The 137,283-nt window shown below is 38.3% G+C and overlaps 1 protein-coding gene and 1 long non-coding RNA gene across 4 annotated transcripts; both read left to right on the top strand.

Annotated features, from left to right (window-relative positions):
• Nucleotides 1–40,930: 40,930 nt before the first annotated feature.
• LOC109022493 lies at nucleotides 40,931–47,031 on the top strand. The gene is made up of 3 exons (XR_002001422.2): nucleotides 40,931–40,998; nucleotides 43,135–43,240; nucleotides 45,672–47,031. It is a non-coding gene; the product is annotated as an uncharacterized LOC109022493 (long non-coding RNA).
• A 6,063-nt stretch (nucleotides 47,032–53,094) lies between these two features.
• Nucleotides 53,095–111,895, top strand: LOC107216002 (protein cordon-bleu-like). Of its 3 annotated transcripts, XM_033512162.1 has the most exons (8): nucleotides 53,095–53,282; nucleotides 53,541–53,603; nucleotides 93,612–93,818; nucleotides 102,682–102,892; nucleotides 103,606–103,834; nucleotides 105,939–105,983; nucleotides 108,332–108,426; nucleotides 111,734–111,895. In XM_033512162.1, the coding sequence occupies exons 2-8, from the start codon at nucleotides 53,560–53,562 to the stop codon at nucleotides 111,878–111,880; spliced, it is 978 nt and encodes a 325-aa protein (XP_033368053.1). In that variant the 5' UTR covers nucleotides 53,095–53,282; nucleotides 53,541–53,559; the 3' UTR covers nucleotides 111,881–111,895. The 3 variants fall into 3 exon arrangements, with proteins under 3 accessions (XP_033368053.1, XP_033368051.1, XP_033368052.1); XM_033512161.1 differs by lacking the exons at nucleotides 53,095–53,282; nucleotides 53,541–53,603 and adding an exon at nucleotides 89,839–89,858; XM_033512160.1 differs by lacking the exons at nucleotides 53,095–53,282; nucleotides 105,939–105,983 and having other exon boundaries at nucleotides 53,408–53,603.
• The last annotated feature ends 25,388 nt before the right edge of the window (nucleotides 111,896–137,283 follow it).

Genomic DNA, 137,283 nt, shown 5'->3' with positions numbered 1-137,283 from the left:
GCCTGGGCAAGATCCCACCCTTTCACTACACAGCTGAGACCTGCAAACCTCAATCCTCTCTCCGAAGTAAGAAAAAGTGTGATCAACATGTAGAAAAGCAACATGAAAACACCAAGGTCAGTAAAGGAGTCAAGCCCCAGATGGAAGGAGAATGAGAAGATGCCTTAGTATTGAGGCTGAAAGTTCATTTGGTAAGACCATGGAGATGAACAATGATACACTAAAACACTGCCTTTAATTCATGAGAAAGTATGGAGGGATAGTGTGTTCAAACTGTAGATGTGAGCAGAGGCATCCACAATAAAGCAAAATAGATGCTAAAGAAAGTGTGATCCCCTTAGAAGCTTGAACAGAGAGTGATGAAGACCCTTTGCCCCCAGGGAGAGATCTTCTGATCTTCTGATCTCTGTTCCCAGAGATGAAGATGATCACAGAGATAGATGAAGAGAACCTTTGCCTTTGAACAGCTCATCCTTAAAATAATACTCCATAATTTGATGTGGCCCATAAACACAGCTGTAGGAGTGCTGTGAAAATGGAAGGAGTTTCATGATTGCAGATTTTCTCAGGCAGCTGCTATTTGTGGAAATTAAAAGCCATGAGAGAACTGTTTATTGTGGAGAAGTCTCTTTGGCATGGCAATAGAAGGCTCCTCTTTCTACAAGAACTGATGAAAGACTATTGTACAGTTGGTAACTGATCTGAAATCTCAGGTTTTGTCTCTGCATTGTCAGTTAGGAAAGAAAATAAGTGGGGCAGGGGGAGGAAAGGTGTTCTGAAGGTTTTATCCTGATGCTTCTTATTCTTTTAGTTCTGTTAATAAAGTATTCTGCATACCTTTTAAGTTTTGAGCCTGTTTTGCCTTTCTCCTAATCCATATCTCACAGCAAGAAATGAGTAAGTGCCCTGGTGATTTTAGCCAGCAGTAAACCCACCACATTATTTGGTGCATTGGACGAGAAACTCAAATTGGCAAATCTAAACCATTACTCAAGGGTACAAAATTCTACACTTAAAATCCTTTAATTATCAGAAAGAAAGAGTATTTTTAACCATTTTTAAAGCCTTTGAAATTAATGAATGAAAAACAATGTTCTAATAAAAAATTCTATTAATATTTATGATATTAGGAAAAATAAATAGGAGGTGATGTTAGTATTGGCTTTGAGATGACAGCTTGACATTCTCAAAGTTGCCTGGAATTTAAACTGCAAAGTAAATCAAAATTCTGCCATAACAATTTTTCCTATCAAACATGACTGAAATACAATTTCCTCAGAGGCATATCTTGAAAAGAAATTGTCTGCCCAACATAAGGAGTGAATGCAAGAAGTCTCATTTTCTAGCTACTGTCTCAGATAAAAAATATGACAGTTTTGAGTTTTAATTCGATAACTTTGTTTATCAAAACAAGAAAAATAGTCAGAGTACTAATGACCATTAAATCAGTTCACCCAACATTTTAAAATGTTTCAAAAGCCGTTCTCAGGGTATGTTTCTGCCAGTCTTGCAGATACTGCAGAAGAAGAGCCCTAGCAGAATTCCTTGTTGTGCGTCTCTACCAGTTCAGTGTGACCAGTTGCATGTATGGGAATAAAGAGAGCATAGAAATGCTTTATAGCTATTTCAGCATAAAGGCTCTAAAATTTAACACAAGTTTTATTAACCAAGCTCAGGAAGAAGATACAGAAGTCCATGTCCATCAGTCTCATACATCTCAGCATTCCCTCAGATTGTGGTTGACTGCCCACTGCAAAAGATGATGCAAGACAGGCATGCACCACATCATTCCTGAAAACATCAACCTATGTCTGTTTCAGTGGAAATTCTGCAAACAGCTGTTATGATCTGTACTCCCACAGCAATGGGAGGGTGTAGTGGCATCTAAGAAATTCATAATAACTCCGAAGCCAAGGTGTCACTGAAGATCCAGCCAGGCCCTACATGGCAGTGCATGAGAAGCAGCAACAGATGAAGAAAGGAAGTCAGAGAGAGAGCTGTTCCTCTGGAAAAGGAGGAAACTACAATTCTGCCAGGAAGAGCTGGCCTTCAAAACACCAAGATCCACCCCCCCATAACTACTTAATTCAGAGTTCTTTTCAAAATTGGACAATAAACAATTTTAGTTACAATAAGGCATGGAAAAACAGTAGAAGCACTCAGGGACTTGTTGGATAATAGCTCCAAGGTCAGAGATGTTTCATTGATTTGCTGACTGCACCCTTCTTTCTCCTTTTCTCATAGCTAAAGGCCGAGGGAGCTGGGCCTGTTTATCATGGAGAAGACTGAAGGAGGGCCTTATGGATGTGTCTAAGTATCTAAACGGAGGGAGTCAGGAGGATTGAGCCAGGTTCTGCTCGTTTGTGACAAGCAGTAGGATGAAATTCAACAGGCAGAAACTGATGGACAGGAGATTCCACCTGGATATGAGGAAGAACTTCTTTACTGTACAGGTAACAGAGCACTGGAACAGATTGCCAAGGAAGGTTATGGAGTCTCTGTCTCTGGAGATGTCCAGAAGCTCTTTGGAGACAATCCTGCATAATGTGCTCTAACGAACCATGCTTAGTTGCATAGTTGAACTTCAGTGATCCCTTTCAATCTTACCCATTTTTTGATTCTGTGAAATGGTAGAGGAGATTGGATTGTCTTTCTGTAGCAAGGTTTTGGTACCTGGGGAACTGCAGGTGAGAATACACCAACAGCTTGCCCCCATGCTGGACAGAGCCAGAATAAACTGGCTCCAAGACAGACCCACTACTGGCCAAAACTGAGTCCAGAAGCAACTTTGGTGGCACCTGGATAGCAACAGGACGGAGTACTTACATCTACTTAGGAATTCATAACAACTCCCAAGATGGAGGTCTGAATAAAAGAGATATTGCTGAGATTTTTCTCAGAATATTTCACCCTTTTCTAATTTTTCTTATTTAAAATACAGGGTGAAGTATTTCCTTCTGACAACAGATGCTGCTATGACTTGTTTTATACTGAGGTGCCAGCTGTCCCTTATGTTCCAAAAACAATGCCAAACCTGCTGGCATGGGACTTACTATCGTGTCTTTTATACAATGTTAAGTCATTTCAAGTGGGCAACTCTTCCTGTTAAAGTTTTGCCTCTTTTAAACAGACACTAGTTTTTATGCTGGAGATCGCTACTGTTTTCATTACCTGTAGTGACTGGATATTTGGAGTAAAAAGTCATATGGGAAAACTACAAGTGATGACCAAACAGAGCATGGAGCAAAGAGGGAAGCAGGTATTTCTGTAATACTATCTACATTTTCAACTGTATTAATTCTACAAAGGGGGGGATTGTTGTGCAAACACTGCTTTTAGGGATAATCAGTTTGGCTCAGAGAAAGTGAAAGCTTTTCCCTGTGTTCAGGAGTGCTCTTCCACCATAAGAGTAAGACAGAATTTGTAACCCTGTAAGCAAAACATCAGTGCCCTCTGCCTAAATCTTCATGAACAAGCATCTTGGAGAAAGACTTCACAGAGACATTTGATTGATCCCATCTCTTGTTGCTAATCGACCCAATCCACCCCCTGCCCCAGTATCATTTATCTAATCCAACCATTTGTGTGAGCTCAGTTATCTAACAGCAAGAGCTTGAGGCCCTTCACAATATCTACAGTAGCACGATCCACAGCAACCTGGCACTCTCAAACATTTACTCACAGTCTGATCACTCCATGAGTATGTGCATCAAAAGCCAGGTCCTTAGATAGAGGTAGGTAAAAAACTCCCCAAACCACAGTTCATAATTGTGTCTCTTTTGTGGTAGTTCAAAATATCTTTATATGCATGCAGCTGTTCTAGGACAGACAGTTTTTGTAGCATTTTTGGCTCTCAAACTTGTTCCTATTAGACAGTCCATGATATTTCCAGAGTTTCCCAAGTGACTTGCTTTTTCTATTTCCCCATCAAAAAACTGCTTTCAAGTGGAGAGAATGTATTTTCTCTAGGGATGAAGCTAGGGAAATACCAGCATAGCAGACACTAATAACTAAAAAGTAAATATTGCTGGTACACATTTTTCTATAACTCGTGGGCACAACTGTAGGATGAAAATGCAGATGTTTATTTTAACAAAACACAGCACAGCAAATGTGATCTTGATCTGCACAGCTTTCTAATGGAAGTGACTTGGAAATAGTGCTGTGAAAAAGACTAAATAGCCAGCAAGCCATGGAATTAGCAAAGTATAAAACCAGCTGTAATCACCAGAATTTCTCCTGCTTAAACCCAGGCTGCACATCCATTTCATTTGATGTCTTCTCAGGTTACGATATGAAATGCTGCCACTGAAAAGACTCAGTGAGATAAAGATACGGTTAAGACCATTTTTCTGAAGCTTCATGAGAAAGCTTAGATATTATGTAATTGCAGCCTTCCAGTACCTGAAGGAAGCCTACAGGAAAACCAGAAAGGAAGTTTTTACAAGAGCATGTAGGGACAGGACAAAGGGGAATGGATTCAAACTGAGAGTAGGTTTAGATAAATTATATGGAAAAATTTTTTCACTGTGAGGGTGTTGAAGCACTGGAACAGGTTTCCCAAAGAAGTTTTGGATGCCCCACCCCTGGAAATGTTCAAAGCCAGGTTGGATGGAGCTCTGAGAAACCTGGTCTAGTGGAAGGTGTCCCTGTCCAGGGGCATGGGGTAGGAATGAGATGGTCTTTAAGATCCCTTCCAGGCCATTCATGATTCATGACCAATAAAATATTCTCCATATTTTCTGCAATATAGTTTCTCCTTCCTTTAAATGTGAATATTTGAGAATTGATGTATCATTTTAGAATATAACATGTATATAATTAGGATGATCACTAGCAGTACTGCTTTCAAGTTAGCATTCATTATTCATACAGACTTTATTCTGTAAGACAACTGCACTGACATTCAATTCTTACCTTATTGTATGCTTGCAAGAAAATAGATTAAAACAGAATACAAGTGCATGTCCTGAAAAGACAAAAAACCCAATATTGTCAGGCAATTCACCATCACTCCTTTACAACTTCACCTACTTTCCAGTGCTAATGTAAATCTTACAAACCTCACATTCCTCTGGGCAGAAAAATACTTAGGAATTTTACGTTCTGTATGCAAACACACACCAACCATTACCTGAAAAATCTCTTCTAACAACACAGTTGCTATATATATTAAAAAACCCAAGCTTTAACATATAAAAAGAAATACCTTACATATGACTTGCTATTTACAATAAATTAACAACTTAGCATTTGGTGATGGGGAAAATATTTTTTAATGTAATGTTCCTTCCTCAAACAGTAAGCTGTTAGTGTTTCCTGCAAAATGGGAAAGATGATGCACAGTAGTATATGGTTTACTGAGTGACATCTACAACATGAAGAAGGGAATTTTTGGCAGTTAAAATTATATTGCTTCAAATCTGTGGGCATTCTCAGATGGCTGGAGTGGGTAGCAATCGATCTTTGTTTAAACACACTCCAAAAGTTAATGCTATTAATTAGGACAATTGGCTCTGACTGAGATGACCAAGATCCTAAGCTCTTTCTGAGCAGCAAACACCAGTCAATATGAATTATGAAGCACTGAAGCAAGTTTGTTTGCTAGTAGATTGTTTAACAAATGAGTCAATATCTCATACATTTAAAATCATGTTTTCTTTGTCATAATAAGTCACAGCCTCAAATACAGTGCACCACAACAGCATAACAGCTGTAAGTAGATTAAAAAGGAAAATACAGAGAAAAATAGGGCGCTCAGCACCTTATAGTGACACCTTTTAATCTCAGTATATGGAGTTTATATATTACAGTACACAGTGAAACTCCACAAATTATCTAGAAAATGATGAGATGCATTTGAAAAAGGTCTTAGAAATGTGATATTCTGGGGAAATTTATTTTTTTGTTCCATACCACAGTGATTCAAAAGGCTATAATTTGGAGGCAAGAAAATCTCAGTCTTTTATGTAAAAAAGAATATTACTTTAAAAATAAGATGTTCTCTTATTTTTTTTTTTATTTATTTATTGTTAAAAACTTTATAAAATAATCTAGAGGACTTGCTAGTTCCACCTGTATAGAAAATAGGAAAAAAGTCTAATTGGAAAAAAATTTAAAGAGAAGGGTATTTTAGAGAAACCAGTTTAGAAAAAGTGTTGAGTCTTTGTTCTCAAGTACTTTGTAGGCCAGGATTTCAGGTGCCTGTTTCTTACTATTATCTAGAAAATGCTACATAATAAAACCTAACAACAGAGCCATTTATTTGCACAGTCTGCCTTGTGGGTAGCATATAGAATTCTATTTATCTCTTAATTTTTGCATAATCCAACCCTAAAATCTCTTAGATTAAGTACATCACACAGGCAGTGATTGTTTCTAGTATCTCTATTGCTGTTTTTTAATTGCCTTTTCTCTCTGTAGTGAAAAAATGGTCATATTTATCTGAGTTCACTTACTTATTTGCCTCTTCATTCTTTTCACTAGCACTTCTAATTGTTCTTGAAATGTCTTTTGTTGATTATTCTGAAGCATAACCTCTTGTACCCATTGAAAAAAAACCTGTTTCTAATGCAATGCCTTATGTTGTATTATTGGCTGTGTTATGAAATCGTGGGGATTAAAAAAAAAAAGAAAAACCAGTTTATATAAACAGCTTGATATTTTTAGAGCATGGGGTCAAGCAGATCAGCTTTTAATTAGAAACAGATTAAACTTTGATCACTTCTGCAGAGCTCTACAGCATTGACTGAAGGTAATCCCCACAAGCTTTGGAGTGAGCGTAGTTGAGATGTCTTGCCAGTGACTTTGCATTTAAAAACTGAAGGTCAGAAAGTCAAAGCAGCATGCTAAATCTGGTAAGATTCTAAATCCTACTGGGGCATTAACACAAATGATGTGCTTCTGGGGAATGCAAAAGAAGAGCAGTCCAAACTACAAATCAAGTGCTAAAGTGCTCCTAAGTTCTCAAGTTCGTTGATTTATGGTAATGTATGAATATCTCTTTTTCAGCAAAACTTATATAAAAATAGTATATATATTGTAGCTCATAGCTGAGGAAGAGAATTAACAATTTTTGTTTCTGAATGTGTTCTGAAGGTTTTGGCCACAGGAGCTAATGGCAGCTTCAAAATGCAATGGAAAGGCTCATGGGATTTGAGTAACAGTGTATAACTATGGAGCTGTTTATGCCATTTCTATAATCAACTCATTGCTGCATCCCAAATGTTTAAACATTCTCTGTGCTCATGTAGATGTGCATCTCTTAATATTTCTGACTATTATGAAATCTCACCAAAATTCTCTTCCAAGCAGTGCAGCCCCACAAGCAAGTCAGCAGACTTAGACTCTATCCAGCTCTGGAGAACTCATTTGAAAACCCTTTTTGTCTTATTTTACTCACACTTTTAGGGGGATATCTTTCTCTATAGTAATGCCATAGGTATGTAATTTATCAGAATAACATTATTCCTTGCTGGTATATGTTACAGGGCCTTATTTGACTCTAAATTAAGGGAATAATGATTGGACAACCCAAATGGGCAGAGGCAGTGGCGACTGCTGTAACTCTCTAGACATCTGCAGGAGGGAGAGGCAGCCAGAAATACAGTCAGGAAAGCACTAACCTTATGGGAAGCTTCTCACTTACCTCTTCAGACTGCATCGCATTCAAGTATTTGAGATTAAAAGAAATTACTTTTGGAAGAAGCATGCTTTTATTAATTAATTGAAGGCATGTCTTGCCAAGGTACCGTGAGATTTAGTAAGGGTACCTGACAAATTGTGTGTCTGTGTTACAATAACATCCTAAGATGTCTAAGAAGACTAGTTTGGTTTTCAACTTTTTTCAGTCTCGTGCCAATCTTTCATGTCTAATTTTTTCCATTCTAAATTGGAATGAATTTAATTTTTTTATTGTAAGGTTCATTTGTTTTGTTTTGTTTTGCGTTGTGTTGTTTTAGGTTTTTTTTTACTCTCAGAGTATCAATCTGGGAATGCATAATTCACAAGTTAGTGTATTCCCACTCAGAAAGCTTCTCTGTAAATAACGCATAAATGAAGACATACTGATTTATATGAAAACCTTTTCTGGAGGAACAAATAAATATAAGTTTTATAATTTAAATTTCAAGCATAATGTTCATATTTTCTGAAGTGATTTGATTGAAAGCAGTGAAAATTTGAATTGAACCGAATTGACACTAAAAATCATGGACTTCAAGGAAGCCAGGTGGCCTGATTAATGAGAACTTTATTTTCCAGGATTCCTTAAACCTAATTTTTTAGGAAAAGTTGAGAGCCTAAGCAGAGTAAATGCACTGAGTTACAACTTAATTTTTCAGCACATGTTATACAAAAACTTTGCATGGGTAGACGGATGAGCTGGATTTTTAAACCCTTTTGCAGTTCTCAGTTGTCTCTGGTCTCTTGCTGAAGCTGGTGTGCCATGACTGGCTCTTTGTGCTTCACGTTTGTGTTTTTAACAGACTTTCCTGGCCCTAAAGCTTTGCCCCCGTGGCAGCACCAAGCTTTGATCAAACCAGATGTAGTGGCAGGTGACAATCACTGGAGGGCAATGCACATCCAGAGTTTTAGGAATTTTTGTCCCTCCAAAGGAACCGACAAGTAGCACTGCGGGTTGCGGTTGATCCAACACGGCTTGCTGCTGTTGTGGCTCTGAACTTTCTCATTAGTTGTTATATATGTATGATAACGCTGATAAGAAAATACAAGAATTTGGGAAATGGCTAGGAGAACTCTGCCTGGAGTTTTACTGGAGTTTCACAGAAGATGTGTCATTTTTATGAGTGCTTTTCTTGTTGAGCTTTGCTTAAATATTTCTTTTCATGTGGTATCTCCTGGCTTTTTATTTTTTCCCCTCAAGGCTTGCATGGTTCTTTTTTCTAATTACTTTTCCTTTAAGTTACTGAAATATAAATGGGTTAATATTTTAATTACATAAGTTCCTACTTTCTTCCAATGAACTCAGTAAATAACTTTTGCACATGTCTGACCCAGCTGGTAATGTGCAGTGGGTGCGTAAAGCAACAGATCATGCTAATTGTAGTGATATGTACACACAAGTATTGTTTCTTAATTGCTATGAACACCTTCTGGCACTTTACAGAAAAAGCTGTTGTATCACAATAATATGAAGTACAGTGTTGTGAAATAAAAGAAGCACACAGCTAGAAAAACACCAAAACCCCAGCAGTTTTAGTCCTTTTCTGTCACCATTTAAGGGCAACATTTGGTCTTTCGAGCAGATCTCAGGAGCAGCATGGACATAACCTGTGCAACACCATGTTTCACAGACACAAAACCCAACTGTTAAAGGAGCTGGGCTGGACAAGATAGGAGCTCCTGATGAGCCATTTACGGAAAAATTTAATGTAATTTCCTATGGCTGGGATGAACTTGGCTTCTAGTAAGATTTGTCACTTGTCTACAATTAGTTTTATTTTGAGGAAAAAAATGTCATACTGCAAAGGTAGAAGTGTTGGCACTCAGGTTTCCACAGCTGCAGTCCTTTTTTTCATTTTTAGTTAACTCCTCAGAAGTTAGGGAGGTATCTGAGTTAGAAATTGTACTTAACTGTCTCAGAGTTTTTGTCACCATTTGAGGATTGAGAGCACACTGTTATTGCAGAACCCATCAGGAATTCAGGCAAGGGTTTTATTTCTTGTGTTGCCCATTATCCTAAACAAGGAACTGAAGGGTTAGGCTGTCAAATGCTCACTTGAGAAGATATATTTTTTCTACCCTCCAGTTCCCTTAAATTGAATGGAAAATCTGTAATCTTTAGAGCTTTTCAAGAAAATTTATTTTGATGTCAGTATTAAGAGCCATTGTTGAAACCTTCTAAATCAGAAAAATAGCAGTGACAAGCTCACAGTTGTTATCCAAGAAAGATGAGTTTGCATATGTGGGTTTGCTGGTATTTTCTCCCTAAGGTACCATACTGCATCACTAGCCAAAAGATCTGGTGACTTTGTGCTGACCAGTAAGGTGGGATATCCAAAGCTCGCACTTTGGTATCCTTACACTGGGCCACTCTGGGTGCACCATCACTGTGGGGGGTAAGAGAAAACACTGTGGTTTTCTTTAGCTTTTTTTCTTTTTGAATATGTTCTTTAATAAATACTTAGCTTGGCTGGAGAGCCATGTTTGGGGAAAGACCACTTCCAATATAGTCATAAGGTACAGGTTTCCTTTTGGTATATACATGAAATGGGCATTTATCCAGTGAACTTTATGGACAATTATTTCACTGGTGAGACACAACCATGTCAAGATGTATCGCAGGTCATGTCCCTGCTCACCAGTTACTTCTGCCTGGTCCCCCCAACAGGAGTATCAGGAGATGAAGGAAAGCTGTTCCTCTGGCCAAATGCTTTTAAGTTAATTAGCTATAATACAAAATAAACAGAGCTGCTTTTTGGTAGGGCCTGGATTCTTCCCCCTCTGGGGGCTTAACATTTTGCATGTCTGTTGTGTACCCACAGACAAGCCATGAGATATCAGGCCTCTTCCTTTCCACATAAAGAACAATTAAATGGCAGAAGATGTTTGCTTACTTTCTCTTCTTCAACCCTGATAAAGCAGGAGTCCTTGCTTTACAACAATTGTGGTATCCTGTTTCCATGAGGTCTGTTGTACACAAAGCAGTCAGGTGATGACCTTGAATCAGAGCAGATGTCATAGCACCATGTATTTGTTTTCAGTGCTATTTAACATTTGCTGTTTACCCTAACATAGCAAGCTGGCTTTTCTTATGGTAGTTTTCTTTTATAAGCCGGTCTGCAAGAAGTTCCAATTTAAACCTGATCTGATGCAAAGAAGTAAGCTAAATCACAGAGACATCGCAGATGAAGTGAATTCATTTGTGCCAAGAGGAGCTTTGACAGGATTCACAAACCAAATCTTCTTGTACCCTCATGGCTTGAAGAGAAAAAAATAAGCTTTTGATGTTTGACTAAGATTTGTCTTTGAGGAACCATCTCAGAACAGAGTCACCTTGCTTTGCTCTCGTAATATGAATTCTGAGGAGAATGGTGTAGTCTCTGAACACCTGGGCATAACTTAATCAAGGAGGAGAAAAAATAGGAACTACTCATGGTGTGCACTGTTTTTGTATTTGTCCTTGATCATCCTGTTCTGGGCTACAGTTCAAGACCTGAATTTTTAAATAAGTTTTTTCCCCCTGTCAGGAGTGCATGCATGATATAGCTAATTACATTTTCCCCTGAGCCTGGATTTGGGGTGGAGTGGTAGACTCCTTCCACAGCTTGTAGTGACATTCACATTTGGCAACTGAGAAATAAACTGAGGTTGAGAAATAACTATTGAGCCAAATCTCTGATTTGTACAGCTAAAATGGTGGCAGATTTGCTTAAGGTTATAGGTTTTGACAATTATTGATCTTCATTATTTATTTTTTTCCTCAAATGCTTGAGGATCTTAGTAATTCTGTCAATGAAGTTTTAGCTGGGTTGGTTATTGGTTGATTTTTTTACTGTCAGCATAACAATTTTTTTTGTCTACTTAACATCCTCTCTTACAGAGGCTTTTAAGTCCTAGGCCTCAGATCCCATTCAGCTATATTTGATTTGATCTGATTTCCTATCAAACAAATCCTCTTCTGCTAAGAAAATAAAATTTGGGGAAAGTGACTTTCCTCAATACCCTCTATAATGTTATAATTGTCACTAGTCTGTAAACATCATAACAAACCCACATCTCATCTCATCTCAGTGGCTAAAATATTACAGCTGAAACAGTGCCATTCCATGGTTAGAAACCTGAGATACTACAGTGTAGGTCAGGTCAGACTGCTCTTCACTTTCAGTTTTCTTACCAATTTTTATTGCTAATTCTTCTGGTCATTAGGGTACTTGCAGAAATGCAGAAGGAATAGTTTTAAATTCTACTACAATGGACATGGCTAAGTGTCAAACCTATCTTTGCATTTCCCCAGACAGGTATCTTTGGGGCTTTGAATTGAAACCTACTAAAAAGAGGGTCACATCTATGTCTAGAATTACAAATCCTTACCAAAACATTCCTCATAAAAAAAAAAAATTAATTATCTCATCTAAAGGCGAAATAATAATTGACCAAAGTTTTTGTGAACATTGTAAGCTGAAGCACCTACTTTCTTCCACGAGTTTCAAAATACTTTTATATTCTTTGATTCCATTATTAGGACCATTAAAATATCCAGTTTACAGGAAAATTAAACAATTCCTATCCATTTTTTTTTCTGCTCTCGCACATGAACAAAGAACAATCCTTGGGAGCAATATCCTGTCTTTGTTAGGAATTCAGATTAGTGGTATATATGGAGACCAGTGAGTTGGCTGATAATGTAACCCCTCTCCCCTGGAGAGAAGGCCCTTATGCACCAGTTTGCCACACTCTCCGTGAGGCTAGAAACACTAGGTAATAGCCTGCACTTGTGACAAGCAAAAAAGGAGTCACACCCCAAGTCACAGCATGCCTTGCACCCCATGCAGATTCTATGTATCCCATTGATCCTTCCCCTTTGCTCCGCCCCTGAACCTTCAGTTGACTTGTCCTGATCCTCCTATATAAACCCCTACTCGGTCTGACTCCCAGGCTCTTTGTCCCAGGACCCCTCCAAGGAAGAAGCTGAATAATGCCTCCCAAGGAACTCCATACAAAGGCTCCATCTCTTCTCTGCTGTGTCACCCAAAGAGCTACAATCACTCAACAGCCCTTTCTAGGGCTCAGAGCTGAGACCACTCTTGGCAGGGCAGGGATTGACCATGTGCCTGAGTGTCCTTCCAAGGATGCTTCTCTGGGAAGCTCACAGCACCTGGACTACTGTCCAGGCTGCAACTGTGGTACATAGTTCAAGAATTGCCTTTATTTCTTGTATACTGAAATATTTGTATACTGAACTCAACTATTGAGTAGTTGGCATTGTCATGATGTCTTATGACAGCACGTTACCTTACTGACCTCTTTTGGCACAACACACTGCAATTCCTTAATTACTTTTAATCTCTTTTTAATGTCATTAGTACAGCTAGCACATTTTCTACTGCCAGTGGAAGTGACCAGTGATAATCTTAAAATAGGGTGGCCTGACTGTGCCTACTGCCTTAATTTATCATCCTTTTTTTTTTTTTTTTTTTTTTGTGGAGCTCTAAAAATTGGGACAGGTAAGTGTCACAAGACCTGTCTGTCAGCAGGCACAGGAAGAGTTGTGTTACTCATCACAACTACAAAGAATGAAATTAGCTGTGCCTTGAGAAGTGTCAGCTGCTCTGCATGTGGTTCATTATGCAGCTGCACTCTCCAGAGGCAGGGAGTGGTCCTATATGGATGAAGGTTTTTGTTTCACCATATAAGTGCTTTAATTTCTTTTAATTTAAAGCTAAGACATAACAAGTTTTGCCAATCTCTAGGGGAAATAAGAAAGTAGTTAATACTTCTCTGTCATTCAAACTTGCCACTTCAGATATTTATTATGTATGAGAGCAGGCTCATTTTGACTGAACCCATGTAATCTGTTTTAAAAATATATTTGTACACCTCAGTGAAAGGCGCTTTCTTGTTTTTGTTTTTCTGGTTTTTTAATAGCACCTGCTGCTTTCTTGTGGTTTTGGGTTGGTGTATGTTGTTTCTCTCTTTAAACTGCACCTTTACAAGAATGACAGAGCTGAGACAGTTTGGAGCATGACCAAATCACATCACCAGAAAACCTTAGGACTGATGTTCTAATTATCACCTCTCAAGAGGAAGTGGTCAAAATACACACTGCTGTCACCTTTATTGGTTTGGTTACTGAAGGCTGATGATACAGCAATTTTGCATCATTAGACCAAAAATAACAAAGGTAAACAATCTTCTCAGAGCAATTTACTTTTGAACAGAAAATCTATCTTTTTTGAGATTCCTGCTGCATCTCTAAACTTTTAAGATACTTCAATTTCTTTCTTCATTGTAAGATTGCCTTATAGGGAGAGACTGGGTCAAATTAGACTCTGCTCTGTCCACGCATCTCTGTCTTTTTCAGTGTGGTAGGCTTTGGTTCAAAGTGATCTTAGATAAAGGGTAACATGAACTGAAGAGGAGAAAGTGTGGAAATGTCTCAGCAGACCTTGTACTGGGGAAGGACTTGACTTGCTTTGCCTGCTTTAGTCCTGTGGACTTCTCTGAAAGGGGAGAATCAAAAATCTGTTGTTCCAGCTTTGATATCTGAAGCACAGACAAGGATATCATCCTCTCACTTCCCCTGTTCCCCCTCTTCCCCCAGTTTACACATGCATTCATTCATTTATAATGGCACATAATAGCAAGAAAGGAAGCTGTGAAAATGAGATTGTTTTATGAAATGAAACTTGTAAATTCATCTCCTCTTGAAATCCAAACCATGATGTAATGCTGATCACTTTGCTGTCCTGTGAAAAGATGTCTTTGTTCTCCATGGCACTCTGGAAACCAAAGGTTAAAGGCTGAATTCTTCATATGTTTCTTCCCAGGCTGAATCTTACCCAAGAGATCAGCTAGATCCAGGTGTTGTATCAGAAGCCCTTGCAGTACAGAGTGAGCTCAACTTGGGAATATGTTTGAAAAGCCATGAGCTAAATTATTCGTAAGAGAAGTATGGGAGAGAAAGAAAGATTATTTTTTTTTTAGCATCTATTATATGTTATCCCACTTCTTGGCAAATGTGCCTGGAGTACAATGTAAGCCCTGGGTCTTTGAAGCTCTTTGTGCATTGCCTTATTTATTAGACCAAGCTACATGGTGGGGTTTCTAGTTGTTTTGGGGTTTTTTTGGGGGGTGTTTTTTGTTGGAGGGTGGTTTGTTTCGGTTTGGTTTGGTTTTGTTTTGGGTTTGGTTTTTTTTTTGGTTTCTGACTACAATGGCACCTGTGCCACTGAAATGCGTTAGAAATTGCTTCTTTACTATTCACTGAAAGGAAGACATAATGATGGGAGATATTTACCATCACTTGATTTCTGCTGTCTTTGGGCTTCAGTGTTACACTCAGCCTTTCTGGAAGACACTGCATGTATGTCTAGGTAAATGATCTGCAGGTAATTAGAAATCTAAGAATTAAATTTAGAACTCGGCTAATATTTGAATTTTGATAGTCTGCTTATACTGTGCATGTCTTCAAGGCCAATCTTTATTTCAGGTGGAAGCAAGTGGAATTTGAAGGTGAAACTTTTCATCATAGCATTTGTTAGTAACTGTTCCTGTATTAAGTGCATCCTTATTTGCATTATTGTAGAGTCTCAGCCTTGGACCAAAATAATAAATCTGTCCCATCCTCTGAAAAATTTTAGTGTATTTGACCAGATGATGTTTAAGTCCCATTCCAACACTAACCATTCCATTACTTCTGGAAGTGGTCCTTGCGGTAACCCTGTTACTAAGGCACTGCCAATATGGCTTTCTGTCATGAAATAAAAATAAAAGCTCTTCTAGAATGTTCAAAATGCATTTAGAGAAAGGTCTTTTATTATCACAGAAATAAGACATTTGCCAACTGCATCTACCAACAGCTGCTCTGAAGTTTTCATACAGCATTTTCTGAAAATGGTGTATGAGGTTGTGTAGTGACTATGTGACTATGCATTCTTGTCTAAATTCTGATTTTCAGAGCCAAAATAAATGGTGAGATTAAGAGTAATGTTAACAAATATAGTATTCCATTAGCTAGTTATGCAGCCTTTTTGTATTAAGCCTAGAGCTGGAATTCAATGAAAAATTGTAATTAAAAGGACAGTTTGTAAGAGGTAATGATTTTATTACCAAAGGAACATTTTCCTTTGCCTTTTGAAATTGTGTATTGTGAGCAGCTTACCTGCATTGAAGCAGCTGCCCATATTGGAAAGAAACTGTGAAATTATGTTGGCCCCTTTCTAAGGAAAAGTGAGTCTCTGCATTTATTTTAAAAAACAGTTTGTATACTATATTTATAAGCCTCAGCAGTCATTTTACTCCAAAAAGCCTAATTGTGAAAAGTTTAGCTTAATTGAATTTGTCTGGAAATTCATCATTCAGCAAGTCCAGGTGCTATTGTCATCTGTACCTGAACCAAATATTTACATGCTTGAACCTCGTGAGTTTTTGAAAACTGAATCTCTAGCAAAGTTCATAGCCTCACTTTCTCTTAATGTGAGTAAGAGAGTACAAAGTACTCTGAGACCAGAAGCCATTCAATGCATTTTCTAAGGTGTCCATATAACAAATAACAGATAATTATTCAGGGCAGTGGTAAGCCAAGGGCTTTTAGTTAGCACTTAGAATACAATTGTACAATGGTTTTAGTTGGAAGTGACTCTACAGATCATCTCCTAACACACCCCATGTCATGGGCAGGGACACCTCCCATTAGAAAAGGTTGCTTAGAGGCCAGCTTGACCTTGAATATTTGCAGGGATTGGGTGCCCACAATTTCTCTGGGCAATCTGCTCCAGTGCCTCTCCACCCTCACAGTACTCGCGTTAAAGAGCTGCTTACTAGTATCTAATCTAAATCTGCCCTCTTTCCATTTAAAGCCTTTCTCCCTTGTTCTACCACTACATGCCTTTGTGAAGTCTCTTTCCAGCTTTCTTGTCCTCCCTTTAAGTACTACAAGGTGCTCTCATAAGGTCTTTCTGGAGCCTTCTTTTTTTCTGAACAGCCTCAACCTTCTCAGCCTATCTACATAGGTCCAAGGTGCTCCAGGTCTCATGGCCCTCCTCCTCCTCCTGCTCCAGCAGGTCCATGTCCTTTTTAAGTTGGTATAAATAATAGTAAGGATGATCACAACACAAAGTAAAAGCCACTGTTTGTACTGCTCTCCAACTCCTAAGCTTATTGGTTCAAACATATTAAAAAGGTATAGTTTCATTTTCTTTTCAAGTCTTTTGGTAGGAAATATATTTGATAAGCATGATAATTTAAAAAGCCTCTGCAGGTAGCAAGACATGATTATTGAAGTGAGGGAAATAGAAACAAAAACTACAGTAAGTCTTATGAAAAGTCAAAATAGCCTTTGTGTGAGTTCTAGGGTAGAATGGCTTATGATATTAAGCTTCTCAGGCTAGCCTTGTTGGGGTGCACTTTCCATCAGAATCTTGTGCTGTGTATACAGCACAGTAAACAAGGTAGGTTGAGGCCTGATAGCAGCCTGATGTTTCATCTTGGCTGACTAGATTTGCATCTTTTATACTTGTCCTATGCTGTGAGCATAGTGTCACAGTTTCAGGTATCTATACACCTATGCTGGTTTAGGAATAAAGCTATTTCATCATTTCTATACACAGAAATGTACAGAAGACACAGCATGAAAGACATCCTGAGAGGATCTCTGTGGTTTTTTTTTACTCTTTTTCTATTAAACAGCTCTTTTATGTAGATAGCCTTCCAGGCTATCAAGTGGATCTAATTTGGAATCACTGTGTCTTAATATTTTCTGGGTTTTTTAAATCTAATGAGTTAAATATGCTATGGAAAAATCAAGCAGAGTTTTCCTCCTTAACCCAGAAGAACATTGTAAGCTTACAAGACTGCTGGTCAGGTAATACATAAATAATATACTGGAAGGTTGTTTGTCAACAAACTTTATTAGCAGTCATGAGTTTTCTCATAAGTTACTCTGTGCTGTAATTTGTTGCTGTTGTATCTTGTTAAGCCTTGGGACAAGGTATTGTGTCTAGGACAAGTTCTGCTTTATGCCCTTGCTGATGTCTGTCTTTTGATTAACTTACAGTGTTTAATCAATCTTGGCTTGAAGGACAGGTTCTGGTCAGGTGATATGTTCAAACATACAGGCAGAGAGGCCCCTGGGAAGAAAGAGGAAGAGAAGAGGCAGGTTCTTCATTGTTTCTCTCCTGCCAACAGGTACAGGACAAATACAGAGAATAAAACACATGTGAAAGTCTTGAGCCTCTTCTCTGTCACTCTTGCTCCACAGGTGTTTAAACAAGTCTTCTACTCCCTAAGCATTTGTGCTAGATACTTAATTTCCTTTGAAAGCAGGACTTCAGTTATCTTCCATGCTCAGAAGATACCAGAGATTTGTTTTCAGTATCTTTGCCAAAGCATGCTGGCTGCCAGTTAGTGGTCAGGTACTAGTATAAGCACAAAAGACAAAAGATTATGTGAGTTCATGCACCACTTCATGTTGGCTGCAAAGTTTAAAAGGGAACAGGGAAAAGATTCAGAAACAAGTTGTGGAAAATGTATATTCAAGTAAGACAGAAAATATACCTTAATAGACAACTATTCTTTAAAAACAAGTAAACAACAACAAAAAATGCTGCTTTGGGGAGTCACTATGGTCTAGCTACTTTGATACATATTTTAGAACTTCAGAGCTGTTCATAAGAATGGACTCCACACTTTTTCAATCAGGAATTGAGAGCATCCTGCTGCTAAGGAGGTGTCCCCCTTGGGTCACTGCCTGCTCCTGTAGCCTGCCAGCAGTGCTGAACAGCAGTGTTGGCAGACTGGTACTCATCTGCCAGGGCCAACAGTGAAAATGTGAATGGACAGCTCTTGTCAACAAATTAGATAATATCACCATTGAAATTTGGGAAAGACCACCATGTGCCTGCATGAGCTGTCAAAAAGGTTTGCATTGAGAGCTCTGAAGTCTTGAAGCAATGACACCAAGAGTTAATGGTCTCAACAAACTCCCAGTTTGCTGCCTAAAGGGAATTTCATCTTTTACTCTGACTCTGGCGTCCTTTATTTTTTCCTCACTATTTAACCAATTTCTGTTCTGACAATGCTTACATAATCATCTATTGAATCATAAATACATATTGTCATTTTAACAAGTTTTGTTATTTAGAACAACTATGTCTAGAGCCCAAAGGTAAGTACCCACTGAAATAACAAGGTAATATCTTATTTCATTAAAATTTACACATTTAAAAGAAAAACAACAAAACCTGACTTTGAGGTTGTACTAGTATGGGTAACTTTTATGAAGGTGACTTCTAGAAAGTAGAAGCTAACAAATTAAATGGAAAAAGCTGTTAAAATTTTAAAGGGTAACTTTCTATTTGAAAAAACTTGGTTTTGACCCCTGATTGAGACAGTCTTAGGAAAACTGTACTAAGGAATATTAAACTATCTGCATCCAAATGTTTAAGAGACTATGAAAATTCAACAAATTGCTAGTTGTTCTTCAAATATCTATGCACATAGTGCATGGACAGGATTTGGAATAACCTGAACAGTTGATCATTGGCACAGTAGTAGGGAAGAAATGATCCAGATAAAAATAAAAGCAAAACCCAAGACATGAATGAAATTGCTAGACATGATGAGATCAAAATACCATACAAATTAAAGAAAATATTTCTTACTTATAGCTGGTGAATTATTTGGATTAATATAGATAGGCTCCTTTATGCAAGATACCACCAAATAACCCATTTTCGGTATTGCTTTTGTACCTGTGAGGGATTGTCACATTTTTTCTTCAGAGGACATGTGAAAATCACAGTACATTCCAATGGATACCAGTCAGCGTTTCTGAAGGGAGATAAGTGTTACAATATAGTAGGAATTTTTATTTCACAAATATTGATTTATTTATTTTTTTTGTTTGTTTGTTTGTTGTTTTTTTTTTTTTTAACTTCTGGTCTATTGAGTCATTTTGTATAAACCAGTAGTCACATATATTAAATCTGGGAAATGGGGATATATGCTTCTCTGTGGATTATATTCTCTTGCCCTGAATTTGCTTTTTTCTTGGCACAAAATCTTCAGAAGAAATATAATAATGTACATAGGTGAGGTACTAACAGTAACAAGCTTGCCTCTTGGATTGAAAATGCAGAATACCTTTGACAGCTTTTCAAGGCTTATGCTATTAGCCAAATTAGTAATGTTCCAATTAAATCTTCTTCAGGAAGAATATCTTCACTGAGAGGGTGGCTAGGCATTGGAATGTGTTGCCCAGGGAGATGATGCCATGCCTGGAACTGTTCAAAAAACCAAGTAGATGTGGCACTCTTTGATATGATTTAGTGGGAGTGGTGATGTTTAGTCAAAGCTTGGACTCAATGACCTTGGAGATTTTTTCCAACCCTAATGATTCTGTGAAAGCAAAAAGCTACATAGCCTAGCACATTTCACATGTTTGAGACCCTACCCCACAACTTAAAAGTTTCTCCACAGGTGCCAGTGCTCAGTGGCTTGAATATGCCAGTGTGCTGCAGACACTGAGGGAAAATGGTGACTCCTCCATCTGTTGCCACTGACCATTTTCCCTATCCCAAACTGACCTTTCCTCTTAGGGCCAAGAAAAGTTCTCTGGTTCAGGCCTTCTGGGAGTGTTCTCCTGTGGACTTTTTGGTTAGGGTTTTTTCTTTTTTTTTCTCTTCCAGCAGAGATAGTGCCCCATAATTTCTTCAGTTTAACATTTAAAGGCAGAGTCATGGTTTTGAGTACTAAGACAGAAGAGAGGTGCTACCTTTGGACACCTGAACTTCATTGTGTTGATGAAGAAGCACATCTTTCTTAAGCCTTATGATGTGACTTGAACAGTTCTTGATTGTAGAACATGCAGCCTGACAAACAAATCTTTCCACAAATACTGTTCTGAGTACTTGTGGGCTTTGTGCTCGAGTTCTGTTTGTCTTTCCTTCCAGCAGGCACTCAAGCTAGCAGTATTACTTGGAAGCTTTTATTTTAAAGCAGTGATTGGAAAAAGTTCACAGAAAGCAAGACTTGAGCTCAGAAATGCAAGATTTATGAAGTTAAAAAAAAGATTAATCAACTTGTGCTTCTGTGCATTTTCCAAAAACTTGTTATTTTAAGTAAGGCTCCTGAAATAATGGCTAGAAAACTATTATACATTATTTTAGTTTAAAAATTACTTTACATGTAAAAAATCTACAGAGAAGAAATGGACAAGAAGATATTGATCTTAAATTATCCATATAGTTATGAAATCCACAGTTTAATAAATTAATATCTTGAAATATCAATGTCATTTTCCCCATGTGAGAAAAACTACCTCTGCATAAGCTAAATACCTGTTCTTATACATTAGTAGCAGTTTGATATAGTTGTAATTATCATTCCAAGACATCAGTGCAACAAAAGCCACGAGAGGGCAACACTTCTGCATAGCTTGTACAGGGAGCTGGGATTTGGATGATTCCTTACTCAGTATCCATTCCAAAAACTACAGAGGAGTGCATGTTTCTTTGGGATAAAATTAAACTCTTTCTCCATTAGCAATTCACCTAAAAAGAGTATTTTTTCAGACTGCCCAGCTACATTTCCAGAACCATTTACAGTTCCAGTGACAACCACTGAAACTACTGACAAAAGTGTCTAATTGGAGAAATATTCAGTTATGCTTTAATTTTCAAGTGGAAAATTAGTAAAATGGGTTCAAATGAACAGTGTATTCTATTCACACTCCCAGCATGGGAGCAGACTTGGAACAAAAATGAACACATAATTGAAGGTGAGTTTACCCTCTAGGTTGGTCCAGATTTCAGCTGATTTTCTGCCTTGAACACTGTTTTAGACCTCTTACTTTTTCTTTTTTTTTTTTTTTAAAGTGTTTGGATTCCAAATCACTGCATTTCCTGAAAGGATGCATTCTTTTCAAAGAATTCAAAAGTTATTCTTATTTTCTATCTGAACATCATTTGGTTGCATTATTTTGAATGGAAACTGTTGAAAAATAGCCTGAGATCTCAAAAGAATTTTTGAATTTCCATGTTATCTCCTAGATTTTCATAATTTTTTCCTTTTTCTGTAAATTTGTTGATGAGGATCCTGGCTCCAGAAAGAATCTGACTAAGCTTTCTCTTAAAGAAAACAATTCAGTTGGCTTTTTGGTTTAGATTGGATTTTGCTTAATATAGTCATAAGATCTTTTAAAAAATAACAGTTAAAACTATAGGTCTTCACATGTTAAGAGGCAATTTTTTCTGAGTTCTTTGCATTTTAAAAAAAAAGTGTAGATTAATTGAACCTTATCACTAGAATATATTGTGGGGACAGAGAGGGAATCAGTGATGGCTTTTTTTTTGTTCTTGGAAAGAGGAGGCTGGGAATTTTCATCAGAATTTCTATACCTTGGTCAATGTGATAGGGGAGGAGGTGGTGTAAAAAATGTTGATCTTTGTGGAATTGTATAAATTTACAAATCCTAGTAACTGAAAAATTTACATGCAGCAAAAGAATTGCTAACTGTAAGAAGTAAAATGGTGTGAGGGAGGACTGGGGGGAATCAGTGGAAAACAAAGACTCTTTGTGGGATCTACAAGAGTCAAACACCATTTCTTTAAACCAGTTGGGCAGGTTAAATGTAGAGATGTCTTGTCTTTCCACAAGAAATCCCCTGGAATTGTCAATTACTCTTCAACCTAAACAGTGATTCATTGTCCATTGAATAAACAAAGTAAAAAGCAGTTTCGAACATCATGATAAAAACACCTTTGAGAAAAGTCTAGAGCCTTGAGGGCTGAGATCTAAGTGACAAATTGTGATCCACCTCCAGCCTTAGCTTTACCATAGCTCCCAGTTTGTTCCCAAAAGGGTGCAGGAGTTCACTAAACACCATATTTTATCACCTCCCTGACTAGAGATGAATTAGTATGCCTTGGGGGAAAAAAAGTGACTTTTTAAATTGAATTGAAGGCTTTACAATTATTCCAGCTCTTTGTTCACTAACTAGGTTCCTGATGTTGACTCAGTGAAAACAACTTGTATTGTATATTAGCACAATGGTGCTGAGTGGAAAAAAAAAATCTCCAAACGAAATTTCCATCTCAAAAGCAGCCTTCTTATCTGAACTTAGCTGTTTCATATTAGTTGATTGGTAGTTAAATTTGGTGATAAAAATGAGATTGAAAGAATGAGCTGTGCCTTAGTAGTCTTCATACAGCTCCTGTTACGTGTTCTAACTCTCGATGAACACAGAGTACAGTAACAAATCACTTTAAAACTTCTGCCACCTCTCAGGTAGAGACCACTTCCTGGCAAAAGGAAGAAATGTTCTTACTCAGGGACTGGGTTTATTAAGGGCACTTTATAGATTACAAACATAAAGGTTATTTGTAGTCCAAATTGCAGTGTCTCTGTAATCTGTACTGTATCTAGAAGAAATGAAAATGTCTGTCAAAGCAGCTGTTATACTGGGAAACTAGGAATATGTACATATATTTCCCTGCAAACTTTTCAAAGATTTCTGCTTATTACTTCAATAGATAGAGTAAAAAAAAAAAACAAAAAAACACAAACCCAAAACAAAGCAAAAATACTCCAAAAACCCTTCTGACTGGACCTGATGCCAGCATAGCATGTGAATTCACCCCTACCTTGAGATGAAATAGTCTTCCAGTACATAGAGCTCCTGGCAGTGTTTGAAAGCATCTGTTGAAAACAAATGCTGCAGTAATCCAGTGCACACAGTCTGACCAAATTTTCCAGTAAACAGTCACCTTCTAGGCAGGACCCATTATCAATGAGGTTATCTTATTCTAGAAAAACTATCAGAAAAGTTAAGGGTGAAACTTGTGACAGGACTGGAAAAGATCAAATTGTCTCCTCTTATGACAACAGTAAATCATAATGTGCATTGAAGTGCAAGTATTGTTGATCAAAATCTCTTAGCAAATAGAGAGAATGGCAAAAAGAATGAAGAAGTTGGTAAAGCAAGGGAAAAGAACTATTGATAAAATACTCCAAAGCTATGTGGGAAGCATGACTATTATCTCCTAATTCTTGATTCATCAGTCACCTTTAGACAAAGAGCTCAGAAACATGCATTTGACCTGTATGTTTATTTTTACTTTAACTTTTATGACAAATCCAACCCTGAAAAAGTTGGAGCAGAAAATTGAGCAACTACTATAATGAGATTTTGCTCAAAGTATGTGATTGAGTTAATAGAACACTACATTAATAAATCCTACCAATGAATAACAGAATAATGGCGATAAAACTCAGTATGAAAATCTGCTTTAACCTCCATACATGGCAGTCTTTTGATGACATAAACTCCTTCTTTACCCTACCCAAATTGTATAGTGCCATTAAAAATTTATCTCTTGCTGTGATTGGGTTTTAAATTATAAAGAGAAGACTGGAAGATACTATATAAAGACTGAAGTGACTGTTTCAGTGTCTTGTTTGGGCACTGTTTACCAGCTGATTTACTAATGGCTTGTGCTAAATTATCTAAGAGTGAATTGAAGAGATAAGAATGTTTTTTCTTGGCACTCCTGACTGGTTACTAATAGACCAAAAAAGTTTCTTAAGACCAGGAGCTTTATTAGTTTCTCTTTGGCATTTCTTTGCAGCTGATGTGAATAGCTCAGGATGAAAAGGATGAAATAGCAACAGTATACTGTTTTAGGGGATGCAACTTTTTTATTAGGTGGAGGCAGAAGACACTTAAAACTTTTAGTAGTTTTCTCCTTGCTTGCAGAGTAGCTAACAGAAGCCCATACAATACTGATCTTTTCAAAAATCATCACTTTCAGTACATGATATTTTCTTCATGCTTAAAGAAAAAAAATAAAATTAATATGTGTATACAGAAGCCTCCCCCCAGTCCAAAACCCCCAAATGTGAAACAAAATTCCAAACTAAAACCACTGCACCCAAAAAAAAAACCTTTCTGAATTTTTTTTTCCTACTGGCTTGAGAACCAGAGTTCTCCTTTGCTGGCAGCATTGGTAACTATAACAATTAAAGCAATACAAAAAAATAGGTTATTGTTTTCAGATGCTGATGCTGGGGAAGACTACAGAACACTCAGATAAAACCAGGTGCAAGTCTTTTGGATCAATACTTGAAAGCTTACAAACCTCCCAGGGGTTTAGATGCCAGACTCAGTTAAACCATAATTTAAGATCATTTACCTTCCTTGAAAGCTGCTGGCTCAGAAAATCCTTACCAGAGACCTGCTTTTCAGAGGTAGTTAAGTATGAATGTTGTACGCAGTCAGAATTGGTCTTCTGATCAGTACATAAGAGAAATATAACTGGAGTCGCAAGATTGACTGTGAAAAGCAGCATGTTTGGGTTTTTTTCTCTCTGACTTGGAGTTGCTTGAGGTCCATGCATTCCTTCCACAGTTCTATTTCAATTTCAGGAAACAAGATATTTACTCCCAGTACCACACTTCTTAAATTGCAATTTTTTTCCATTCTTCCGCCACTTCTGTTTGGGAAATGTTCTAATTGCCTGTCCTAAGAGAAACAGCTAAGAATTCATATTGCTTGATCCTATCCTTGCTGGTATTTCTTGTGGCCTGGTGTGATTAACACTATTTTTGCTGGGTCACTCTCCATTTCTACAAAATGGCCATAATTCTCAATGCCTGTACTATTCCATAAAGATGTTCTAAAACTTGGGTAAAGAGTTAATTGAGGTGACTTGTAAAGCATAGATTTATCACTTAGAAGTGCTATATTCATGCTAACATTTTGAAGACTACCTTTACTAAGGTAACAAGCCAGTGAGATGAAGATTAAAAACTAGGAACAGAAGTCCCATTGACATGTGTTTGTCTATAAATGAGTAGAAAGGAATAAAACAACTAAAGCAAACAGATAAAACCGGAATTACCATTCCCTAGTGTTTCACTAGATAGCAACATCTACTTAAAACTTCTATTATTAGGATAACTTTGCAGCAAAAATTGTAACATTTTATAAGATTGTAGGAAGAATTAAGTTGCCATGAGATGAGATGGATCTTTTCCTCTAAAACTGTATTTCTGTCTGGGTGAATTGTAGTTCCCTTCTTGCCAATTTACCAGGAAATAATTGCTTGCATTTCTGGCAGTTTTAAACTGTTGCTGTTTGTGACTCAGGTTTCCATCCATAATTTTATGTGAGTGCTATTATTTCAATACAGAACTGCAAGTTAACTTTTTTCCCATAGTCTTCTACAGTTTTAGGGGCTTTTTTTGTTTTTTTTTTTGTTGTTGGTGGTGGTGTTTTGGTTTGGTTTGGTTTGGTTTTTTTGGTGGGTTGGTTGTTTTTTTTCCTTCCTTTTTTTGTCACCACTTAAAAACCAATAGCTGGTTTGAAACAGTCACTCTTCCAGCTGAACAGATGTGACCATCACATGAAAGCTCTGAGGAATGTTCCATGGCAGCATCTGCCGCTTCACTTTAAAGTTTATTTTTAACATGAAATAGTTGTGAGGGCTCATTTGTAGCTGAAGTGCTGTCTTCTCAAAGCAATGCAATTAGGTCTGATCCTTCAGCAGAAAGGGAAAAAGGTATGATGACACACAGTTTTAAGGTAGAGCTGCTGCAGGCAAGCCAGTGACTTTGCTTTGTTATTCATCACATTTGTGGAGATCTATGTATCTTATATGCTAAAATTTCCTTTGAAGTCAGGTTGTGTAGTGAGAATTGCATCTTCAGAACCAAATCTCATCAAAATCTTTGGCAAACTGTTTATGGGGGTTTTGAAAGTGTTTCTTATTCTAGTTTACAGTCTCCTTCTTGAAGAAAATTTTTTGGTTTTAATTTGAAATTATCTCGTTAATTTTTGTGTGACATCACAGTGTCTTTGAAATAATTGCTGTTGTTTCTGTGCATAAGACTGATGTCACAATGGTATGTACGATGGCATAAGGTAATTTCCAAGGTTCTGGGAGGCAGAGTGAGGCAATAGCAAAGGCTTTGCAGTAGTTTATAACCCCAGGGAGTCAGCATGGCTGGAACACTGGGGTTATGAACCACTGGGGCTGCCAGAGTAGCACAGAGATGCTCCCTGGCATGCTCACTCAGGATTGTGAGAGAGAGAGAGGGTCATTTTACTGTCCAGAGCCAAGTGGCAGCTCACATCACTCAAAGGGGAATCCCAGATTCTGGCTTACAGCAGTTTTCCACTCATTTGATGCCAGGACTGGTGGAGTAGGAGAGAATCTCTAGCCTATTATTTCTAGCCATGCAAAAGGACTGTCAGGAAACATACTGAAGCAGATGAGTTGTGTTTGAGCAGAATTTCAGTGAGTCATCTGCATGCCCTTAGGCATTCAATGCACCAGACAGCTTTCTAATGGCTGTGGCATCTTGCGCAGGATCTATTATGCACATGTTCCAAATAATAAAACTCCACATCATCAGCTGGAGAAGGTTCATGATACTTTGCTAACCCTTGTAACCCTAATTTGCTGTGCAGTTGAGTACCTGACACAGTAATGCAATGCCCAACATAACTTTAATCTGATTTGGTGTTAAGAGCCAGAACATGACCCTTGCCCATAAGTGGCATTGCTGTAGCAATCATTTGGGACACAAGCATTTTTCATCTTCAGACAGCCCATGCAGACCAAAAGGGTTTTGTAAGTTGGCTGGCAGACCGTGAGGTACGTACATGGCTGTGTGCTACCTTAATTTTCCCCTTCTTTGTCCCAACATGCTGCTTGGGAACTGACTTAAAGTAAATTAAAAGAAAAGAAAGATGTTTCATATTTTAACAGCAGCAAGCTCTTTTCCTTCTATGGGTGCAAAAATTAACGCCTTATATCAGGTAAACTGTGACCTTGTTACATGTGATAATACGGTGCAGCAGTTACTAAGGGCAGCAGGGAAGTTTCTCTTTTCCATCTATCCTTTTGATACTCACCTGCATGTTCCTTCTCCCCTAGCAAAAGAAATAAAGACCCTTGTGCCATTGTCCTCAGTTAATACTATCTCATTGATCAATTTCATTGTTGGATTGAAGCAGCAGAGGAGGACATGCATCCAGGTAATGATTTACTTACTGCAAGGTCAAGGATAATACTTGTGCACAACCATGGTTTGCACAGCTGGTAATGAACAGCCCTGTCTACTTGGTCCCTCACTTCTGGCCTGCCACTGAGCCTGGATGTGATACAGTGATTTCTGTATCAGCAGTAGCAAAGCAAACCCTCATCTTCATCACTTTCTTGGATGATTGCAAAATGTTTGCACATATGCTATATGTTTCGTTTTCCTGATTACTTGATGTCATGAGCTGACATGAAACCATCGGTAAATCAAAACATGTTGCAGAACCACAAAGAAATGATTTATCAGTTGCAACTAATGAGGGAAATAGAGGAATTTATGGCAATAAGATGTCTAAACTGAATCATACTGTTACAGAGCTGACCTTGGTTTTGTACAATTTGGAGTTTCTTATAAGCCTGCTTTTTCTGTTTCACACAAACAATTCAATCATTGCATTTTAAAAGAAAAACTAATGTTTTTTTCTGCTCAGTCTCTCCACTTATTCTGTAAAAATAGTTCTCATCAAATGTAATTTTTACTTATGATTATCATACCAGATTGTCTAAAGACACTGTCAAGTATGCTATAATGGAGGGGGAGGGATAACTTTAGAGACTGCTTTTCAAGTGCTGCTGTTTGGTTTTTCTCTTTATATGGTGTCAAGCAATGTATATTGCCTTTTTGATTAAGGTGCATTCTTTTTATCAGTGTACTCTATGTACCACATATACTTGGTTCAGCAGCCCCAAAACTGGGAGTTATTTCAGGTGAATCAAACAGGAGGAGTGTTTCTTCTCCTGAAGAAAATAGGCTTTTTAGTTTTATCCTTTGATTAATTTCAGGCTAATTTTAGTAGATCTTGAGCTTTGAATATACTCTTTTTTAAACTCTGTGAAAGCACTGCACTGACTTAGGGTTGCTGAATTTGTGGCATTTGATTTCTAAGATTCTCTAATGTCCTGCAAAGAATTCACATTGAATTCTAAATTGATGAAGAAGTAATCTCACTTTCACCTTTGGTGGTGGTATCAAACTTTTTCTCTTTGAAGTCTCAAACTACTGCAGCCTGTTCTGAATGGCTTTGACTTGCAAATTCTGTTCCTATATTGGAAACTGAAATCTTGCTATGCAAAAGGATGGCTTGTCCTGCTATGCATACTTTAACTTGCATTGTTATTATGGAGAAGTTGAAAAGCACAAAATCAATATAAAAAGCTTAGCTCCTGGAAATCTAGTTTATTGCTGTTTAGTGAAACCAAAGAGAAGTCATGTTGTATATATATGATTTTGCAAAGTTTAATACAACATAACATCTGAGGTTACCTGTATGAATGCTTCATGCCAGTGTCCTGTACCAACAGTAATGAGAAATTAATTAGTGTGACTCTTAATAACAACATTGATAAAAATGAAGCCTTGATTGCTGTAGAATTGATTTGCTATGGAAGTGGGAACAACAATTCTTTCCTGCCTCTTGCTTGTGAGTTGTTCTCTGGCTATGAGAAAGAGCATGTGTTCATGTTGTAATTAGTAAACAGGCAGTGTAACTTCTTCTGTGCAGTGTATTCCTTCAGTTTTATTCTTTGGTATGAAATGAAAGGAAGTACCAAAGCTCCTACAGAGTGCAGTAAGGAAATGTAACAGAGACAGTGACGTACCTGACCATTCAAAGGATGAACCTGAATGCACTGGAATGTGACATTCTACATTGTAGCTGAACAAGAGTTTTGTTACGCCCTATGCCAGAATTTGATAGTTTACCAAGATGTATTTTAATTGAAACATTTTGCATTGACAGCAATCCATATCAAATTTCTATTCTAACTCTGAAGATAATCAGGAAACGGGTTTGCAGGTTTTTGGCTAGGACTTATTTTCTGTTCATTCAAGACATAAATTGCATTTACTCTGAATAGAAGCCTGCTCAGTAAGGTTCTTGGGGACACTGTGGTTATTCATTGAGTAGGGTGATACTTTGAATGTGTAACACCATCTTTTTCATATCAAATGTGGGTTAAGAGAGTTTGGCATCAAGCCCACTAACATCCTTAATCACTGAGCTCCTGCTAAAGAAAACTACAGCTGATGGAAACAGGGTCTTTGTTTTGAAAAGAGAACAAAGTGGCCACACAACCACACATGCAAACAAATACTGGACTAGTTCAGCAACTAAAAGATGTATTTGAAGCCTGAGGTTTCAACAAAAGGGATATGAATGAGGAGAAACTTCATAAGGCATTTGTAAACTCCTCCTTGCTTAACAGTAATGTTGTATATAAAGTTCACACAAATAATATAGCATGTAAGTACATCTATCATTTAGGGGACATTCCTCAAAGAAAACTCTTTCAGTAAGTGACATGAAAATATCCATAGGAATAGTAGTAAGCTTTAAGAATGCTAGGAGAACAATGGAAATATTGCCAAGTTTCAGGAAAATCTGGATGATATAAAGATATTAGTAAATTATGCCCTGCGTTTGAGTTCAAAGGTTTTTGTTCACACAATATTTAGTGGAAAATAAATAATACAAGATGCACCATGCTGATTTTCTCTATTATATAAATTACATTATCTAAGGAATCTGTTAACAGCATTGCAGTGAAGAGTGATATTATCCACAGCATTTATTCTTGACCTGTTAGGAAATTAGCCGCTACTGGGAAATGTTGACGAGGAAAGAAATTTTGTACTGGTTTTGAGACAAGAAAATGAAATAACCTCTTGGCTGTAGAATGACCTATATAAACTAAACTTGCCATGAAAGGCTGACAAAACCAATGCCAGATGGAATGTAAAAAAAAAAAAGAAAAAACAGGTCTAGTTTTTTGGGAGTGAAAAAGTAGAGTTAATTTGAGTAGATTTGATCTTACTGTCAAGGTTTCCTACCTTACTATGCTGCCTCAAGCAATAAGCAGGTTAATTATATGTTGGAATATGTCCCTTTTTGAAGATTTTTTTTCCCAAGTCAGAAAGGATTAAGTTCCTCACTAATGTAGAACATGAACACCTTTGATACATGAATATGAATAAAATAGAAATATTTAGTCTCTAACACTGCATTGAGGACCAAAGAATTGTGTGCTATGCTCTTGCAAATGTCCAATCTGAAGCTTTGTGCATAAAATTAAGTCTATTTTGAGTCTCAGCAGGAATTGAGTGATATTTCTGCTCAAATATCATCAGTTTTTAAATACTCTTTAGCTTTTGATCTGAAATGTCACAGTTTACCAGAAAGACATGCAGCTGAAGCATCCATCTCATCTCATCCACACAGAAGTAAAATCTGAATGGTATTAACATGTTGCATATACATTATATGTCCTTAGAACTGAGAATTCCAGATATATAAGATAGATGTCTAACTCCTATATAATATATTATGACAAGAAGCTGGAAATTAATCTACTTCCGTTGTGTGAATAACAATAATATCTCTATATGTATTTAATACATAAACTTTGTAAAGATTGGCTTGAGAGCAGTTGAAGGTTTTGGGGCTTGGACCCATTTCCTGAAATGTGCATCTGGGATGTCAGTGAATATTAGCAAGGTCCAAGTGCCATGTCCTGCACTTCAGCCACAACAACCCCATGCAGTGCTACTGGGCTGGGGACAGAGTGGCTGGAAAGCTGCCCATCAAAAAGGGGTCTTGGGGTGCTGTTGATGTCCAGCTGAGCATGAGCCCAGGTGGCCAAGAAGTCCAATGGCACTGTGGCCTTTATCAGAAATAGCGTGCCCAGGGAAGATTGTCCCCCTGTCCTCACGGGTGAGGCTACACCTCAAATCCTGTGTTCATTTCTGAGCCCTCACTACAAGAAGGACATTGAGGTGCCAGAGAGTGTCCAGAGAAGGGCAATGGAGATGTTGAAGGTTCCAGAGGATAAGTCCTATGAGGAGCAGCTGAAGGAGCTGGAGTTGTTTCACCTGGAGAAAAGGAGGCTCAGAGGAGACCTTATAGCTCTCTATAACTCCCTGAGGTTGTAGGGGTTGGTCTCTCCCAGGAAAACAGTGACAGCGTAAGAGGATACGGCCTCAAGTTGCACTAGAGGAGGTTCAGGCTAGACATCAGGAGGCATTCCTTCACTCACTCACATCACTTCACTTAAACATTGGAATGCACTGTCCAAGAAGGTGGTGGAGTCACCATCCTTGGAGGTGTTCAAAAAACAACTGGATGTGACACATAGTGCCATGGTCTTGTTGACAAGGTGGTGGTCAGTCAAAGGTTGGACTTGACCTCAGAGGTCTTTTCCAATATAAATAATTCTGTGATTCTGGGATGTGGTATCTAGAAGTTCCACCTTTGTGAATTTGCATTAGAAAACTCTTTTGTTCTGCTTTCTTTTTTTTTTTTTCCCCTGCTTGAGTATTTTCAACAATTGCTATACAGAAATTTCTTCTTTTGTGTTATTTGATTAGAAACCCAATAGGATCGGTCTGATGTTCTGCAGATCTTCATACTCAACAATAACCAGTTAACTTTGTGGAGAGGCACAAATTTATGTTTTGGTATTCCCTTTTTCTATTGCAGAACTTCTGATAGTCATCCTTGAATTAGCACTTGTTGAACTCATTCTGAAACATTGACATTTGCTAAACATCAGATTTGGTTAATAATTCCATTTTTTCAAGTGTTTTAAAACATGATTCACATATTTATAAGTGTGATTTACTTGCAAATCAGGCCAGCTGACAAAGAGTGTCTTTTGTCAAGGAAACCCACAATCTAACAGCAAGGAATGGAATTAGTTAAAAGATGAGGAGTTGAGGTAAAAGACTGCAACATTCAGGTTGTAGACTTGAAGGAACTTGCTTCTCTTCCTAATGGTCTAAAAATTTTTTTTTGCCCTTCATTTATCTTGCAGTATTTGTCTTATCTTCCTTTCCATTTGATATGATTGTAATTCCAAGGACATTAGAAACTCCTGCAAGTGACTTGCCAAGAACTTTTCTCTGCTCTTCACACTCTACATCATTATTATGTGGACTAAATTTTATTTGTCAACTACAGAGAGGTCTTGATGCAGGTTTCCACCTGGTCTGACATACACCTTCTCAGCTATCAGAATATTTCCCTTTATACTTAAGGGAGAAGAAAAGAGGGATTCATATTTCTCTACAAATCAAGAAACTGGAGTGCTCTGATCTCAGCTCTCCTGGAGGCAATGTCTAAAGCAAGAGCAGATGTACTTAGATACTCAAGTTAAATGCCTGAAGGTAACATCCCAGTTGAGAGTATTAATTAGCGCCAAAGAAGCATTCAAGTCTTTGAGACCTCCATCTGCTATTGAATAACCAGCAACTACCCTACAGCAAACAAAGCAAACAAGACTCACTTTCAGAGCACTTGTGATTTACAGATATGTTCTTTTTCCTATGGGAAGCGCAGCTTATTAAATAAGAGCAACACAAGCTAGATTTAATGAAAGGCCAAGGCAACCAAGTATTAGCTCTGCAGTCACTGTCAAGCCACATGTGTAGTTACAGGGGAAGGTCACTGAAAGCATTTGCTTCTCTCTGTTTTTCCCTTCTCTCTTATGCAGTAACTGTGGAAAGGCTTATTGCAATACAGTCTATTGGATTTTTAATGGGCTACAGACTAGACTTTATTGTTTAAAACTGTTCTTAACATCTACCATAATTTTTACCTTACCCATCACTTTCTAAAGGATTTTTTATGTTCGCAGGAGGAGCAGGAGCAAAATGGGATTGTATGCCAAACTGAGCCATGCAGAGTGCCTGAAAGAGTAGCAGCAAGCAAAGGAAAATTAAAACAGTATTTTATAGTTTTTACAAAAACTAATCCTGTGAGCAAAACATTTTTTTAAAAAATATTGCCTAAAAGTGACATATTTGGCTTCATTCTGTTATTGAATTCTTATTATGTTACAAGAGAGAAGACGGACTTTTCAAAAGTAGTGATGTAGTGATGGGACAAGGGGGAATGGCTTCAAACTGAGAGTAGGTTTAGAATTGATATTAGGAAAAATTTCTTTACTGTGAAGGTGATAGAGTACAGGAATAGGTTGCTCAAAGAAGCTGTGGATATCCCATTTCCTGGAAGTGTGTAAAGCCAGGCCAGATGGGACTTTGAGTAACCTGGTCTAACAGAAAGTGTCCCTGCCTGTGGCAGAAAGGTTGGACTATAGACAATCTTTTAGGCCCTTTCCAACATAAACCATTCTGTGAATCTATAATTAATCACTGAAAATGAGGTTTAGGGTGGTAATGCAAATGATCCCATCCTGGTGTCTGAGAGCTGATCAACAGTTTACCTGTACATGTGATTTCTGCATTCAGTAAGCAGTCATATTCCTAGAGGCACACAATGGCATTACCACTGTTACTGTGAACCTGTTACAGAGGGCTTACTGGATTTTTAATTGTTAATTGACTGTTTTCCCCAGTATAGGTTTCCCCAATGGAAGAAAAAAGAGAGTTGTCTTAACTATGAGCTCAATAAGCTGCTTCTCCTTGACAGACAGCAGCTGCCTCCATAAAAATGATAGTGGTGAATTTGAGTTGTAGAGCTTGAAGTGATTTGACAGTATGGGCAGCCTCCCTACCTACTAGGGCAGTGCCCTACTGATATCCTTTAGTTCAGACTTAAGGGTTTGCCTGTTCAGAGAAAAATTGAAGGAGAAGAACCAGTTTCCAAGAGAGCGTAACTCTTGGATTCAGCTAACATGCCTGGGAACTCAAGGATGAATAATTTCAGAAGCAATATGAATACTTCAGAGCTAAACACACAGACATGAGCAGAGTATGATGTGATGTCTGTACATGATCTTATCTTGATGCTCTTGGAAAGAAAGGGGGATTTTTTTGAGTTGATGGGAATTTGATAGTGAAGTCTCATAAGTATTTGTTGGAAATCTTAATGTGAGGCTTATCTGTTTAGGCATGCATTCAGTAAAAATTATTTTTGTTTGGGAGGTTTTGGGGTGGGATTTGAAGGATGGGAGAGGGCTAGGTTCCAAGTTTCAAATAGATTTTTTTTTTATGTTTTCATAGATTCACTCTACTTACTAGAAAATGTAAAGAAATGCATTTTAATGTACTTTAAATAAACAGGTGCCTCTCTGAAGGATTCTGATGCCAATTATAACAGAAGGCTACTTATCTTGTGGACATGGGAAAAGCAAGTGGTGTGACCATAGCACCTTTTCTTTTCTCATAATGGACAATGTTTTATTTTGCCAGGGGGCAAAACATGTAACCTGTTTGTATAAGTCAAATGATGGAAATGGAAGTATTTCTACTGGACATATAAAATATCTTGTATATATTGTGTCAAATATACACTCCATATTCAAGGACATATTTAAGGAGATTGAATACTCACTTCAGTGAGTACAGCAATACTTAATATTTTGTATTATCTTTGGATTTTCCCCCCCATTTGCTTCTGGTCGTCTCTTGTTCAAAGCATAAATTACTGAAGTGTGTGCCTCTCTTTTTCTACTATGTAGAGAAAGAAGAGATAGAAACCCTTGAACCCCATTCAGCAAACAGCTTTTAGATCCTGAAACTGAAATAAGGAATTTGTTCTAGCCATCACTGCAGCTTTTGAATGAGGCAAAAGTACTGAAAAGTGCATAGTAAAAGGCAAGCATCTCACTTTTTCAGTTGCATTGGGTGCCCACACACCAGACAAGACTGGTATATGCAAGACTATTATAATAAGGTTCCAGTTTAAATTTTGTGGGTTCTTTTTTCAGAGTATTCTTGGTGATTGACAGGACATTTTTCCTTGAAATTTAAATCTCATGGCTAAATGGGTTCCATTTATCTTTAAATATCATTAAACATATGCTGAGAATGTTATCAGTCATAAGAGACTATCTTTTTAATTGAACCTAATATTTTCAGGATGCTTTAGTATTCTGTGATGCTCTTAAGTGCTAATGTTTGTGTAAAGATACCGTATTAACACATATACAATGTGCTCCAACCCATCCATCATACCATCAGGGCATCCATCTGCCCGGTAACCCTTCTCAAAGGGGGCAGCTGAGCAGCATCTAAATTTAGATCTCATTTCTGCCTGAAAACAGACAGGTACAAGATGGTCATGTGCAGGGGTTTTAATAACAAAATTCCCTTTGGATCAGACTTGCCACCTTTGTGGAGATTTACCTCCTGGCAGAAAATAGTCAGCATCAGCATGAACTCTAGTCTGCAGAATGGAAATATCAAGCTGATCAACATTTCCGCATTGCTCATAAGATAATCCTTCATTTGAGCTGCTTATCTGAAATCTGTCTCATGAATCTGATGGGAGGATTTGCCCTAAGTAGTTAATTATGCTGCTGCTAAATTTCCTCCTCTCTACTTATTCCTTCACTTTAAGAAAAATCATGCTGCTATAAAGACTGTAAACTTCAATTAAAAACAAATGAAACATTATCTAGCTGAAAAATTATTAAGGCACCTGAAATTATCCTTTTGCCTTTCATTCTGATCTTAATTTTCCAGATGGTCACTGTAGGTGGACTTTTAGTTGGAGCTAATCTGGCTGTTCTGACAAAATTGTGGGGCTTGAGGGTTTTGTTTGGTTTGTTGGTTGGTTTTTAGTATGTTAGGAGGTTTTGCTTGGGTCTTTAGGTTGTTGTTGATCTGACTTAGATAATTTAAGTGGAGAATTCTTTTATGTCAAGCTAAGCCCTGTCTGTTGTCCAGCCTGAACCTGGCTGTGAAGGAGTCGCAAAGACAGAATAAAGACATTGTCAGATTAATTATTTCTAGGGCATGTGAGACTCTTAAAATCTTATAGTCTAACTAACAGAGGAGAAAGGAGCCATGGTTTTGGTTTTTAAAGTATTTTGTATCTAATTGAGATTTATGAAAAAGATTTAATATGTTTTTCAATTTAAATGCCACTTCTGACCACTGATGTGATGGTGATGAGGGATGTTGATATGGATGATGAAAAATTTCATGATAATATGGGAAATTGTTGGGTCATTTCCCACATACAGAATGTTGTCTATGTTGTCTATGAGAAACATTTTGCTGGTTATTCAGATTTCTCAACCAACCTCTTTAGGAAGATCCTATTCAGGTTCTGTTGGCACACAAAATTTCTTTTCCCTCTGGATGAGGTCTGTATATTTTTCCTGGTGCAGACACTGAATGGAACTGGATGTTCCCTATGCAAGTGGGTTTGCCTTAGGGTGGGATTTCTTATGTGGTTGAGCAAAACATGCATCTTGTGAGACATGTGAGAAAAAGACTTGAATTCAAATAATAAAAGATATTTTCCTATCAGAGAAGAGATACATATAAGAGTTAAATTGTTGTCAAAAAGTTATAAAAGTTCTCATTCTCCTTTTACTGAGCTGCTAAACAGGACAGCCCTGGATTTCATGTGGTGCCACTTTAGCCTCTTGGGAAGCTGCTGGGCACAGCCTTTGTCCTGAAGAGTTCTCCTGCCCAGAGCTGGATATGTTGCTTTCTGCAACAACCCAGTCCCTAGAGAAAATGGAGCAAAATGTAATTAATTGTTCTTGCCATGAAAAATTACAATCTTGGCAGGAGAAATGGCTCCCATCCAACCTCTTTTATGAATTCCTAAAAGAGGCTAAAGTTTTTCCCTGGAAGGTTTAAGAATTTGGGGATGTTATCAAATTGCTTTTCATTAGCTTTCCATAGTTTAATTCTGGATGTATTCCAGAAGTTCCCACTTAATCCTCAGGAAGTTTTAGTCTCTAGTATTTCAACAACAGAGGCACAAGTAATTGTTTTATGAAGACACCTGCTTAAGCATTTCTATGATTTTTATTTTTTTTTTTCTCTTTATATTCCCTTCACACACTGACCAGGACAGGGGTTACTTTAGTTTTTCTCATGTTTTTGGCTGTTGAAAAAACTTTTTGGATCATTTTGGTATGTGGTCTACAAAAGCTTGCCAAATGTGAACATATTTGAACAAATAATTGCTTTCTGCTAATTACTCCAACCAGACATTTTTCAGGACATGCTGAAGTGTTACAAGAGTTGTGCTTAGACCATGGCCATAAACTCTTTTCTTCTCCCACATGGATTTTAGTTTTTTTCTTGCACAGCATGCAGAGTAACTGTGTGTGGGTCCTGGTCATATACATCATTACATACGCATGACCAAGTACTGAATTTTAACAGATTTAGTATGAGACACAGCTTCAAATTTTGTTTTGCACTTAGTTTCTGCTGAGATCTGTGCTCAGAGGCTTTACCATCCCTGAGGCAGTAGGATTCTGCATGTGTGCCCAGTAGTTTGATGCCTAAAGAAACTCATCGGTTCATGGAAGACTGTGTAGGACTTTTTTTGAAGATCCAGTTTTGGGGTTTTTTAAACTTCTTTAGGCCCTTGCTACACAGGGTTGTTTTTCATTGGTACATTTCACAGGATTCTTGTAACTTGAGCAACAGAGCCTGGAAAAAGAATGTGAGGAAATAAAATGACTTTTCTCCTGCTTTCTTGTATTAAGGAGTTATTTCCTAAGGCTATCTACTTAACTGCAGCTGCTGTCTGTGCCTGGAGATATTAGAAAAAATGGCATTATAGCTCAGAACAGCAGCTGGTTTTGATTTCTTCTGTGTGTACCACCAGACTCACTGGGGCCCTTACACTACCAAGATTGTGTAGATTGTTAAAATCCAGGTGGTGGATGGCTTGTTTCCCTTAACTGTTTTCATGGTTGGTGGCAGGAAAGTTTCTTACCACTCCCTTATCTGAGGTTTATGTAATGAATTGATCATATGCAGTTCTCGCTTTGAACTTTTTCCAGTTTGGCAGAGCTTGGCTGCTCCTGAGTCACTGTGACTCCCAGAGGAATTTTTCCTGACTTTAGATATAGATAGGTGATTTATCCCTACCACAGGCATTTTGAAAAATGTCCCCAGTAACAAAACAGGCTATTAATGGGTTACTGAAATGGCACCATTGTACAGGCACACTCTGATTTAGAGTCTAAATACAGACCAGCTCTGACTTCAGGGCACATGCTGAATTCTCTGCTCTGTGTGCTGTCCTCTGAGTGAGATACTCCAAGTGCATATTCTAGATACCTCTTCCTACTAGGGTCAGTTTGAATCTCCTTATATGACTGGTTTAACAATTGTTGTCATTTCTGCACTCTGTGTGTGTATGTGTGCTTTCTCATGGTCACTTACTTGTTTTCCCACGGACAAGATCTAATTGTATCCCCATTATCCTGAGAAATAAAAAAAAACCTTAAATCTTTCACCAAGAGGTAATGATACCTGATATAATACTTCCTGACAGATAACTCTGCTAAAGGATTTCTGCCTGAAATCCTCTAGATAGTGAACAGAGCAACCCAGGATTATACTGACAAATAGCTAAAGACAGAAAAATGGAAATTTTTCTTAGTGGTTACCTCAGGTAAGGAAAAAGCAGAACATACCATAAAATAGCAAGCAGTAAGTTCTCACAGTTGCTGGAGGATATTGTACCCTACTGACAGTCTTGGTGGGCTCACTTCACAACTAATGGGTTTTATAATTACAGCAGTGAAACACTGGAACAGGATGCCCAGAGAAGTGATATATGTCCCATCCCTGGAAACATTCAAGGCCAGGCTAGACCGGGCTCTGTGCAACCTGGTCTAGTTAGTATCCCTGCTTATTGCAGGTAGGTTGGATCAGGTGTAAATGTCATTTTCAACCCAAACTATTTTATGATTCTATGAAAACACTCTAAAGATAGCTTGATCAAACTGCAAAATCATCCCCACCCCAAAAAAGCCACCACCCAAAAACTCTGTGTATGGTATGTACAATGAGGTGCATTTATTCAAGCATCTCTCCCAAGCTGTCACTGTAGGCCAGACAGAATTGCCTGCTGACAAGCAGGTAAATACTATTGCTTTCCTGCTTGAGTCCCTTTTGGAGTTTATGATTCACTTCCTTATCCTCTGAGACACAGAGAAAACCCAGTGAAACTGTGACTGTAGCTGCGGGCTCCCTGACAAACAGGGGTGTTGTGTTCTCTCTCTGTTCTCTCTGCTGAATTTTCCCTTTTCTTCTCCACCTACAGGTGGAGCAGAGACGTCTCACCTCTGCCACTCCCTACAGGAACCTTGTAGTAAACACAGAGCACTTTCTTACTGGTCTCCCCAAAAATTATTCCAAATCTTGAGGTTATTTCCCTAACCTATTTTGCCAACTCACTTTTAGCACTTGTGTGCCTGTTCTCTTCCACTGTCAGAATGCAAGTATACTAGGTGGGACCAACTGTTAAGGTCTTTCCTGCTCTCCTTTAAATATTCACTGGCTGTAAAACAAATCTCAGGGCTCTTTTATTAAATAAATAAATAAAACAAATAAAAATTGCTCACTCATTAAGGTATTTATTCCTATATTTTGTGTAGGAAACTCTCCCAAACCTGTGTTTTTCTCCTAAATTACTGAAAGTGTCCTTTCAAATTGCTAACAGAGCCAAATAGCATGTGTAAATATTGCACAACATACACCTAAGAATTAATGTTTAACAATCAAGTGCCACTGCTGAGAAGGTATCTGTAAATAGTGCTTGTTTATATGAGAACCCTTGGGATATCTCTGGCAGTGAAGAGCAGATCTCAAAAAGTTTGCACCTGAGTGACTGACTTAGAGTCATTCAACTCCTCTAATGAAGGAAAAACCTAGCTTCCTGCAAAATGAGCACAGGACCTTAGAAATTATCCCAGGGGACATTTTGTCCACTGCTCCCCTCTTTGTAATTTGTTTTTAAGAATTCCAAATGAGGCTGCTGCATTTGAATTGTATTTTATCTTGGGCAATTACCTTTAAACAAGCATAGTTCAACTGTGGCATTGATGTTGCACTTCAGGAAAAGTAGAATTTGGTGTACACATGACAGCACATAATGTGTCTATGTTTGCTGCATTCAGCTTGGTCTCCCTGATGTAAGATTAACAACTCCAAAGTATTAATTGATGCAAACGTCTCATTATAGTATTCAAAGACAAATAGTGATAGAAGGGTGTTTAAATCTTAATGGTAAAAACAATTTTAAAAAATATGTATATGGAAAAAGAATCTTTTTCTCCTCCATGGCTAGAATAAACAGTGTTTTGCTTGCTTATATTTACTTGGAAAGGTCACTAGATCAGGGCTGCTGAGCTGTGACCTCTAGAAGTTAATATGTTACACAGCAATAATATAAAACAGTGTTAAAGTAGCAAGTGCTGGAATTAGTGCCTACTCTAAGCATTTCAAGTCCACGTGTCTTGACTGCTGCCCTGTTTCACAGTACTCAAGGTATGTCACTGTACTGTCATCACAGCTTGAGACATCACTGCACCACCCTCCCACCCCACCCCAAACCAGGAAACCTATCTGGCTTAGCAAAATCTTTTCCTGTCATTCATGGAGTATTTCCCAGTTGCAGTCAGGATGGCTGTAACTTGGATGGGGGAATGGGGAGGTTGAAAGTGTGTTTGGGAATAGCAGGGTTGTCCCTCTGGACAAGCTGCTTGCCCCACTCCATGCCACACAGAGACAAATAAAGCTGCTCTGTGTGCAAAGGGGTAGGAAGGGGGGAAAAAAGAGGGAATAGCTTTGCTGGGGACAGACAGGCAGGAAAGATTCCTCCTTTCATAATCTGTGCCAATTTAGATTAGCTTGAAGTGACTATGAAACTGCAGCCTAAATTAAGTTTCATCCCGTGTACCCAGCTTTATTCATAATTGCTCAGAGACAAGGAGTCTGTTGAGTCTGGGGTGGTATTTAGTTGTTTTAATACACTGTCCTTTTTTCTTGCTAGAATGTTTTTGTTCGCCTCATTTTCAAACTAATGAGATAGACTGCACTGCCTTAGTATATCCTCAACTTCACATCCTCCATCCTACATACCAGTGGTAGCAGGGATCCTCTGGAAAAAGAAAACTGAGTCATTTCATAGAAACACTGCTGCTGTTGTTCCAAAGTAACCCTCCTGCCAGGATGTGACTGGCAGCAACAAGGTCTGGGTTCAAACTGAAGGGAGTTTCCCCAAATGTGGTGACTTGAGGCCACACCTGGACAGCTGGAAAAACTATACTGAACTCTAATATTTCAAAAGCAGAGGCATAAGTAAGAGGCAAACATGAATCAACCAGCTCAAAGAGATTTTGTTGGGTTGGTTTTTTTTTGCTAAGAGGGAACAAAAATATGAGCAGGTAAATAAACAGTGATAGTAACTGACTGTTACAGTTATTCTTTAACTATAACTGTTCAGAGTCTTCTGTTTCTAAGGAAGTAATTTCCAGGGTAGAATTTTTCCCATCATCTAAGTGAAAGTAAGTGAAAACTAAGATTTGTTTGGCAATAAAGTGCTGTGTGAAGCAATGCTTTGTAGCTGCTTGGCTCCCTGATGGTTGTGCCTCTGGCTGCTCCATCTTCATTCACGGGCCTTGGCAGCTCTGATGAAAGCAGCACCTTTTCTCTTGGCTGGCTGCTCCCAACCTGGCACAGCCAGCTGTTTGTCTCCTGTGGCTGCTGGACTTCCAGTGCTTTAATGTCCAGAATTACCTACAGCCAGCTGTCTGAACTGAACCAAATGAGGAGCTGGGCATGGATCTTCAAGGAGGCAGGGAAATGTTTTTTTCTCCTACCTATGCATATGCAGTCTGCAGCACAAAATCTTGTGAACTCCCTGCCCAAGCTGTCTAAGCATGACCACAAACTTTCCACTCAAAGCACAATATTAGCTGTTGCCTTAGGCTGGGACAGCCGTTTGCCCAGATACGTTTCACAAAACTTCAAATAAATTTGAAGACTATAAATATCATTGTTATAGCTGTGAACTTTTCCCCAGTTTTTAAACTCCATTTCTTTGCAATGTCTCTCAAGCATAGTAACACAATGTACAAAATAAATGTTTAGAGCACATCTGTTTGGGTGTTCTGTTTATCTCCATCTAACCCCTCTGGAAGGAAAAAGAATCAGATACCTGCATCCTCACTTGGGCACTCAAAAATCAAAAAATGGTTTTGGCTGGGAAGAGCATTTAAAGATCATCTGTGGTCCAACCCCCACAGCATTGGCAAGGACATTTCTAACTAAACCAGGTTATTCTTCCCCCCATCTAATCTAACCTTGAACATTCCCAATGATGAGGCGTCCACTATTTCTCTGGGTAACCTGTTCCAGCCTCTCACCACTCTTATTGTAAGGAACCTCTTCCTTATGTCCAATCTAAATCTACTCACTTGTAGTTAAAACTGTTACCCCTTTCTTCCATCACTATGGCCCTGGTAAAAAGTCTGCCCACATCTTTCTTATATGCCCCCTTTAACTGTTGAAGGACTGCAGGAAATGTCATTTCTCCATGCTAAACAACACAAATTCTCTCAGCCTTTCTTCATAAGGGAGGTGTTGCAGTTCTCTGATGACTTTTTTGTGGCTCTCCCCTAGACCCACCCCAATAGTTCCATGGCTTTCTTGTGGTGAGGGCCCTGGAGATGGATGCCATTCTTCAGGTGGGGTCTCAGAAGAAGCCACAGGCATCTGGAGCTTCCAAGTAAGTCTGTATGCAAAAATAAAACCCCAAAACATAAAACCCTACCACAAAGGAAGCAAAACTCTAGAATCATGCAATCGCATATGTGTGGATAAATATATATATTTAAAAGTCTATGTTACATCCATCTGAAAATTCCAGGTTTAGCCTTTCTTAATTTTCATCAATCAGGAAGGAATGAGTAATTCATAAACCAGTAGAGTAACAAATGTAATTATCAAGATCTGTATTAGACAATGGTTTGGAAATGCATAAATGAACCATATTTTGTAATTTTATAGGAAATCACCTTAAAATTGAAAGCATGGTAGCAAAGTACTGTTGATTTGCAGTGTCACTCTTGCCCATACCACTCTTTTCCAAAGGGTTAAAAATGCCACTCCTCAAGTTGCATAAATATTCTTCTATGTTATGACATGGAAATCTACATAAAGGGGATGATTATACCAGCACAGAGATGACTGTTCAGGAGAGCTGCACCTGCTGTTTAAAATGTGCTGTGGCCTTGGTAATAGTTCAGCTGGGACTGGGCAACCTGACAGAGGTGGTTTCAGTAGCCATGAGGGGAGAGCATTCTGTCTGTGGCAGAGTATCTGCAGGCAGGAGCCAGTCCAGTTCTCACACTGGAGTAGGACACAAGGGTATCTTCTGTATGTGCAAGGACAGGAAAAATCAGGGGCTGCCACACCAAGCACTCTGAAAAACCTTCTAGGCTGCAGAGGTTGCTGCAAGACTCCCAGCTGGTTACTCTTGTGTGCACACATGGTCTGACTCAAGCAGACACTTCCTTCAAGTTCAAGTGTTTGGACAATGCTCTCAGACACATGATGTGATTTTGCATGTCCAGTGCAGAGCCAGGAGTTTGACTTGATGGTCTTTGTGGGTCCCCTCAAAATCAGCATATTCTGTGATTCTATGAACCACTGGAGTGATTTGGCACTTCAAAGTGTACATGAACAATTAAAACGTCACTCTCTGACTTTTAGTTTTCCCATGTAAGCTGTAGACAGGTTTCAAAATACACTATCAGTGAAAGTTTATAAAGATTTCCATGTGCATTTTGGTTCAGTACTGATCAAGAAAGTTAAAAAAAGTGGCTTTTGTGACAGATTTAAATACAGTGCTGTGAAAACACCTCTATAGTTATTGCAGGTGTTAGTCTAATGCATTTTAAGAGGATTTAAACCTTCATTTGTCACCTTCTAGTAAAAGAAAAAATTGCATGTAAATCTACGGGTTCCTTTAATATTGCATCAGATTATGAACAAGTATAAAAACCAATCTATTCCTTCTAATTTGTGTGGACATTTTCCTATTTACTGAAGTTTGTGGTCTTCTTCCTAGACCCTTCATGGCTACTAAGGCCTTTCTGTGATAGACAGAGAAAAGACGAGTCTCTGTGGGATTATTGTTTTCCTCCTTTGTCATCCACCTCTGCTGAGAGAGCAGAAGGTGGAGAAAAGGTGGGGCTCTGGCTTTCCGCCCACTCTGCTGAAAAAGTAAAATGTGCCAATGGGCTGGGCAGCAAGCAGCTGCTGATCCAGACACCAGCTGCTGACAGTAGAGCTCTTGCCATGGGGCAAAGGAGGAGCCAAGCACAGATCTTGTCATCACAGTTTGGTTTCTGGGAGGTCCCTGAAGCCACATAATAGTGCACCATCCTGAGTAGTAAATTCACATGAAGTCTTGAAATTTTTCCTAGTTTGCCACTGTGAACAGCAAGAAAGTTTTCTCTCTATTTTTAAGTTAGAGGTTCTCCTTATTTATTTTTCCTAATAACATCTAATGAACTACTTTTGTATTCTTAATGCCTTGAACATGAGGTAACTCTCATGCTGTACATTTTCTGGATACCTGCAGATGACTCATCTGAAAAAAAATGGAATGTCATTTAATTTAATTATGTAATAATTTATGCCACACCCTTAGAATGATATTGCAGTGTAACAAGAGCTGGGAAAGCCAGGAGAAGACAGAGAAATAAAAAAGTTCCAAAGGTTCATCAACCACACCATGTCAAGTACAGAGTATTTAAAGGGTGTTTAAAGAATGTGGCAGACATTTCATCTTCATGTTGTCTTTTAGGGGACAGCAAACAGCAGATTCTTGAGAAGATTCGCATAGCACCAGTAAAACTAATGAGAGGTGGAATTACATGATTAACTTCACATTCAAAAGAAAGAGGGGAACAAATGAGAGAAGTTCTGCAGAACAGATAGTCATTACTGTCTGTGTTTGCAAGTGACATGAAAGGTTTGGTAAATGCAGGTGGAATCAGTAGAAAACCTCTCAATATCAGTCAGCTTCAGATCATTACAGTGATCTTGTCCAGATAATCCATACTTCCTCCACCCCTCTTTGACTCTCCAATCCCTTCCTTGGTAATTCAAGGACAGTTTTTCTGGTTTCTAATTCTGTGTATTGCTCACAGGAGCAGTGAGGAAGGTGACTGCAACCTTTCATAAAAAGAGAAGCTCTACCATGTCTTGTCACTGCATGACCACATCAGTTCAGTGACACTGTGGTGAAACAACTCTGTTCTTCATCTCAGACCAAGATCTCCTGTTTTTGTACCACCAGACATCTTTGGAAAACAGCCCTTCTTCTTCTTTAGCCATACCTAGGTAACCCAAATCTTCTGGACAAAGACATAAGCAGCAGGATTGGTCGCAAGGTATGTTAGCAAAAATAAAAGTATTATTGTTTTTTCATCTATTGGTATTGAGGTGTAAACTTCATGAAATCTATAATGGGAGAGTTAAGAAGCCTTTGCTGGCCTCAGAGAGTCAGGTGATGGCAAAGTCACCCTTTGCACCACTGATCATATCATGACATGATGGTGACTAAAAAAAATTATTGTACCTGATGTCAATCTAGATAAGCTCACAGAGAATTCCTCAAGGTAAGGAGGCAACTTATTTTTTAATTTACCCCCTCGTACTTGTAACGTAAGTCTGAATAAGGCTTTATGTATGCCAGAGTTCATCTGCCTACTTCAGATGTTTTCCTGACAAGAGCATCTGTTAAGGCCCACTCTTTCAGGGCTATGAGTCTCACATTAATACAATTTTGTGCTTTCAACAGATTCATGAGGTCTGTATTTGGGGCAGGAGTGAGTGAAAGGTAGGGAGTGTATGTAGTAATTTAACAGGATGCAGCTATTCAATTTCTGTTTCTCTTTCAATTCCATTTCAATTCTGTTCAATTTATGGAGAATTTGTAGAGATTATATGGTATGTCAAAGGTCTTCTTTTTCCTAAAGAATTAAGTAATATGATGATATAATATTATCTTTCTTCTTAAATCTTTGTGTGCTTTGAATTATTGAACTAAGGCAATCACAAATTATGTAACTCAATAGAAACAGCAGCAGCAGCACCAAGACTGTTACTTTTGTATCTTTGTGTAAGTGCATGCGTATTTGTCTTTATCTGTAATGTATTAGTTTTGACATAAACATAGAACCAACATCTCTTTTCATTTATCTTGCTATCAATCAGGATTAACTGAAAGGTGCATCAGAGGATGCAGGTATGAAATGAGAATTATGTATGTAACTATGAAATTCTATTAAATTTATGTTGTCATTTATCCATTCTGAAACTTGAAAATGAAACCTGGAGATACTACTACCTCTTAACCATGGAAAAATTCTAAATTTCAGTAAATTACTATCCTGCAAAAAAAAAAAAATAAATTTAAATGTAGTAGAAATTTTCCCCAGTCTGTGACCTAAAAGATAGTTGTGGAAAATATTAATAAAGCTTCTTCCATACAGTGTTAAATATTTACATAGAGGACTGTGAGTGTATATAATTCTTCTGATTATAGCATGACTATGTTTTTTAATATCAAAATAGAAATGGCCTTCCTGAAATAGAAACCCTGGTACTGAGTATTCACTATAGACATGGCTCAGGAAAATTGTTTTCTAAGGACATTTGGGACTGACTTACTCCAAGAATGACTCCAGGAGTTAGTAGTTGAAGCCCCACCTGGCAGTCAGGGTTTCAAAAGCAGCAGGTGCTCCTCACTGCCATCACTCCCAGCTACAACCATGCTGCTGGCTGGAGAGCTGGGTGTGATGCATGGGTGGGGTGCAGGCTGCTTGCAGTGGTGAACGTGATGTTGTGTATGCAGTGTGCTGCACAGGAAACACTAGGAATGTGCCACATCCACAGCTTACAAAGAGGAGTTTTCGGTTTTGTTGTGTCACTAGACCAAGCATAGAGCATCCCTTCTGCAGTCTTCTTCTCAATCCTGCCCAACTCTACAAAAGCTTGGCCTGTTGGAAAAACATCAGTCAAGTGAAGTACTACAATTTCACACCACTTCTAAATAAACTGTTTTGTATCTGTAGAAAGTTATTTACACAGGAGGCTCATAAAGTTTCCCTTTCTGATAGTTCTGATGGGCTGGATGGCCCAAGACCTTTGCTTCTGTTCCACAAAAATTCTGAAAGAGTAAGGAGTACTCTTAGGAGTAAAAATTACTTGCATTACAGGAAGAGGTAAGGATGAAGTGAATTTCAGTGACACCAGCATCTGTGAGGCAGTGAGTCACATCTCTGAAATGGTACTTTCACAACTTCTCTCTTTGGCATGGCAAACAAAGCAAAAACCTCCCAGAGAGGAATGGCTGTAGCTGGGTCACTCTGACCAGTAGGCCAAACAGGATTACCCAGTTCAGTACAATGAAGATAATTTTACATAAATTAGCTAGTGTTTTGATTCAAATTTGTTTTGTTAGATAGCCAAGATTTCCCAAAGGCTGTTTTCAGTTATATAATATGACATGGACTTTAAAATTAATTTTGGATTTTCCCTGGATAGTACAGAGAAGTATGTTCTTGCTGTTCAGATGAGTATGAGTCATGCAACTATTCATTTTAGGAAGCATCTCATATTGTCATGTTGCCTAGGAAGGTTTTCACCACAGCTGGGCCCAAGAACATGAGTTTTGGCCCACTGGGTCTGTCCCAGTAAATATATTTTCATTAATGTCAGTTCAATTGTAGACTTGGCCTCAGGTTTCAAATCTTGAAAAAAAGTTTACATATGAGGAACACTAGAAAAGAGATGAAATTGAAGGCTACTTGCCCAAAACATATAGAACAAAGTGGTAGGGAAAACAAATGTTTGGGGAAATAAAGGATACATGGAAGAATAAGCATGAAATCCATACCAGCACACCAATCTTTAAAACAAAATCCCCAAAGTTCTACCATTCTTACACTCAAGACTATGTCAGTGAGTTATAGAGATCAGCTTCTGTCTGGGTTAGGTGGTTGTCTGCTATGTCCATTTTTAGCCACATTTAAAATAACCCAGTTTCAATGTCCTGATGGCTGCACTGTTCATAGAAATTCCTCTTTCTCTATTCACATAATGGGTTTAAACCATTTCCCCATCTCTTTTAATGTACATCATGTTCCCTGCCCTGCATACATATTCTGAAATACTTTCCTAAGAGAAACGAACCCCCCTCCCCCTTCCAGAGTATTTTTACATGACACGATAGTGCTCAATCTGCCCTGCAGCTCCTAAATGTCAGCATTTGGCCAGGACTGCATGACACAACCTCTTGTCTTCAGTGCTGCTCCATCCCTCTCTCCACTGCTTTCCAGATCACACCACAGTTTTAAGGCAGGAGTGAATGGTCAAGCATGGTTTTCTTGAGGAGCCTTTTCCATGCCGGAATGGAGGGGCAAGAGCCTCTAGTTTTCTTCACCACACTCAGTGATACTTTTTTCTAGGTCTTAATCCCAAAAACCCACTAAAATTTTCACTGACTTCAGTTAGTTTTGGGAGCTAAAAGGGATCTAAAGGGATCCCTGTTATCCAAAACAGAATGGGTTGAGAGATAGCAAGATGAAGGACAAACTTCAGTATTTCTACATACACAGAAGACAATTATCTGATAATTTAGAAATAGCATGAACTATCTCAGCAAAAGCTACAAAAACCTCTATCTGTATCTATATCCATGTGCTCTTTCAGATGGCTTGTCATATTTTCATGTGATTAGTATGTTTTTTAGTTCTTTCTTTGTGATCCTCAATTGACATCACAGACAGTTTAGACATAAGTGTCTAAAAGATGAAGAAAACCAAAATGCTGTTCCAAAACCCCCAGGTTGTCCAGGGCAAGAACCATCTTTGCTGTCTTGCAGGTGCTGTGCAAGTGCAATTTAGCACTGAGTCCCAAAGGAGGCTTCTCAGCCCCACACAAAACAAATAAAAAGAACAAAAAATAAAGCAGAAACTTGTTGGCAATTTGCTATGTGACTAACGGCAGATCCAAGCACCCTTGTTCCTTGTTCCCCCTTGAGTGCCTCACTCATCAAGCCATGGTGCCTTTCTGAAGCAAATTCAACCTCTTCAGTGGTGTTCAGATAATGTATTAGGCTGTTATGGATCAGCAATGACACTATACTTCTTCAAAACTAGTAAATCTTTTTATTTGTTATTTTGACTCATTCCTCTAAAAATGCATATCATTTGCTCTCAGCTAACAAAAATAATAGGGCATGTAGGACCAACACCCAAAACAAATTTCTGAATAATGGGTGCTCTGAGACTTAAGGAAAAGACCCAGCAAGCCCTGAAAATCAAACTTCCTGTCTATTTTTTTCCTTTTCACCATGGATAGCAAAATAAAAGAATTTTGTAAGCTTGAGGCTACACAACTCCAATTACTATAATTAAACAGCCATGAATTTTATGATTGCACAGTAAGTCAACCCTCTTACAGGGACTAATGCTTAAATTGCAACTTCTAGATTGCTTAAAATGGGAAAAAGACTAATGTGGTTAACAAAGTTTGCTATTAACTGAACCTAACCACAATAACTAACTTCTATTCAAAATTTCTTCCTGCTATAAATTTGGCTTTGTTATTTTTACTTTGGTTTTTAGGCTCAAAACTGGTTTTCAATTCTAGGATGATCCTCAAACAGCTAAATAATAAAAAGAGATTATGTGTTTGACTAGAAAAAAGGCTTGGTTAACTGGTGTATGTTAGCTAATGCTGAGCTAATTTAAAGCTCTTTTTGCTATATAAACAAATCCTTCGGTATTAGACTTGTCTTACTAGATTCCTTACGTGTTCAGTTACGTTTATACTACAAACTCAAATTCCTGAAATATTGCAGGCCAGTTTTAGCAGAAGAAAAATGTAGCCTTTAAGGGTTGATTCAGTAATACTACTAGCAGTGAAGGTGAAGAAAATAGGAATAAGGTTTTGAAAACTGTAGAAAGGCAGAAATGGAAAATTGCACTAGTGAATAATTGATTTTATTTTTTATTTGTAAAGGCATAAGCTATTTTACAGCAGGAATTTTGTCATCTGAGTGAATTGATTTGCTTAGAAAATATATTGAAGAGGTCCATCAAAACAGAGATGAAGCTCTACCAACAGGAAAGGGTTAAACAAACTGGGAGTGCTGAACATGCCAGTCTCACAATTTTATGACACTGGCAAATACTCATATAGCCCCACTCCAAACTAATGCCCTTTGCCTAAACAAAGGAGCATAGCACCCTGATTGTGGGGATTACAATGCACACTAGAAACAGCCCCTTTGCCCTTTTTAAGAGGGACATACAGTGCCAAACAGCCTAGCGAAAAACAGATTCCCATGTTGCATCACACAGTGTACTCCTCACATTTCACTCAGATTTCCATCAGATATACGGGACTAAAGAATGGGGGACATGGGCACTTGGCCCCACTGGTGCTCTGGAGACACAAGATCATGAATTTGATAATTAATAGGTTTTCACTCTTTTGATATGCTGTACAAAAAGAAGGGAATACAATAAGCAAATACTAGTTTGATGTTTTGTACTTTACACCCTGCTCAGCTACAGCTGAGACAAGGGAAGTTCTTTTGGTGTAGTTTGCTAATGATGCAGATGTGGAAAGGTTTGGGTCTTTCTGCAGAGGATTTTGTGCCTGTGCAGCTTTAGCAACTGTTCTAGAATAGGGAAGAGTTCATTAAGACGTAGGAGTAAAAACAGGAGATGAAAAATGACTGAACAGATGATGAACAGAGCTGTGAAATCAAGTTCCCATGAGTTAATAGATGACCATTCAGTCCTGGAGCTATGAAAATTGACAGTGTGCAGTGACTGAACCAATCCACTTGCAAAATAAAGTATGTAGCCTAGCCTATTTATTTTCATAAAGGTGCAAATTAAGATCATAAATGTGGCTCATTACCACAGCATGTGGCTCAGATGACCAGGGTAATTATTGAGCTGGTGACTCAGTCAACTTCTACCCGTGGTAACAGGGAAATTAGAGATAAATGTTTTGCTTCTGCAAATCTGTGTTTTATTTCTCTACATACAACTAGGACAGGCAGCTGCCTCCTATAGGCCATCTGCACATGTGGGGTCGGAGAGAAGGGACTGGAAGCCAGCACTCTTAAATCTCTGCTGAGGAGATGGGAATTAAGGGGAGACTTCAAGTTGTCAAAAGTAAGAGAAGACAACATTAAGGATGACTATAGCACAAGAAATGTTCTGTTATACACTGGGATAAATATATAGAAACTGGTATTTTCACCATAATGCAAAAGCCTTGGTAGACAAAGGTGGACATTTACAATGATCTCCCAATCATGCACTGCAGAAAGCATGAACATGCCTTTCATTTCTCTGTTACTTGCAAATTAATCCAATGTCTGAATGTTTCAAAGCATTTTCAATCTCCCTGAGGTGTGGTTTTCTTGCATATGGCAACGCCATCAGTCACATGCAGCTTCTGACCCGTTTGCCAAGTCTTGCTAGCTGAGGAAGCAGCTCTCACTTTGGAGCCAGAGAAGCTGCTTGCATCTACTCTGTGTGGTTACTGACCTGGGCAAGACACTTTCTGATGGACAGAGTATACAAAAATACAGGCTCAAGACTGAAGGGATGGAAGGGTTTGGGGAATCGGGTGACTATCACCAAGGCAGCCAGGTGAAAAGACATGTAAAGCAGCAGCTCAGTTCCTCATTCGGATTTCTTACTGTAACTTTAACTTCACTGTAGCCTGCTCCTGGTTCCGGTGTTAGCTGGTGGCCTGACCTGCCTGTTGTCTCTGCCATCGTCCCACTGTGGGCGGGAAAGCAACGTGACACAAAAGGAGAGGAGCAGAGAAACTCCTGAAATTCCTGGAGAAGCTAGGCTGCCCAACGCCAGGCGTGCCGGGCTGAGTGCACACACAACAGTAGTGCCTGTCAGACTCCCTGCCTCCAGCCTGGTTTTGCTTTCGCACACAGGTGTAGCAGTCGATATTCTGGGAAAAAGGCGGGGGGGAGGGGGGGGGGGTGTGGATATATTCCTGAAACAAAAAATACAGATTTTAACGCGATGCCCACGTTTCCACGAAGACTTGCCGCTGTGCACCCCGCACCGCCCGGGGAGTGGGGCTGCCTTCCCCATGCTGGGCTCGTTCCGCAGGAGGAAAACCCAGGGACACCCACAACCGTCCAGCCCTTCTTCCTGATCACAGCCGCTGCTAATTTTAAAAGTTGTTTGTGCCGCCTCCGAGAGAAAAAAAAAATAAATGTCTGTAACAGAGGTGCCGAGAACAGGCCGTAAGCGGCAGAGCCAGGGTGTAAGGCTGAGGAAAAGCCTCTGCTCCTCGCGGGGCTCAGTGTAGGGCACAGTCGCCCAACAAGCGCTGGGTTTGCCAAGTTCGTGGGAAAAGAGACAAAGGAGCAAGCGCTGGTGGGGATTTGTCGCTTTGCCGCTCTTGTCCGCCGGCTGTTACCCCATCCCCTCCACTCCCACGCCGTGGTGTGGGCGGCGTGGGCGGCCGCCCCGGCAGTGCCCGCGGGGGAGACCGCCGTGTTTGCGTTTGTGACGGGCAGTCACATGGAAACCGGCTCGCAGCGCCCCCGCACTCCCGCGCTGCCCGGGCAGCGGCCGGCCGAGCCCTGCCGCGCCGGGAGCTCCGCCGCCTGCCTCTGGCCCCGCCGTGCCCGGCTGCGGTCTGGCCGGGCAGCCCGAGTGTGAGGGCTCGTGGCGCGGCGCCGCTTCCCGGCCGGCCGGGTAAGGCGGGCGGGGGCGGCCCCGGCAGCGCATCCATGCCCGCAGCACGCGGCCGGGCTGGGCAGCCGTGGGCGGCGGCGGCGGCCCGGGCAGTGCCGCCCGGCAGCGGGGCGGGGAGCGGGGAAGGTGGGGGCGAGGGAGGGGGCGAGGGCGGCTCTCACTCCTGTACTCTCCTCTCTTATCTCCTCCTCGGTACCCCCGCCTCCGACCTTCGCCGCTGCCGGGATCGCGTCTTGCACCGGCCTGTCCTCCGAGAAGTGGCGAGGGGGGCCCGGCCATGGAGACCCTCGTGCGCCCCGGGGCCAGCAAACCCCCTACAGGGTAAGCTCCGCCGGGACCCGGGTCGGACCGGCCGCCACTCCTCTCCACGGGCGGGAGTGGCTCCGGACGGCGACGGCGGCCGTGCTGGCCGGCGGGCCGCGGTGCATTCCCTCCGTCCCGCTTCCCTCTGGGGCGCCGAGCAGGTGTCGGCGTCCGGCCCTCTCGGAGCACGGCCCGGGGACGGAGGGGGCACAGCGGAGAGCAGGGGGCGGCAGCGCGGTGAGCTTGGCTGCAAAAAGGTCAGGAGCAGGAGAAAGTGCCTGTTCCGCCTTTGCCCTGCGGGAGGGGCGCCCCGGCCCAGCTGCGAGACCGGAGAGCCGGTTCGGTTCGGGGTTTGTTTTCTTCAGAGGGTGGCTCTGGGCTGCCCTGCGGGACAAAGGGCAGCCGCTGCTTGCAGCTCCCGACCCGCGCCACCGGGGCTGGAAGGGACGCTGGCAGGGAGGGAGCCGGAGCCGGGGCCACGGCGGGGCTCGGGGAGGACCCGTCCGGCTGAGGGTGCGGGGAGCCCCCGCGGCCGCAGAAGGTCTCGCCCATACGCCCGTCTGTCCGAGCGCCAGGACGCAGCTGCCAAAAGGCTTTGAAAGGTTTATTCAGCCGTCGGTCTCAGCCCCATCGCACGGCCGCGGCAGAGGAAGGAAGAGCACTGCTAACCGCGAATTAAATAATAATAACCTCGGACCAAAATTGTCCGAGGTTGGTGAGAGACAACCCCCCGGTGCCAGAGAGACTACTCCCACCGGTGCCTCTTGCCTTTAGTGGCAGGCACCGCTCTCGCAGCACTAAGTAGCGGTCAGCCCGAGTGCAAACCGCGGGAGGGTTAGGGGTTGTTCAAGAGAACAGACAAGTAGAAGATATGCCAGCAGTGGAATTTATTAGTCCGTTAATTAAACGACGAGAGTAGCAGCACGATGAGGTCCTAAGTAATCTCTTTTGTCAGACCAAAAGCTGGGCAAGTTTTAAGAGCTGCACTGTCTGCTCACAGCAATTTACTGCTCTACTTCACACTGTCTGCGCAGACTGAAAGAGACTGTGATTCCTTCAGCAGGTTTTTTATTTTTAGTTCAAATGTTTATATCATAAATTTATTTTCAGTAAAGTAGGAAACAGCTCTAAAGTATGTGCTAGTCGGCTATAGTAGTTTTGTTCAGTTTCGTTTCCTTAGTTTGTGTTTAATAGAGAACCTTGCACTCTACACAGAAAGTGGTACAGGGAGCCAGGAGCGAAGAAAAGATGCCATTGCTAGTGCTGCAGTAATGAAACAGTGTGTGCCATGTCTCTTTGACTTGCAGAGTAGTACATAGCTTGCTGCTCTTTTTGTAAACAAAATACTTAATTCTAGCTGAAAATGAACCTGTTTGATCATGACCTTTTAGGCTAGCCTGCCAGGAAGGGTGGTAGATGTAAGGTGCCTCCCCTTTCTGTATTTAGTTGATGTAACAGTATAGCTGCTTTCTAAAATCCTGATGAAGAGAGGAGATCTATGGTGCCAATTCACATGTGTACTTTGAAGAGTAATTCAGATGCAGTGCTGACTAAAAATTTGTCTCAACTGCTAGTGGACAGCTAGGTATCCAAAGATTAATTTTAAAAGTTTAATTAGCAATGGGAATGCATGCCATTGGTGCATCTCAGAGAAGGGCCTGGAGGCATATCTGAATAAAACTCCCGAATCCTTTGCAACCAGTTTCATCTGTGTAAACTTGTCCACAGCCAGACTCGGATATCATGTTCATGAACAGAAATTACAGTAACTGCATTAACTTCAGTCATAATGCTGCTGACATGGCTCAAGGAGATGAATCCAATCATAGGGTGCAGATGCACTTGTGATATTATGTAACAAAGTGTGTGGGTGCTAATATGGTCATGTGGAAGCTGATGGCAACACTGTGGTGTGCACCATGGGGAGACTGTCTGTTTTATCTGTGCTCATTTCATCCTTGAATTACTTTGTGTTGCCTTTTCTTTAAAGTCTGACCTCACCAGCCTGGATGTGTCCATGCTGTTAGCAGGGGACGTCACTGAGTAATTCTCAGAGTTGCTATCATCCATACTGGACACTGGTAGATGTTTGATCCCTAATCAGATTTTACTCCCTCAGTGATGAAATCTGTTAGGGTCAAGAAAGTGCAGCAAGAGCACAGCTTTGTTCTTTTTGGTTTCCATACGAATCCAGACGTTAGCTGCACCTGTGGAGCGTGGCTGAGGACCTCCGGCTGTTAAGGAAGTTGTGACAAAAATACCTTCTTTTCATGGCAGAAGACTATGCTATACATGTTTCCAGCTTATTGATTGGCTTAGCTTGCAATTATGAAAGAGAGATTAAAATGAAGGTAGCTTCACAATTTCTAAAAAAATTTAGGCAGAGCTGTTTTGTCTCAATGTAAATCATTAACAGCAACATAGTTACCTTCCCTTGTTAAACAGTGAACAAATTTTAATGTATCATTTTGTGTAAGGTAGAGCAGCTCTGCTGTGTGCTTACGCAGCTAAATCGATATGTGCATTCCATGGCACAGCTCCTTGAAAATTATGCATTTAAATGTAGGATACTGTTGGTTTGGGTTTTTTTTATTAAATGGCAAAGGAAAAAGTGCACTTTGTGCTGGTGTTGCAGGGTTTTTCTAATTTTTTGGTTTCAAAAATAAATGTAGACTTCAGAACCGATAATTTTGTTATTACTGATTGCTAGGCATAAGTTTTTTTAAAAGCTTTACTAAGTTCATAATGCTTTATGTAATGAACATGTATTTTGATTTATGAAAGTGAATTTAAGACAATCAGTAGCAACAGCAGAAGTTATGATTTACTCTGTGATTATGCAATGGATACTAAAAGACAAATACACTTTTTAAAGTATCTTTCTTTTGTATCTGCCCGTTTTTCATTAGGGGGAGCAGAGAGAATCTTCACTGGGTGTTTCAGTTGGTTTCTTTTTTCACCATAATTTGCCATAACATAATTTATTTGGTCATAAATGGCACTGCAAGCTCAAGTATCAGTTCTGTTCTGCTCTGTTAGGAGCCTTGGAAAAAACAAAGAATCTTCCCTGGCCACTGAAGGCATCTTCATCTCCCACAGAAGCCAGCAGTTTATGGATCCATCTTCATGCCTGTGTCTGAGCACAGAAAAGCTTCTTCTGGAGTCTGGCAAATGTAGGGAAAGCCTCTGTATTAATTGGGATATATGAGTGTTTTCTCTCTAGCTCACCTCCAGGTATTGCACAATTTAGGGTAAAAAGAAACATGTAATTAGTTTTTAATTGCATACCTGAGCAATTTGTATATGTTTTCTATGTTTTGTATTTATATTATTTCTGTGTAGTGTGCAGAGTTTTGGATGGCAAAGGATTGCAATGACTGCAATCAGAAATGTAGAGCAGCACTGCATTAAAATCACAGAGTGGTTTGGGTTGAAAGGGACCATAAAGATCATTTCATTGCAGCTCTCCTGCTGTAGTCAGGGACACCTTCCAGTAGACCAGGTTCCTCAAAGTCCCATCCAGTCTGGCCCTGAACACTGACAGGGTTAGGATATGCACAGCTTCCCTGGGAAACCTGTGTCTCATCACATGGTAAAAAATTTATTCCTAATATCTCATCTAAAACTCCTCTCTTTTAGCTTAAAGCCATTTACCCTTGTTCTATCCCTGCATGGTAGAAACTTTCAAGATTGCTGCCTTGTCTAGCTTGCCTAGACCAGCTGCTAAACTGGCACTCGTGCTTTTGGCATTGGCCTTCACATTGTTCCATTATTTGTATCTGCACCGCTCCTGCACAGTTCAGTTGATTCACTTCACTTCTTGTGTGTCTATCTGAGACAGGGAGCCTCCCTGTGATGCATTTTTCTGGCACCACCATCAACACTAACCAGTCTTCCTCTCAGTCTGGGCCCAAAGTATTTATGTGTCAGTGGAGATACATCACATTAAATAAAACTCTGTTAGTAATGACAGAAGAATTGTGCTTGCTAACACATAGAATGAAACAAGGCAATTTTTTCTGTGTTTGGTACCTCAATATGAATGAAACTGTTAGGCTAATATACTGTAACAGGTCTGTATTTTCAGTCATGACTAATATCTCAGGATTACTGAAGATAAGAATACTAATTGTAAGAGTAAAACAAATGGCAACATAAATGCAATGCAATCCAGTTCTGACAGCAGTTCCTTCTGAAGTCCAGGCCCCTATTTCTCATATCTTATTTTTCCTTTATTTTTTTTCCCTTTTCTTTCAGAAACCTGCCACATTAGAGAATGAAGGGGCTATAAAATCTCTTTCATCTCTAATGTCTAGAATATTTTGGATTTGTTTTGACTTTCCACATCTCCCAATTGTGTCTCATTATTTTCTTCCTATGTAATCTTTTATATTCTTTTACCTTGCTATTTTATGCCAGTCCTGCCACTATTAGATGAAATTGAACCTTCTCTTTGTTACTGTCACCTGTCTTAGTTGTTCATGTTCTTTCCCTTAGAATTTCAGTTTCATTTTCCTTCAGGTATTGCTCCTGTAAATTTACATCTTGCTCAAATTGCTAGTCTTCATGGAATCATTTCACTGCTCTGCAGGAACATTTTTTTAGGATAGATTTTACTTACCACCCTGTCTGGGCCGGCTACACCAGTAACAGTCAATTTCAGGAGGCTGCACTAGAGAAGGGGGCATTAATTACAGTTTCAAGTGCTCTCATGGGTACACTTTGAGAAGATACTGGTCCTTAAAGAAAAGCAACTTACTAAATATTTATAATGAAGTCACTTCGATAAATACATGGCTGCTTTGTGTGTAGTTAATCTTGCAAGAGAAGTAGTATATTTCTTTTTGCCAAGTATTTCAGATCCCAATGCATGCTTATGGCCAGAATGAAAGAATTTTTTTCCCCCTTCAAAGGAATATGTGATCTCCTCAATACATGTATTTATTCTTAATCATCTGTCCTCATGTAGACTTCTGTTGTCACATACTTAAATTATCTCACAAGCATTTATGAAGACTTCCTAAACATGTTCATTTGGCTTAAAGAAATATATGTAGAAGACTCCATATAATTTATATAGGCAAAAGTGTGAACACATTTACATGACGAACTCCAAAAGCAGCCAGGAGGCCTATGACAGAGTTAAGGAAGTACCTCACTTGTCCTGAATAACAATTCAGTGCCTTGACAAGTGTTCCCCTGGGCTTTAGCTCCTCTGTTAGCATTAGCAAACGCTTGATTTTCTGGCAACGACTGTGTTCTCCATACTGCCACTTTTTGTGTTGCTCTGGCATTGTGATTTCCATGAAAATTTTCATTTTTCATACTTTAATGCTGCTTCTAAGAGAATGACAGGCCTTTAGAAATTGTTTTTTTCCATAGCGGGTTAAGCCAGTTTATGCATGAGAAACTGGGAACTTGCAAAGACTTCCAATCCATGTTTCCAGCTAAAATTATGATTTAAGGATCTTTTAAAAATGTCTGCATTTCCAGGCCATGGAAATTACAATGCTTATTAAGATATGAATCATCTTAATAGAGAGAGTTTTTCCAGAGCTGTTAGTCTCCCAGTGAGCCAGACTACTTATCATTAAGGAAGTGATGCTGGGAATAGCGTACTGTTGTCAGAGTTGCAGCATGAGAGTGTCAGTGATGAGGCAGGGACTTGACCCACCCTAAGGAACAAGTCACAAAGCTGTATGGCAGGGCTGTGCTCTAAAGGCACTGATGCAAAGCATCTCATACCCACTTTAGTCCCCTAATAGCAGGAAATATGTCTTTTCAGTTTCATTAATCCCTCAGCTAATTAGCTTGCCTCAAGTGCTGTGCATTTGTGCAGAGAAGTTGTCATAACCTGAGAAAGGGAAAAAAAAAAGTATTGGGAATGTTTTTTCTATGTTCTTTTGTTCTTACTATAGCTTCCAAATTCAAAGTGTCTGTGGGACCATAAAATTAATTTCTTCTTCCTGCAAATTCAGCATGGTATTTGTATGTTAAGCTGTGTTTTGTATGTTCCTTGCAATGTTGAAAGTATGGAAGAGAGTTGTCAGTCTCTATAGTTTCAGTGATGAAATGTGAGTTACAAAGCTTTCTCTAGTAGTCAAAAAATGATGCAACCTGGGTATTCTTTTTTTTTAGACATGGTGAGCATCATTAAAGCAGGTAGGAAAGGTGCAGTCTGGCCTGAGGTACTTGCGGATGTCCAGTAGACTGCATTTTCGGGTTTGGTTCTGTGTTCTTCAGTGTCTTGTTTTTATTAAAGGTGGTTGACCTGTGCATAAGTGTTTAAGGCTGGTCTATGAGCTCTTCTGCCTCCTTCTCTTTCAATGTCTCTGTGGTGTGTGCAAAATGGAACAGCTCAGTAGAGTGAATGGAGAATCCCTCTCCTAAGTAATCATCAATCAGGTAATTAGGGAACTCTCTTACAGAGAACCCACATTCAAGGATTTACTTGGCAATGAAGCGCTGAGGATTAATCTTGCAGTAGAGTTTTTACTACACCGAATAGCTAGGACCACACTGCAGCCTGAAGTCCTTTTTCCTTTGAGTGGGAAGCCAGACAGATGCGAGCCTCAGTATTCCTGAAGCTGTTGTATTGTAGTTGGTAATTCTGTAACAAGCTCTTACTAGTGTCTCAAAGGCCAGAGAAAAGACAGTCTTCCTCAGCTGCACTCGTGTTGTGGCACTAACAGTGAAAACTTCCTTTCTTCAAAAAAATAAATAGGTAACATGCAAAATCATCCCTCTGACATGGAGCTTGAGCAAGAAAATTACATTTTGTATTATCAGTGTTCTAAATATAGTCATACTGTTAAGGTTCCAACAGCAAAATCCAAACTATCCAGAAGTACTTAATCAGATAAGTGTTACTTTACGTTTTCACCAAGAGTGACTAACAATCAGTGTGATTCTCTGTTTGCTGTGCCTACTTTCCTTTTGTGTGTTGGGCTCATTGACTGTTACTGGGGTGTTATTGTGGAGCTAAAACTGTTGGTTTTCAGTAATCAGGGGTTAATGACTTTTTTTTTTGAAGACCACACAAATAGAGATTTAAAATGGGTAACATTAGTGGTTGATGAGATGCTTTCTGAATTTTCAAATGTTGTTTCCATAAACATTCTTGTTACTATTCATAAGCAAGATGATATAAAACCTTTTATAAAATGTTTTAATGTTTAATGTTAATTTAACGTTTTTAAAAACATTACTGCTTTTCAGTCATATTTCAGTGGCTTAGTTAAACTAAAGAACAATAAAATTCAAGGGCCTGAGTACAAATGCACCACTGATGATGAGCTGTTGCCATCTCCAAAGTCTGATGATCATTCCTCTTAGTCTGCTGGTCCTCTTTTCTCTGAAAAGGCAGGGTTCTTGTTTTGGTTGTGGTTTGTTGTTTTTTTGAGGTGGCAGGAAGGACACATGATGTTTCTCCTTTGTATTTGTGTTACGTGATGCTGGGAGATGGTGTGGTGGTGGCTTGAGCAGGAGTTCGTCCTCTGAGGTTGTGTGGAGGTCCCCATGCTCTAGTATATGTAAATCCACCAGTCACAGAATCATCTCAGTCAAGGCCAATATCTCCAGGGACACAAGAGGAAAGCTCTGTTTTAGATTATCTAGATGACTTCTGTTTTACAAGCTCATTTATTCCTTCTTGCTCCATGCATCCCACAGGTGGGCATTCTCCAGTGTTCACCCTGGAGATTTGTTGGGTGCTACAGCAGCAGTTTTCTGATGTAAAAGAAAAATTAACTAGTAAATTCTGCTCAAACCCTTTAAAACAGACATCTTTTGTTATGTAGAGTTATTGTTTGTGATAACAACATTTTCCATGCATTAGTAGGTTTGAAAAGATAAATAAAACTAGAAGTTCGTTTACAAAAAAAACCCATATTCTTTCAATTTTTTCCTTACTTCTGTGCTTAGATTACTTTCCTTTCTTTACTTTTTATGTTTAAGGTCGGTATCTTGCATAGGCAGCAAAAATACCTCCTAGATAAATACATCGAGCATGGCACAACTGCTGTTACTGTGCACAGGACATATATTTTCTCCTCTGTTTTTGTCTGAGTTTGCCAGGAGGGCAGTCTCCAAAATCAATAAACAGTTTCAGACAAATGGGTTGAAAAAACATTTTCTATGCTTTTCCTCAATATGCTTTTCCTGTGGCAGTGCTTTATTTCTGAATCTCTCAACAATGGTTCAGGGTGTTGAGGGGGCAATATCTTGGTGCAAATCCAGATTCCTTCTGTTTCTTTTTGTGGTTTTGAGTTAGGTTTTATTTTTTCTGTTTTTTTTTTTTTTTCTTTTGAATAACTTCTCATGGCACTTTTGGAACCAAGCCTACATTTTTTATGGATAATAAATAAATTGCTACTGGTTTCCCTGGGGGTACAGCTCACGTTTCAGTGTCAACAGGTTTTTCTGCTCTAAGGGGGCTGGTTGTGCTGCTTGTGGTCATTCAGAGGAATGCTTGCTGCTGGGACAAGGCTTTCTTCTTGGGAAGGAGGCCACCCTTTGGCTTTTGCCATGATTAAAATCTTTATACTGTGACACCTTCAGGTGCTGCTAAGACTGACTCTCCCAATTAATTAAATACAGCTACAATTAGGTCAGATCATGTTGCTAAACTGACAGTGTAGTAATTAACACAGTTATTTATTTTGGTTGCTTTTAATAACCTGTTTCTTTTCCTCTGATGATCTGGAGAGTCACTTGGTCATGTCACACAACACAGAGCAGCATCACATGTTAAAATAATGTTATATTGTCAGATGTGCACAGCCTTGTGCTTTCTGAGACATGGAGTCTTTTTGTTGTCTTATTTTATGGCTTCTTAAGGTCTGTTGTGCAGCTTCATTCCCTGGGTAGTGACTTGTTCTGAGGGTGACAAACTGGGACCACTCTCTGCTTAGTAAGTCCCCCAACTCTTCAAATTCAAAATCAGCTCTGCAAATTGTCCAACAGTGGGCTGTGTGTCAAAGTAGACTTGCCTGAGCCCAGGCTGACATAGGGATCATAGGGAGCAACCAGAGTGTGGGAGGAAATTGTTCTCCAACTCCATCATATCTTCTGTAAACCAGAAGATGTTTTTATTCCTGCTCTTACACAAGCACGTCAAGGATTACTATCTTCTGATCAAGTTTATTATTCCTAAATATGTGTTGGTGTGGAATTGCTTCTTATTATTAAACCTACCTTTTCTGTTACAAGAAAAACTCAGATGTTGAATATGATGAATAGAGGATCCAGGATCAAATGTAAAATTGAAAGAAGTCATCTTTTACATGAGTCATTACTTAACAGAATTTTAAGTGCAGAGATTTCTGGATTTTCCAAATCACCTGTGTAGGTAGGAGAAGGATAAAATTTACACTGCATTTTTAAAAAATCAATTTAATTTGCTTGTTTGTTTGTTTTTTTTTCCCTTCACCTCAAGTCCTATAGATTGTACTAACTTTATAAAATAGTTCAGGAAAGACTACCTAAGCACAGCCCTGTTGATGATTAAACCATGTCATGATGACAGTAAAGTTGCTTTTCTTCCTAACTTCCTAGCAAATACTTGAATTCCCCTTCCAACTTTTATATGGATTTGTAAGAAACAAGAGAACACCTTCCTGAAAGTGCAATTAATTATTCTGCAACAAGTATTTACTTGGTTTTCAACTTTGCAGGTATCAGGAAACATTACTCTTCTAGACAACATTGATTATAATTGTGGTATAGAATTCTTTCTGAAGAAGACAAATTGTGAATTTTGGGACTATTTGAGTACCAGTGGGTCCAAGCTGTTCTTTGATTTTCTTTGCTTTTAGTAGTTGTATTTCACAAATAATAATGTCTCAGGTGATTTTACCTTGATACCAGGATCAAAATACAGGGTCTTCCCTCTCCTGGCTCAGATGTAATGTTTCTTTCTATTTCTTGTAACATTTACTATCTTCCGCTTCCAGCCCTATGTAAGACAAAATTTTTTCTTAGAATCACCCTTTTTTTTTTCCCTTATTTTTTTTTTTCTTCCCCTTAAATTTTTATGAAGGCTGTTAGTGTAGCAGTGTACAAAATGACTGCTAAGAACTGAGCAGACTAGGAGCCTGTCTGTCCCCATGGTCTATTAGACTCTATGGGACAGAGCCAGAGAGTCTGTTTGTACTTGTCAGAGAATGAAGAGCAGCAAAAGCAATGGCTAATTGTTTAATGCAAAATTGGAAATGGAACTTTGATCAGCTGCTCTGAAGCAGCATGAATTTATTTGACCTGTTCAGCATGGAGAAGACTGGGCATGGCTATGCTCCCAATGCCTTAATATTCACGTTTTGAGCCGAAGAGCCCTTTGGGTTTGGACTTGCTCTGCTTCATTTGCCAGGCTGAGATGTACAAATCCCAAGCAGCTTGGCTGAAATCTCTGGGTCTGCTCCTGCGTCAGACAGGTATGAGAGGGACCAACATGGTCTTCAGTTGGACAGATAGGGAAATACTTGATCTTGCCTTACAGAGATTCAGTTTTGTTTTATATTAAAGTAACAAAAATTTGGTATCTTATTATAAATAACAAAGGAGGTGGGGTATTTAGGTAAAGATGGAGGAGTGTTGTCTGTCCATTCCTCTATGTGTTCCTTCTGTCCTTCTATAGTTGATTTTCTTTACATGATGGTAAACTTAAAAGTGCCATCTTTCCACCAGTATTCTACAGCTAAAGACCTCTTGTTCACTAACAATATATTGGTCATGCTGGTTAAGGATACAGAGGTCACTTGTTTCTGTTCTCATTTGTTCTTCTTGCAAGATCAATATTGGTTATATTTTTTTTATAAAGCCTACAGCTTGTCTTGCCATTGCACCAGTCATGTTTAAGAGTACTGCTCAGGTATATAGTTGTTTGTTGTTTATTATTGAGCATTCTGAAATTAGCCATAGTTATTTTGGAAAGAAATGTCTTTGCATTCATGTGGTTAAATACCACACTTTCTCCTATTAAAAATGAGATCCAGGTCTACTGGAAAATATTTTACACATATAAAACTGCCTGAAGTATAAAACCTGTTTATACAGATACCATGGATTTCTTGCCATAAAAAACACCGTAAATTCCCCATGCTGCTTCATTTTCATAAGGAGTTACTTGAAAAGAAATATTGCTTGCAGTGAGTTGCCAATTATTTATATAGCAATTTGCTACCTGAGAAAAATTTCAGATTTTTAAATTCTGTTTGATATTGAAGTTATAGTGAGGAAAAAATGTCTGAAACTACTTCATTCTTTGCAGTAGTAAAGTATAGAAGTACTAGTAGTATAGAAGGACTTAAATTTGCCTGGAAAGAAACTGACAATATTGATTTATTATTTTTTTTAAATTTCATTTTATTTATTTTTTAAAGGCATGAGTTTATCTTTTAATTAAAGTGGTGTATCTGTGAAGAGTTTTGAGTCTTTTTTTAATGTAAGTTACCACTCACCTCTATTGTTACAGGACAAACAACTCAGTGCTGTATATGGAATATTAAGCTGTCGTCATGTAAGTAGTGTCCCTGTGCAAAACTTTGGTGCCAGATTTGAATAGGAGGCTACATGCAATGGCTGGGAGCAGAGAGCTCTCTTCTGCCATTATTTGAGAGGACATGCATGTCAGCCTGAAGTACAGATCAACCCTTCAAGCAAATGATCCAGACAGTTGAGAAGGGGAAATATATTCTCTTGCTTCCCTTTTAAAGGCCATTCCCCATTAATGTGCGTAGGAAAAAAAACCAAAAAGGAAGTTCAGTGCCATTCAGCTGTACTATACGGGTACAGTTAAGAGACTAAAAATAGTGCTTTATCTTTCAGCAATGACATAGATTTTCTTACAAAATTCAGGAATTGGAGAATTGGAGACTTTGTGTTTCTTTTGTGCCTGCTAAGGTACCTGTGATTTATTCCACAGTGCTTATCAGAAAATACCTCAATTTTTCATCATTAAATTGTGTGGGTGTAGAAGAGTCCACACAGGAAGCAGTTTTGGAGGCTTTTTTGTGTGATGTTGGTGAGTAGCACCTGTACAACTGCTTGGGAGTGATGTCAGGAAGGATTAGGCTGCAGATGCTCCTTCACAGCTCTAGTCTTTGCATGCAGGTGATCTGGGTAGCAAACCTTCTTACTGATGGGTAGCACAAAGGAGAGCAAGCACGTGGCTTGCTGCCTGTAGAAAGAAACAGATTTTTTTTTTACTCTGCTGGTTTGGTAGGCTCTCTTGGCATTTAAAAGGAAATGTGTAACTATTTTAGGAATCTTAGAAAATGGCAGCATATCTCTGAATTAATGTGTTCGTATTTCTCACCGAGTTATGGTTGGAAGATTCAAAAGTGTGGTTTGGGCAACATATGTTGATTAATACTGGAAATAAATGCTATCCTGTGGGACCTTGCTTCCGAAGCCAGCATGTCCACCGAGTCACACAGCTGTGCCATTCCTTCCAGAATTGTTCTGCAATCTATTTACGTCGAACAAATGTTGCAGTCATGCATGGATTTATGAGGCTAATGATCCGACAGACCATGCAACCTTATAGATTATAAAATTTTCTGTACACAGGGAAGCCATGTGTTCATCAATTAACCTCTCTTTACATAGAGGAGTGGTACTGTTGTGTTCCTCAAAATACATGCAGAAGATGAGAGGCGAGGAATATAACTTTTATTGCTGCACAGTAAGGTGCAGGCATGTTGACACCTGATGCAAACTCAAAATTGCCTGAAATTCTCCACTGGCTTGTATAGCACAGTCAGCGTGTTCATGTGGTTTGGCAGTGCTGCCTGCTGATTTCACAAGTGGTGGAGTTCGGGTCTTCATATTTTTTTTTTTTAAATTGTTGGAAAGTATGTGCACGTTCCTGGGAGCTCAGGGTAAATAGATCTCACTAGGAAAAACACTTGGAAAAAATGAAACTGTCCCTTGATAGTGAAGTCTATTCTTCCTGGCCTTTTTTATTAATTCTCTCTAGCGAGTTTCTAATTTTGTGGCATGACAGAAGAGGAGAACAGCGTCCTTGAACTTGTATCTGGAGTAAAGTTATCGTTTCTTGGGGGCTGCATTATACAAGCATTGGAAGGAGTTTTCTTTGCCATGTTTGTCATCTGACAGCCATGCTCTGCTTGATCTTGTGCTCCTCCGTCCTTCCAGGTCTCGTTTGCAAGCTTGTATCTCTCGGCAAAGCTCTGATTCCCCATGGTTGAAGCAGCACTTTGGTCTTCTAAAATTGTCTTTACAATGACAGCAGGCCAGTAAGTCACAATCTGAGCAGACCCAGGGAGTACGTGTAAAGACACAGCAGGGCATATGGTAAAGGAAAGTTTCAGAAGTCCACAGCTACATAAATTGCTTTCCTCAAGCCACTTGTTTTTTGGTTTTTGTTCCCTGACACCTTTCAGTTCTCTCTTTCTTCTTTCACTGAGCATTACTATCCTGCAGAAGAAGAAAGGAGAAAAATGTTATTCATGAAATAGCAAGTTAAATTTTGTAGGCATAGTAATAATCATAAAGTTTTGTATGTTTATATATAAATTTTACAACCATTGTGTTATAAGAAACAGCTAAACTCCATTGATTTATGCTTATAGGTAGTATACAGACAGGAATAGAATTACTATTTTTTTCTTACTTAATCTAATTCCAGCTATTTTCAAGCTCAGACAATACCAATGTATTGTCTACTGTATACCTTTGTAATTACATAAAACTGATAACAAGCCATATGACCTCTGCATACAGATCTAAATATTGCCATAAATTCATTTATTGTCTGAATGTATCTCTGTGCTTAGATCAGCCTGAAATTCATAATGTGTCATCTTTATTACTTTTTACATAAAGAAATGTATTGTAGTGGAACAGTACATCAATGTACACTTAAATGAGAGACCTGAGTATGTGATAAAGAATTTATTTTTTACATCAAAAATATTTTCATTTTTAATTTTTATTTTAATATTTGCATTTAATACTTCATTTCATTAAGTTATTTCTATCACAAAGTGACATTTGCATGTACACTGTCAAAATGTGAAAAAATATGTATGTACAGATTGAGCAGACAGAGTTTATTGGTCTATTGGTTTAGTAATAGACCTTTTATTCAGTATCTTACCTTTTTCAGCCCATCTCAAAATTTCCTAATAAAACAAGTGAATGTTGTGTAACTTTATGATATGGTTATATAAGTCAGGAAGTTCATTTTTAATAATGAAATTAAATGTAATATGCATTCAGCAGGGACCTTTTTATCTATAAAACCAACTTAGTCTAGAGTGGAAGTTCAGAACTTTACTGCTGGCAGTTTACTTTCAACTTTTCTGGAAAATTAGTGTTTTAATGACTGAATCCAGTTTTGAAAAAACTACTTTTGTGAAAATATGAGATTTTTCACTTTATACTAAAAAAAACCCTGTAATATCTTTAAAATTTTGTCTTCTTAGTGAAAAAAAAATCTAGTTTAAATAATCTGCAGCAAGTTGTTTATTAAGGAAGGGGGACAGTACAAAAAAAATTTTTTTTTACAGATAAAGTTTTATAGCTTTTTTCCCCTCTTTCAAATTTTCCCTGAAATGACCAGAACAAAAAGACTTTTGTTTTATGAAACCTGCTTTTGATTAAGTTGATTGGGTTTTATTTACCTACTTAATCTGAACCATGCTTCTTTCTTATCGTGTAAAGTCTCTTACTGTTGCTAAATATACCCGTGTATTTTAAAGAAGCAAAGCTGTGCGTGAGTATGACCCATTCAGAGCTGGGTTGTAGGGTAGGGAGGGACCTGCTGGTAACCTGAGAGCAAGAGCAGATGCTAAATTAGCAGCTGGATCGTTAGTAAGGAGTCCACAAGTGTCTGCTGGGAAATGATCTTCTTTGGGTGCATGTAGCGTGGGTGTGTGGGTTATTCAGAGTTTCTAGCATCTAGTTGCTCTTTACCCATGACTCAAAGGAAAGTCATGGAGCCATGAGGATTTTTATTTGTGAAGCAACTGGCAGCTTGTTTTTATTGGAAATACTTGCTGCATCTATAAATTGTCATTATTGTGCAGCATTTTCTACTTGGACATGCAATTCAAAAATTATTCTAATGGCAAGAAGATTGCTGGCAGTATTTAGTTACAGAGTTAAAGTACAAAAGGTCTGTGGAAAAGCAAATAACATTATAAGGGCACCATTAATAATCCCAATGTTACATTCATTGTCACCTTTAATATAAATAGACATCAACCATTAACTGTAGTCAGAAGTAGTTGAGATTACAACTGGATGGGACTCTAAAATGTGAGCAGGGACTATCAGATAATGTGATTTAAGTGGTAGACAAGCAGGAAAATCCAAATAAAAGACCATGAGGAAACAAGGTAAGTAAGAGAGCTGTAAGAAAAGTGCTGAGGAGTCTGGCTTTACTTCATATTGAAAATCAATATATTTATTTTTATCTCAAGCTAATAATTATGTAAATATGTGCTTTGCAGGTTACTATTTCTCCATATTGAAGAGCATGTTTGGGTTGTTTTTTTTTAAGCTTATCTATTCAGTGAGGATGATTCAATTTTGTGGTATAAACAGAAACAAAAATGATACAGACATAGAAACATGATATACGCATACCATGGTCCTAATGTCACCAAAAGGTTTTGTGGGGTTTTTTTGTTGTTGTTGTTGACTGGGGGGAAAAGCCTTATATTGGAAGGGAAACAAGCCTTCCAGTTGATAAGTGGGATTCTGCTTACTAGTGACAGCCTTATCATGAGCACAAACTGAGTTTGTGGTGTTTGGAGGCAGTGACTATGATCTAACCCTTCAGAAAACAAACAAACAAAAAAAATCCCTGGATGGACCTCTTCCAGACTCATGTCTGGACACCCACGCAGCAGTGATTTAACGTATGAAGGTTCTGTATCCTACTCAGTTATCCTCCTCTGGTAATTCCACTCCAGTATCAGGTCTAACTGAAGGTCAGTCAAAAGTTAAGGCTTTGGGGTGGCAGTGAGGTTTTCAGTTAGGTGTCAGGAAGGATCAGAAAGATGATTCTAATGGAAGGCCCCCTCTAGGCACAAACTTCTTGGCCATTTCAGACCAAAGACAGGTCTACAGCTCTGACTCTTTTCCTGGGAAAGGATGAAGAAACTTTCAAACAACTGTTTTCATTTGAGAATCCTTTTCTGCTCAACAACCCAGCAGATAGACTAGATCTTTTCTCCTTTTTTTTCCTGAAGAGTCAAGCATCTGTGTGAAAGACAGGGAACAAGTTACAGCCAGTGCAGTTCTGTGTGAGTACAGAAGTGCCCTGCCCCAACCCCCCAAAAAGCATAGCCAGTTTTGGATTGTGTAGTGGCTGTCTATATTAGCCTAAATATGGAAAAATGTTGACTTCATATAACTTGTCAGAAAAAGACAGATATATTGCTTGTATTTGCATGTGTATGTGTATACAGATGTCATATTATCAAGTTTTAATTGACATGTTAATGCCTTGGTAGAATAGTGCATGCATGTGAAGACCATATAATGTTACCCAGTTCCAAGTACAAGCAAAGCAAGCATTTATTTTGGGAAAAGTAAAAACAGAGCCTCTGGTGGCTTTTTTTCAGGGAAATTAAGAAGTGTGATTCTTTAGTTGTCTTTTGGCAAGGAATTGCTTTTCCATCTTTGTACACAACTGTAATTTAGCATTAATGGAAAAACAGGGTAGTTTGGTGTAAATCCTCCAGACAGTACATCGCATTCTAGTAGGGATTTAAAAATGTTCTGCTGCATAGCTGATGCTTGGGTTGAGACTGCTGTTGCATAGCAGCTGGGTTAGAAAAGGAAGATAAGAATTTGCTGTCACCAGGCAAAGACCAGCTACAGGTTTGGTGTTTAGGATATTTTTTAATTTTTAAAAAATCTGTTACGTAATGTAACACATTTTAAAAATAAATTAGTGTCTCCCCTATTCAGGAATTTACTGTGAGCCTTTGTCACATCAAAGTCACTAGCTTGTCTATCAATTATGATCTCCTTGTAAATAGGACTTAGGTATTTGGGACCTATTTGGTCTAGTTCTCCTCAACTTGTTTGCACTAGTGTGCCTCATTTTCCAGTGCTTCCTGATAGTGTGGGCAGTGTGTGGTAATGACAACATGAATAATCTGCAAAGCTTCAGATCACTCTCCTGTAATTTTGTGGCAGATTCCTGTCCATAGCATGCATAGGGAAGAAAGAAACCATAAGCTTCACTCATTGCTAATTATGTAATTGTAAATCAGGAGCTTTTCAGTCTAAACTGGTGATTTTTGAGACATGTAGCCACTGTTTTTTGTGAGATGTGAACCTTTAATACAGTATTTTAATGTTAATTGTATAGTAATTTTTTTAAAAACCCATTAATGCAGAGAAAATGTTTATAATTTATTATAACTTAATATCTGTGGGGATTGTGGGAGTTAGCCTGGAAGGGTTAACCTGTCTGTGGCTTTGGTCTCCAACCCTGCGCTGGCGCTGTGTACAAGAGCCAGTGAGGTCAGCTAAGGAGTCTGAAGAACAGACCTTTTAAGATCATGTAAGCATGACCTTTAAAAGCATTTGGGATTAAATTGTTTACTTAGGCGTATGCATATTCTGTCAAATTTTATGTCCTTTGAAACTGTGGTTAAAACAGACTCTGAAGCGGCTGAAGTAAAGTATCTCTTTGGATTTCTATGTAAAGACCTGGAGGCTGCTTCAGTGCAGCATCTTCTGGGATAGAAGCAGCCCAGAAATCATTACAAATGTGTGGTTTGATGTCTCCTATATCCTTATTCTAGTTCCTTTGCTGCTGCAGAAGCTAAAATACCTCAGGTACAAGTTAGAGGAGCCCCTTGAAAAACTTTGTGTATCCAAACTTAATATATTTCAATCTTCTTTTTTTATTTTTTTTCAGCAAACCATTTGTGTTGGATTTGCAGTGAGAAATATCTTCCCTTAGTGTATGGCCTAACATATCTTTATAAAACTTCTTTGCAGACCAGAATTACTAGACTCAGAAGTGCAGTCAGTTCATGTCCCTGTGACAGGTAAAATCTGCAAATGAAGGTGTAACTGCAGATTATAACTGTGTGAAGTCAGGTCCTGCACCTCTTTCCTCCGTGTTGTATCTTTCTGGTTGTGGATGGGACATGGGTGATGCCGTCACACAGTTCTGTGACTGCAAGGCTAAATTAAAACACAATAATACCACGCAAAATTTAGTCCAGTCCACCCCTTCTACAAAAAAGGAGAAACAGTTTCTCACTGCATGTCTTTTGGTTTATGTATTCCTTTCATTATAGTATCGTCCTGAACCCTGACCACACAGTAGGCATTGGTAAAAGATAAACAAAGTTGATATTTTTGACATTGACAGTGGATTTTTCCAACAGATCCAGCTATTGGGAAATATGGTTTAAGCATTCAGGCAAAATCCTTTTGTTTTTTTTAAGTCACGTGAATGAAGGTATTGAAGACTGAAGTAAAAAACTGGAGAGTTTATGCTATGAGAGTTTGAGTTCTGTTTGGGTTTTCATGGCATAGGACAAAGAGCCTTGGTGAGGAGGAAGGATATAAAGGATTGCTTGTTGAAAGGTGTTGTATGCCTTTGATCTGTAAGGGAGGCCCTGAAGATATCCCCTCCTTAATGGTGTTCCACTGCATGTTTTAACACAGATCAAGTACGATGGAGACTTTCTCCTCCTCCCCTGCTTCTGTCAATGTGTTTCATACCCTGTCAAGTCTGACTTTTCCACTGTGTTTCTCCTGCTGGCTACACCAGCTCTTAAGCCTCTGTCCCTCTTGTGCCGAGCTGTGTCTGTCAGGCCCTGCCAAGTCACTGCTTTGACTCAGCTGCCTGATAGCAAAGCCCATTGCTGCTGGCTCCAGACTGCTCGGCCAGCTTACATGTGCGTCTGTGCTGAGCAGGTAGGTGTAAAAAGCATCTGATTCTGCGTGCTGGATTATTCTTGGCCAAAGTGCTTTAAAGATAACACAGGTGTTCCCACTTATAAACCCACTTCAGAGGGGAGGGCGTGAGCAGGTTTAAAAGAAACAGGGAATAAGCAAGGCAAATCCTGTGCATTTCTGTGGCATTGGGATCCCATGAAACCTGACCAAAAGAGAAGCATTGATTCATGTTGTGTAAGCTGTGGTTTGGCTCTTTTTCCTTTTCTTTCTTTCTTTCTTTTTTTTTTTTGGTAGTAGGGAGGAAGTGGGGCCATTTTCCTTTCATACCCTTGCTGACTGCATACAGAGGATCTGTTGTAATTTAGCTACCAGTACTTACTGATGATCAACTGCAAATATAAATCCAAGATCAAGAAAAACAAAACAAAAATCTACAGAAATTTTTTCTCCTTTATTGTCTTAGGAGAATAAATGAAGGAGGTGAGACACGTAGTCATTTGAATTAAGCTGCTGTTTGGAGTGATTTTGCACAAAACTCTCCTTAGGCAGCTCACACATTTTCTGTCTGAAAATAAAAATACTATTCCAGAGTGAGTGTTATAAATATACCACTTCATATAGGTTGTTTTAGAAAAGAAAGGCAGCATAACTGTCTGGCTTTTATATTAGGAGAAACATGTAGTGATACAACCAAGGTAATAAGAGAAGGCTGTTTCTACTTTTTCACTCGCAGCTCAGTTGTGATTTTTCAGCTTTCAGATTCCTCCTGCTTTTTGTGCCAGTTTCTGTGGCAGATAGGTGGGTACAGTTGCTGACTTGCAGGTTCATGTTGAAATAAAGTGGTGAAGGCATGAAGGGAGGGGCTCAAAAGCAGGCTGCTGCTTGTAAAAACGCACGTGCCTTGTACATCTTAGATCCTCGAAGTATGTGGAATTTTGATTTGATCCTCTGACTGGAAAGGATAGTTAAAAGCAGAGACTTTACAGGCGACATCACTTGACAGTCTTGATTTCATGGGATGATGGATAAAGCCGATGGATAGTTAGCACTAGAGACTGTGCACTAGCACAAAACAGAGAGGTAATTTTTGTCCAATGTATCTTGTGACACTGCTATGAAAAGCTAGGGATTTTATTTTTTGGTGTTAAATCTTTTTATGAGGCAACATAAATACTTTTCTGTTTTAGCTATGTTGTTTTCACTTCAAAAAATCAAAGTATGTGTTCTGTGTGTTTAGTAATGTATACTATTGAGCTATCTGTCCTTAATGCCAAACTTTCATAATGAAATACTGAAGTAAAGATTATCTTTGAGATTATGACAGCTGGGGAACATAAACTTTATACAGAAACACAAACTTTGGGAGATTTTCTAAAGTGGCAGTTTTTTCTATTTAGTCTAATTTAGTTTAGACTGAACTGATAATGGGATGGAATGTGGAGCTCATTTCCAAGGATTAAATCAGACTAATAGGAGCAAGGTTACTTTGCCCATAGCAGAATATCAGTGTCTATTCTGTAGTAAATTTATAACGATATAATGTATATTAAAAACACACTTCAGTGGGATTCCTTTTTGCTCTCAGCAATAGCTCATTCGTTACTTCATTATGATCTGGGATATGATATGATTTTAGCATATAGTATCCTTAGGTGCTTGCATGTGCTTCACTTGCTATGTGTTTTCTTGGTGAATGTACAATCCAATAGCTGTTACTATGAAAAAGCCATTACTGCCTTTTATTTTTAATGAATACTGCAACATGCCAACAAGGTTCTTGAGTTTTCAAGAACATTGTCTCATCCTGGACAGATGTCAGATCTCTTCCCTTCTATTAGTCAATCTTTCAGCCCCTCTGCTAGTGCAATGTCTAAGTTTTCTTAAATACAATATCTAACAGTAGAATAGGAAAGAGTATTCTGAAGGCAGAAAGTATTAATGTGCATGTTTTTTTCCCTCTTCTTTGAAGCTCATATTCAAACCCTAGTGTTCACTTAGTTTTTTTGTCATTGTAGTTAGCATCAGATAGAGAGACTGTGAGAAATCATGGAGTATGCTACTGATTGACTTCAGGTCAACCACTGGAACAGCCAGGATGTTCTGCTCATCTAGAGCAGAACAGAAAAGGAGTTCAGGATATATAGTGAAGTATTTAATAGGGATGAGTAAATTGATGTGATGAAAAAAAATCTACTTTCTAAAACTACCTATATGAAATTGTATATTTATGGCAATTATTCTATAAAAGTATTTTCATGGCAATTATTCTATAAAAGTATTTTCATTTTCAGATAGATATAATACACCATGTGATCTAACTAGGTAGGGATTTGTATGAAATCACTCCAAACTGCAGCTTAATTCAAATTTATATGAGGAAAAACTAATGTGACAAAAACAGCCACTGCTTTGGAAACTCTGGATCAAACTGTAGAATGATTGATGTAATAGTAAACATATTTCTGTCAGGAAGTCAAATATGCCTAAGGCATCTGGTTTTATTCCATGACTTTATTATTTTCTGTTACGTGATGCATAATCCCACTATAGTGACTGTAAAAAACCTGCTTCCGCTTTTCTTTCTTGCTCCAAAATGAGGTACTGTAGAAAATTTATTGTATATGCAACAGGAGTAGAGACAGTAGTCTTTTTTTTTGTAGACAATGCCTTACTTGTGGTACTGAAGATTAGCTTTCAATGAAGATTAGCTTTCAACATTTTAGTGAAAAAAACAGAACAGATATACTGGGTATCTGGCAGTACTGGATTTCTCTGCAGACCATTTACAGCTGGAAAGCATGGCCCTTTAGACAGCCTTTGGATAAGTCTGGGTAGAGTGTTAATGCCATTCTTAAAAAACTATTAAAAACATTAGTGAGTTGTTTTAAACTGAGGGCTCAGTTGCAGAATGACATTCTCAGTATTAAATAATGAAAATATCTGTAGGTTAGGTTCAGAAAACCCAAATTCTGAATCCCTCTGCATGCACAAAGCAGCAAATCTAGTAGTTCATACATCTAATTCTTTGAGTAGCCTTGCTGTTTCTTTTTGGAGGGAGTAGGCATTTCCTCCCTGCTCTTCTCAATTTCTAAACAAATTCCCTACATGTTATTAATGGTCATGAATTTTGTTGAAAATGTAAAATGTGACTCCTTATTATGACACAGATAATTAATACAAGTAAAGTGTGATGTGTGGTTCAGGACCATTGGATAGGGTAAAATAATGACTTTTTTCAGAAGAAAATCCTCTTCCTTGTTTATCAAGTGGATTTAGGCTTTTTTATCCTTTTATCAGTGTTTTAGCTTTGTAGTACTCCAATTTTTAAGCATAGCTTCTTACCAACAGTTGCCAAGATAGGATCAATCTGGCAGGTCACATCCTTCTCTTTTTTTTTTGTATCTTTCTTGAATTTTTATTTTCTTTGTTTCTACAAGTTGGGTTTTTTTTCTTCTTTTGTTTTGGTTTTTTTTTCCCAGTTTGTACAAGTATGGCTTTCACATTCATTCTTTTTCTCCTGATGCCTTCTACCCTGAAGATGCAATTAATGTGCTACTACTATTCTGTCACAGGCTAGATTTTAGAAAGGTAACATTACTGCTGTTGTTTTTTGGATTTACTGTAAAATTAGGAAATGATTATTAGAAATCATCTACTCGTTTCCTTTTTCTAAGTTAAACACTCTAAGTACTTATATATTTGCTTACTTTTTAAAATTACAGACTGTTTTAGGTCTATTGTTGTAATGGTAAGTCAAAATATTTTAAGATCTCCATGCCTTATGCATGGTTTTCTCCCATAAATTTTGTATGATTTCTTTTTTTTTAAATAGAAAAATATTAAAGTTCTCAATTTCACTGATAGTTTGCCACACAGACGTTGCTTAGAAATAAACTTTGGTAATAAGATATCTGTGTTAAAGACGTCTTGGAAGCAGGTTATTTCATTGGTTAAGGAAGGGTTATCCCTTGAATGTCATGGACAATGCTGATTCGCAAACCAAGGGAATTAAACATTTATCAGTTTTATAACTCTGAGGACTGCTACCAAATCAGCCAGACAGCTGTTCCCCCAGGCCCACACTTTTGTGATTCGACGAAGTTAATTCTCTAATGATGGCGTAATTAGCGCAGTTTTGCCGGAGGAAAGGGGATTTCTCTTTTGGCTCCTGTATTTGTTTTCCATCGTGAACAATAAGAAGGCAATAGCTAAAAATAATGTTTAAAAGGACTACTTAAAAAAGCAGTAGGAGCGTCCCCTCTGTGACGCTGGAGTAGCTCGGGGGGCCGGCAGCTGCTGCAGCTCGGGCTGGGCTCAGGTTGAGGGAAGGAGGAGGGAGAGGAGGAGGAGGAAGAGGAGAGAGGCTCCGGCAGCCGAGGACAGCAGAGCTCCCCCGGGCGGCGCCTGGGCCTCTCGGCTCCCTCGCTGAGCGCTGCGGGCAAACACCCGACCTCGCTTAAAAATACCGGCATCGCCAAACAAACGTTTGGTATCCATATGAAAAAAGACCTTTTTTCCCCTCCAGCTCTGCTTTTCTTCCGCCCCAGGTTTTAAGGATTCGAAAACCGAAGCGATACTGTAAACTGAGCATTAGAGGGCTGGAGCGCCTCCCCTGTGTATTCCCGGCAGAGAGAGATGGGGTTAGCCTCGGGAAGAGATGGCTCCAGGGACACCTTACAGCACCTTCGGTACCTAAAGAGGCTTTAGAGGAGATCTGGAGAAGGACTGTTTGCAAGGCCATGTAGTCATAGTACAAGGAAGAATGTATTCAAACTGAAAAAGAGTAGGTTTAGATTGAATATTAGGAAAAATTCTTTGCTGTGGGGGTGGTGAGGTACTGGAACAGGGTGCCCAAAGAAGTTAGGAATGCCCCATACCTGAAGTGTTCAAGGCAAGGCTGGATGGAGCGCTAAGCAACCTGATTTAGTGGAAGGTGTCCCTGCCCATGGCAGGGGGGTTGGAAGAATCATAGACTCATCAGGTTTGGAAGAGACCTTCAAGCTCAGCCAATCCAGCCATCCACCCAGTCCTATCACTGTAACCCCTAAAACACATCACCCAGCACCAGATCCAGACACCTCTTGAACACCTGCAGAGATGGGGACACCACCACCTCCCTGGGCAACCTGTTCCAGTGCCTGACCACCCTAACAGTCAATCTTTAATCTCTCCTGTCTCATCTTAAGGCTTTTTCCTGTAATCATGGCAGAAGACAAGAAGACTAGCTGTAAGGTCCCTTCCAACTCTAAAGCCTTCTATGCTTCTACATGTCAATCATTTAAATAGATACATATTTTTGATGACATTTTACATGCCCATTTTACCAAAAGGTGGCCACAGCAAATGACCAGGAAGCTCTTGATCTCAAAGTTCTGTTCACACCACTGTAGCTCTCAAAAAAGGGTGTCCAGGTGGGAGCAGAAGAAAGTCTGCAACAGTGCAGATGTCTTACTAACAGTGACAGGCATCTCTGTTACATGCTTTGTTTTCGCTTTTTTTGGAAAGAGTTATGTTTTTGAAAATCCTATGTATACTAGGACTATTAGATTTTGGCAAATTAGGCTCTTTGTTTTTAAGACAGTTGGTGCTAATGTAATCTGTGTGAAAAACTAGTGTTTCAATGATTGCAATCCTTGGCTTACTGGCATGTATTGAGTGACAAGGTGATTGAAAACCTGAAGTGAAAATGCAGGGATGGGGTTTTGTGTTTCAGACAGTACACAGAGCTTGTCTGCCGCCATCCATATGTGTCGCTGCATCCCTGTGTGGTGATACTGTAAAAGGAAGCTGCAGTTGCTTTGCTTTGGCATTTGACATTGAAGGAGCATTCCCTGAGCTGGATTTAAGAAACTGCTGTTTATTTCTTTAAATATTTTATTTTACTGGATGTTTGTGTGGTTTATTTTATCTTTGTATTCATGGAATTTTTGTGAGTTCATTTTAATTAAAGAAGAGGTCTAGATTGTTTAAATGGTAGACTTTCACAATTTGATTGAAGCTTCTTCTGGTGTACTGTCAGCCAAAGCTGCAGGGCAAAGGTAAGACTGAAGCCCTCTTGCCAAAACTTGAGGCAGCACAGGATCCCATGTTTCTGGCCTTACAACAAGGAGTTCTGCCATCTCTGTGCTGCCGGTGAAGCTTCTCATTTGCCTTCATAGTTTTCTTGTGTAGTTTCATAAGGTACATCCTGTGTTTGACATGGGGTGAAGTGACCTGTGTGGCTCAGGGCAGGGAGAGATGTGTTGGCCTGAGAGTTTTGCATCTTTCCTTTTTTTGAGTCACTTTTTTGGGTCTGGCATCAGCCTGGAGTTTAGCAAGATCTGCTGGTGTTGGCTTCCACACCCTGTTGGTTGGAGTTCCTCTGTAGTAGAGGCTGAATTTTCCTCACACAAGGCTTCTTGCGCTCAGTGTGATGCCGAAGTCGCTTTTGGGTCTCGGTCACTGGGCATGTTGTCAAGATACTTCTCTTCCATGGTGTCTGAGCACTTTGCTGTAGTAGCACTTCCTTCCAGAGAAGGACAAACTGGATGAGTTTGAAGAGGTGGAGGGGTCTGTCTGTGTTGTAGAGTGATCTGCCTGCAGCAGAGGAATGAATGGAACCTTCCTGTTCCTCACCCCTGCTTGTGCCTCACTACAGATTTACAGGCAATGCTCATGAACTGGAGAAGTCAAACATGAAGTTACTTTTCTTCTCAGCATCTTCACTTTTGCTGGTGTTGTTGATTTTTAATGTATTGTGCATCACTGGCAGGGTGGTGGGGCAGCCCCAGTGAGGAATAACACAGCCTTTCCAGCTGGCTCCACACCAGGGCATGATTGAGCCCCTGTGCAGGACCAGGATGAACCCAGCTGGCTGCTGCCAGTTGGGCACTGGGAGGAACATCCATCTTTCTTGTTAGAAGTGCTGCAAACCTGTATACCTGTCCTTTAAATAGTCTTTCTCGTGCCTCATCTCCCTCCCCCCTTCCTCAGTTTATACCAAGAGACTGTCTAGGAAAATATTTGGCAGTACCTAGCTGTGTTGGTGCTCTGTATGTCTGTGGCTTTTCTTCAGACTACCTGAAGAAGAGACTGCTAAGTGATGGAAATGATTACCTGCAAATGTTACTTGCTAATACCAATGAAGTCAGAATAAGATTTCATATTACTTTTTTCTTCTTTTGAAAATGAAGATATTTAGGGATTGACAGAAATTTCCTTTTGTATATATATGTAATGAAAATGCAAAACCAAATTGCCTGACTACATGACAGCAGTTCTTTGTGGTTATAAGTTTGCTGATTCAAGGGAGAAACTGCTAAGTAAGGTTATGGTTAGGCTATTTATTTTTTTATTATATGTTTTTCCTATTCATGCTAGCACTAATTTTTCAGTATTAATATCATACATAGAGGGTTTTTTTCCATCCTAAGGCTGTTCCATCCTGCTCTGCATCAGAAAAGAAAAGCAATATTATGCTACATTCTATTTTCTCATTAATATTGCTAGTATAGAAAGTCCTTCCTTTTCTTCTTTGGCTTCTTTTTTTCTTTCTGTTTCAAATTTCTTCTGAATCTTCAGATTCCTTTTCATCATTTCATGTCACCTACTTCTACCAGCAGACTGAGTGCACAAAAAAGGTGTGAGGAATTCGTAAGCCCAACCCAGATATTTTCAATTGTTCAGACTCTTCCAAGTTTAAAATAAGAAGCTAAACTTGTTATGTGACACCAATCATGTGTGTTTAATTTAGATGTCATTTGCCAAGACTATAAACATGCCAAGTATTCATTCAGTGGAAGATTAAACTTTTAAATCATAATTTGCTTTGCGAGAAGAAGCTGTAGTGAAATTAAATTCTCTCTCTTCCTACCCTGTCTCTCTGGACCTAATCCTGTGGTCAAGGACATGTGTGATACAGCATAGCTTGCTTTTAACAACAGCATGGTCAGGATAATTTGAATAAGGTTGATTCATTAACAAGTCTTTGGATATTAAATGGGAAATGGGACTGTGTGCAAATAGTACTTTCATTAAGGCTTGTATGCAAGGCTTGAGTACATGGAAGTGTTTGATTTACTCAAGGTGAACTTTTTGATGCTTATCTCAAGCATATGTTCGGAGGCCTCTGCTTCTGGGCATTCATTTGCTGCTTCATAATAAGCACAAAGGATATGTGATTTTTGATATCAGTGAGCATGGTTTTTGACACTTACATGCCAGGCAAAACCTTCAGTGTACTCTGTTACTGTGATTCTAAGTCTAGCAGACCAACTGCTCTGTCAAATCTAGTGCATCCTCTTGTGAGGATGTGATATTTACATTATAGCCAACAAATGAATGTTTGTAAATCAGAATCACAGAATGAACTAGGTTGGAAAAGACCTTTGGAGATCAAGTCCAACCTAAGGCCTGACACCACCTTGTCAACTAAACCATAGGCACTGAGTGCCACGCTGTCATGGAGTTACTTTACCTTTAAGAAAAGTTGAAGTTTTTGGGAACTGCCTGGCGTCTTTTCTCCTGACCAATTATCGGTGATTGCTGAGAATTGACAGCAGTTTAGGCCATTCAAAAGTGGGATCAACTTGTGAACCCTACCTTAAAGTGTAAAACCAGAGCTCTCCGTTCTCTTTGTTTCCTGGCTGTGAAGAGCGCGGAGCTCCGGCCTCCTGTTCCCAGCCCAGGCCATGCGGCCGGGCGGGGACAGGGCTGGGCCTGCCGCGTCTCCCGGCCAGGAGATGCGGGCCCTGAGGAAGGTTTTCCCTGGGCTCAGGCCGGGCCGGGCCAGGCTGAGCCGATCTCTGGCTTGGCTGCAGGGTTTTTGCTGTAACTAAATTCACTAGAAACTGCTGAGTGAAGGAGAGAGACTCTGGGCCTGCAGCGGGCTGGGGCGGCGACTACACTCTCCAGAGCAGCCATGAGGAACTCTCCATCGCAGACGGCTCCAGTTCCTGCACCGGCTGAGGCCACAGAACTACCTACAACAGCCTGGGCAAGATTTTAACTCTTTCATTACCCAGATGAGACTTGCGGATTAATCTTTTATCCAGAGAGAAAAAAGAGTGATCAACATGAAAAGAGACTTTATAAACTACCAGTGACAGGAAAGAAAAGAAGCTTCAGAAAAGGTAGAGAATTAAGAAGATGCTTTAATTTAGCTGAAATATCTTTCTATTAAAACTATGGAGATGGACAATGAAGTCCTGAAAAGAACTCCTTTAATTCATGATAAGGATCTAGGGAGGAATAAAGTGTTCAAAGTGTAAACTTGAGTGATTATGGTATAGTGAAGTGCTGGGAGATTTGAAGCCTTGAGAGGCCATGAGAAAACTGTTGTCTAGTGAAGCTCACAGCAACAGATGAAGACGACTTTTTTTGCCTTTGAATACTCATCCTTAAAAATGCTATCCCTAGACTCATGGCCCATAATACACACCTCAGAGTGATGTGAAAATGGGAGGGGTGGGCTCTGATAACAGCAGCTCTGGGCAGCTGATATCAGGGCAATGGAAAACTATAACAAAAATAGTTTTCTTGTGAGAAACTCCATAAACTAACAGGAAGAAACTTCTGTTTCTCTACAAAGACAGGTGAAAAGACTGTAGCAAGAATTGAGACTGTTTTAACCACCTAAGTTCCAAAGTTCTTGTCTCTGTTGTCGTGTGAACAAAATAATAGTAGGTAGATAGGGGATGAAAAGGTTTTTCTGGAAGTTTATTCTGGTGATCTTATTATTGTAGTTTGTCAATAAACTTTGTTTATTCCTTTTAAGTTTTATGCCTGTTTTGCTCTTGTTCTAATCCATATCTCACAGCAAGAAATAAGTAATTTTCTTAGTTATTGGTTTTAAACCACGGCACACGTCTAGTCTTTTTTTAAACACCTCCAGGGACAGTGACTCCACCACCTCCCTGGGGGAGGTGTGTCCAGCCATTGAAATGGGCTTCTCATTCTGTGAAGAATTTTTTTTCTAATGTCTATCCCGAACTTCCCCTGGCACAGCTTAAGACCCTGATGCACAAACGTTTCCGTGTCTGGATGCAGAAATGCCTCCATGTCTGTTTCTCTGGCTCTGAACATGGATAGTGATGATTCACAAGTGGTTACGATCTCTCATGTCTTCTATTATTGCATAGCAGTAGTTTTGTCATATAATTTTGTCACCCCCTACTCAGGGTGAGGGAAAAAAGTTTGGTCAAGCAGTTCCTTAAACATACTCATCTTTTGCTGGCTGAGTCTGATCTGTTCCCAGATGCTGTGAGATTGAATTTAGCTTGCTAGGAGGCCTGGAGTGACTGCAATCTGAGTTGGAAATGTACTTGCTTTGAAGTCAGCATTTTGTGGCATCCTTTTGTCAAGCAACAAGGAGTGATCAACCAGATCTGCTTGTGCCTGTGTCAGTATAGTCCATAATAATTTCTTTATTCATATTGTTATAGAGGAAGTTCATAGAAGGGAAAGTAATTCTGTACAGAAGCAGCTGAATCTAAACAGTGAATATAATTTATATACTGTTTAGTCCTACTTCTTATATATTACTGACTTAGAAGCAGAAATTATGGCATACAGCCAGATAGCACTCACTCTACATCAGATATATGTGCATGATATGCATTTGGGTAAGGGGAGAACAGCCTTTATATGCTGTGTCATGTGAAGGTGTGAAGGAGCCCCATGCTTTTGTCAATTATCATGTGCCACAGCTGTGGCTGTGGAAATGGTTTTGTGTTCATGGCAGAAGAATGTACCCTTCCTTCCTATGCTGCTGTGAGTAGCCCATGCTAATTCTGCAGCATTTAACCTGAAGTACATGGGTCAGGTGAGCTTTCAGGAATAACTTGGATTTGCACCACTGTTGTTTCTTCTGGGCTAGAATTAAAAAACAAGGGAGACAAGTCCCTTCCACTTTTGTTTTGGTAGGTGTAACTCCAGGTTTTTTCTGCCTTGTTGTTTTCGTTATTGATTTGCAGTTTATGTTGGGCTCAGAAGAGAATTATTTGGAGGAACAAGGCTCTGTAAGCTGCATGCAGGATTTTCCTGTCTGGGAAGTCAAATAAAGAGAGGGGATGCTAGGTGTGCTTGCTAACCATTGAGTGTTCTCATCACTCCTGGGTAAGCACAGTGCCAACACATGTCACGTGTTAGGCCCTGGCTCAGGGAGTGCTCTCTCTATGCTGGTAATTTCACCAGTTAGCACTATGTCACTGGCCTTCCTACTTCAGAGGAGCTGACCAGAGAAATTGTGGCGGGTCTGACTTTATCTGGCGTCCTCAGATTTCCTTGACCTCTCTGACTCATTTTAGAACCAGAAACAGTGAATAGTCAGGGTGGTAATACATGAAGATAGCCTTGTTTGCTTTTTAAATTGATTTTATTTTCCTCTCTGCCCTTTTATTTTTTTAAGACATTAGTTGTATTCTTCTGGTTTTCCATAAGATGTAGTAAGAGCATCTAAAAGAACTGTGCCTTTGCACAGCTAAAAGACAGCTGGATGGATGCCCAGGGCAGTACCACGGAGTCACTGTCCACTTCCTAAAGCTTCTCTAGGTGTCCTGCTGGTGATGCTGTGTGTTCTCCTGGTACCTGAAAGTTGCATTCTCACTGCGGGGAGCCAGCAAGTGGGACTGTCAGCACAGAGGTGAAACTGTTGAAAAGCAGAGGAGCTCTGCTGAGGTTCTGCCAGAAAGAAAACTTGGCTTCTGCAACATCAGTGGCAAAAGACTTACTGAGTTCACTGAGTCCAGGATATCTTTGTTGTGGTTTTCATCAGTTGTGAGGAGAAACTCTGTAGTCAGACACTTCCAAACCCATGTTTTCATTCATTGTTGCAGGTGGGATCTTTCAGATGGGACAGACACCTTTATTTCAGCAGAGTCTGCCAACAGCTTGTGTGGCCATGCAGTGCTAAATATAAGATGAAGTTTATTTCATGATCCTCTTTGCCTGTATTTTTTTGAAAAATATTTATTTGTTTTTTCACCGGTTAGTTTAGTTTTATCTTCAGTATAATTGACAAGAGAGAAAGAAAAGCCTAATGTACTAGCTTTTCATAAGTGTCTGGAAAGTGAGTGTCTGGTAGGGAGAAGAGGCCTTGTAAGCACCTTGTAACCAGTGAGGTGACAGCTGCAGGATAAGGTCCAGAGTTGAAGACAGTCATTAAGTGCTCCAGCACTGAAAAGAGCTTGTGAGACTTGTCACCCTTTTTGATATGAAAAGCTGTTCAGGCAAGACAAGGAGCCTGGCGGAAATTTGATGTCATTAATGCTGCTCTTTCTCTGTTTTTGACAAGGAGATGTAAGTTTTTTCTCTTGGTTAAAAGACCAGCTCTAAATCACTACTTTTTGTTGCTTGCATTTGAAGATTTGTGCCTCTTGCAACTTCTATATATGCAGTTAACATGCATTCTATAACATGCAGTTCATGTTATAAGGTAGTCTAATATATCCTGTTTGGATATCTTCCTGTGTGGGTGTTGCAGGCTCTGCTGAGTGTGCATCTGGCTCAGGCATGTCTACAAAATCTTACAATCACTGCTGTGATGCCCCATCAGTACTCACAGGGCAGCCTCAAGCATGTTTGCACTGAGCAGCATTTAAAGCTCCTCAGCAGCAGATGCCTCCTGTTTCTCGGTGGTGTTTTCTCATGGATAGCATGTAACGCCATTCCTGTGGCTTACAGTCTGCTGACAGGAAGGGCTTGGTTTTACTTTGTAAAGCCCATAATGATCCTGACTCCTGCCTTTTTCCTGTGTCCTGAGCCAGTGCCACACAACAGTAAAATGCCCACAATAATCATCCCTGATTTGAATGTGTGTGATAAAGAGGGAGGGTATTTGGCTCCTTCCTCTCTCATTTGATACTGTCTGGGTGTGTTGACAGCTGTCTGATTTATCAAGATTTTCTTAATAATGTGCTCTAGTTTGCACTACATGAAGCCTATATCCTTTTTGGTTTTGAGAGATTTAAAATCCATTAAGTAATGCATATGCCTACAGGATACATTAAACAGAATTTTAAATGGAAACTATCTAAAAGATGGGGTGTGCTGGCATATAAAAATCATTAAAACACTTGATGGCTTTGGAATTTTGTTGGTTTGGTTTGGTTTTTTAACTAACCAGTGCCATTATGCTTATTTATCAATAACATAAAAATAGTAGAGTTCTCTTTTCCTGTTGAAGCATACCATGCACAGCAGCCTGATTTAGTCACAGATGAAGGAACTGGATGACATTTCAGTTGAGCACAAGCAATGTGATGTTTTTCTTAAGTGTTTTCTTTATTTTAGTATTATTGTTGCTTGGAATGGAGTGAGACTAATAGCTCAATACTTGATAAATGGGGAAAAAACTTCGTAAGTTTGTGGATAATGAAGGAAGAAGTCAAAAATGTAGGTGGGGATAGGATTGGATGGCTGTTCACTGAATGCTTTGCACTACTGCTTCACTGTTTTCTCTGAAAGTCACTTTAACATCAATCTTTTGATTTTGGCCAGCTGAGGTGGTGATGGTTAAACATATTTGAGTCCTAAAGCTTAAACGTTTATTTTTTGTATTCATGTTTTGGTTCATCTGCAACTTCTCTTCTGGCAGATGTCGTCGTGAAAAGAGCAAGGTTTCACCATCCCTACCTAGAGTGCTGTTTTTCTACTTTGCTTTTCCAGACCACATTTTTTTTGAAGGTGAAGCTTCTTACCCATCCTCCAGCATGAATTATTGGTGAGATTTTGCTTAGAGCACATCTCCCAAGCTAAAGAGTTAAAACTGTCTGTTTCTGACTGTGAGATGTGATATCACTTTAGATTGCAGAATTTTACCTTTCCAAAATAGAACTTATCTGTGCTTTTTTGCCCTTAACCACCTAAGACTTCTGTTTTTCTTCAGCATGTGATTCAGCAGATTAGGTAAATAATTAAATTATGTTAACTGCTCTGCCATTTCATTCCTCTTTACTGATATACAACCCATTGGAGTTGTACAGCATGGCACCAGCTTGTAGTGTGGTCTTTGCTACACGCTGAATATGTGGGTGGTACTTTAATAGTCCTATGATATAGCTATTAGTGATACAGACCTTACAGTGCTTTTTCAGGCAGTTTTTTCATTAACTGCAGTGGGCATGTACCCAAATCCTGGGATTTGGCTGCTTTTTAAAAGATTTTCTTTAGGGCTTGTCTTCTACTTTGTTTTGGAAACTGATACAGGTAGACCTATCAGTCTCCCTAGCATGGTTGTGGTTACTAAGTGTAAAAGCATTTGTAGGCTCCAATGTTATTCTTTAATCAGTTAAAGCCCACCCCATGTTCAGGTCCATCCCTGCCTTCACTTGGAGAGAGAGCTTTCTAAAGTAGCAGTGGGGAGCGTGGCATGGTCCACCCACTACAGGAGGTCCGGTCATCGTGCTTCTGGCCTCTTCTGGCCCTAAAAATGACTCTTGTGAAACTGGTATGTCAGCTGCTCTGTACCAGATCTTGAAGGAATGCCTTAATGCCTGCAAGGACAATTAGGCTTTTGTTGGAAGATAATACACTATGATTCTTAATCAAAAGTGGGGGTGATGTATCAAAACACGACTATTTAAGGATACCAGCCACAAGCAAACAAATCATTTGGCCTTTCTGTCAGAGGTTGTGGCCTCAGTAGTTCAGCTACATTGTGTCAGTGCAGGAGTCTGAGTCCCAGCTGGGCAGGAGACTGTTTAATCTTCTTTGGCAGCTGTGCAATGTTTCACAAGGACCAGAGTGGCCAGGTCTCTGCTGTGTTTTGGGATGCATATCAGCATATCATGAAATGAGGAGATGCCCTGGTAGCAAATTTTATAACTGTTATTCACTGGCACATCCAAGACTGGGAAGCAGCACCCCAACACATTTAAATGACTGATTGGTTAAGTTTGTGAAAAATTTGAAATTAGAGAGATATTACTTCTTCCATTGAACTGTGTCATCTTACCTTGACTTCTGTTTATTTTTTGTTAACTTCACCCTTGGGCAACCACACTTGTGTACTTCTATCCCTGCTTCCTCTTCTGCAGATGTGCTCATTCTATTTGCTTCTGGTCTTCATTTCTTTTTATTTTCTTCTGGCAAAGAAACTTTATTTGTAAAATACATAAATCTGTAGGGTTTCTCATCAGTAGAATCAAATGGAAGATCAAAAATATAATTTAATAACTTCCATTTCTTTGACAGAAACAAATTATTTTTTCTTGTTTGTTTTGGGTGACTTTATCATGCCCGCAAGGAAATAATTTTCATTGTGTCTGTCTATGTGATCCTGCCTTAAAAATGGAATGATCTTTTACAAGTAATGTGAAATTCAAATAAATGTTTGAAAAAACAAAAGCATAAAATAATTGCATACTATAATATCTATGAAATTCAGAGTAAAGACTGGACTGCTAAAACAAAACAGCAACTTATTAAAAAAATAAAGTAGAGAACCCCAATTGTTGCTTGAGCCATATCCACTAATAATCTAGTTTATTCCATCTTCATGTCTGCTGAAGTTTTCAGCTCTTTAGAAAGTGTAATATTTGTGCAATATTATTAATTTTCCAAAATACTGTAAAATAATATTGGAAACAAGTTACTACAATAGTAATCCATTCTAGACCTATAACCTGTATGAGATATTTAAAGGTTTACATTACCTGTGTTGCACATAATTGTAACAAATATTTTATTGAATTTAACGAATATTTACCCTGTGGTAGAAAAAGTAAACTAGAGAATGTTATTTGATATTTTTGTTTTGATTTTAATTTAATTGGTTAATTTATATGTTATAGATGGCAAAGTCAAATGGAGTTCTAGTTTATACTGTAAGGCCATATGGATGAATTTGTGCCTCTTTAGTAGTTTTGGAAGTTATCATGCTGCCCTGGTGTCTTCTCAATCTCTCTGAGATTTGACATTTGGTTTCCATTTTCAGAATTCTTGAGGTTCCTTTATCTTGCTGCTGTTTGTACTTCCTTTACATTTGTGTTGTGTTACAGTTTTTCTGAGCCGCTGCATCAGAAGCTGAAAGGATTTTACTTACAAAGAGGAAACTTGGTGTGCTGTTTATTCTGATATAGTGATTGTCTCTTTCATAGCCAGTGATCTGGGTTTTCTTTGCTTTGTCATAAGCAACAAACAAAGAATGAAAAGGAAATGTTCTCTGAAAGATATCTTCTTCACAAGTTAGATCGCTGAGCATGAATGACTTCTACCCTGCTGTGTCTTGCTGGTTTGGAATATGAGGTGTATGTCTCATTGCTGGGCTTCTGACTTTACTGTGCAAATTGCCAGGGGAAGGGGAGCACGTGAGTGAACATACTCAGCTGCATTTTTTTCTTGCCTGTGTGCACAGATTTCCTCTCAAAAGACTGTAGGAGTCCAATCACCTGAAAATCAAGAATATTTATTCCCACATTTCCTGGTTTTCACACAAGGGATGCTGTATCTCTGTTTGCTCATCACTGAGAACTCACATGTTTGCTTATTTCTCCTCATTATGGGATGAGGTGTATATAGAACTGTCACAGAAAAACCCCTTGCACCTGTTTGAGCCTTTTGACCAGACTGAAAATTGATTTGACCAGACTATTCTAGTTGGCCACTGCATAAAAAAATTAGTGTTTCCTATAATTCTGCTATGATCAGGGATGGTTGACTTTTTGTTTTGTTTTGAGTTGGATTTTTCTTGGTTTTGTTGTTGGGTGAGGTTTTTAAGGTTTCTTGGTGATTTTTTTCCCCCTTTTTATTAATATTCTTCATTTTTTTCCTGAAGTTTCTGTGTGTGTGTGTTTGTGCTTTTGTTCTTTTGGTGTTATTCTTTCTTGTTTAAGATGAATGGTTACAGAGAGACTTGGCATAGAAAGGACAAGATTCTACAAACTGTTGAATTATGGAGCACTTGCCAAAGTCCTGCTGACATGCATGGAATGAAGTCTGTCCCGTACTTGTTAAGTTGCCTTTGTTTTACAGGGCAGAGACGATTATTTATTGGGAATGGTGGAAATGGATAGCACTTCACTGTTTCAGTTTCTTCTTTTTTTGTGTGTGCGTGTGTGCTAAACCTTATCTGAAGAAAGGCAATCTCTGCACAGTTTTGCCATGGGTGTGGAAGTCCCAGCACCACTGCTGATCAAAAGAGAGATCATGTTTTTCTAGGCTGGGATTGTAAAGTCCAGGTTACATCCTGTTGCTTGATAGTTATATATTAATGAATTGTAGGTCAAAAGGCCTTGGGTTACCTTGTCTTGAAGTTCATAATTTGATGAAACTTCTTTTCATTTTTCTTGCATTTCTTCTGTGCTGAACTACAGAAACACTGATCTTATTGGTCAGTTTCCTTGTTTTTCCTTTTCCATCTTGAGAAACCTGGTGCTTTTACTGAGAACAGTGCTGGTAGGTCATTTATATATTCTGCTTATTTATTTAATGACTATATGCAATTTTTTTCATTTACAATTAAGTGAGAATAAGTTGTTCAAGTCTCAGTAAAAGACACTGTACATTTATGTATTAGAATTAGCTGCTTATTTTCACTGTCTCTGTCTCAAGGACTGGATGAAAGCATTCATGTAACCATCAGTTAAACCTGATCATAGACCTGAAGTGTTCCCACTTGTAACTTCTCCTGCAGACTAGGAGCTGGTGCAGGTCTTAACAGGTATCTCAGTAGTGAGTACAGTGAAAGATGTTTGTGGAGAGAAGATGGCTGTTGAACTAAATTTAGGCTGAATTTATCTCACACTGAAGAATGGTATGCAACTTTTTTATAGTATGTTGTGGTTAAAGCATGGAAAATACCCTTGCTTCCCGTGCTTAAAACAGGCTTTTAAATCACTCACTTTCTTTGTGCATTATTTTAGTGGGGTAACAATAAGGCTTTTATTACAGAGTGCTTTTGTATTGTCCTTCATAACCATTGTTGCTCTGAAAGAGAAAGATAAATTATTTTTCTTGCACACATTCAATAGTATTAACAGGCTTCTAGGCACCTTCTGACTGCAGTTGCTAGAGCCTGTCAGAAAAAGCAGCTGCTCATGTCAGATCCAAGGCAGAGCTAGATCTGTGGATTTCAGTCTGCAATTTGTGGAGCTACATTCTACTACAGAGATGTTTCAGAAAGTTGGCTAGAAAATGCAAATCTGTGCCACATATTACTCCTTAAATGTGAACTGCAAAGTCATCTGCTTCCACTGAAATAGTTTGAGATCTGTCATTAGGAAAATGTTGAAAACCAGAAATTTCAAGCAATCAAGTGAGAATATGTTAGTCACTATTGTGGAAAAGCTCCTATGAGGTCACCTGAACTGTTGCTAGGTTAGAGTGACTGCAGTGGGAATGTTTTCCATTTTCCTTTCTTGAATGTCTCTGAAGGAAACAGACTTTCCCTCTCCTTTCTGAACAAAAGAAAAGGAGGATTGTAGTATCTAAAAGGCCCTGTCTGAATAATGCCAAAAAGAATATGCATTGTTAGATGTTATATGGAGTTAAAGTGAACATCGCTGGTCAATGTATGGCTGATGTTTTTGTTGATTTGATGCCTGATTTGCTGACACATTGCTCACACTGCCCCCATCTCACCCCCAGCCTCAAGCAGTTTTATACAAGGTTGCTAACTGCAGATTTGGCTGAGGAGTACTTAAAAGATTTTAAAAATACATTAAAAAGATAAAAATCACGCTCTCATTAAGGTGTCTGACCTTGTTTGTCTGTTCCCATAGAAAACCTCAGGCAGATTTATGTTATCACCAGGGAACAGACACCTTCTGTAGCATACTCCTGATTTACATTCAGCTCCTTCACTAGCTCTAAAACTCAGTCTTTCTTTGCTTCTTCCCTGAAATTTCAAGTGACTACGTCTTCAGCTGATTTCAATTTCATGATTATTTTATCACTATTGCTTTATTTCTTCTATTTGTTCACCGTGAGATCTGGAATTTATAAGGTAATTCATAATTGCAGCTAGCTCTGCCAGGCTCAGAACACTTGCCTGTTTCTTTTCTTTCTACCCCCTTTGTCAATTTGTCAGGAGCACTGTGTTGGAATTATCTTTAACATTATAGAACAAACTTCAAAAACAAAAAAATAAAAGCTTGTTTTAAGAAACAAGTTAAACTCTATAGCGACTTCTATTGATGCAGTTGATATTATGAAGGGCAAGAATTACATGATTTGTGAAGTTCTTAAACTGCATGATTGTAAGGCTGTGTTGGCATGAATTTGGATGTAAGCAAAATTCCCATGTCTCTCACCACCTGCTTACAAATAACTACTGTAGCTAAACATAAAAGGATCTGAGCAGAAGATGAATCCAAATTTCTTTTTATTTTTCTTCAATAGCCAAATAAATTAAGAGCTTCATGCTTCATGGAGAGTCAAGATAGTTAATTACTTGTCAATGCTCTGAACTTCTCATCACCTCGATGGGGAGGAGCATAGGAGCTGCATGTTAGCTGCAAGCAAGATGATGACTTCATGCCTCAGAGTATATAGGATAAAAAAACGAATGTTGAAGGAAATTTCTGATGAAAGAGAAATTTCTCTATACTAGTAAATAAGGCAGTACCTCATTCTGCATATCTATAGAGAATGCTATTTGGTATGCACACAGGGAAGGAAAAGCCGTATCTTCATCACTGGTGATTTAATGCTCCCTCACTGAGATCTCACTGAAATGATCATTTTCAAGGAGGTGTAAAGAATTTTTGCAAGTTGAGACATGTCACAGAGATTGTTGGTCAAATGCAAATACTGATTACAAAGTATGGAGAGTTTGGATTGCCTCTAAACATTTCTATTTTTTTTTTTGTTGGTTGGTTTGGGTTGGGTTTTTTTATTCATATGATAAAGCTATTACTTTTTTCTTCTGCCAGGAGCTTACAGTGGTAATCAAAACACTATGTTTAGTCCTTTTATCTGTAGAATAGAGGTTCTCTTTTTAAAGAAGAGTTTGATTTGGTATTTCAGTTCTGTTCTGTTTTGTTTGGTGGTATTTTTTTTCCCTAAACACAGTTTTGCCCTTGGCTGATTCGCACACTAAGCTTTTCCGGCTTTTAAGGGTTAGAGTGCTTTTTCTGTACTCTTCCTTTCTGAACCTCAGTTCATGTTGTTTGCAGGGTGGAAATCATATGAAGAATCATAATCTCTTCCTGCACCCTAAAAACAGGCAGATTAAAAAATACAGGCAGTAGGCCTCCATAATAATTTCTGACTAAGTATTTTACTGCTTTTTCCATCTGTTACACTAAAATCTGACTTAAACTAAGCATAAATCTAGTCAGAAGAGGTCACTGGAGTATTAATCATCTGAGTTAATCCTCTTAGACATGTGTTTGGTATGAGGCCAGCTATTCAGAAGTTGAACAGCACACATATGTTGCTTATCTGTCTGGCAGCTTGCCAAAGAAGTAAACTTCTGTGGTGGGTTTATATCTCTGTAAAGTATGTTGCTTGTTTGGTGCAAGCTGATGCAGCTTTTCTGTACATCACACATGGTGCATAGCCTGCTACTGAAGAATGAGTTCCTTTCAGGGTGCTTTCAAAGAGCTGTAGTGTTGGTGTTGCATGGTAAGAAGTGATATCATTCACAGTTGACCTTTTCATGGTGCTTCCCTATGAAGTACGATGAGCCAGATTTAATGCTACTAACTTAGAGCAGAGGAAGAGACAATATTTCAAGTAGAGTAATACTGTGGAACCCAAATATAGCTGAATGAAACCTCACCCTGCTTCCACTGCTGCCATTCTGACTTGGAGGAAACATTCATGTACATAAATACAACTCTTTCTTGAGTCAGATCTGGACTGGATCCAGCATTTCTGTTTCTCACTTCATAGCAGTATGCTTCATACTTGACAGAAAAACTGTTGTATCATATCATAATTATGGAACTGATTTATCCTCTGGGGCTTATAAAGCAAACAGTAGGAATGAGTGCACTCATTAAAAAATTAGCGTATTTTTAGAGGGCAGCTAAAAACAAAAGTGCAACTCCACTGAAAAGGTTAATGATGAAAAAAAATTACTTCCATTAAACGAACTTCTTAAAACATTCTGAGATTATGGCCAAAAGAACATATACTTCTTAGTAATGTGTTTGGATTTTCTTGCAAGAAATTTTAAATTTTCTTCTTGCCTTTCTTCTCAAGGAAAAGAATGAAAGCTCGTGCTCCCCCTCCACCAAATCAACCTTCTGCAGCAAGTAGAATTCACAGTGAGCACAAGTCACCTGCAGAGACATCTGTGATTTCTGATCAGAACCTCGTGAGCATGAAAGAGAACATGATAAACAGACTGGTGAACTTGACAGTCATTTTACCCAATGGGGTGGAGCAGAAGTGCACAGTGCAAGGAAGGTAAGACTTTGATTCCTACTTTTTGAAGCCTTTTGTTCCCTATGGGATACTTGCTGATGCTGTCTTTCTGAGTTTATGGGGCTTCTCTCTCACGATTTTTTCCGGATTTTAAGCAGCTGTTGCACCAGAGTCCTGAGAGCCATGTACAAATGACCCTCTTTTCTGAGGCAGGAAGGATTTAGCAGCTATTATGTCACTGTTTTCCCCATTGATCAGCACATCTATGGATGTATCCCTTTCATGTAGTTTCGCTGTGCTTAGGTTGTATCACATCTCATAATCCAGAGTGGGCTCGCTGCAGTGGAAGTAGGTGCTGCTGGCAAACAGTCCTGACAGTATGAGTGCCTGGAGGCATGCCAGGAAGCATGCTCGGCTCGGAAGATGGATGATTCATCGCATTCAGATATCCTGCCTTCACAAATACAGTGCAGTTGTGTGGACAGCAAAGCATCTGCTCGTATTTAGGATGCCTTTGATATATAAAAGTGTATTTATTTTTTTCCACAGAAAGAGAGAGGGATTTTCCTTGTTACTTACTGGGTAAAATCAAGAGCAAATTGTATTGGAAAGGTAATTTTGAGATAATTCTCTTCATTGTGGGAACTCTTCTTTATCTTCGTTCTCTCTGTGTAAATTGTTTTGAAAGAAGGAGACATTACGTAAGGAAATAATATGGAGAAGTTTAAAAAATATAAACAATACTATGATGAAACCAAAGCAAACAATGTCGTGGTCAGGAGTAGTCAAGAAACTGTAGAAAATGTTAACACCACATTGAAAAGGTACCTGTTGATAAATCAGATTCTGTGATTATTTTACATTTGATGTTTTCAGTAGTTAGTCTGCATTCCAGCAGAACTACTTTCATTCAGCAGAAATACTTTCAAAATATTAACCTGTGTTGACTGTTACCCTCATAGTGCATTTTGATGGCCGAGTAGGATGTGTAAACTGGTGTTTGGTGTCTGGAACTTCTTTCTTCCCCCTGCTTTTCTTGTAGAAACTAACATTCACTTATCCACTCTCGGGAGATGTGCAACTTGAGGGTGTCCACCCCAAAGCCAGAGTGATGTTAAAGGTTTGAAAGGAGAGCAGTGCTAATCAGAGCTCTCAGATAAGGTGTATAGTGATAGAGTTTTATAGGGAGGTCTTAATGAGAGAAAGAGAACAGGCCTGGTAAGCGGAACAAGTACATGAAACTCATTGGCCATTGGATCCCAAAGAAAGGTGGTATTTCATTGGCAAATGCAAGCCACCTGGGAGCTGACAAGAGGTTAATATTCATGCAGCATTTTGTATTGAGATGTAGATAATTTCCATATGGATAGAAACTTTTCCCTCAAAAGCAAGAAGTACAAGAGCACTTTAAGAGTGGTCTTCTAATGTCACTTTTTGAAGAGCTTTTTTTTTTTTTAAATGAAAGCTACAGGAGTAAAGAACAAGTAGAAAGAACAGTAAGTATTCTGTGTCTCACACAGATGCTTATCATTATGTATCATATACACTTAGACTAAGTGTTTTATTATTCTTTAGTCTGTGGACAAAAACCAAACCTGAAAGAAATGGCGAATATGAAATTTCATGCATTTCTGTGAGGTTATCTATATCATCTGCATTAAGCATTCTAAACAACCAAAGTATTCTCTGTTGTCTGTGAAGGTGCACATTTCTCTCCAGGGTCTTCATGACAGGTTTAGGCCTCTGATTTAGGTGGCAATTAAATTTCTGCTTGTGTTAATGTGCTAATCTGCACATCACTAGTGCCTAACCTAAGCAGTGGCTGTTCTCCCTCAGTGCTATCCTGAAGACTTGGAGTGCAGAAGTTAGTGACACTGATAGCCAGCTGTGGGAAATAGAAGATGATAAAAACTGAGGAAGGGAAATAAATCCTAACAAGCTTTGAAATAAGAAAAGGATATTCTGTAATAAGTACTGTATTGCAGTGGTATCAGTCTGTGAGTCATGTGTGCTGCTGTTCCTTCTAATCACTGGAAGATGCAATTTTCTGTATGTTAGCCTTGGTGATGTTTTTAGGCATGTGGAATAGTGAAAAATAATAGTGTCAAGATTATCTGAAACTTTTAGTGAGGAAATTGTCCTAAGTCCCCAAGTTTGGGTGAAAGCCCAAGTTTTTTCAACTTTGCATGTTTTGGTATTGTGAACTAAACAGCTATGAAATACAATGATACTCAGGGGTAAACGTTAAATGATGATGTTACTGGATTTTTAAAAATGTGGTGGTTGTTTTTGTGGTTTTTGTGTTTTTTTTTTATTTTAATTTGAGGCAAGTGCAAGAGCCAGTGCAGGTAATGAATTATTTTCCCTGTTCACTCTTTTTATCTGTGATGATATCATGGGAGGACATTTCAGAAAAATCTGCTGTTGTTTATACTGCTATAAATCTTCAGTATTTTTGTTGCCATCATTAAAACTGTATTCTGCAAAATTGCTTTTTGGCTACCCTGGGGAAATAGCTTTTCTGTTTCAAAAAAATTTGCAAATCATTGCCCTGGGCATATTTATAATGAAAAATGATTCTGTAATTTCAGGAAAGCAGTTCACAGCACAATTAAGTCTACTAGATTATATTTGAAAATATAAATATGTAGTTAATTAGTATCACTTAAGATTATTACAAATGAACTAAAACTAAAAATTGCATCTTTTAATTTCATTGTATGTATGCAAAGCAACATGTAATTTAACTTTGTTCTCTATGTAAAAATTTTCTGTAAATATCAGCAAGAGGGCAGAAAATTCCCATTAAGTTTTCTTGAAAAAACACTTTAAGAAAAGAACTGTGTGCTATTTAAAGATATTTTACTGTAATCTGAAACCTTGAAATTGTTTTATTTATAAAAGTTAACTCAAGCTGACAGTATCTCTCTAATGGTTTGTTGCCGTCTTGTAACACAATGTGTTTGAGAATTTGGAAATATGTAGTGCAGATTTTAGTACAAAGCCAAGTCCTTAGGGAGTTTGTGCAGCAATAGAATAGTATTAACAAATAGTTTTCTTTTTTAAAGAATTGATCCCTAGGAACTCTACTGTAAAACATGTAGAAGTATTCATGAAAAATTGTTAGCCTACTTCCCCTTGAAAAGAAGGGAAACACTATTCTGTGTTCGTACTAATGTATGAGCACTAACTGATGGGCTGAAGGATAGGTAAAGCATTGGCCACTTACACATTTTATGCATGTAGATCTGTAGCACATCCACACAAACTGTAAACAGGTCTGAGAGAGGTGATGAGTAGACATTTAGGTGGAAAACAAGTGGAAAAGCTCCCAAGTTACCAGTTTTCTGTTTGTGATTCTCAGTGGTAGTAGTTTCAGTGGGTAACCTGTAAATAAAAGGATTGTGCATCTGTCTCTGTTCACACTGGGTGGCACTGAGGAGGACATCCTGCTTAACACAGACACAGACATTAAATGTCAGCAGGTTGGAACTCAGTAGTTTTTGAAATACATTGCAGAAAAATTGGGATGTTCAAAGCTAAGTGTGGTTTGGTTTGGAGTTGTTAACATGTGGATGACCAATACGCAGAAAAGGAAACTGGACAGTTGTTGCTCTTGCTGTTGTCTTACATGTTACACAAATTCTCTCATACATATGATGCACAGAGAGCAGAACACTAGAAGAAATAATAAACTAGATGAAGCTGGAGTCCAATTCCGCAAATACTGGAGGACAGAGTTCAGTACAGAGTACACATTATATGGTGCATAAAACTAATGTCATCACAGAAAGAATATTCTCACATATTCTCAGTAATAGACTCTTTATTGTGGTTTTATAGCTCAACATACACAACAGTGTCTCAGGAGAGATTGAAGGTATGAAGTCAACTCAGGTTGGTAAAACATTAAAGGTGTTGTTAGAAGATGAACAGGGCACATGGCAAAAAGACTAAAAAATTAGTTTAACAAAATACTGAATATGAGTCAGGTCAAAACTACAGTAGTTCAGTGTAGGCTAAGGGAAAAAAAAAAAGTTTTACTAGAATTTATGTTGGGAAGGGCCACTGGACCACACAATCTCTAGGCAAGTTTGAATATCTTCAGGGAGGAGGTTTCTGGAGTTCTCTGCACCTCTGTTCCAGGGCTGGAACCATCTTTATGGAGACAATATGTTTACTAGTACCTAAATGGAGTTTTCTATTCAGCGCTTGTCTCTTGCTACTTGTCATCTTGCTGTATACTGGCAAGAAGAGTCTGTCTCTGCAACCTTACAGTTCATAGTTTCAGACAGTAGCAAGGTCTCTTTTCACTTTGCTTGTCCTAAGGTTCAAAAACACAGTCCTCTGTCTCATGTATCATCTTGATGTTCCTTCCATGGACTTGCTCAATTAAGGAAATTAAGAGCCAAATATACAGAAGCAAACTAAGAAAAGAAACAAAAACATTTATGAGTGTCATATTTATCACACTTACTGAACTCATTTGGATACAGCTTGCTACTTAGTGTGTACATTTTTGTTTGTGTAGAAAAAGTTGTAATCTTTTTATGAAGTACCTGTTGTACTTTGGAGCATGAGAAAATAATGGCTAATGCTATTTTCTGGTTTAAAGGCAAATACTGAAAGAATTAGAGACTTTGGGTCACCCACCTCCTTTACACTATTATGTTTCTTTTCCATCAATTGCTACTGTAGATTCTTCATGTGTATTTGACATTGATCTAAATAAAGAGTCTTTCTTCCAGTTTGAGATTTTTTTAAAAATTTTTTATTTTTTTAAAAAATCGTGGAATCACAGAATAGTTTGGGCTGGAAAGGACCTTAAAGACCATCTAGTTCCAATCCCCATGCTCCAGGGACTTGCTCAAAGGCCCATCCTGGCCTCTCTCATGCTTCAAAGGATGGTGCATCCACAGCTTCTCTGTATCTGCTCCTGTGCCTCACCATCGTCACAGTGAAGAATTTCTTCCTAATATCTAATCTAAGCTTACTCTCAGTTTGAAGCTATTACTCCTGGTTCTGTCATCACATGCTCTTGTGAAAGGTCCATCTCCAACTTTCTTGTAGGCCCATTTAGGTACTGGGAGACATTTGTAGCATGAAAGTAGAAGGTAAAAAGAAAGCTATTTTGATTGATAGAATAAAACTTTACCCTGCACACTTCTTTTCAGATGTACAAGGCTACATTTTAAAATGGATTTCTCTGTGTGATCCAAGGAGGTTAAGCCAAACCACACCCAAAACATCTCAGTTGTTTTATACTTCCTAAAAACCATAGCCCTCTGCTGCATTTTACTGGAGAAAAGAGGAAACAAGCACTCTGCTTAAACTTGATCAGAACTTCAGCATCAGTGTTCAGCTGACAAAGTAGTTATTCTTCTTGTCCAGAATTGGCATTAAATATCAAACAGCTTAGTAATGGAATATCAAACCAGAGCCAAAGTGCTCTGCTAAGAAGAGTCATATAGTCATATGGACCTTCATGTCTGAGTCTTAAATTGTGTTCATTCTCCAGTTTTTCTTCCGTGCTCCAGTATTTGCTTGTTAGTCATTAACCTTTGGAATCTATTCTGCAGTGTCTGGTCACGTACCAAAAATTTCAGCAACATCTTACTAAAATGAAAAAGTAAGGTGTTTCTTAGCTGAGTAGTTGGAAAGGCAGGACATATTTAACTTTATTTCAGCTTTAGATTTAAGACCTGCCTGAATTTCAAAACAGACAATAGAGACAGACCAGTGGAACTTCATGTAGAGACAGACCAGATACCCAAGCAGGTTAAAAGAAAGCGGAGATCTTTGGAACAAGATGGAAGAAAAGGAAGAATTGACTCATTGCATCTTCCAAGAGCCATACTCAACCCTAAGTTAGAAAGAAAAGTTGGTCTTGATTAGTAGATTAACATTCTCTTGCTGTGTTTTTTGACTCTTTTCTGTGGAAACAAAACTAAGTCCCATTTAAAATCAAGTTGAACTGTATTATGGTTTAGAAGGAATTTTTTTCAAGTTGGTGCCATTGAAATCTGATATAAGAATAACTTCATTGCAAAGATTTCCCAGCTCTTTTACTTCGCTTGTAACACATGAATTTTGAACTTTGTTTGTGGAATTCCTCTCCTTTCCTGCTTTCCTCCTTTCCTCTCTCATCTCTTTTTTTTTTTTCTTTAAACTTCTGAAGTTTTGTGAAAACTTCTCCCCAAATTTACATTTTTTAAAGAGCATACAATTTGCTTTGAAGCTTTTTCAAAAGCTTCAGCTGTATTTTCAAATGGTACAGATGAAGGCTAGGGATGCTTTCCATGGAACAATTGTGTATTCTGAGCAGCATGGTACAGGTTAGAATATTTCTGGCTTCCTTAAGTGTTATGCTTATTGCATGCCTGTTCATAATCAGCAATAAGATGAAATGTCAGATTTGGCTGGATTTTTGAATTGTCCATTGTCCAGACAAATCTGTTCAAGTTCATGATTGTCTGTAATTTATTTTCTCTGATGTCTGGTGTAGATTCTGATCTTGTTATAGCTGTGGAACTGTTGCTGCTGAATATATTTTATAATTTCAGTGGTATATGTGTGGAATCATAAACTCTTATTTTGATGAACTATCTTCTTTTTACAAGTACTTTTTCAAGAGACAAGATAACTGTCTAAATTTGAATGAATTATCACAGTATTATGCACTACAGAAATACATTACAGTTCTAATTTAAATACAAATGTCAAACACATAGGACACCATGTATTGTGATTCTGCCAGGTTATTTAGTTTTCTCTGAAGCAATAGTAAGAAGGCTGAGGGGGAAAAGAAAACACATGTAAATTTTAGTTTAAAAGAAATAAGTCTGTAAACAGACAAGTTGAGATGTGTATTAGGAGAACTGATAAACATTTTTTTAAAAGTGTTCACTGCTGCACATTTTAATGAATATTCATATAAGTACTGGTGTACGTATTGGTGTCCTGTAGTTTGGACTTAGTAGCTGTAAATGTCTGTTGGTTTGTGGTGTGTAGCAGGTGAATTGAACATGGTTGTGAAACAAAGATGTTTTCAACTTGGGGACAGTGTCAGAATGAGTCATCATGAAATTACCTGTTACAGTTCTGATTTGGGTGCTACACATTTGTGCTGGAACTCTCTATTTTAGCAGTTGCCGCACTACATTCTTTGTTCTGAAGCCTCCTATACATATTAAAGGCATCTGTTTTTCTTATTTGATCTTCTGAATTCTTTCCTTTTCAGTGAGATCATGTATTTAAAATGTTCCACACTTCCCAATTTTCCAGCTCACACTGTGTAACTCAGTTAAACTTGAAAAAGGTTACTGTAAAGAAGGTTCTTCCTCTTCTCTTGCATGGGAAGAGCTCTCACCTACCAGGTAATAAGGAATTTCTCTAGTTTTCCATTTTTGTTGTCTTTGCCATAAGCCCTCCATAGTTATTCACCAACTTCTTGAGCAGTTGTTGGCCAACAACATACATTCTACACAGAAAGAAGATTGGTGGTCCTCCACAAGATAATTTCCTAAATGCGAACAGCTTGCAGTTTAAAGGGTAATTCTTGAGCTATAGATGTAATGGTGCTGGCTAAGAGCCTATGGAAGATTTTATTTTCTTTGAATTTGCTTGCATTTTTAATCTGTATAATTTTTTTCCAGTTAAAACATTTGAAGAAGTCCCAGTTCTTTTTGCAAATTTGCTGTCTGTGCATTTATTTTTACTTCTGCCAGAAGACAAGTATCCCACTGTATATGACAGGTTCCAGCTACAGCTGATAATTTTTTTTTAGCTTACACTGTTTTATTGGGGTCAGATACTGGTTTATGAAACCAAAAATTTTTAGAAAAATGACCAGTTTAAATAAACCTATTTTCTCTGATCCTGTACAGGATTTTTGGGGAGAAGGCTGGGAAAATAAAAGAAACCTTCATTAACATGGTAGAGAATTTCTGGAGTGTGGGGAGGCACAGTTCATATTTGCTGTATTAGGCAATATCAAGCTCCAGTGAATATTGAGTTCTTGAATGGAGTACCTCTGTGTGGAGGTACAAAATGAAAAGGGACAGCTCCCGACTCTTTTAAAATCTCATGTTATAGGAATCATATTGAAGTAATAGCTGCTGACAATGGGGACACTCAAAACCAGGTGGTTTTGTAGAGGGTTAATATCTTCACCATAATAAATTTGGACAGGTCCTCTTGTACTGGAAAATGCTGCTGGTGTCAAATAGATGTGGAGAACTCAAAGTAGCAAACTGGAAAAATAAGCCCTATCTACTATTTGTTCCAGATTTAAGTGCTTCATTTTGAGTGATGTGATTGTTCAAATCTAGGTGGAGCTTACCAGACTGTGAGTTCATAATTTATTCATATCTTGTCTTCATGTTAAAGAACAGAATTTGAACTGCAGCATTTAATGTACGGATTTAGTACATTATGACCCTTATGTTAGCTCAGTTGGTCAGAGCACGGTGCTAAAAGCACCAGGGCTGTGGATTCAGTCCCCATGTGGACTTTTCACTTAGGAGTTGGACTTGTTAGATCCTTTGAGTCACTTCCAACTCAGAATATTCTGTGATCTGTGGTCTAGAAATAAATAAAGATGCACTTTGTCTGCTCTTGGTTTATGTTTGTTAGTGCTATGATTGGCACTGCTGTCTGCCTGATACTGAATAGTTAGTTGAAACTAACAGAAACAGACACTGAAGTGTGAATATATTTAATTCGTATTGTTTTATATGATCTATTTAACATTTCAAAGCACTAACATTGTTCCCTCCCAGAGATGGTTAACAAGTGGTACATCCACAGCTTGTATTGTCTTTTATCCCCCATCTTAAAAGTGAAGTAAATTTTCTAGCAACAATTTTTTTTTCTCATCCTAACAGTGAATTCTTCTTCCTTGTAGCAAAGCTGTGATGGATGTATTGGTTGACTTATGCAGCCAGTATCGCTTAAATCCATCCCAACATAGTCTTGAACTGAAGTCTTCGGGATCTCAGCAAGTTCTGAGTTACAAGCCAAACACTTTGATAGGAGCACTGGATGTACAGACAGTACTTCTGAAAGCGAAGATTCCTGAAGAGAAAGCAAAGCGACCTCTGCCAAGGGTCCCTGAGGTCAGTACTCTGTAGGGCTAAAATGATGCCATGAAACATCATTCCATTCCTATTCAGTTCCTCCAGTCTTTCCATCTTTAGGCCAGATGGGAAAGACTTGGGATAGACTATAACCTGCTTTACTGGCTTAACTGTTTTTCGTGTAGATTGGCAGAGGCTGGTCTAGACATGTTGAAAAAATGGTAAGTTGCATTTGGTTGAGTAAGTGGAAATCTGAAGATTGGGGTGGTTGGAAATTGTAGTAATGGCTGAAATTAGTGTTGTAGGAGTTGGGGTGTTGTGTGGAGATAGTGTTTTGGTGATATTTTGTGTACCATCTTCATTGAAGATATGGGAGAAGGCTAATCATTAATAAATGTGTTTCACAATACAGTGAAGATTAACAAGTAGTCTTTTTCCAAATGTTTGCTGAAATTTTTTATTACTCTAATAACTATATATGATTATACTCTTCCACCTTTCAGAGTGGGACTTGTAAATGTTTACATTACATCTGCTTCTGATTCCTTTTCTTTCTTTGCATGTTCTTGTGAATGTCTCCTTAGTGGAAAGGGAGGACTGAGATTTTATTCTTTCAAAGATTTTTTTGGCAACATGGGGTAAGTTTGCATAGGACCAGTCAGGACAATATGGAAATCCCCAGTGCTTTTCTCATTGTAATAGGACCAATCCATCACAGCAGGAAAACTGACAGTTTGTGTTTGTTTCTGCAGAAATCTGTGAGGCTGGTAGTGAACTACCTGAAGACACAGAAGGCTGTGGTTCGGGTTAGTCCAGAGGTGCCACTCCATAGCATCATCCCAGCTATTTGTGAGAAGTGTGAAGTCAGTCAAGAGCACATTGTTCTTCTGCGGGATGGCATAACTGGGGAAGAGCTGGAGCTTACCAAGTCTTTGGAGGAACTAGGGATAAAGGAGCTGTACGCCTGGGACAGAAAAAAAGGTGAGCCAAGAGTGAAAGCAGCCCCTGCAGGATTATATGATGTGACAACCATATTATGGGCAATTAAAAGCATTCATGCTGCCATTCTTTTGGGGTCCAGCTGAAAGAGCAGAGTGAGATCTCAGTCCGGAGAGCAGCGTGGGTTTGTTCAGTGAGCTGTGCCCAGAGCAGCAGCCAGGTCAGCAATGCGCCCAGCCGTCCTTGGTTGCACTTGGGCCTTGCGCCAGGCTGGGCTGGACTCTGGCAGGGTGCAGGATGGCCTAGGGCAGGGCAAAAGGAGGAGCTTTGCTATGTTCTAGAGCTGCTGTCAGTAGAGGTGTGCGTAATACAAGAAGCCTCGTCCAGGCAGAGCCTGTCACCTACCTGTGCTGTGGGTTGGAGAGAAGGAAAGAAGAGACATGCCATAGTCATGGCAGCTGTGAAAGCTGAGAGGCAGAGGCAACAGACCAGGGCTTATAAGAAACAGACTGGACAGGATCAGAGACGGTTCCTCCAAAGAGCAAAGTTATTGAGAGTTTAGTGAAGAGGAGCTAAGAGGTATTTGTATTTAGAATTTTGTTCTCATGTTTACCTATCCTCTTACTTTCTGTCCTCATAGACAAAATTGTAGTAGCACCTTCTTGGAGTTGAGTTTTATCAGCCAAATTATGTATTCAAATAACATAATTCTTTGATGTGCTTTAAAATATATCTGCCTTAAAAATGCACATTGACAAGCACTACTTCCTTTGAGGTCAGAAAATGATATTCATTAAAATTGTATCCTGCAGTTCTTCTCAATCGCTATTACTTCTAGAACAGTAAATGTCCTTATTTATTGTTTAGATAACGTCATTCTTGTAGGTGCTGAGCTGTAGGCTTATTTTTTATTTATAAAATTATTTATTTATGTTGACATTCTGTCTCTTCTTTCTAACTCTTTGATAAGTGACAGTTCTACCTCTGAGTGAGTCAAATTTCAGTGAGTTTAGACTTCTAAGTAAACAAAATATCTCCTTTTCTTTTGAATTACTGGGATGTTCCAAAGGAGGCTGACAACATGTCATAACTCAAATGCATATTTGTTTTTTTCAAGACATGTTCGCTGTAATTTAACCATTTTGGAGCAACATATTGAACATATTCAACAGGTTTCATTCACCATACTTCAGGGACAACTTAGAGAGTAATTATCATAAGCCTTCAGTAAAATCTTTCCTGTCAAATGAAAGTAGTGGTGTGTATGCTGCTGCAGTGTTGGTCTTTGAATTTAGTTGCAGCCTATACAGTCAAAACCAAGACTTTACTACAGGGCTAGGATTATAGCAGAAAATTATCACAGAATCACAGAATATATTGAGTTGAAAGGATCCACAAAAATCTACACATCATAGTGGGTTGCTCTCTATATCAGCTTTTTTTTTTTTTTTAATTCTATTATTTTTTAACCTTTCAGTATTCCTTTCTTTTCATAATAATAAAATCCCTCTGATCCTGAGTATATTTCAATCTTTTATGCTTTCCTCTACTCTGCACCATGGTGCCTGACAAAACCTGTAAATGCACATAAAATTTACAAGCATTTTTCCTTGGTTTCAGCAAATTGCTTCTTCAATGTTCTCATTTGTAATCTCCTAAGAGTAATAAACCCATTGGTTTCAGTAGCAGTTGGTCTGTGACTTGTGCATTGAGTGGGTATTTAGCCTGGTTACTTAACAGAAAACAGAGTTTTTAAACACATTCTCACTAACAAGCAATGTATCACAGGTGCTGAAAGCCATAGGCTGTGCTTGTAAGAGCAGATTCTAAAAAAACTCCTCATTCTTCCCTTGCCTGAAGCAGAAAACACCAAGAACCAAAGGATTTTTAAAAGAGAAGCTCTGCTGCCACCTGCTTACTTAATTCTATTTAGCAGTTGAAGCAGGTTGATGACTGAATTCAGAATTAATATAAATGCAGCTAAACTGCTTCAGTAGCAGCTCTGCATGTCTGTTGTCTATCAGCATTTTTCTGCAATGCTTAGGAAAAAAGCTGCTAGGACTTATTAATGAATATTGTGCTTTACAGGGCTGCATTAGAACTTTAATGTGTTTTCTCTTATCCTTTCATTGCCTGACTTTTCCAGTTCCTCCATCAAAAACTCAGTCTGAACCTTCTCTGAACTATAGAGGTACTGTACAATGCTGCTGAGGGGAAGCTTCACTCTGTGTTTAACTCTTCCGCTTCACTCTATGTTTAATGTGGGTTTGGTAGATAGATCTTTAAGAATGTTGAGTAAAATACCAAAGAGAAACAAGCTATTTTTGATCTGTTTTGTCTTTCCAAAGTGTTGGTAACATGTCTTGTGCTTCTGCTAAGAACAAACACATTCTGTGTGTACCATCTCCTTAGTAATAGCCATCAATTTGTTACTCCAGCAAGTAACAAATTCTGCCGTTTAACTGTTTTGTGGTGTGGTGTCTCTCTATGAATTCCAAGCCTGTTCAGTTTACTAAATCAAGATTAGGTAAATTTTAGAATTACTAACATTTTCAAGGTCTCTTGGGTTCAGAATTTATTTAGTAGCAAAGGCGGAAAATCTTGCTGTCTGTGAGATCTTCTACCAATTTCAATTTACATGCAGCAAAACACTTTAATATAAAATGCATACATACACATTGGGTAACTGAATGGATACTGACTTCTGAATTTTAACAGTAGTTGGGGTTGGATTAGATTGTATTGGTGCTTTTGCTTCCAGTAAAATAGAAAATGTGTGTATTTAGTATGTCCTTTTCCCTATTGAGTCTGTTTTAATACATTGCTTAAATTAATTATCCTCAAGAAAGGTATGGTTATTTTCTAATGAGCTTTACTTCTTTGCATTACTAGTAGCATAACCAAAATAATACTGGATAACTTATTTAAATTTTTATGAAGAAAGTCCACCTCCAGTAGGTGACAGACATCATGCAAATCTTAGCTCATGGCCTCTTGGCTTCACTAATGGCAGCACTATTCCCCCTAATCCTCTGTCATTACTTGCTGTGTCTTCCTTTTATATGGAGATCAATACTAGATTAAATACCTACTGTTTCTATTTAAGAAAAAAGTTATACAGATTAATAAATACTCATTATTTTGATCTTTATATACATTATTTAAATTCTAATTTATTTGGATTACACAATATTCAATGACAGTGTTGATGATCAGCTGCTACATTAGCCTTTTCATAGCATTGTTTAATTGTTGAAGACTATGGAAAGGAATCATAATTTGTATCTAGTTGCAGCCCAGCCCCAAGAAACTAGCATAGGAAGTGTTTAGGATGTAAAAAAAGTATTAATTCATTATTCTGTTTGTTTGCAATACAGTTACAGCCTTTCTTAAGGGTAGTTTCTTCCTGTTGTCCTTTGTGTTCACTGTATGTGTTTAACACCTTCTGACACATGATATTGTTTATATGCAAAAGTGATCTGTGTGAAAATCACTGTACGTTATGCAAATAATTTACAACTGTACTGGGATGAGGTTTTTATGGTGAAGAAAACCTTTGCTTTGTGTGAACAGGTAAGTAATTTTGAATTTGGGTTTTAATTGTTAAGCAAATATTTACAAGAGAAAGTATTTTTTTCTCTTTAAACTTCTTGAATGCTACTGGAATAATCTGATGTGCTTGGAATCAGGAGAAAAGATTTATGGCATTATGTAGAGTCCATTTTAAAAAGTGAAGAAGTGAGAGTGTTTCATTGTCTGTGTATTAAATGGGTAATGTTGTTTCCTGTAATGCATGAGTGTGTAATTGTGCTCATGCAGCTTGTGGATGAGAAACTGAAGGGCGAAACTGAAGGGGATAATAAGTGGTATGAGAACTCATATGATTTCTGAAACAGGTTCAAGAAAGACACATATGAGCTTTTACAGCCTGAAATATGTATTAACTCCCTTCTTTTCCCACCTGAAGTAAAAGCACTAAGATAAGAAAGATGACCACAACCACCTAGTTTAAGTTCCAGAGCCCTGTTTCCAAGAGGACGGTCTTTTTCCTCTTTATAGAGCTTTATCCAAATTACACATTGAGAATCTCTTGATTTAAATTCACAGTATTTAGTCAGACCTATGAATTGTTAAAGATACTCACCAGTATATCTTTTCTTAAGTGTTTGGGGTTTTTTAGTATTATTTAGTAGTTTTAGTTTTAGTATTATTATACTATGAGATGTGATACATCTAGTAAGCATTTCTGAAGTCAAAAGCAATTTGCTTGTGTTTTGCCTTTTAATAACAGTTGCTGGATTGTAATTGAAAACGTAGTGCACTTTATTAAATTATTCCATTTGTCTTTGTTAGATTTTGGAATATACTCAGAACACATGAAACTTTGAGGACAAAGTGCAGGATCTGGCTGCTACTTAGATAATCCAGTCCGTAATATCTTCAGTTTGTAAGAATCCAGCATTAATCCAGGGTTTTTTAAGGTACTCATTTCATGAATATTTTTAAAATGTAACAATTATTCCATTAAAATTGTTTCAGAACCAAATCGAAAGGCTTCAGTAAGCAGTGATGCAATAGAGAAAGAAAAGACAAGACTTTTGGGATTGTTTAATGCTGATAGAAGAAGCAGTAAGGTAAGTGTACAGCAGTGTACTGCTCATCAAAGAGAATTTATTTCTTTCCAGATCTGTTATATTTGTGGGTGGTAGCATTTGTTTGGCCTGCCTTCCTTTTCCTTCCAGAGAGTAATCTGTTAACAGGGGCATAAACTATGTGTGATCAGTGCAGCCTGATGGAGACATCACCTGCTTTTTGAAGGAGTCAAGCATGTTGACTATTTACGTTTTTTTTTTTTTTTCAATACTAAGAGTTCAGTAGGTGTTAAAAAAAAGCAGTAGTTTCAAGCAACTTATTCAAACTGCTTATTAGTGGTACTTGCATTATAAAAATGCTCTTATAAAAGGATTGATGTAATACAGAACAATTTAATTATCAAGTAGATTTGTCTTATGACCTCTTCTGTGCATGGTTGATAATCTCTTTTAAAGCATTTATACCACTCAGAAGCTCTGTGCAGTCATGCCATTGCTATCTCCAAGTCCGTAAAGGTGATGAATCAGATATAGAAGAAATATCTTCCAATACTGAAATGAAGGATCAGTGTCTGCTGGGGTACATGTTAGCCATTTTTAACCTTTTTTGTATTCTTGAACTGAAAAATATAGGGAAGAAATTTTGTATACAATAATTCTGTTTTGTTGCATTTATGAAGAATATTTTGTTTATCACAGGAATAAAATACAGAATAACTTTCTGACTTAACATAGAGAAAAATAATGGGCTTCTAAGTTCATACTTTTTGCATTCTTTACTAAAAATATTAGTGTTAAATGATTTTGGACATAAAGTGCTTAATATTCTAGGATGTCAGAGGAAAAAGGGAATTTTCTTTTTTCTAGTTTAAATCCTCCAAGGCTGTGTATCTGATTAATTGGCAGAAAGAAACATTTGCTTATTAATGGATTGGTGTTTTACTTGTCCAGTCTTCTCAGTTACAGTCTCAAAACTGTGAAGGCTTTTCAAAATTTCTCACGGTTGTCTGCCTTTTTGTTCATGATCAAATTTGTGGTACTTTTACTAAGGAATAGATTCCTTTATGGACACTGTGAATTACTGTGTTGGTAAACCTTATTTCTGTCATACATACTATAAACTATTCTTAACATCTTATTAGGGACACATGAGAACTATTTTATGAGATAAGAAGCCAGTCACTTTCAAAGTGTTTTTCCACTGTAAGAAAATACTTCCTATTTAGAAGGAAAAAAAATTATTACTGGAGTGATAATATTGTATCTGCTCAGAAGAACCAAGTAAACAAGGGAGCTCACTCTGAGCCTCTAGAGCACGCTGTGGGGCTGTTATTCTTCTGGAAGAACGAAATACAAAACAGCATGCATTTTCTGCATCAAACTTTATCCTCTCATTCCATTTTACTGAACTTGGGTGTGAAAACTGTGTTCTTGTAGTTCTAACTCCTGAAGCAGATCAGCTTCAACTTTTAAAGCATTAATGCTTACAACAACCTTAGCAAATGTTGCTGTGAAGCATCCTAGTTCAGTGGTTACTGCAGTGAATTTCTCACAGCAATGTTGGAAATGTGTTCAAAGATTGCAAGTTCCTCTCTTTTTTTCTGTTTTCTTTCTCTTGTTTGTTAATCAAAGTAAAGGAAGTGATACTCTGAGTTTTTTAAAATAGAAATTTTAAAAAATGCTAAGGATATTGATGGTGAATTATATTCAAAATAGTATTTGACCTGGGAAAAAGTAGGAACTGTACAAGCAAGTATGAGCAATAGCTTTGAAGTCTGAGGAAAAGGTCTAAGTCTTTCTTGCTGTCCTGACAAGTTAATTGATTTTTCTTGGTTGTTTATTTATTGGACACTTACTTTCAAATGGCAGTAACTCTGTAGAAAAAGAAACTAAATCATTTTGTTTAGTTCAGCAAGGAAGTCACTATTGCCTTCATAAACCCCTGAGAACTTAAATCGCAATAGACAGAAGAATTACCGAAAACTGAAGAATAGAACAGCACACAGGATGCAAGCAGGTGTTAACTAGGCATAATATAGCTGACTTGCTATTGTGAAAGCTTTTCAACCAAAACAACAGTGAAAGTACTGAACAGACTTAGCAGGATGAAGGCAAATTAATAAAGTTCCTTCAATAAAGGATTTGGTAGGTTTATGAATGGATTAGATGATGGGATGCCTTGTGATTTCAGGGAACTGGAATCAAAACCCCAGGGTGCCTAAACCCTGCTCATTATGGCTTTTTTTTACATTTTTGCTTCCCCACAAGGCTTAGGTTGGTTCTGTGTATTCTTTTTTTGTTTGTTTTCATTATGATTTGCAGCAGTGAGGTGTGTGTGCATGTGGTCATGCATAGTCTCCATTTTAGAACTATTTGATAGGAAGAATTGTTCAAAGTCCTGCACAGTAATACAACTGCAGACTTGCAGGCATTTGCAAGGGGAAGGCAATTTCTTTTGCAAGAGAAGAAGAGATAGCCTGTATTACAAACTCTCCTGGATCAGGTGTCACTGCACACTACAGGCCTATGCTCAGATTTCCATGCCCATGCACATGCTTGCTTTCTCAGCTAGCTCACTGAGAGCGGTAATTGTGGTATGAAAATACACCAGATCTAACTTTTTTAGAAAAAACTTTCTGTCATATTGAAAACATTGTGACATAGAATGAAAGCAAAGTCCTATTCTCATGCCTGGTACAAATTTGTTAAAAGTATTTCTTCAGTTAACTTTGTACTGGCAGGCTTAATGCCAGATCAGGTATCATCTTGTTCTCTCCATTCTAGTTTTATGCTGGATCAGTTACCCTCTGTTCTCCTGCAGCTGGCATAAAAAACATAAAGGTGGCATGAACTCCATTTCTTTTTGATGTTAAATGTAGTCATTTTCCTGAGGCTAAATCCATATCAAATTGGTACTGCAAAACAATCCAGTAGAGCAGAGGTGCTATGCAGGCAATCATGGGATCTAGGCTTAAGTAAGGTATGTGTTAGCACTCAGAAACAGTTCCTTCATGGAGAAATGGCAAGGAAGGAGCTCCCTGCTTGTTCCATTGTGTCTGTGGGTATAGCAGAGACTAGCAGGCTGTTCCCTGATATTACAGGAATTAGTTGCTCCCTATTTTTATTCTTGCCTAAGAATTTTGTCATTGTATTTTTAAATCTTTTTGCTGATGGCTTTCTTAGCTCCTCTCCTACATTAGAGGATTTTGCAGAGTTTCTCAGCAATCAGGTCCAGCACTACTGAGACAGTTGTCTTTGTTCCGTGATGGGGTTTGGTATTTTGCTCTGGCATGTTTTTGCAGTTTTGTTTCCTTTGCTGCTGCTGTGTAGGACACTTTTTTTGTTGCAGACAGAAGAATACTTGAGGATGAACAGAGATTGTTGTGAGGAGGATGCAATTAGTTCTGCATCTACAAGTGAAGGAAGCTTGGATGTAAGTACTAACACAGCTTGTAGATGCTATTGCATTCTTATTAGACCCTGCAGTTTGAATTAACCAGAAACCACTGCTATTCCTGACGCTTAGCCAAGTAGAAGTAGAAATAGCTTATGCTTTAGCAGGTTTTGTTACGTGAGTGCACAGTTTGCATATCTTCATGAGATTAAAATGTAATATGTTGTCTTCAAATGAAATTTGTTAGCTTCACTATGAATAAAGTTTTTTTCAATGTTAAATTCTAAGCAGTTGTGAGAAAGAAGAACATAGGTGTTGTGACATGCAGTGACAGTCCTGCAAGAGAATGTTTGCCTTACCAGTGCTATTTAAAGGGGGGTTTTCTTATAAAACCAAGCCTTTCCTTTTCATCTCTGTATCTGACTTCTGCAGCATGGCAGCATTCTATTTGTTTCATGAGGAGATTGTGGGTGAAGAGCAATCACTGGAAAAAACAGATAGGATTTTTTTTAAGTACCTCAGTAGGGTTTGGGGTGCTAAAATCTGTGAACCACATTTAGAAACATTTTTAAGTGACTGACAGCCTACCAATTTATGAGAATCAGATTGGGAAGTGTGAATCCTAAATATTTTCTAAGATGGTTCTGGTGGTATATAATTATAATAAATGGCATATCTTTTTATTACTTTTTAAAATTAATTGACTTTGTAATCATATTTTCAAAACCTAGAGAAGACTGATGATGTGATAGAAGTTTGAAATACAAGTTTCAGCTCTGAATCCCCCTTTCATAAACAGATTTTTGGAAAAGGAGTGTGGATCTGCAAAATCACTAGCCACAGAGGAGAGTGACAGGAAATTGTGTAAAAAAATTGAGTAAGAGAACAAATCCCAGATAAAAAGAGTAGTATAAAAGGAGTCCAAAAGGAGAAATAGATAGAAAATTGATTGGCTGTAAAGTGTAAAAAACCAAACTCTGAAAATCTGTGAAGACTTCATAATAAAAGATTACTGAAATGGGAAAGCTGCTTGTGATACTAAAAATTTGGGCAACAGTATACGTATGAATAGATTAATAGACCTCTCTTACTAAATGAAAGTTCTAGAACAGGGTGATCATGTGTAATTGAAACTAAGTAAAAGCATAGAAAAAACATCACAAGCTCTGCCAAAATAAAATAATTTTTTTGTTTGTATTCATTGACATTATAAATTTATCTCAATATCTTGATACCCAAGAACTAAAAAAAAAATGAGGAGGAAGAGTAGAAATTACAAGCAACAATATGATGGTAAAGGTTTTGGTGCTTTCCCTGGAAGAGAAACATCACCTTATTTTCCTAGGGAATTTTATAGGGAAAATTGTAAATTAATACTTTTTTTCCCCTCTGGCATTGATGAAAAACGTTTTCAAGACCATTTTGAACATGGAAATGCCTTCAAATGTTACTGGTTTCTAGGGAGGAAAGAGCTCTTGAAGAGGTAAAAATGTTTTGTTTTTGTTCAGTTAAATGAGCATGTCAGGGACTCAAATTTTTTTTCTCACTTTCTTCTTAAGACGAATTAATCTTGAAGAGCAAGGTGGCACTTGTTCAGGGTTTATGTCTTTCTCTTCTGGTTGGACACCCATATTTATATGAGCACCAATCCTGCTAAGACATGAGCACATAAAGAAATGTGTTGACCATGTTGCATTGAATTTGGTAGTAGTCTGTTCAAGCTTGTTGAAGGTGTATTAAATAAGTCTAACAGATTCGCTCAGCAGCACGGAAGGTCCATTTTTCAAGAGGCTAGATAGGCTTCAAGAAAAAGTTCAACAATGTGATGCTTTAGGTGAAAAATTCAAAAATGCTGCAGACTTGGCACAGATACTTGGTGTAGAAAACTTGTATTAGGATAAAATTGAAATGGAAATACCAGCAGAAACAGTTCATCATTTTAAAAGTTCAGCTTAGCAGTTCCTTATGGACTAGCTTTGAGACCCTCAATCATTCTGAGTAATTTATTATTCTGCTTGTTCAAAAGACACCTCATTTACTTCAATGGAATTAAGTATCCCTGTTACAACTAAGTGGTATCTTACATGGCCATATATGTGAAATATGTATTTAGAGATCATTATATAGAAGTTTCATTGCTGGATAGGACTGTTGGCAAAATGTCAGCCAGCAGAGGCTTCCTCTTTTGCAGTTACCTCAGGTCTGCTATCTGTTTTGGGTCATCTGAAAGTATTTTGGTTTTGCTGTGTGGGAAAAAAAGGCAGTTTCAGTTTTATTTCTGGAAGAAAAATATCTTGCCATTGCTTTTTATACAGTACCAGGAGTTAACACTGACTGGATCAAGAAAATTTTTCTTGCCTATAAAGAAATAGTTAACTCATGAAGTACTACCAAGGTAAATTCATGCACTTTCATATGCTTAGATTAAATCCTTTTCCTCACTCTGATGTGATGGATGTGCACTGAATTGTAGGAAAGATAATGTAATGATTCTCTTCTGGGTATTGATTTGGAGTTGGTTTGTTTCTTTGTTTAAAATGGGCAATATGAAGTAATGGAATAAAAGTGTAATAAGTAAGAGACCCTTAGGTGTTTATTCAAGCACAAGTTATATTCACTTTTTAACCACCAAACCATTCTCATATTTATCTAATTATTATTGGAATTATTAATGCCTCTAAAAATACTTCGAGTTGTTGATGAGAAAGCAAATTTTCAAAGTCAAGATGGTAAAGTCAACACTTATGCTTGAGGTGAAACGACACTTTTTCGCATTATCAGTAAAAATAAAGGTGAAAATAATTTGTTAACAGCTCTGAGAGAGGGTGCAGAAATGCAAGAAAAGACTTCTCCATGAAGATCCTCAAAGTGCAGCAGTTCATTAGACCACACACCAGTAAAGGACATGAAATCCAGCAATGTATTGCAAGTGAAGCAGAAATCCTTTCCCTTAGTCTGGGAAGAAAAACAAATCAGTTTTATGCTAATCAGATGAGTTTTATATCTAGGTTAACTTTTCACAAAAGAAATGCTATTGAAATACACAACGTACAGGTAAAGCAGTTGGAAGTTGTAGCACAGTTACTGTATTCAGCTTTTTCTGTGGCAAAGGCAGGCTGTCAGAGGTGGAGCTCAGAACAGCTGGAAAAAAAGGGAACTTGAGTCCTCTGCCGCTTGGTGTCACTGTCTTCACATAAACAGTTGATCAAGATAAAACACAGTGTTGTAACACAGTACTAAAATTAGCTGGTTTTATTTTTGGGGCTTTCATGTTTTCATAAATCAAGAGTGAAAAAAACACATCCCAAGTGCTGAACGATGTGTAGCTCTGATGTGGACTTTGTTTATGTAATACATCAGCTTGGGAACAAATATTTAGAAGTACAGCCAGGAACACTTATCAGGGGTTTTGAAACTTCAGCACAAAGTCTTATCTCACAAGGTTTCTCTAGTTCAAACAGCTCTGCAGCAGTGCAACATTGGAGGATCTTCATCAGCCCTTCATCAACACCATTTTTAAAAAACCTAGTGTTAAGTGTATGTCATATATAAGTTTTGCTCATAATAGAATCAATTAATTAAATTAAGCAAATAGTCCAGTAGTTCTCTGCTTGATGAGTCTGTCATACTATGATTATATGTGTTCATATGCAAAACTACAAGAGAAAAAGAAATGTGTCATTTAAAATACGAAGCAGTTACCGGATATTTTTTATGATATGTGTGGGGGATCTTGGCTTTGTATTTATTTCATAGTACCTGAATAATTGCAAGATTGTTTCCAGAAGTTCTGTGCTAATATTTGATAAAAGTCATCAAGAATTTTGGTGCATTAGTAATCCTGGCAATCCCTTCTTAAGTGGCAGCAACAGCTCTTTTCCATATAAAAGCTTTAAAAACATATATGATTTATCTTTTCAGGACCTTGTGCTGTAACTGTAACTTCTATGCCCTCTTTGATGGCAGGAGTTACACCATTCTTGATACACTTTCTCAGTTCAGAATGGGTGGAAAGAAGAATCAAGTACAGTTAGGTGATTGTTGTTTCTCTTCAACCATGTCAGGTCTCAGGTGATCAGGTAATATCCTTTCCTGTCAAGGATTTCATGTCACATAGGCAGGTACTGTTCAGGGCAATAGGAATGAGAATACTGTGCATGTCATCTAAATGGATGTTAACAGCCATCCACTTTTGATATTTCCTTGTGTTTGGCAATCACATTTGCTGGTTTCATGTTCTCCCTTCTTGGTCTCCTGACAATACTTAGAGTGTTTTTATTTGTTATTAGCAGGGATAAATCCTGGGGCAGTTAGGTTGCATTTTGTAGAAATAAAGCTATCTATGCACTGTCCAAGAAGTAGGTTGTGATCTGGCCTTGAAACAGTGTTTCCTTGCATGACTTTTTTTGGAAAATACAAAACTCAAAAAACTGAGTATGGAAAGTTGTCTAAATACTGCAGCAGACAGGTCTGTTAGCCTCAGTCTTTCATTAAAGGGTGCCTGTAAGCCAGTAGTTAGATGCCAGAGGATGACACTAGGGAAGATACAGTTATAAATATTTTCATTTGTGCAGCTGTTCACATGATTAGAAGAAAAAGAGATCTAATAAGTACCATATATCTCAGCATAAGGTTCGCAATCACAGTAGAGTTAGTTTTATTTTGATAGCCTGTGATACACTGTGGAAAAAAAAATCATTACTGTTAACTTGCCATTGTAAGACAAAAGGTTTTCCCAAGGCTTAAGCTGGCATTGAGAGAATTTCAGTAGGTAGTAAAGATAACAATGATCAACTTTATTTGTCCTTATCTACTGAGGACTGGACAGGAACCAATGTGCTTTATATATCACAACAGATATTTAACTTGAATACAAGAGGGAGAAAAATTTGCATGGAAATTTCACAGGGGAGCATGCTATTAAAATGACTGTGAAATCCTTATCATCCCCTAATCTGCAAAACCTCCAAAAATATCTAGAGGATGAGCTACATGTCCTTTATTCTGTCTCAGAGCAGTGTTACAGATTAAGCAGACCATGGAAGTGCTTTTCAGCCAAACTGTGGCTTCTGGAGAGATGCAGCTGTACCCACCTCTTTTTGTGGTCTGCACTTACAGGATATTAACTGTCTTTGCTTACGTGAATCATAGATGGCTTTGCCTATTATAGTATCTTTAGATTTTTCTTACAGAATTTGATAGTAGAAAGCAAGAGATTGAAGCAGTGGCTGACTGCCACCACCAGACTTCAAATTTTTGCTCCACAATGGGGTGTTAATAGACCTCTTCAAACAAAAGGTCCTTGGATTTAGTGGGGAAAAAAAGAAAAAAAAGAAAATTAGCCCAAGGCAGACACCTGGAATGGAAAGTCTCAGCATCCATAGTTAAAGCATGGTGAAGTTTCAAGCTATTAAAAACAGTATCTGGTGAAGAGACATGTCAGCCCTGTTCTGTTTGGGCTGCTTAACTTGAACTTTCCAGCTTCATGCATTCAAAAATCACTTGTCAGCTCTTGCGCTCACCATACAAAAGTGGCTTAAAATCATGAGATTTGAAAAAAAATCATTAAGGGGGGGACTTCCCTCAATTTGACTTCTGAGCATTAGGTTTGTAGAAGTTGCATTTAAGCTTCTTTCTTGTGACCACAAAGATTTTATTTTTAAAAAAAAAATATAATCAGGTGGTCAGTGGTTACCAGAACCTGGATCTTTATTTAGAACTGCATGGTTCAGAGTTAAATCATCACAACTCATGGCATTCACGTTGCTGCTTTCAAAAAGATAGCTCATAATCTTCAGTTCCTGCAGTCATTTTAGCAGGACATTTTGAAGGAAATATTGTCAAGAAATGTTCTGAGATGAACACAGAAAAATTGATTAAGTCAAATTGAAAGGGTTTGAGTAGGGTCATATTTACAAAGCAAATTTGGTACAACTATGCCTGGCAGTGCCTGTTTTAAATACCTGACAGTATGGGTGTCTGGACTCTGAATCTAAGAAGCCAAGAGTCAGATTTCCCAGCTTTTGAATCCACTGAAATCTTCACAAGCAGGAGTTGCTTGTTAAACTCTGCCCATCTGTGTCTGCTCAAGATTCAAATCTCAAATCAGCTGTTAGATTCACATATTTAAAGCTTTTACTCTAGAGCATTACCACCTACCACTGTTATCCAAAATGTGAATGAACAAAGGTTTCTTTTTTGCCTTTAGAGATACCAGGAGATACTTTTAAAAAGGATGAAAAAAACACAAACAAAATACTTAATGGGTCCAGGAGACTGCCTGGAAGAAAGCTATTCTTCATGCGGGGAGCACCCTTTTGTAAAAATACCCAAATATTCAGTGACTTGGAGATCAAGAGCAAACTTAACTATTTAGACCAGTAATGAACTAACTTAAGTGTGGTGGTAGATCTGGATTCCAGTGCCAGTACCAGAGGTGTTTTCCTGTGTTTTATGCTAAGCAGATGTTACATCCAGCAAGTAAGTAGTCACTAAAGCTAGAACTGAAGGAGCCAAATGGCTTCCTGCCCAGATGAATGCTTTAATCTCAGTATCTTTTTAGCTAAACTCATATTCATGTCCTAGAACAGAGAATAGTCCTGCTCTCCTCACAAGAGGGGAAACTTTTATTTCTCAACTAGATAAAGGTTTTGGACCTGGATTTACTGAATTATCAAACTTGGGGCAGAGGTTTGGACAGGACAAGAGGTAAATACTATAGCTGCTTTTCCAGGCAGTTGCATTTTTGTGAAGCCCAGTTACTTAGTCGTGCTTTAAACATACCTATTGGATCAGGCCCCTTGGCTGACAAAGAAGGAGATTTGCACATTTTCTGCAGTTTTGCATTTTCTTGTCCAAATCCTATTGGAATTTAGGCAGGAGGTTAGAAGCATAGTTTCTCCACAGTTTTTATGTTCAGCATGCCCAGAAGCAGAATTCAAGCACCAAAATTAGCCCAAGGGATCAGAGGGATATGTGTCAGGCTTATTGATGGGAAAGTGCAAACCATTGTGATTAAGGAGGCACAACAGGAGCACGCTAATTTGGGCTTGCATGTGGCAATTCCAGATCTGGGCTGAATGGCATCATTGTCTACACGGTCATGTACCCAGTGAGTGTGGCGTAAGTTGGCTCAGATATCTCCCTTGGATGTTCAATCAAGACCTGGTGACACACCCTTAACCGCTCAAATCCTTTTATGTCTGATTCATCTTTTGTTACTGATTTCACTGAAAAATTATGAAGGTAACCCACTGAGAAAAAAAAAAATATAATAAAGCAACAGCTAATAAGACCAATAGCTTTTAATTTGCATTAATAAAAGTACATTAAAAAATACCAAAGACAAATTCAAAATTCCATTTGAGATTTTTCTAGTGACATGTCAACCACCTAGGCTTTGCTTTCTTGGTAATTAATGTTACCCCTTAATAGTCTGTAATAGCCTTGTAATTCACATTTGGTCATAACACATTCAGCATATTGTTCTTAGTGGAAAGCATGCAGTGGTCTGGAAAATACCACCTTTAAACATAAGTCTATACCAGGATCAGGCTTTTCACAATTGGAATTTCTTGTCACGCTTTCCAGTGGTAACTTCTCTAGTGAAAGGATTAGTGTGTACATATGCCAGTCCCCTTTACTAGATGAAATCAGAAATGGCAATGTCATATAATAGTATGTCATTGATTCCATATTTCTAATATACAATGGAAATTATTTTAGACAGTAAAACCTGTTTTGCAAAGTGGCATAATCTGAATCCCATGTAACCATAGATTCATTATATTAGTCTAAAATATCCAATTAGCATATGTAGATTTTAGATGCAGCAAAAATTTTCAGCACTAGTTGAGGTATAATTTCTTTTCTTTTTCAAACAATTTCTGAGGCATGAGCGCTAATAGGATTTGGTTTCTTTCCAGCCCTTTCTGTGGACAGTGAAGACTGGATTTCATTAAAAGTAGTGGCATACAATAACATTTCTTTTAATTAGATGATCTCATGATTTCTACACATATTTGTTCTGTGCATTATTGTTCGTTGGCAAAACTGAGCTGCTTGGTAGCGTGTGAAACCATGTGTCTCAATAACATCTTATGGCAGGTGAGGGAGGATTTGCAAAACACTTGCTGACAGGACACAATGCATTTTACTTTGATGGGGAAGTTTTCCTAAATGAATTTTATGGCTTAGTTCTCTCATGCAAAGTCAGACTTACATGAAGCTTAGTGGCCCTTACAGGTCTTCCTTTAACTCAAAGAGTTGTCTGCATGAGGCAGACTGTATAGCACTGAGTGTGCTTCTCAGTGTTGTTTCCTAGTTGTTCATCACTACAAAAAGTAGTCTGTGTAGCTGTTTTCTTTCTTCTTTTTTTTAATAGACAACTGTTGAATTAGGTTTTCTAAGTCTTTTACGTGCAGCTGCAATACTGTTCTTCCCCTGTGAGCTTAGCAGAAAGGACTACAAATGATTTCAGCCATTGCTTTTTCTCTTACTCTGTCTAAAGTGTATAATAATTTATTTGAAATCTAAGAAATATTTTGTGATGCAAGCTAAAGCAGGGAAAGAGTGTGGCAAATAGTAGTCAGTCTTTTTAAAGGCTTTTTAACAGTACAAAGTAGTCAGTTCCACATTCTTGAGATATTTTTTTCAGTGTCATTTTCACTTTTAAGCAGATCTCAAAACACTTGGGCTAACTAAGGAAATTATTTCTGGTTTTGGAGGTGGTCAGCTGAAAGGGCAGAAGAGAAAGCAAATCAAGGCAAATAGCAAGATATAACCCACAGGAGTCTTAAATAGGAGAATAGCTGTAAGCTGTAAGCATTGGCCCTACTGACTTTTTCAGTGCCATACAAAGCATGTGTTTAGGTGTTTTGTTGGTTCAGTACCTCGATGACTTGCTGGGAGCCAGGTGTGGCTGGTGTGTAGGTTATGAATTGTGCAGGCAGCCTCTAAGGTGCACTGGCATTGTGAGATGGAGAGATTACCAGTAGATTTATGTTGTTAAATTCCCCACACACCCCTTCTCTGATTGTAACAATTTCTTCTTTCCATCCCAGCAAATGCTCAGGTATGCATCTTGACTTCAGTCTCTCCCAGTTTCAGCACAGAGATGGTGTGATCTCATTGACTCTAAATGGAGCTTGTTCTGATTTACAATTGTTTGCACAAGACAAGAGTGAGGCCAGTAAAGGTCACTGTGGAGGTTTGCCTTGTAAAAACCTAATGGCAATGGATTTGACAGAAGGGAGAAGGGAAGAAGAAACATTTAAGACTATTTATTAATCAAGAATTCCAGCAGGGAGGCTTTTCTTCCCCTTATTCTGGCAAATGTACTGATGAGAGATACTGTGCAGAGCCTGTTTCTGCACAGAGAAAGCCCTTCAGATGTAAACATTTGAGCAGCTGGCATGGAAGATTAGGGCAGCAGCAGTAGGAGGGGTGTAATAGTAGATAGTGGTGCTGTCTAAATTTAACAAATGTTAAACAAGGTTCTTGTTCTAGTTTAAGGGTTTTAAAGAAAAAAGGTCAGAAAGACAGTATCAACAAAAAATACTGTCAGTTGTACAGGTCAGACAAAGTTATTAACTACTATTTAATTAAAAGCAACTTGCCCATCCAGAATTCTCACACCTTCTTCCCCCCTCACCCAAAAGGGGGGAGAAGGGAAAAAGGGAGATGGGAAAATACATCCTATGTAACTTTGAGTTAGGGGAAAAAACCCACTTTATTCCCCATCTATGGAAAGTCAGTACTTTAGGACTTCTTAATGTTTTTGGTTTTGATTGTGAACTTATTTTATTGTTCTATTTTTAATTTCCTGCATTTTTTGCAAATTACAGCAAAGACAGCATCATGATAAGGGTTGAAAGTATTGGTGTTCTAACTTTGTAGACATGTTCATATGCTGTTTAACATCATGTGTTTATGCTTTTTAAACTCTTGCCAATTAGTTACGCAACTAGTTGTGTATCTGTAGGGTATCTGATCATGCATTGGGTTTTATGGACCTTGGTTTTTAATCTGTTTTGATCATGGTTTTAAAACAACTCCTTGCCTATTTGTTTGGATCCAGTTCACATGTGTTTTGTTGGAGGTCCTTTACGTTCTTAATTTCTTTAACAGAAGAGATTGAAGTGTGGATATCTGGAACCAAATTTTATGTTTAAAAAATCAGAGCTATGCTTTCTCAGCTGGCATTGTTATGATTTTCATTGAGCTTGAAAGTATACTGAAGAAAAAGATTTTCTGGAGAAATGACAGTGGCAGCATAATTTAGAGTATTATTTTCTTTCAGCATCATACAGTTATTACAGACCATCAGAGACTCAAGACTCAATGCAGAACTAACTAGAGCCAATGGGAAAATATCTGCTGGTTTTGACTGGCTTTGGACCATGCTTTTTATGAGTCGCTAGGCATTATCTACACTAGTCCATTTTAGAATCATTCCTTTTTTTCCTACTTCAGGTTCTCAAAAGTCTTCTGACACTTTCACTATAATCTCTTAAAACATAAGACCTTCATTCCTTTTTAATGGACAGTTGGCACAGCTAAACCCCTTGAAGTTGCTTAATTTATAGAGGGTTTTCTCACTGGGGAAGGAGAAAACCCCAAAGTAAACATGTTAAGTCTTGTAGAAGATGAATTGCAAACAGTGGCAAAGGAAGGGAGTGGCTTTCACCAACCAATAATTTGTTGCAAAAGAAGGTTTTTCTTTGATATCTGAAGCAGTGAATACCCACAAATGAGCAGAATTCCCAGCACTGGTTGCCCTATTTAAGGTGTAATTGTACCAGTTGAAGTCCTAGTGTCAGTATTTGTTATATGTTTCCACAGGTTTTTAACTTTTGTGTCAGTTAAATTTGGGACTGTGCTTGGAAAGTTTCTGTCAAAACTGAGCAAAGCGGAGTTCACTCCAATGAATTGGAGTGCACCATTCTTTGGAAAGAAATAGATTGGAGAGATGTGATTTCTTAGTATTTCACACTAAATTCACAAAGAAGCAAGGCTATACACAGTAGGAAAATTTGTTTCTTGGGAATAATAAACATTCGCAAGTCAAGTTCTGGCTTTCTAAGGATATATCACTTATTTTTTTGAATTGGAGAAACCTCACAGGCTACAGTATACTGCAAAGGAAGATAAAATTATGAATTTATATATATATATATAAAAATTTTTATATATATATATATAAATTCATAATTTTATCTTCCTTTGCAGTATACTGTAGCCTGTGAGGTTTCTCCAATTCAAAAAAATAAGTGATATATCCTTAGAAAGCCAGAACTTGACTTGCGAATGTTTATTATTCCCAAGAAACAAATTTTCCTACTGTGTATAGCCTTGCTTCTTTGTGAATTTAGTGTGAAATACTAAGAAATCACATCTCTCCAATCTATTTCTTTCCAAAGAATGGTGCACTCCAATTCATTGGAGTGAACTCCGCTTTGCTCAGTTTTGACAGAAACTTTCCAAGCACAGTCCCAAATTTAACTGACACAAAAGTTAAAAACCTGTGGAAACATATAACAAATACTGACACTAGGACTTCAACTGGTACAATTACACCTTAAATAGGGCAACCAGTGCTGGGAATTCTGCTCATTTGTGGGTATTCACTGCTTCAGATATCAAAGAAAAACCTTCTTTTGCAACAAATTATTGGTTGGTGAAAGCCACTCCCTTCCTTTGCCACTGTTTGCAATTCATCTTCTACAAGACTTAACATGTTTACTTTGGGGTTTTCTCCTTCCCCAGTGAGAAAACCCTCTATAAATTAAGCAACTTCAAGGGGTTTAGCTGTGCCAACTGTCCATTAAAAAGGAATGAAGGTCTTATGTTTTAAGAGATTATAGTGAAAGTGTCAGAAGACTTTTGAGAACCTGAAGTAGGAAAAAAAGGAATGATTCTAAAATGGACTAGTGTAGATAATGCCTAGCGACTCATAAAAAGCATGGTCCAAAGCCAGTCAAAACCAGCAGATATTTTCCCATTGGCTCTAGTTAGTTCTGCATTGAGTCTTGAGTCTCTGATGGTCTGTAATAACTGTATGATGCTGAAAGAAAATAATACTCTAAATTATGCTGCCACTGTCATTTCTCCAGAAAATCTTTTTCTTCAGTATACTTTCAAGCTCAATGAAAATCATAACAATGCCAGCTGAGAAAGCATAGCTCTGATTTTTTAAACATAAAATTTGGTTCCAGATATCCACACTTCAATCTCTTCTGTTAAAGAAATTAAGAACGTAAAGGACCTCCAACAAAACACATGTGAACTGGATCCAAACAAATAGGCAAGGAGTTGTTTTAAAACCATGATCAAAACAGATTAAAAACCAAGGTCCATAAAACCCAATGCATGATCAGATACCCTACAGATACACAACTAGTTGCGTAACTAATTGGCAAGAGTTTAAAAAGCATAAACACATGATGTTAAACAGCATATGAACATGTCTACAAAGTTAGAACACCAATACTTTCAACCCTTATCATGATGCTGTCTTTGCTGTAATTTGCAAAAAATGCAGGAAATTAAAAATAGAACAATAAAATAAGTTCACAATCAAAACCAAAAACATTAAGAAGTCCTAAAGTACTGACTTTCCATAGATGGGGAATAAAGTGGGTTTTTTCCCCTAACTCAAAGTTACATAGGATGTATTTTCCCATCTCCCTTTTTCCCTTCTCCCCCCTTTTGGGTGAGGGGGGAAGAAGGTGTGAGAATTCTGGATGGGCAAGTTGCTTTTAATTAAATAGTAGTTAATAACTTTGTCTGACCTGTACAACTGACAGTATTTTTTGTTGATACTGTCTTTCTGACCTTTTTTCTTTAAAACCCTTAAACTAGAACAAGAACCTTGTTTAACATTTGTTAAATTTAGACAGCACCACTATCTACTATTACACCCCTCCTACTGCTGCTGCCCTAATCTTCCATGCCAGCTGCTCAAATGTTTACATCTGAAGGGCTTTCTCTGTGCAGAAACAGGCTCTGCACAGTATCTCTCATCAGTACATTTGCCAGAATAAGGGGAAGAAAAGCCTCCCTGCTGGAATTCTTGATTAATAAATAGTCTTAAATGTTTCTTCTTCCCTTCTCCCTTCTGTCAAATCCATTGCCATTAGGTTTTTACAAGGCAAACCTCCACAGTGACCTTTACTGGCCTCACTCTTGTCTTGTGCAAACAATTGTAAATCAGAACAAGCTCCATTTAGAGTCAATGAGATCACACCATCTCTGTGCTGAAACTGGGAGAGACTGAAGTCAAGATGCATACCTGAGCATTTGCTGGGATGGAAAGAAGAAATTGTTACAATCAGAGAAGGGGTGTGTGGGGAATTTAACAACATAAATCTACTGGTAATCTCTCCATCTCACAATGCCAGTGCACCTTAGAGGCTGCCTGCACAATTCATAACCTACACACCAGCCACACCTGGCTCCCAGCAAGTCATCGAGGTACTGAACCAACAAAACACCTAAACACATGCTTTGTATGGCACTGAAAAAGTCAGTAGGGCCAATGCTTACAGCTTACAGCTATTCTCCTATTTAAGACTCCTGTGGGTTATATCTTGCTATTTGCCTTGATTTGCTTTCTCTTCTGCCCTTTCAGCTGACCACCTCCAAAACCAGAAATAATTTCCTTAGTTAGCCCAAGTGTTTTGAGATCTGCTTAAAAGTGAAAATGACACTGAAAAAAATATCTCAAGAATGTGGAACTGACTACTTTGTACTGTTAAAAAGCCTTTAAAAAGACTGACTACTATTTGCCACACTCTTTCCCTGCTTTAGCTTGCATCACAAAATATTTCTTAGATTTCAAATAAATTATTATACACTTTAGACAGAGTAAGAGAAAAAGCAATGGCTGAAATCATTTGTAGTCCTTTCTGCTAAGCTCACAGGGGAAGAACAGTATTGCAGCTGCACGTAAAAGACTTAGAAAACCTAATTCAACAGTTGTCTATTAAAAAAAAGAAGAAAGAAAACAGCTACACAGACTACTTTTTGTAGTGATGAACAACTAGGAAACAACACTGAGAAGCACACTCAGTGCTATACAGTCTGCCTCATGCAGACAACTCTTTGAGTTAAAGGAAGACCTGTAAGGGCCACTAAGCTTCATGTAAGTCTGACTTTGCATGAGAGAACTAAGCCATAAAATTCATTTAGGAAAACTTCCCCATCAAAGTAAAATGCATTGTGTCCTGTCAGCAAGTGTTTTGCAAATCCTCCCTCACCTGCCATAAGATGTTATTGAGACACATGGTTTCACACGCTACCAAGCAGCTCAGTTTTGCCAACGAACAATAATGCACAGAACAAATATGTGTAGAAATCATGAGATCATCTAATTAAAAGAAATGTTATTGTATGCCACTACTTTTAATGAAATCCAGTCTTCACTGTCCACAGAAAGGGCTGGAAAGAAACCAAATCCTATTAGCGCTCATGCCTCAGAAATTGTTTGAAAAAGAAAAGAAATTATACCTCAACTAGTGCTGAAAATTTTTGCTGCATCTAAAATCTACATATGCTAATTGGATATTTTAGACTAATATAATGAATCTATGGTTACATGGGATTCAGATTATGCCACTTTGCAAAACAGGTTTTACTGTCTAAAATAATTTCCATTGTATATTAGAAATATGGAATCAATGACATACTATTATATGACATTGCCATTTCTGATTTCATCTAGTAAAGGGGACTGGCATATGTACACACTAATCCTTTCACTAGAGAAGTTACCACTGGAAAGCGTGACAAGAAATTCCAATTGTGAAAAGCCTGATCCTGGTATAGACTTATGTTTAAAGGTGGTATTTTCCAGACCACTGCATGCTTTCCACTAAGAACAATATGCTGAATGTGTTATGACCAAATGTGAATTACAAGGCTATTACAGACTATTAAGGGGTAACATTAATTACCAAGAAAGCAAAGCCTAGGTGGTTGACATGTCACTAGAAAAATCTCAAATGGAATTTTGAATTTGTCTTTGGTATTTTTTAATGTACTTTTATTAATGCAAATTAAAAGCTATTGGTCTTATTAGCTGTTGCTTTATTATATTTTTTTTTTTCTCAGTGGGTTACCTTCATAATTTTTCAGTGAAATCAGTAACAAAAGATGAATCAGACATAAAAGGATTTGAGCGGTTAAGGGTGTGTCACCAGGTCTTGATTGAACATCCAAGGGAGATATCTGAGCCAACTTACGCCACACTCACTGGGTACATGACCGTGTAGACAATGATGCCATTCAGCCCAGATCTGGAATTGCCACATGCAAGCCCAAATTAGCGTGCTCCTGTTGTGCCTCCTTAATCACAATGGTTTGCACTTTCCCATCAATAAGCCTGACACATATCCCTCTGATCCCTTGGGCTAATTTTGGTGCTTGAATTCTGCTTCTGGGCATGCTGAACATAAAAACTGTGGAGAAACTATGCTTCTAACCTCCTGCCTAAATTCCAATAGGATTTGGACAAGAAAATGCAAAACTGCAGAAAATGTGCAAATCTCCTTCTTTGTCAGCCAAGGGGCCTGATCCAATAGGTATGTTTAAAGCACGACTAAGTAACTGGGCTTCACAAAAATGCAACTGCCTGGAAAAGCAGCTATAGTATTTACCTCTTGTCCTGTCCAAACCTCTGCCCCAAGTTTGATAATTCAGTAAATCCAGGTCCAAAACCTTTATCTAGTTGAGAAATAAAAGTTTCCCCTCTTGTGAGGAGAGCAGGACTATTCTCTGTTCTAGGACATGAATATGAGTTTAGCTAAAAAGATACTGAGATTAAAGCATTCATCTGGGCAGGAAGCCATTTGGCTCCTTCAGTTCTAGCTTTAGTGACTACTTACTTGCTGGATGTAACATCTGCTTAGCATAAAACACAGGAAAACACCTCTGGTACTGGCACTGGAATCCAGATCTACCACCACACTTAAGTTAGTTCATTACTGGTCTAAATAGTTAAGTTTGCTCTTGATCTCCAAGTCACTGAATATTTGGGTATTTTTACAAAAGGGTGCTCCCCGCATGAAGAATAGCTTTCTTCCAGGCAGTCTCCTGGACCCATTAAGTATTTTGTTTGTGTTTTTTTCATCCTTTTTAAAAGTATCTCCTGGTATCTCTAAAGGCAAAAAAGAAACCTTTGTTCATTCACATTTTGGATAACAGTGGTAGGTGGTAATGCTCTAGAGTAAAAGCTTTAAATATGTGAATCTAACAGCTGATTTGAGATTTGAATCTTGAGCAGACACAGATGGGCAGAGTTTAACAAGCAACTCCTGCTTGTGAAGATTTCAGTGGATTCAAAAGCTGGGAAATCTGACTCTTGGCTTCTTAGATTCAGAGTCCAGACACCCATACTGTCAGGTATTTAAAACAGGCACTGCCAGGCATAGTTGTACCAAATTTGCTTTGTAAATATGACCCTACTCAAACCCTTTCAATTTGACTTAATCAATTTTTCTGTGTTCATCTCAGAACATTTCTTGACAATATTTCCTTCAAAATGTCCTGCTAAAATGACTGCAGGAACTGAAGATTATGAGCTATCTTTTTGAAAGCAGCAACGTGAATGCCATGAGTTGTGATGATTTAACTCTGAACCATGCAGTTCTAAATAAAGATCCAGGTTCTGGTAACCACTGACCACCTGATTATATTTTTTTTTTAAAAATAAAATCTTTGTGGTCACAAGAAAGAAGCTTAAATGCAACTTCTACAAACCTAATGCTCAGAAGTCAAATTGAGGGAAGTCCCCCCCTTAATGATTTTTTTTCAAATCTCATGATTTTAAGCCACTTTTGTATGGTGAGCGCAAGAGCTGACAAGTGATTTTTGAATGCATGAAGCTGGAAAGTTCAAGTTAAGCAGCCCAAACAGAACAGGGCTGACATGTCTCTTCACCAGATACTGTTTTTAATAGCTTGAAACTTCACCATGCTTTAACTATGGATGCTGAGACTTTCCATTCCAGGTGTCTGCCTTGGGCTAATTTTCTTTTTTTTCTTTTTTTCCCCACTAAATCCAAGGACCTTTTGTTTGAAGAGGTCTATTAACACCCCATTGTGGAGCAAAAATTTGAAGTCTGGTGGTGGCAGTCAGCCACTGCTTCAATCTCTTGCTTTCTACTATCAAATTCTGTAAGAAAAATCTAAAGATACTATAATAGGCAAAGCCATCTATGATTCACGTAAGCAAAGACAGTTAATATCCTGTAAGTGCAGACCACAAAAAGAGGTGGGTACAGCTGCATCTCTCCAGAAGCCACAGTTTGGCTGAAAAGCACTTCCATGGTCTGCTTAATCTGTAACACTGCTCTGAGACAGAATAAAGGACATGTAGCTCATCCTCTAGATATTTTTGGAGGTTTTGCAGATTAGGGGATGATAAGGATTTCACAGTCATTTTAATAGCATGCTCCCCTGTGAAATTTCCATGCAAATTTTTCTCCCTCTTGTATTCAAGTTAAATATCTGTTGTGATATATAAAGCACATTGGTTCCTGTCCAGTCCTCAGTAGATAAGGACAAATAAAGTTGATCATTGTTATCTTTACTACCTACTGAAATTCTCTCAATGCCAGCTTAAGCCTTGGGAAAACCTTTTGTCTTACAATGGCAAGTTAACAGTAATGATTTTTTTTTCCACAGTGTATCACAGGCTATCAAAATAAAACTAACTCTACTGTGATTGCGAACCTTATGCTGAGATATATGGTACTTATTAGATCTCTTTTTCTTCTAATCATGTGAACAGCTGCACAAATGAAAATATTTATAACTGTATCTTCCCTAGTGTCATCCTCTGGCATCTAACTACTGGCTTACAGGCACCCTTTAATGAAAGACTGAGGCTAACAGACCTGTCTGCTGCAGTATTTAGACAACTTTCCATACTCAGTTTTTTGAGTTTTGTATTTTCCAAAAAAAGTCATGCAAGGAAACACTGTTTCAAGGCCAGATCACAACCTACTTCTTGGACAGTGCATAGATAGCTTTATTTCTACAAAATGCAACCTAACTGCCCCAGGATTTATCCCTGCTAATAACAAATAAAAACACTCTAAGTATTGTCAGGAGACCAAGAAGGGAGAACATGAAACCAGCAAATGTGATTGCCAAACACAAGGAAATATCAAAAGTGGATGGCTGTTAACATCCATTTAGATGACATGCACAGTATTCTCATTCCTATTGCCCTGAACAGTACCTGCCTATGTGACATGAAATCCTTGACAGGAAAGGATATTACCTGATCACCTGAGACCTGACATGGTTGAAGAGAAACAACAATCACCTAACTGTACTTGATTCTTCTTTCCACCCATTCTGAACTGAGAAAGTGTATCAAGAATGGTGTAACTCCTGCCATCAAAGAGGGCATAGAAGTTACAGTTACAGCACAAGGTCCTGAAAAGATAAATCATATATGTTTTTAAAGCTTTTATATGGAAAAGAGCTGTTGCTGCCACTTAAGAAGGGATTGCCAGGATTACTAATGCACCAAAATTCTTGATGACTTTTATCAAATATTAGCACAGAACTTCTGGAAACAATCTTGCAATTATTCAGGTACTATGAAATAAATACAAAGCCAAGATCCCCCACACATATCATAAAAAATATCCGGTAACTGCTTCGTATTTTAAATGACACATTTCTTTTTCTCTTGTAGTTTTGCATATGAACACATATAATCATAGTATGACAGACTCATCAAGCAGAGAACTACTGGACTATTTGCTTAATTTAATTAATTGATTCTATTATGAGCAAAACTTATATATGACATACACTTAACACTAGGTTTTTTAAAAATGGTGTTGATGAAGGGCTGATGAAGATCCTCCAATGTTGCACTGCTGCAGAGCTGTTTGAACTAGAGAAACCTTGTGAGATAAGACTTTGTGCTGAAGTTTCAAAACCCCTGATAAGTGTTCCTGGCTGTACTTCTAAATATTTGTTCCCAAGCTGATGTATTACATAAACAAAGTCCACATCAGAGCTACACATCGTTCAGCACTTGGGATGTGTTTTTTTCACTCTTGATTTATGAAAACATGAAAGCCCCAAAAATAAAACCAGCTAATTTTAGTACTGTGTTACAACACTGTGTTTTATCTTGATCAACTGTTTATGTGAAGACAGTGACACCAAGCGGCAGAGGACTCAAGTTCCCTTTTTTTCCAGCTGTTCTGAGCTCCACCTCTGACAGCCTGCCTTTGCCACAGAAAAAGCTGAATACAGTAACTGTGCTACAACTTCCAACTGCTTTACCTGTACGTTGTGTATTTCAATAGCATTTCTTTTGTGAAAAGTTAACCTAGATATAAAACTCATCTGATTAGCATAAAACTGATTTGTTTTTCTTCCCAGACTAAGGGAAAGGATTTCTGCTTCACTTGCAATACATTGCTGGATTTCATGTCCTTTACTGGTGTGTGGTCTAATGAACTGCTGCACTTTGAGGATCTTCATGGAGAAGTCTTTTCTTGCATTTCTGCACCCTCTCTCAGAGCTGTTAACAAATTATTTTCACCTTTATTTTTACTGATAATGCGAAAAAGTGTCGTTTCACCTCAAGCATAAGTGTTGACTTTACCATCTTGACTTTGAAAATTTGCTTTCTCATCAACAACTCGAAGTATTTTTAGAGGCATTAATAATTCCAATAATAATTAGATAAATATGAGAATGGTTTGGTGGTTAAAAAGTGAATATAACTTGTGCTTGAATAAACACCTAAGGGTCTCTTACTTATTACACTTTTATTCCATTACTTCATATTGCCCATTTTAAACAAAGAAACAAACCAACTCCAAATCAATACCCAGAAGAGAATCATTACATTATCTTTCCTACAATTCAGTGCACATCCATCACATCAGAGTGAGGAAAAGGATTTAATCTAAGCATATGAAAGTGCATGAATTTACCTTGGTAGTACTTCATGAGTTAACTATTTCTTTATAGGCAAGAAAAATTTTCTTGATCCAGTCAGTGTTAACTCCTGGTACTGTATAAAAAGCAATGGCAAGATATTTTTCTTCCAGAAATAAAACTGAAACTGCCTTTTTTTCCCACACAGCAAAACCAAAATACTTTCAGATGACCCAAAACAGATAGCAGACCTGAGGTAACTGCAAAAGAGGAAGCCTCTGCTGGCTGACATTTTGCCAACAGTCCTATCCAGCAATGAAACTTCTATATAATGATCTCTAAATACATATTTCACATATATGGCCATGTAAGATACCACTTAGTTGTAACAGGGATACTTAATTCCATTGAAGTAAATGAGGTGTCTTTTGAACAAGCAGAATAATAAATTACTCAGAATGATTGAGGGTCTCAAAGCTAGTCCATAAGGAACTGCTAAGCTGAACTTTTAAAATGATGAACTGTTTCTGCTGGTATTTCCATTTCAATTTTATCCTAATACAAGTTTTCTACACCAAGTATCTGTGCCAAGTCTGCAGCATTTTTGAATTTTTCACCTAAAGCATCACATTGTTGAACTTTTTCTTGAAGCCTATCTAGCCTCTTGAAAAATGGACCTTCCGTGCTGCTGAGCGAATCTGTTAGACTTATTTAATACACCTTCAACAAGCTTGAACAGACTACTACCAAATTCAATGCAACATGGTCAACACATTTCTTTATGTGCTCATGTCTTAGCAGGATTGGTGCTCATATAAATATGGGTGTCCAACCAGAAGAGAAAGACATAAACCCTGAACAAGTGCCACCTTGCTCTTCAAGATTAATTCGTCTTAAGAAGAAAGTGAGAAAAAAAATTTGAGTCCCTGACATGCTCATTTAACTGAACAAAAACAAAACATTTTTACCTCTTCAAGAGCTCTTTCCTCCCTAGAAACCAGTAACATTTGAAGGCATTTCCATGTTCAAAATGGTCTTGAAAACGTTTTTCATCAATGCCAGAGGGGAAAAAAAGTATTAATTTACAATTTTCCCTATAAAATTCCCTAGGAAAATAAGGTGATGTTTCTCTTCCAGGGAAAGCACCAAAACCTTTACCATCATATTGTTGCTTGTAATTTCTACTCTTCCTCCTCATTTTTTTTTTAGTTCTTGGGTATCAAGATATTGAGATAAATTTATAATGTCAATGAATACAAACAAAAAAATTATTTTATTTTGGCAGAGCTTGTGATGTTTTTTCTATGCTTTTACTTAGTTTCAATTACACATGATCACCCTGTTCTAGAACTTTCATTTAGTAAGAGAGGTCTATTAATCTATTCATACGTATACTGTTGCCCAAATTTTTAGTATCACAAGCAGCTTTCCCATTTCAGTAATCTTTTATTATGAAGTCTTCACAGATTTTCAGAGTTTGGTTTTTTACACTTTACAGCCAATCAATTTTCTATCTATTTCTCCTTTTGGACTCCTTTTATACTACTCTTTTTATCTGGGATTTGTTCTCTTACTCAATTTTTTTACACAATTTCCTGTCACTCTCCTCTGTGGCTAGTGATTTTGCAGATCCACACTCCTTTTCCAAAAATCTGTTTATGAAAGGGGGATTCAGAGCTGAAACTTGTATTTCAAACTTCTATCACATCATCAGTCTTCTCTAGGTTTTGAAAATATGATTACAAAGTCAATTAATTTTAAAAAGTAATAAAAAGATATGCCATTTATTATAATTATATACCACCAGAACCATCTTAGAAAATATTTAGGATTCACACTTCCCAATCTGATTCTCATAAATTGGTAGGCTGTCAGTCACTTAAAAATGTTTCTAAATGTGGTTCACAGATTTTAGCACCCCAAACCCTACTGAGGTACTTAAAAAAAATCCTATCTGTTTTTTCCAGTGATTGCTCTTCACCCACAATCTCCTCATGAAACAAATAGAATGCTGCCATGCTGCAGAAGTCAGATACAGAGATGAAAAGGAAAGGCTTGGTTTTATAAGAAAACCCCCCTTTAAATAGCACTGGTAAGGCAAACATTCTCTTGCAGGACTGTCACTGCATGTCACAACACCTATGTTCTTCTTTCTCACAACTGCTTAGAATTTAACATTGAAAAAAACTTTATTCATAGTGAAGCTAACAAATTTCATTTGAAGACAACATATTACATTTTAATCTCATGAAGATATGCAAACTGTGCACTCACGTAACAAAACCTGCTAAAGCATAAGCTATTTCTACTTCTACTTGGCTAAGCGTCAGGAATAGCAGTGGTTTCTGGTTAATTCAAACTGCAGGGTCTAATAAGAATGCAATAGCATCTACAAGCTGTGTTAGTACTTACATCCAAGCTTCCTTCACTTGTAGATGCAGAACTAATTGCATCCTCCTCACAACAATCTCTGTTCATCCTCAAGTATTCTTCTGTCTGCAACAAAAAAAGTGTCCTACACAGCAGCAGCAAAGGAAACAAAACTGCAAAAACATGCCAGAGCAAAATACCAAACCCCATCACGGAACAAAGACAACTGTCTCAGTAGTGCTGGACCTGATTGCTGAGAAACTCTGCAAAATCCTCTAATGTAGGAGAGGAGCTAAGAAAGCCATCAGCAAAAAGATTTAAAAATACAATGACAAAATTCTTAGGCAAGAATAAAAATAGGGAGCAACTAATTCCTGTAATATCAGGGAACAGCCTGCTAGTCTCTGCTATACCCACAGACACAATGGAACAAGCAGGGAGCTCCTTCCTTGCCATTTCTCCATGAAGGAACTGTTTCTGAGTGCTAACACATACCTTACTTAAGCCTAGATCCCATGATTGCCTGCATAGCACCTCTGCTCTACTGGATTGTTTTGCAGTACCAATTTGATATGGATTTAGCCTCAGGAAAATGACTACATTTAACATCAAAAAGAAATGGAGTTCATGCCACCTTTATGTTTTTTATGCCAGCTGCAGGAGAACAGAGGGTAACTGATCCAGCATAAAACTAGAATGGAGAGAACAAGATGATACCTGATCTGGCATTAAGCCTGCCAGTACAAAGTTAACTGAAGAAATACTTTTAACAAATTTGTACCAGGCATGAGAATAGGACTTTGCTTTCATTCTATGTCACAATGTTTTCAATATGACAGAAAGTTTTTTCTAAAAAAGTTAGATCTGGTGTATTTTCATACCACAATTACCGCTCTCAGTGAGCTAGCTGAGAAAGCAAGCATGTGCATGGGCATGGAAATCTGAGCATAGGCCTGTAGTGTGCAGTGACACCTGATCCAGGAGAGTTTGTAATACAGGCTATCTCTTCTTCTCTTGCAAAAGAAATTGCCTTCCCCTTGCAAATGCCTGCAAGTCTGCAGTTGTATTACTGTGCAGGACTTTGAACAATTCTTCCTATCAAATAGTTCTAAAATGGAGACTATGCATGACCACATGCACACACACCTCACTGCTGCAAATCATAATGAAAACAAACAAAAAAAGAATACACAGAACCAACCTAAGCCTTGTGGGGAAGCAAAAATGTAAAAAAAAGCCATAATGAGCAGGGTTTAGGCACCCTGGGGTTTTGATTCCAGTTCCCTGAAATCACAAGGCATCCCATCATCTAATCCATTCATAAACCTACCAAATCCTTTATTGAAGGAACTTTATTAATTTGCCTTCATCCTGCTAAGTCTGTTCAGTACTTTCACTGTTGTTTTGGTTGAAAAGCTTTCACAATAGCAAGTCAGCTATATTATGCCTAGTTAACACCTGCTTGCATCCTGTGTGCTGTTCTATTCTTCAGTTTTCGGTAATTCTTCTGTCTATTGCGATTTAAGTTCTCAGGGGTTTATGAAGGCAATAGTGACTTCCTTGCTGAACTAAACAAAATGATTTAGTTTCTTTTTCTACAGAGTTACTGCCATTTGAAAGTAAGTGTCCAATAAATAAACAACCAAGAAAAATCAATTAACTTGTCAGGACAGCAAGAAAGACTTAGACCTTTTCCTCAGACTTCAAAGCTATTGCTCATACTTGCTTGTACAGTTCCTACTTTTTCCCAGGTCAAATACTATTTTGAATATAATTCACCATCAATATCCTTAGCATTTTTTAAAATTTCTATTTTAAAAAACTCAGAGTATCACTTCCTTTACTTTGATTAACAAACAAGAGAAAGAAAACAGAAAAAAAGAGAGGAACTTGCAATCTTTGAACACATTTCCAACATTGCTGTGAGAAATTCACTGCAGTAACCACTGAACTAGGATGCTTCACAGCAACATTTGCTAAGGTTGTTGTAAGCATTAATGCTTTAAAAGTTGAAGCTGATCTGCTTCAGGAGTTAGAACTACAAGAACACAGTTTTCACACCCAAGTTCAGTAAAATGGAATGAGAGGATAAAGTTTGATGCAGAAAATGCATGCTGTTTTGTATTTCGTTCTTCCAGAAGAATAACAGCCCCACAGCGTGCTCTAGAGGCTCAGAGTGAGCTCCCTTGTTTACTTGGTTCTTCTGAGCAGATACAATATTATCACTCCAGTAATAATTTTTTTTCCTTCTAAATAGGAAGTATTTTCTTACAGTGGAAAAACACTTTGAAAGTGACTGGCTTCTTATCTCATAAAATAGTTCTCATGTGTCCCTAATAAGATGTTAAGAATAGTTTATAGTATGTATGACAGAAATAAGGTTTACCAACACAGTAATTCACAGTGTCCATAAAGGAATCTATTCCTTAGTAAAAGTACCACAAATTTGATCATGAACAAAAAGGCAGACAACCGTGAGAAATTTTGAAAAGCCTTCACAGTTTTGAGACTGTAACTGAGAAGACTGGACAAGTAAAACACCAATCCATTAATAAGCAAATGTTTCTTTCTGCCAATTAATCAGATACACAGCCTTGGAGGATTTAAACTAGAAAAAAGAAAATTCCCTTTTTCCTCTGACATCCTAGAATATTAAGCACTTTATGTCCAAAATCATTTAACACTAATATTTTTAGTAAAGAATGCAAAAAGTATGAACTTAGAAGCCCATTATTTTTCTCTATGTTAAGTCAGAAAGTTATTCTGTATTTTATTCCTGTGATAAACAAAATATTCTTCATAAATGCAACAAAACAGAATTATTGTATACAAAATTTCTTCCCTATATTTTTCAGTTCAAGAATACAAAAAAGGTTAAAAATGGCTAACATGTACCCCAGCAGACACTGATCCTTCATTTCAGTATTGGAAGATATTTCTTCTATATCTGATTCATCACCTTTACGGACTTGGAGATAGCAATGGCATGACTGCACAGAGCTTCTGAGTGGTATAAATGCTTTAAAAGAGATTATCAACCATGCACAGAAGAGGTCATAAGACAAATCTACTTGATAATTAAATTGTTCTGTATTACATCAATCCTTTTATAAGAGCATTTTTATAATGCAAGTACCACTAATAAGCAGTTTGAATAAGTTGCTTGAAACTACTGCTTTTTTTTAACACCTACTGAACTCTTAGTATTGAAAAAAAAAAAAA

The sequence above is a fragment of the Parus major genome, chromosome 2, assembly GCF_001522545.3.
Source record: "Parus major isolate Abel chromosome 2, Parus_major1.1, whole genome shotgun sequence".
Classification (NCBI taxonomy): domain Eukaryota; kingdom Metazoa; phylum Chordata; class Aves; order Passeriformes; family Paridae; genus Parus; species Parus major.
This window is presented reverse-complemented; position numbering and strand designations above follow the sequence as displayed.

Coding starts and splice junctions, on each gene's coding strand:
- LOC107216002 (XM_033512162.1), top strand. CDS start 53,560: ATGGAGACCCTCGTGCGCCCCGGGGCCAGCAAACCCCCTACAGG. Junction 93,819..102,681: donor AAGTGCACAGTGCAAGGAAG/GTAAGACTTTGA, acceptor TCTTCCTTGTAG/CAAAGCTGTGATGGATGTAT. Junction 105,984..108,331: donor ACCTTCTCTGAACTATAGAG/GTACTGTACAAT, acceptor AAATTGTTTCAG/AACCAAATCGAAAGGCTTCA.